Below are 144,179 nucleotides of genomic sequence, written 5' to 3' on the forward strand. Positions count from 1 at the left end.
ATCTACCACCTATTATCTTATTTGATGACTACTTTTCCCGAAATCATGCCTTCGCAGGTAGACAATGAAGCAGGCAAACATGAACTAAAGCAGAGTCCACTGACGCACATGGGCTCAAATGCTCCTTCACGAAATATCAACTCATTTAGGGAACTCAGCCTCAAGCCAGGGGAAGCAGGGCAGTGCACATGCACGACACCATCCAGCACCTTAACTTCCTATGTAGTTCTGGTGTTAGAAGTTACACAGATTTTGTTTGAATACCATTAAATATAGGGTTATGTTATAGTCACAACTAAAATTAGTAGGCTTTTAAATAAGGAGGAAATTATATACACCTCAAATTCAAGTGTCAAGTGCTGCTAATTTTGTCTAGGACAAAATCAAATTTCAGTCCTAAGAGTGTTAATACCTCCCACATCCCAGGAAACAAAAGGGAAGACCCCAGGAATCTAATCCTAGTCTAAGTCTTGGTCATATATTTGGTCTGATGCCTTCTGGGACATGACGTGGGACCTGATGTCTTGGCATATCAACATGTTCTAAGATGGGACTGGTGCTTTACAACCATTTCCTATGGAACCCCTGATTTATTCTAAGAAATCTGGAAAGTTAGTGGACATAGGGATTACATCCATTATGACATTTATACTGAGAGTAAGTGCTACGTCGGTGTACATTGTTACTATGATATGGCTGGAGCTTTGTAACTATGTAACAGTGCACTATTTATTATAAAAACTAGACAGCCTTTATCAATGGATACAGAATGAATATGATTTAACTTTACTTTTTAAATTTACATTCTTGATTTCCTTTCATAAAAATTACCAATTCTACAGCAAGTTAGCTTTATATTGGGTGACCTGCACTTTTTAAACAAAATTGGAAGTTGGGGATTCAGCTGGTATTGCCTACCATCTTGTTTGCCTCGTGCAAGGCAACTCCAGCTTCTGTTATTGCAATTCTTCTGCACTGAGACAGCTACCCTATTGCTTGCTCAGCCTAAAAGGCCATTGTTTAGAAATGGCCAGAGCAGAGGAGGAAGCACGCAGCCAGGAGCAATGCTGACATACTTGGGCCCTGGCCAGAACGTTTTTTCCCCCCTCTCTACCTCCACAACATCTTTGTGATCAGAATGTGAACTGGGAGAGGCAGACCCTTTGGAACTCAGGAATAGATTTGGCAGTTGAAGCCACAGGAATTTTCTGCTTTTTATAGAATTGTTTTAATGCTTTAATAGAAAAGGAGCACTCTGTTTATATTGGGAGAGTTTCAAACACTTTTGTTTCATGGGCTTTTTATTGTGTTTGGAAAGCAATAACCCTCTCCCTGGGGTCACTTTTATGGGCGACAGAACTTCAGCTGATTCTATGCAGAGATTGCTAACACTGTCTTTATTTGAAAAGGTGAAGCGCTTCACCAAAGTTTAATTTTGTTTCTATGATTAGAATTTCAGAATTTTAAAAACTGAGGGTAATGCTGCCTCATTTTAGATTTATGTAACAAGGATCCAGTGCAGTTAGAATGTTTCATCCAGACAGAAGCAGAGCACCAGAATCAGTTCTCTGGAATGCTGAGCTCACGGCTAGCCCATCTCACCCCCTGCTCACCATCTGGCGTATCTCATGCCCCCTCCAACAAAGGCTGTGAGACACAAGTGGGGTCACACACATTACCTGCTCCTATCCTTCCGTGCACGCGCCCTTTCCCCTGCAAAGAGTTTCAGCTCAAAATGAAGGGAACACAGACAAACTTACCTGTAGCATATTAACAATAGTCCCTGACCACCACGCTTATAATTCTTCTATGCACTTCTTTTTACAAAGTTTTGGCAAAGTACTAAGCCCTCATGCAGTAGTCCAGTGTTTGGTTTCTTCTCTCCAAGGACATGTCTGCTTTCCCACTTCCCTGGAGACCTGTATTTCCAGTCAAGCCTTTGCTGGTTCCCTGACTGAAATAACTCTGCCACAAATCCCCCTTCTGACACCCTCCTTCCTTGTGTCCCCTTCTCTATGAGCCTCTGACACTTCTCTTCTCTCCAAAGAGGCAAGTTTATGACATGCCAGACTTCCTCAAGGCAAGCCTTAGTCTATTTACATTTGTGTTCTCGGGGCATGAATATGTAGGCTTATGAACCAAAACGAGCAATATTAAATCTGCTTTTAAGACTGAGAATTCATATAGCTTATCAGTTAGGAGGCTAAACTTTAAGCTAATTCTGCTCCTTTAGTGTTCTGTTTTTGTTGAAGGTACTTGGGCTTTTTGTCAATATGTTTTTTATGCATCAAATAGGAATCACATCGCCCACTTCTTCAGCTGTGTTGAAGTTAATGTTTAACTAAAATAGTACTGTGTGTCTAATGAATGCTAGCATCACTAACACAACGTCATAATGGTCACCATTATCATCGTCACCTCTGTGCACAAAGCAACAAGTCTTTCCTGCATAATTTACTGAGCTGTAAATAGCTGCTCCAAAAGAGGCATTTCTAAATAGCACCCAGATATTAAAGCAAAAATTCCCGAGAAACCTAGTCAACAAATATTTTCAATATGAAAAAGTGCAGTAGATTATAGTCAGAAAGAACACAGGATAAATGAAGACGTGTCTTCACGCTCCCAATGTAATGGAAAATGCAGACACAGGCACTCCGAAGAATAACACTTTAGACACCAAATGGAGACCACCCAGATGAAAAAGAAGAAAGGGTATTTATTTAGAGCGTGCTAGAGCAATGGAGTCAGCCCCATCACTTCTGCTTAGCAAACATGCGGAGGCAGGCGAAGAGGGGCAAATCTCTGTGGCGAGAACAGGGATGGATAACGGTGCCTCAATAAAGACTGTAGGTGTGGAAAGCCACAGCTAAGTTATGCCGAAGCAGCATATGCTATGTGGATGAGGGTGCATGTGCGTGTGTGTGTGTGTGTGTGTGTGTGCGTGTGCGTGTGCGTGTGCGTGTGCGTGTGCGTGTGCGTGTGTGTGTGTGTGTGTGTGTGTGTGTGTGTGTGTATGTACTTAGGCTTCTCTGGTTCAGCCAAACTGGAAGTAGGAATAAGGCAGCTGCCAGTTCTGAAGCTAGTCGGGTGTATTGGGGATTGTTACAGGGACTGCTGTATGCCACTGGGCACCATACCCGGAGACAGCTGTCTGAATTATTCCAAGTCAGTCTTAGAGACCACGTACTGACTATGTACATCTAGATAATGGGTTGGTTTCTTGCTGCTTGCTACCGGTGATGGCTTGTGGTCCTATTTTTCTCTTCTAACCTTCGTATAGTATTCAGTTTCTTCCTTAACAGGAATGATTGTGAGCCTGAAAATCAAGGTAAATTCAGCTTGGGGACAATTATCTCCCAATCTTTATGAATGTAGTTTTCAAGAAGAACTCAAAATTCCAGAAGCCTATATTTCTGCCGGCTTGTGCTGCATGCCTCTGGCCCCCAGTTTGACTCTGCATCAGGCACGCAGCCCAGAGGAGGGATGACAAGAAAGAGTCCTCTGTTGCTTTGTTCCAAATTAAAGTTCAGTTATAATTATACAAACCCAGGCAAGTTACTGAAACCTCATTGTCTCCATCTCATCGCTGAAGGAATACAAAGTCATAACATCTTGTAGGAGGGTTGGGCTGCAAAGAATGACAGATGATACTACTTTAAGATAAGTGTCCAGTAACCATTAATGTCTATAATTGTTATGCCTTTATATCACAAAACATCTCCACACAGGAAAGGATCCTTCCAGAATTCACTCTCATTTTCTGAAGCCCTCCCCTTGTTCTCCAGAAGATGTGGCCATATGCAAAAGATTTTATATGTGTGGCCTAAAGAGCAGATCACTTGGAATGTGTGGTTCCTTAACACATCTGTACTTAAAGAGCTCTGCAAATGCTGTGCTACCTCCAGAATTGACCTCACCCTCAGGTTCTGTTGCAGGGATCTCTCTCCTTCCTCTACCTCTAGCCTCAGGTCTGTATATGCATGAACTTCTTTTCCAGAAATAATAGGGATCTCATCTTTGTCAGATGAGGTATCGTTATACACCAAACTAAAGACAATTCTTTCACAAAGAGGAAACATATTAAAAAAAAAACTAGGATAGCTTTTAAATAGCAATAGCAAGATCACATTTTATGAACATAAAACACTAACAAGAGAAATTGTTAACAACACAATTAATTAATGTGAAACTTGAAATCTCTTCATTTAAACTCCTGATGTTACATGTTCTGGCACATGCAGCACACATACACACAAACTCACACAAATATGTAACCAGCACATGAGAGGCCAAAGGAAGGGCAATGCTAGTTTCAGGCTACCCAGATAACTCTTGACTCAAACAACAACAACAACAGCAGCAGCAGCAACAACAATAACAAAAACAACATTTCTAATCTACCAAGGGAAACTGTTATAGACATCACTGAAGTCTTACAAAATGTTAATTAATAAGGCACTGATTATCAGACCTAGAATTTGGATAAGTCATTCTCTAAAGGAAAGGAATATTATTAAATATTTGCACAGAATTTAAAGAAAAGGAATATTATTAAATATTTGTACAGAATTTAAAGATAAGAGAGGATAGGAAGAGGAAGAAAGCATAGAGTGTGAAATATACAGGAATATATAGAAGATAAGAATGATAGAAATTTTATACAAAACTCAAGGGAATTTTATTTTCCTTTCTTATTTATTGATGTACGTGATGTATGTGTTGGGGGAGGGGTAAATATGTGTATACATGGCACATACGTGGAATCCAGAGGATGACTTTGTTGAGTTGGTTCTTCTTCCACATGGAGATAAAACTCAGTTTTTCAAGCTTGGGTGGTCACTGTTCTTACCTATTAAGCCATCTTGACAACCCCCAAGACAAATTCTTAAAGCAAAGAAAATCAAAATAAAATAAGAAATTCAAAGTAGCTTGCACAGACTAGAAAAAAAGAAAAAACTGAGACTACAAAGATTGCTCAGCACTTACAAGCACCAACTGCTCTTCTAGAGGTCCCGAGTTCAATTCCTAGCACCCATGTGGTGACTTCCAACCATCTATAATGCCATCTGATACCCTCTTCTGATATACATGCAGACAAATCACTCACATATATAAAATACAGAAATAAATAAACCTAAAAAGAAGAAAGTATAAGATATAGATATTAGAAACAATGGACAATATCTACAAAATAGAAATTATCAGCTAATTACACAAACATATGAGAATCCAATTATCACAAACTAGACACTTCTAAAAAGAACTCATGCAAAAATAGAAAACTATATCTTAAATTACCAAAAAGAGTCTAGAAAACATTAAAATAGAAATCTCAAGAAAAGCAAGTGGTAAGAATTCAATTTTCAAAGGTACATTTGAGATGTTTTCACAGGCACCAAGGAGACAAACAACTTGGTGCCATTTAAACTACAAAACAGAAAAAAATGTTAAGTCAATATTTCAGAGCCCAGTAGGACAAGGAAATGAAGGCCAACAGAGTGCCTTGCTATCAAAATCCGTACAAAAATCCTTCTTTTTTGTTCACAAAAGAAATCAATTAACATTGATAGAATGCAAATTCTGAATCTGCCTGCAATGATCAATAAAACTCAAGTGTGAACACAGAAGAAAGATTTGAGGAGTATTGATGGTGGCTGTTGCTGCAGTAGTATTCATACAGGTGGGTATGTGAGTGTGTGTGCATGTGCGCATGTGTGTGCGTGTTTGTGTGTTCCAGTGATCACTGATTCAGCCATACTGGCTGGCCAGTAAGCTCTGTGGATCCACCTGTCTTGTCTCCATTACTAGGGTTACATTATTATCCACAGTTTCTTATGTGAGGGCTGAGGAACCAAACTCAGGACCCACATGTGCACAGTAGACAGCTATGTCCACACTAATTCAGTTGTCTTCTCAGCCCTCTATTGCTGTTTTTAAGAATTAAGCAAAATTAAGCAAAAATCTTCATTTCTTTATTCGATATATTTTTATTTACATTTCAAATGATTTCCCCTTTTCTGGTCCCCCACTCCCTGAAAGTCCTATAAGCCCTCTTCCCTCCCCCTGTTCCCCCATCCACCCCTTCCCACTTCCCTGTTCTGGTTTTGCCCTATACTGCTACACTGAGTTTTTCCAGAACCAGGCCACTCCTCCGTTCTTCTTGTACCTCATTTGATGTGTGGATTATGTTTTGGGTATTCCAGTTTTCTAGGTTAATATCCACTTATTAGTGAGTGCATACCATGATTAATCTTTTGAGGCTGGGTTACCTCACTTAGTATGATGTTCTCCAGCTCCATCCATTTGTCTAAGAATTTCATGAATTCATTATTTCTAGTGGCTGAATAGTACTCCACTGTATAAATATACCACATTTTTTGCATCCATTCTTCCGTTGAAGGACACCTGGGTTTTTTTTTCAGCTTCTGGCTATTACAAATAGGGCTGCTATGAACATAGTGGAGCACGTATCCTCATTACCTGCTGGGGAATCCTCTGGGTATATGCCCAGGAGTGCTATAGCAGACGTATAGATCCTCCAGAAGTGACAAGCCCAGTTTTCTGAGGAACTGCCAGACTGATTTCCAGAGTGGTTGTACCAATTTGCAACCCCACCAGCAGTGGAGGAGTGTTCCTCTTTCTCCACATCCTCGCCAACACCTGCTGTCTCCTGATTTTTTAATCTTAGCCATTCTGACTGGTGTAAGGTGAAATCTCAGGGTTGTTTTGATTTGCATTTCCCTATTGACTAATGAAGTTGAGCATTTTTAAGATGCTTCTCAGCCATCCAAAGTTCTTCGGGTGAAAATTCTTTTTTAGCTCTGTACCCCATTTTAAATAGGGTTATTTGGCCTTCTGGGGTCTAACTTCTTGAGTTCTTTGTATATACTGGATATTAGCTCTCTATCTGATGTATGGTTGGTGAAGATCTTTTCCCAATTTGTTGGTTGCCTATTTGTCCTTTGGATGGTGTCCTTTACCTTACAGAAACTTTGTAATTTTATGAGGTCCAATTTGTCTATTCTTGATCTTAGAGCATACACTATTGGTGTTCTGTTCAGGAACTTTCCCCCTGTACTGATGTCCTCAAGGGTCTTCCCCAGTTTCTTCTCTATTAGCTTCAGAGTGTCTGGCTTTATGTGGAGGTCCTTGATCCATTTGGAGTTGAGCTTAGTACAAGGAAATAAGGATGGATCAATTTGCATTCTTCTGCATGCTGACCTCCAGTTGAACCAGCACCATTTGTTGAAAAGGCTATCTTTTTTCCACTGGATGTTTTCAGCTCCTTTTTCAAGGATCAAGTGGCCATAGGTGTGTGTGTTCATTTCTGGATCTTCAATCCTATTCCATTGATCCACCTGCCTGTCACTGTACCAATACCATGCAGTTTTTAACACTATTGCTCTGTAGTATTGCTTGAGGTCAGGAATACTGATTCCCTCAGAATTTCTTTTGTTGTTGAGAATAGTTTTAGCTATCCTGGGTTTTATGTTATATTAGATGAATTTGATAATTGCTCTTTCTAACTCTATGAAGAACTGAGTTGGGATTTTGATGGGTATTGCGTTGAATCTGTATATTGCTTTTGGCAAAGTGGCCATTTTAACAATATTAATCATGCTAATCCATGAGCATGGGAGATTTTTCCATTTTCTGAGGTCTTCTTCCATTTCCTTCTTCATAGACCTAAATTTCTTGTCATACAGATCTTTCACTTGTTTGGTCAGAGTCACACCAAGGTACTTTATACTGTTTGTGGCTATTGTGAAGGGTGTCATTTCCCTAATTTCTTTCTCAGCCTGCTTATCCTTTGAGTATAGGAAGGCTACTGATTTGCTTGAGTTGATTTTATAACCTGCCACTTTGCTGAAGTTGTTTATCAGCTGTAGGAATTCTCTAGTGGAGTTTTTTGGGTCACTTAGGTAGACTATCATATCATCTGCAAATAGTGATAGTTTGACTTCTTCCTTTCCAATTTGTATCCCTTTGACCTCCTTATGTTGTCTAATTGCCCTAGCTAGTACCCCAAGTGCAATATTGAAAAGATAAGGAGAGAGGGGGCAGCTTTGTCTAGTCCCCAATTTTAGTGGGATTGCTTCACGTTTCTCTCCATTTAGTTTGATGCTGGCTACTGGTTTGCTGTATATTGCTTTTACTATGTTTAGGTATGGGCCTTGAATTTCTGTTCTTTCCAAGACTATAAGCATGAAAGGATGCTGAATTTTATCAAATGCTTTTTCAGCATCCAATGAAATGACCATGTGGTTTTTTTCTTTGAGTTTGTTTATGTAGTGAATTGCATTGATGGATTTCCGTATATTGAACCATCCCTGCATCCCTGGGATAAAGCCTACTTGATCATGGTGGGTGATCGTTTTTTATGTGTTCTTGGATTCGGTTGGCAAGAATTTTATTGAGTATTTTTGCATCGATGTTCATAAGGGAAATTGGTCTGAAATTCTTTTGCTTTGTTGAATCTTTGTGTGGTTTTGGTATCAGCGTAATTGTGGCTGTATACCAGGCTGGCCTCAAACTCAGAAATCCACCTGCCTCTGGCCCCCAAGTGCTGGGATTAAAGGCGTGCGCCAACACTGTTAATAAGTTCCAAAACTGCCACAGATAATTTTTTTTTAATTTTATATAAATTCATTTCAATAAGTAGGGCAAAAGTTTTAGAGATCACATCAAGAAATGTTTTATTCTGTTTATAAATAAAAGTACTGTGTTGCGTAGAAGTCAATAGGGAAAAGCAGTGACTCCCAACTGCAATTCCAGACCGTGGGAATCTGACACCTTCTGGCTTCCATGGGTATCTGGTATGCACAAAGAGCACGGACATACAAATCTCTAGAAAGATGAAAACTGTTCTCATCCACTGCTAATATGAAAAGGTTAGAGGCTTATAATCACATGAAAAAAGTCACTTTAAGTGTAACTATTTCTCACTTTGCAAATTTTTTTCACAGCTTGTTGAAATATAATTCATATGCTATCCATTTTGCCCATGGAAATTGTGAGATTGTTGGCTTTTAGCACACTGAAAGTCATAACACAGTCACACAATTTAAACAATTTTACTGCTTCCCTCAAAGAAGCTCTTTAGCACCCATTAGCACCATGGCCCCATTTCCTTTCTTCCATGCAGATCAGCTCTGGGTAGCCATCACTGGGATTTCTGATGTATTTTCTATTGTGTCTGTTTGGTAGGAATGGGATTACATCTAAATAAATGATCACAATGTGATCCTTTGAGTCTAGCTCCTTTTACTTAGCACCATGCCTGCAAAGTTTATCCATGGTATACAAAACAATATTTTATACCCCATAATGCTTCGTGTATTATTTACCTCAGTTGTTTCTACCTTTTGATGCTGTGAACATTCATGAACAGAGTTTTAGAGGCACAGGCACCCAAGTACAGCCATGAGCCGTGCAATACTTAAGGAATCGCTAAACAATTTCCGAATGACCATTCCTGTTTCCTGTCCCCCTTTATGTGCATGGGTGTTCCATTAGTCCGTGTAGTGGCCAGCGCTTATCAATCTTTTCTACTAGAAATCTTGTGCAAAGTGTGTTTTGAACTGAGTTGTTAAAGTCAGTCATGAAGAACATTCCTGAAGTTCCAGGATACTGGAGGGAGAAGACAGCTAGCTCACGACTGCACACTAAGACCCATCCTTGAGAAACCAACACAACCCAAACAAAGCCATTATCAGTTTTTCAGCAGGGTTGTCTTTTGATCACTGATTTTCAAAACGTTATTTATATAATCTTAAAAAAAAATCCCTTGTTACAGGAATTAAAAATATTTTCCCTTGCTCTGTGACTTGTCTTTGGGTTTTCAAAATAGTTTCTTTTATGCATACAACTTTTAATTTTGGTGAAGTCTATTTTGTTTTTCACTAATTTTAATTATGTGTCTATGTTGGAGTTTTCTACTTCAAGCTTATAAAGATTTGCTTATAAAGAATTTCATAGTTTTGGCTTTAATCAATTTTTATTTGATTTTTGTATAAATATTAGCAAGAAACCCAGTTTCCTTCTTATGTGAAAAGCCAGCTGTTCTGGTATCACTGGTGAGAAAACAATTCTTTATCAACTATATTACCATGAATTCTATTTCAAAACCCAACTGACCCTCTGTTTTGGTTCTAAATCCACATTCCTTAGTCGTGGATATTTGCCATAAATTTGAAGCCAGAGTTTTCATTCTTTCAACTTCATTTTTTTAGTTAAGAATTTTTAAAAGTCTTGTTACTTTGGGTGTGTAGTTTTTCTTGTAAGCTAGTGAATATCTAAAAAGAATCCAGTTAGGATTTTGAGAGTTATTGTGGTTAACACATCAATCAGTTTTGAGATCTTCTATATTAAACCGTATTAAATATTCTGATCAATTAACAGTAAATGTTCTTATTTAAGTCTTTTATTTCTTTCAGTAGTATCTTTAGTTTGCAAATCTTTGGTTATTTCTAAATATCTTATTATTTTGACATAATTGTGCTATAATTCTTTAATTTCATTCCTAGAATTTTATTGTTAGTACATATAAATTCAATGTTTTCATATATTATATGTTTTATATATTATATGTATTAAATATATTATCTATATTTGTATCTTATAACTTTTGGAAACTGTTTTTCTTTTTGTTTTTTTTTGTTTGTTTGTTTTGTTTTGTTTTTTTGTTTTTTTTGTTGTTTTTTTTTTTTTCAGAGACAGGGTTTCTCTGTGTAGCCCTGGCTGTCCTGAAACTCACTCTGTAGACCAGGCTGGTCTTGAACTCAGAAATCCTCCTGCCTCTGCCTCCCAAGTGCTGGGATTACAGGCATGAACCACCATGCCCGGCTTGGAAACAGTCTTAACATAGTTTACAGGGCTTTTAAGACTTTTGGGGAGGGGGGATCCAGGAAAGGGAAAATCACTTGAAATGTAAATAAAGAATATATTGAATAAAAAAAATCTACAAAAAAAAAGAATTTCTGCATGTAAGTTGATCAGATGTGGGTAAATCAAGTTTCACTTCCATTTCCCCAATATTACCATTTCTTTCTTTTTCTTTTCTTATTTCTGTGGCTAGAATCCCCATCACAATGTGAAATGGAAGCATCACACACAGATATCCTTGGTTTTAGTCTTTGGGGGCAGGGACCTTCAGTCCTCCTGTGTTGACAGTTACTTGTGGAGACAGAAATGCAAGCATCCAGTAAGTGATCAGAATTAGCATTCAAAAAATAATAATAATTTGGAGATCTGGCCATAAATCATAGCTGCTTGACTCTACATCATCAAGTGAGGATGTTTCTATTTTGACATCTGGGCGTAAGAGAGAAGAAGTGAATGAATCTGGTGAAATCTAAGAACCTGTCAGCATAAACAGGAAACAGAAAGGGGGGAAGAATAAATAGAAAGACACTGAACAGGAACAATCACAAACAAAGGGGAAGCCAGGAAAGGCATCAACAAGGGAAAGAATGACTAGCAGACATTGACCAGAAACGCTCACACACAGAGAGGAAATCAGAAAAGTCATCATGAAACTGTAAAGAAATGAAGGAACAAGAAGGCCACTATTTATGATGCCAAATGGGCCATTGCCTGGAAAGAAGCTACGGGGCCAACAGACAGGATGTCAACTGTGGCTTTTCAAGGAATGGCTGGTCCATCAGAAATTCATTATACATGTTTTCCCACATATTATTTGTTTCAAATTATATTAGATATAAATTGACTCAGTAGAAATATGTTCCAATACTTGAATATACAATTCTTTCAAATCCAAATATATTATTTCTATTGCTTTATGTTTTGTGCTTAGACAAAATTCAACTTTTTCAGTGGATAAAGGAAATTGTGTATATATTCCTTGACAAATGTTTACATCTCATTATATGTATTAGCTAACTGCTAACAAAGCATATAAGGAAACCAAACAGATGCTTTCAAAACTGAAATAAAATGTCTCCCATCAAAAGGTAATTTATCTTGGAATAAATTCTATTCTGTGAGTAGAGAGTACTAAAATGAGACTCCTGGTCTCTTGTGAAAAATTTTAAAGGCTACATTATCCCCTAAATAGTAACTGTCTGAGTGTCTGACCAGAATGTATTCCATCTGGTCGGTGGTTCAGGCAAGTAGAGATGTAATACAAGTTGTAGCAAATTAGGAACATTAAGCCACATAAAAATGCCATTTTGAAACTGTTGGGACGTTCTCAGAAAACTGTGACTTGGTGAAATATGATGTGGAAGCGCCCCACCATGGAGGGGGGCAGCCCCAGCTTCCTGCTTAGTACACTTACACACCAGTCACAGTGCTGTTGCCTCAGTGCTCTGTCCCCTCGTGGGAAGATCACCAGTCAAGAAGCCATCTGCTTCTCAGCAGACGTGAACGCCAGGCTGTGAGGCCACGGCCAGATCCCCATGCAGCCTTTTGCACTAGAGCAACACTTTCCTGTGTGACTGAAATTCAATCCCACCAACCGCTCCAAGGGGCTGGAGACCCAGTTAATGGCACCACTCTGTGGTGCAAGATGGGCTCTTGAAAGTCTCAGCTGTGAAGGAAGTGGCATAAATAGGGTGGACTCACAAGCCACCGAAAGTTTAGAATACATAACAGAAAACTAGTCACTTTATTTTGCTCAGAATGAATGAATGCTGTTTTGGAACCTCATTTCTTCCACCTTTCTTTTGTCTAAAATTAGTTGACAAGTAAGTAAACGAAAACATTTGGTTGGGTGCAGCCCGCCTCCTGTAAATTTTAAAAATTAAGTTTGTAGGGCTGAAGAAGTTTGATTACTTTTGCTTGTTCCTCCACCTGAACAATACTTCTCATTTAAATAAAAAAATTCTTGGACAAAAAAAAATCAGAAGGAAGATGATAAGCCAAATGCTCCCAGATTCTCAGAATCAGGGTCCAAGATTTCCCATTTCAAAATGGAGGCTAGATTTCCGAAAAAATCAGAAGGCTATGATCTGTAAACTCGCATTTCTCATTGCCCTTAATTTCTGTATCTAGGAGCTATCTTTACATTATACCAGAAACAGAAATGGAGAGAAAGAGAGCAGAACTCTCTGCATAGCCTGCCATAGAACTGGCAGGAGCCACAACACCCTGTGGGGTGGGTGACATTCTGTAGGCCAGGCAGAGACTATTGCCTTTGCCACAGCTGCTTGATTTGATGGTGAATTTTATGTACTGTGTGAGCCCTGACATCAGATGTACGAGGGTATCAGCAGGAACATCTGCTCTCTCTTCAGAGGTAAAGGGTATCAAGCTAATATCTATTTGAAACTGCTTCAAATTGCACAACCAAGAAAGGACCTTTCAATCACCCACAACAATAAAGTTTATACACATTCTGCCCTCTGAGGAAGTGTGGCTCAGTCACATCCTTTAGGAGAAAAAGTAAAGGAAATTTAGATAAGGAATATTCAAAGTTGAAAGGAAGGAAAACGCACATGCCTTTGCAGCAATGAGTATATTTTCAAAGAGAACAGTTTACTACTTAATAACTTCCTATCCACTCCAGTGGTCTTGTCTTGTCTTAAAGACATTCTCAGAACTATGAGAATCTGGAGTCGTATATATGCCTAACCTATATACTTCTTTCTTAGAGAGCTCTCAGTAATACGACATAAAAGATGCAAAATGAAAAGGTGTTTTAAACCAGACATGACAATATACATGTTGACAATAACCACTGAAATTAATTCAATATTAAAATTACACCAGAGAATTAAACATTTTGTTGCATAACAAAATGTGAATGTCCAAAACAATTCTTGTAAGGCATGATGCAGTATAAGTTGACAGTAATTTGAACAAAATCTAGAAGTTTGACATCACAAATTGATTAGTAGTGGGACAGTGAAGACCATTCAGCTTGCGAGAACAAATCTCTGCGCTACAGAGATGACCTCAAAGCATGAGCACCATAAGACAATAGTTGCACACAGGGGAAAGCAGCGCTGGGATGATCCACCAGATTCTTTCATCCTGGTGTTCAAAAAGTTCGCATTATCATACCTGTCTTGCTTAGTATTACTTGCCAACCTGAGCGTCCTGGGAAGAGGGACCCAGGGATTTTCTTGTGTCTCCATGAGACTGACTTCTGGGCATGTCTGTGAAACATTTTGTTTGGATTGCTAACTGATATAGGAAGGCCCAGAGAATAGGCAGTACTATCCCTAGACAGGTGCCCCTGGGCTGGTAAGAGAGGCAGTTGAATCTGAGCCTTGGAGCAAGACAGCAAGCAGCTATGGTCTCTGCTTCAGTTCCTGCCTCCAGGTTTCTGTTTTTGCTTCCAGATGATGGATTGTAAAGTGTAAGATGAAATAAACCATTTCGTTCCCAAGTTGCTTTTGGTCATGCTGTTTCTTATAGCCAGAGAAAAGTCCCTAAGACAGCTGCCTAAAGGTGCCTTTTTGAATCTTTTCAAATAAAATACAACTACAAGCAATCACTTGTTTTTCTTCCAAATAAGCAATAAGAATTACCTAACTTCCAGTCAGTTTCTAAACAAGGAACGAGCAGCACAGGTTGGACACAAAACATCCGGAAGGAAACCGGCCCGTGACCTTAGGAATCACAGAACATGGGCCATATACCCATTTCTCACTTGAATTCAGAGAGCAAATAGTCACACAAGTCACGGTTTATCCTCTCCAAGGGCTGCACTCAACCTAGTGTGCAAGCAAGCAAGCAAACAATCAACAACAAAGCCCATGCCCTTGAGAACAAGTAATCCCAGGTTCACTGTCTTTATCTCACCAACAAGAAAAGCTTGCAGTTTGCACAGCAAATGGTGCATAAGAGGAAGGAAGGGAAGCATTTTTGATAGGCCTTCAAAAGCTTTCACCATCCTGATAAGCCCACAGGGCTTTCCTTATCTAACATAGAAAGATACTTATATCTAAAGCTTTGTCTGCGTTGGAACTAACTGTGCTTTCTGCCTGGAATTTTATTTAAGAGTTTTCTGTGTCATTGTTTGTCTCTGTCTCTGTCTGTGCTCCCTCTCTCTTTCCACATTTAATTAAAAGATAATCACATCACAGCCCCTTCCTTTTCCTCCCTACAGCCCCACATCCAAGCCAATGACAGACTTTTTCTCTTGGAAAAGTGCTGAATTGTTTTCTTTTAAACACAGTCATAGCAAGGAATGTATCCATTTTAGTCCTTATGACATGTTAATCATGAACAGAGTTAAATTAAGAACTTCTTGATGACCAACCCACAAAGTAAATCAACCCAGTCATCATCTACCTGATTCATTAAATCCTGACCAATGCCCCCTGTATCTGTGGCCCAGAACTGCAGGATGCTTTCAATAGACAATAAGTAAACAAATGTATAATGACTCAACATGCACAAGATTTTCTCAATTACAAGACCCATATTTACTGCCCTTTTCAAAGTGTTTAGCCAGTTTCGTAGAAAAATCTAAAGCAAAATCTAGACAGAAGATGAAAAAGTATGTTTACACAGGTGTCAAATCTGGGTCAAATGGAGCATAAAAATAAATATCCACAGTGACTTATAGCCTACAAAGTAAAAATGCATAATTCCATAGAAATATAAATATCTAGATAGAAAGATGGATGGCAAGGAATAAAGAAAACTGCCATCTTTTTAAAGACAATTCCAACTAACAATGTGCAGTTAGAAAACCTTTCAGGTTGTCATTTTAGACATTACTGATGCAGGTAACAGTGGCGTAGTCAGGGTTTCTATTCTGGCACAAAACATCATGACCAAGAAGCAAGTTGTGGAGGAAAGGGTTTATTGAGCTTACACTTCCACATTGCTGTTCATCACCAAAATAAGTCAGGACTGGACCTCAAGCAGGTCAGGAAGCAGGAGCTGATGCAGAAGCCATGGAGGGATGTTACTTATTGGCTTGCTTCCCTAGCCTGCTCTCTTATAGAACCCAAGACTATCAGCCCAAGGCTGGCTTCACCCACAATGGGCCCTCCCACCCTTCCATCAATAACTGAGAAAATGCCTTTCAACTAGATCTCATGGAGGCATTTCCTCAAGGGAGGCTCCTTTCTCTGTAATAACTCCAGCTTGTGTCAAGTTGACACACAAAACCAGCCAGTACAATTAGTTAATAAATGTTGAAACTACTAGATTAAAAGCTTGAGCTTCTAAAACTTTTATTCTGAAATATAGTGCTTCAAATTATCAGTCAGATTTATTAACTTACACCAGACAACTTGGAAGATTACAGATCAACCAAATACTCAAATTTAGTATCACCGTTAAATGTGAAAATCCATATTCACCATTTGGATAGTGTTGCACAGTAAAGAACACTACCATCATCTCCTCTGAATGTGTGTTACGAGTATAGTTATGAAGAAATATAAAGAAAATTTTATTTAAGTGACCATTTATAAAATGAAATTGACCATACTTGTTCAAACAGTCAGGTCAGACAACACTAACAGGAAGATGCAAGAGTTTGCCAGTGTTAAGGAGACTAGAAGGACACTTATTGGCAGTTGGATGTAATATCTAGGATTATATCTTGGACTTCAAACCGATAGATTAAAATATGTTATCAGGACAATCGATTGCATTCTGAGTAGTGGCCATGTGCTGTTGCAAGGTATTTGATCCCATTGTGAACCCCATGATTGTGACCCAGAATTATCAACTTCTTGTGGTGTGGATCAGCCCTAGCACACACCTTCCATCCAAGAGCTAGATAAAGTAAACCCTAGGTCAAGAGAAGGAGCAAGTAACCAGCCCACAAGAAGTGCACACAAGTAAACAGAAAGGAAGGACTTTGGGTTGAAGCCTTTTAAGTCAGCATGGAGAAAGGGAGCTTTTTTTCTTCCAGGATGTCAGTGGAACAGGAAAGTCAGCTGAGTGCTTTCTCTGAGATAGCAGGCTTTCACCACAGCGTCTCACTCTAAAACTATTCTCAGCAACAAAAGAAAATCTGGGGGAATCAGTATCCCTGACCTCAAGCAATACTACAGAGCAATAGTGTTAAAAACTGCATGGTATTGGTACAGTGACAGGCAGGAGGATCAGTGGAACAGGATTGAAGATCCAGAAAGGAATCCACACACCTATGGCCACTTGATCCTCAACAAAGAGGCTGAAAACATCCAATGGAAAAAAGATAGCCTTTTTAACAAATGGTGCTGGTTCAACTGGAGGTCAGCATGCAGAAGAATGGGAATTGATCCATCCTTGTCTCCTTGTACTAAGCTCAACTCCAAATGGATCAAGGACCTCCACATAAAGCCAGACACTCTGAAGCCAATAGAAAAGAAACTGGGGAAGACCCTTGAGGACATCGGTACATGGAGAAAGTTTCTGAACAGAACACCAATAGCGTATGCTCTATGAGCAAGAATTGACAAATGGGACCTCATAAGGTTACAGAGTTTCTGTAAGGCAAAGGACACCATCAAGAGGACAGATCGGCAACCAACAAATTGGGAAAAGATCTTCACCAATCCTACATCAGATAGAGGGCTAATATCCAATATATATAAAGAACTCAAGAAGTTAGACTCCAGAAAACCAAACAACCCTATTAAAAATGGGGTACAGAGTTAAACAAAGAATTCTCACCTGAAGAACTTCGGATGGCAGAGAAGCATCTTAAAAAATGCTCAACTTCATTAGTCATTAGGGAAATGCAAATCAAAACAACACTAAGATTTCATCTTACACCAGTCAGAATGGCTAAGATTAAAAATTCAGGAGACAGCAGGTGTTGGAGAGGGTTCCTCCACTGCTGGTGGGGTTGCAAATTGGTACAACCACTCTGGAAATCAGTCTGGCGGTTCCTCCGAAAACTGGGCACCTCACTTCCAGAAGATCCTGCTATACCACTCCTGGGCATATACCCAGAGGATTCCCCACCATGTAATAAGGATACATGCTCTACTATGTTCATAGCAGCCCTATTTATAATTGCCAGATGCTGGAAAGAACCCAGGTATCCCTCAACAGAAGAGTGGATGCAAAAAATGTGGTATATCTACACAATGGAGTACTATTCAGCCATTAGAAACAACGAATTCATGAAATTCTTAGGCAAATGGACGGAGCTAGAGAACATCATACTAAGTGAGGTAACCCAGACTCAAAAGGTGAATCATGGTATGCACTCACTAATAAGTGGTTATTAACCTAGAAAACGGGAATACCCAAAACATAATCCACACATCAAATGAGATACAAGAAGAAAGGAGGAGCGGTCCCTGGTTCTGGAAAGACTCAGTGAAACAGTATTCGGCAAAACCAGAACGGGGAACTGGGAAGGGGTGGGAGGGAGGACAGGGGAAGAGAAGGGGGCTTATGGGACTTTCGGGGAGTGGGGGGGGGCTAGAAAAGGGGAAATCATTTGAAATGTAAATAAATTATATCGAATAAAAATAAATAAATAAATAAATAAATAAATAAATAAATAAAATCTAAAGATTGAGATTTAGTATTTAAAACAGCAATGTGCTTATATGCTGTTGTTTGCTGGCATTTTCTTTCCACTGTGGCTAAGGACTGCACACTGCAGTATTTATACGGAGAAAATTTTCATTGTGTCCCAGTGTTGTGTCTCATGCTTAAGTTTAGCTGAGATCTAACAGCTCTTTGTGAATTTCTTGTAAAGTGACACTTTTGGCTGAATGTATACATTCCAGAAAGCAAATCATAAAGAATAATATAGGGTGAGAAATCAGTGAGCTAATACTTTCTGTTTATATTTGGATGTTGCTTTATGTTTTCCATTTCTAAACAAGATTCCTATCTGTCACCCTAGTTATTTGAATTTTACTTCATATATTTAAAGTAAAATTTAGTTTCATAAATTAAAATGTAAAGGGGAAGAATACAAGAAGTTACAGGAGCCCCCACTGAGGAGTCTGAGTTTAGCCATGCTATCTAAAATGCAATCCCTACACCCAAGGTTCAGAAAATGTCTCAAGAGGTGATAGAAAGATGCCCACTGCTAGACCTGATAGCTGAAAAGCTGAAGAAATGGAATATCGGCAGCTCTCCTTAAATGCATCAGAAAACGAAGCCCTTGGCAAACTGACATCCCTAAAACTAGAGAAACAGACAGGAATGCGAAGAGACACACGGTCTAAGTCAAGTTCATGAGAAAACATCCGTGGAAGTCAGCTGTGGTCAGGAAAACCTAACTCACTGAGTGGCTCCTAGAGACCCGGTGTGAACAAGCCTGAGAGTTTCAAGTTCGAGAGAAAGCTATCCACAAGTACAAAAGTAACTTTTATTCGCCTGATGTAATTGTCATCTCAGAAGCTTACTGCCTCCATCTGCTAACCTAGGCCAAAACCTGGAAGCTTCTAGCCTCCATACAATCTAATCTAGGCCTAGAGTGCAGCCTCTGAGAGCTGCTACTGAATAAGCTCACCCTTCCTAGTTCTCTCTGATCTTTCACTGACTGGCTTAACTCAGCTGATTTGGCTCAAGCACTTCTCCAAGCTGACTGATGCAATCTGGCTTCTCTCCTGGCCTCTGACTTTCTGCTCTGCCTCTAACTAACTGGCTCCTTCTCATTCTCTGGCTCATTCTGCCTTCACCCGTGTCTCACTTGTTCTCTCTTTGCAACCTGTCGCTCTGCAACTGTCCTGGTAAAACTCTCTCTCTCTCTCTCTCTCTCTCTCTCTCTCTCTCTCTCTCTCTCTCTCTCTCTCTCTCTCTCCCTCCCTCCCTCCCTCCCTCCCTCCCTCCCTTCCTCTCTCCTCTCTTTCTCTCTCTCTCTCTCTCTCTCTCTCTCTCTCTCTCTCTCTCTCTCTCTCTCTCTCTCTCTGTCTCTCAAGCAGTATCACTTTCCTCTCAAGAGAGTTGGGCATATCCTACTCTTATTCATCACCTAATCTGTTATTCAGTTAGACAACACATTCACATATGGATGCTTCCTTATACAAACTAAATTTATCTTATTTGTTTGGAATTAAAAGTGTGCGCTAAAGGTTGAGTCACACCACAACTAGAAACAGGTTTTTCCAGTAAACAACACAATCTTTGGGTTCACAGTGTGCTCAAATATCCTGCAACACATGAGAAGGCCCAGATGTCCATGGGACTTCCACCTCCAGAAATGCTCCCGGATACCTCAGGAATAGAACAGAAACTCCCTTTATGCTTGCAGCAGGAAGGAAAATAAAAGAAACTATTTTAAAATGTGCCAGACCATTGTGTTCCTCTTAAGGATGTAGACCCTCAGGAGCCACTTTTTCCATGTGGAGAGAGAACAATCCTGTTCTGCCTCTACCCTCCATCTTTTCCCAGGGCAACTAAGAAGTGCCCGGGAACCTTACAGCTCTGGACACCAACAAACAGGTCTAACCACAAGGCAAGAGATGCCATCCTTCCCACACCTTTCTGCTGCATTACTAGTCTGTTTACTGTGACTTCTTCTTTCTTCTTCTTCTTCTTCTTCTTCTTCTTCTTCTTCTTCTTCTTCTTCTTCTTCTTCTTCTTCTTCTTCTTCTTCTTCTTCTTCTCTTCTTCTTCTTCTTCTTCTTCTTCTTCTTCTTCTTCTTCTTCTTCTTCTTCTTCTTCTTCTTCTTCTTCTTCTTCTTCTTTTTCTTTCTCCTTCTTCTTCTAAATGAATCTCTACTTTGTCTCCTATCAGAAGAATTATACAACATACTAAAAAGGCAAAAACCAAATTGTAACACCCAACAATACACTTTAAAGAGATTGAACAAGGATCTGAACTAGGTTCAGCTAAGGCTACTATGTGTTGGAATTTTGGACAGGAGTTTTTCACTGTCGGCCATACACTGAGGGGGATCTAATGGAAAAAGGAAGCAGCAGGAAAGGTCACATAAATACTGTATGCAAAACAGTGAAGGTACCAGACAGTGAATGGGAAGAAATGGCAGCTGTCAGTAGGCCAGAACTGAAGAGTGCTTCAGAAGGTCAGGTTGGAAACAACTGAAGACAAATGTTTCTAGAACCAGAACCGAGAAGTATTGAGAAAAAAAAATGAATTTTGAAAAAGGAGCTCAAAAACTGTGAAATAACTACAAATGATAATATAGGATACACATAACAATATCCCCACAGGAAATGGAGAAACCATTTGAACAAATCATGACCCAAATTCTACCTCATCCCTATCAAATATCATAGATTCAGGAAGAGCATGGAATAAAACCAATGTCATAAATACTCCCCCTCAGCCTACACACACCCTCGCTCCCATACACATGTGATCACACACTGGCACACAGACAGAGGAACACAGGTACAAACACATATCCACACATATACATGCACAACACACACACACACACACACACACACACACACATGAACATGCACAGGTAAGTGCATACAGGAACACACACAGAAGCACGCATATTTAAACACCAAGAAATCAAAGATAAAGAAAACAATCCAAAGAAAGGGAAGGAGAAAGCACTTGACCTATAGGAGAGCAAAGATAGGACCTAACCAAGGCTCTCAACAGAAACCACCCAAGTGAAAATGAAGTCCTTAAAGTTTCTACAGGGAGACTGGGGGAGGGGGTTATTAACGCAGAATTATATATCCTGTGGAATTATTTCTCAGAAGTGAAGGAACTGACCCCCTAATCTCCAGTGAAAATTTCCAGCCTTTGGTCACACATCAGGTCCTGGATAAATTTAGTAGGTTACAACCAAACAAAAGGGTGAGAAGGGGTAGGGTGGCAGTCTAGGTCTGCAAATAATTTGACTGTATTACATATGTGTATGAAGTTGCAAAAGAATAATTTTAACTAATATAGTAGTAAATTAGACATTTCCCCAAATACAAACTAATATAGTAGCAAATTAGAAATTTCCCCAAATACAAATTGGCTCACTACAAGTATAGCTTACAAGAAATGATAAAAATTGTTTTGGAAAGTAAAGGGACAATGCCATATTTCAGCCACTCAGATCTGAATAAAGAAAAAAAGTGACAGAAAATGAACAAAGGTTTGATGATTATTTCCCCATTCTTAATTTAACAGAGGCATTTTCAACAATTATAAAAATATATCTGACTACCTGTATGTAATTATAGACATTTGTGAATAGATATGCATTTAGATACTCATTCATAAAGAAAATGGATGCTAGAAATGCATGAGAGGAAAGGACTGGGCTTATTTTTATTATTAGTTACTTAATATTTCTCATATATACTGTTATTTGAAAATAGACTTGAAGTAGATGTAAACGCACACAACAATCTCTAGAGTAGTCAGTAAAAAGAGTCTTTATTTGATGGGACTTTGTTTTTCTAATACAGAGTCTCACTCTATAGCCCAGGCTATCCTGGACCTCATGGCTGTCTTTCCATCCCAGCTTTTCACAATGCCAAGACGATAAACATGATCTACCATACACAGATTTTAGGGGTTTTGTCTGCTTGTTTGTTTTTGTTTGTTTTAAAAAATATATATGATTGTTAAATCAAAGGAAAGAATATGAAATTTTACAAAATGTTCAGTTAAATCTCCAAAAGATGGTGCAAGCTTATAAAATAAAAAAATAAGAAAAACAATATCAACTAACCAGACCCCTCAAAGCTCTCAGGAACTAAACCACCCATCAAAGAAGACACACGGAGGTATTCATGGCTCCAGCTACACCTGTAGCAGAGGATTGCCTTATCAGGCTTCAATGCGAGGGGAGGCCATTAGTCCTGTGGAGGCTTGATGCCCCAGAATACTGGGATGCTATAGTGGTGAGGTGGTAGTGGGTGGGTGGAGCACCCTCTTAGAGGCAAAGGGGAGGGAAGATGGGATGGGGATTTGCAGAGGGGAGACTGGGAAGGGGGAACAACATTGGAAATGTAAATAAATAAAATAACCAATAAAAATAATAAATAAATAAAATTAGGAACAACAACAATGAGAGAAGAAGGTTTATGGGACATATGGGGAGGGGGGATCCGGGAAAAGGGAAATCATTTGGAATGTAAACAAAGAATATAGAAAATAGAAATATTAAAAAAAAACCAAAAACATAAACAAGCCCCCCCAAAACAAAAACAAAACAAAAAACCAAAACAAACAAACAAAAAAAAAACAAAGAACAGGCAAGTTGAAAACCATGACAAATGGTGGAGAGCTGGTTTACCTGTAACAGTAATCAGCTCCACAGTGCTAGCGTAACAATGATAACAAACGCTCTAGTATACTACGAAGCAACAAGAATGGAAAAGGCATAGTGATACTGACACTACTGAAAAAATGTGGAGGCAGCTAATATCGCCATCAAAACAGACTTCACAGCAAGGGAGATTGTTAGAGACTCAAAGAGGGCAGAACAAATGATGATGTAGACAGATACAAGGTTTCAAATGTGCACAACTAACAAGGCAACATCAGTATACGTGAGAAAAAATGGATAGAACTGCAAAGAACTCAGCACATAGGTAATTACCTTATTCCTTGACAAGTAAGCATAACAAATGCCTTGGAGCAAGGGCAGTACAGAAATGGGACGTATGCTTAATGGGGAATCAATCAAGACACGAACAACAAGACAATCTTTTGTTCAAACTGTGACATCCCTATTTTCTTTAGAATATTTAGATCACTTACATTTAGTGTAGTAGATGCTGCAGTTTCGTTTAGGTTATATACCTATGTTGGTATATAGTTTCTCTTTTGCTCGTTGAATTTTGTTATGATCAGGGTACAGAAAGACAGAAGAGACTCATTCCTCTTTATGTGTTGAATTTAAAAAACAAAAAACAAAAAAAAAACCCTGTGTGTGTAAAAGAACATGCTATGGGAGGAGTTGAAGTAAGGAGGGGTCGTAAAAGTTATGTAAATACAGTATTCATATAAAAAAATTGTCAAAAAATTTAAATATAAAACCAATAACTATCATGTCAGTCTGTATCATGACAGTTATCTCCCCCCCCCCACTAAAATGTATATGTTTTACTCTTTTGTCTCTACTGGTGTGAATTGTCAGTCTAACCTGTAGTTGAGCAAGAAAGACCTTGGCTTTATTACAGCTCCAGATTTAGTTAGCCATTCTCTGCAAATGCTTACAGAGTGGAAGCAGAGATTTCTCTTTGCTGTAGCTTGGGACTGGAGTACTGGACAGACTCCAGACTGACATCTTCTTGGCCTCAACCCCCTCCTATAAATTTCTGCATCTGAACAAGAGGTGGAATTTTCCATCCAGTGTGGTTTTTAAATTACAGAGTTTAGTAAATCAAAATGATACTCTTCCTGTATTTATTGGCCAATCAGATTTTCCATTCCACCCATTGTTTGTTCGTATCTTTACTCTCCATTATTCTGATTGGTTATTTTATTTGATTATTTATGTGTTCTCTAAGAATTTTATTTGTTATTTTTACCACAACAGTTCTTGCCAGATTGCCAAAAATAGACGCTACTGAGATAATTTTAGAATCTGTATGCTAGAGTGCAGACTGTTCTCGCCATACAGTTTTCCGATGCTGTTCTCCCTCCCATAATCTTTCCTCATGATCTTTACTCAGGTATTTCTGCTAATGATACGTGTAAGTCAGAGTTCAGCACAAGCATCACCCCCTTCACAGCACAGTATGGAATAGCTGCTGGTTCCTCAATGCCTTTGCTTTCTCCTTACTTCCTGTTACTTTCCTCTTTCCTTTCAATTAGAATGATCACAGGGCCTGAGTGTCTTGTTTCTTTTCTTTTCTCATTGTTTTCTCTCTTTTTTTCTCCCCTCTTGAGCCCATTCCCTTTCCTAACAGATCTGCATTCCCATTTAATTTATGCCCTCTGTACCCACATTCCATTGTGGGTTTAGATGTAACTCAATTAATGGACAGTCTATTTTAATTTCAGTAGATGGTATTATAACATAAACTACCATAATTACATTTTTAGCTCAAAGATGCATTTTGACACACACCTAATTGCACTTCCATATTCGAGCAGAGGGAAAACAGATGCATGCATGTCTCTGCCCACAGCATTTTCAACACGCGTATGTGACCCAGGACCCAGAACCCAGGGAATGGTCTCACCCTCAGTGAGTGGGTATTTCCATATCAGTTAATTTAACTAAAATAATTGCCCAGTGACATGCCCAGAGCCAACCTGCCTGACTTGGGCAGTCCCTCTCTGGGTCTCTCTGCTATTTTTATATATGTCAAGCTGACACAGCTAATCATCACAGATACTAATATACCCTCCTTAGATGTCAGTGCTTGACTTTTTGCCAGCCTCACAGACACTTTCAGTCTGACCTTCACATTTTTCATGTCTGTGTCTATTTATTTTGTGTTCAGATATTTTTATCTTTCTTCAAATTTTTATTTATTGTGTATGTGTATTTGTATGTATGTGTGTATGTGCAAGTAGGTGATACAATTGTTTAGTATCTATGTCCATGTGTATACAAGTACATGGACTCATGAGTGTGTGTGCATGCACACGCGCGCACATGCAGACTATAGGAGAATGTCCTATTTCCTACTCTATTGAAATGTGACAACTGGGAAGTCATGGGTCTTGCGGCATGATGCAGACTTTCTTATTCAGGAGGACTAAACTTTGGACTTTAGTCCTGTTCATGTCACACACAACATTCACTAGTCACTCCAGGTTCTTGTTTCATGACCAAAGAAGAAATTCACAAGCAGTGGAATCTCAGCTTAGTCTACCAAGGAGATTTTATTATAGAGAAAAATTTTTATTAAAAATTAAAAAAATATTTTATTGTAAAAAGAAAGGTTAAAGCTTTATGGAAGAGAGAAAACAGAACTCCAGAGATTAGATTAGCTCCTTATATGGCACAAGTCCCACAAAGGGAAGGCTGCCTGTGAGCTGTTGGCCTAGCTACGTACTAGGCTCTAGGGGATTTTTATAGGATGTAGGCAGAAACTGGACTTGATTAATTCTTTGGGCATACAGAGGTCAAGCCAATGGGGGATCCCACACTCTGCTCATAGGAGTTTTGTCCAGCCAGGGAGATGATCACCCAATGTTGCTATGTTTCTCTCCAGCCATAGGAGTGGTCCTGCAATTAAGTCGGGGCTAGCTTACTAGTCCGCCGTGGCTTTGCCTGGCACTGCCAGCTTTTTAGGTCCTACTGATCTAAAAGCACGCGGACAGGGACTATATCCCCTAGGACCCATGTCCTTGACAGAGTCTGCTTGTTGTTAGTTAAATTATTTTCTTTTTGATTCTGTTGCATGAGAAGTTATCACTTATGCAGCTATTAAAATGTAGCTGTCGTTTTCTTCGGTTACCTCTTAGTTAGGTCCTCTTAGTTGGTCTAGGGGGTCAATCTCGGCGATGTCTTCTTCTCTGGAATAGGTGAAAGTTTCTTCCTTGAAGCCATCTCTACTCACAATTTTAGTCAGTTAAAATTAGCTGTGTTACAAGTACTCTGTGGAAGGACAATGGCGCCTTGTGCATGTTCTATAGGGAAAGGGGGCTCCATGGAGGCCAGCCAGCCAGGCAAGGCTGGCGTTGTTCCCAGAGTCCTTCTGTCCTCCTCCTTATCTGCGAGGCTTGGCTATCTCGTAGCCAGCTTCAAGCTTTCATTTCTCATCCCTGGTGCTCCAGATCCAGCAGTTCACCCCTAACTTCTGTTTCTACCATGATTCTATCTCTCTCTCTGCCTGATTCCTTTCAGACCGGTTCTCTGACGGAATCTGGAACTGGGCTGGCAGCCAACAAGCCCCAATGATCCTATCTTCCTGTCTCCAGCCCCTTCCCACTGAGACTTAAGTGTAACTACACCAGGATTTTCACATGGGGGATTCAGTCCAGGTCCCCAGGCTGAGAGGCTAGTGTTCTTACCTACTCACTGAGCTATCCCCTCAGCCCAAAAACATTTTCAAAGATGTGAATTGAGTAAATCTCTCTCCTGACAGATTCATTTTTGGATTAAAAATATCCTTTGAGTTATTTAACCCAACTGATCTTTTATTTGTAGAATTTTATTTTGCCCTGGGGTGTGTGTGTTCATCACCTTACATATATGTAAGGATGTTTTTGATTATAATTTCCTAACTAGTCTCTTATTTTATACAAGCAATTAAACAGTTACAGTTGTTTCTAATATTTTATCATCCTTGAAACACTTCATACTCTTTTCCTGCTGTTTTTTCCTTGTGGTGTTTGCTCCTTTTGAGTTTGTACATCTCAGTTACTCACAGTTTATTATGGAAACTATCAGAGGCCTGGCATTTGAGCAGGTTCTTACAGAGACTTACATTGGGTTCTTCCAGATGATCTTTAGAGTAACAATAGCTCAGGATCACGCAGTCACATTTTTAGCTTGGCATTTTAGACTACCCATGAAGTCTGCATATTTAGGTTTTGAATGTATGTGAGGGTAGACTTATGGTTACAAATCTCAAAGTTTGTTACCATACTCAACAGACATTCAGAATATACTACTTAATAAAATTATATGTAGCTATGCTCCTGGTTTTCATATGTGCTGGAGTATAGATTGTAAGATATTATACCATACTATGTCCTTCCACTTCTTATACTTTCTGTTGACGTTTCCTTGTATTATTTTCTCTTATGCTTGGTTTAATCATATTGTTTGGTTCACCATAACCCCTGAACAAGCAAAATCCCCTGCTAATATTGCCTGTAAAAAAGCTTAATCAAGTAGTTGATATGGAAATAAAGTAAGAAGTAATATTGGGTGATAGCATCTTTAATCACAGCACTCAAGATGTAGAGGCAGGTGAATCTCTGTGAGTTCAAGGCCATCCTGTTCTACTTAGGGGGTTCTAGGACAGTTAGGACTATAGAGAAAGCATGTCTCAAATAACCAAAAGAAGAGAAACACGGTTAAGGCCTACAGTATCCTTACTGGTGCCATCTCACTACTGCTGGAACCTTAAAGAATTAGAATTGTTTGATGTTCTCACAATGACATATTGTTTAAGGACATGTTTCTTAGCATATCTTTATGTGTTAGGCTTACAAAGACTACTAACTTAGGATTTATCCAGATAAAATTGGAGATGTGATCAAGGCAAGGACATTTCTGACAAAGAGGAGTGTATGTAGTCTCAGTGGAGAGGGAGAGTATTCTTGGAGAACTAAGGATGGCCAAGGTATTGTAGTGCGGCACATATAGGATATGGAGCCCATGGGGCTGGAAAAGGTAGGAAGAGACTACTACAGCATCTTTGCAGATCTTATCAATGGAGACTAGAAAGTAGCTCTTATGTGTGCACAGTCAAACTGACTAGCAGAGGAAACGTCAGACAGGGACAGTCCACAGCAATCAGAGCATTAGCTAATCCTGACAGTCGGGACTCAGACATACAACCTATGTGGCCTGAGAAGACAGGAGACTTGATGACTAGGGTTGCTGACATTTAGCTATCTTTTGTTTCACGTGGGAAAAATAGGCTCAGAGACTTTCCATAATGTGCCTGGCTCTGTTATCAAACTTCTTATCACTCACTCTTGGTAGCGCCTTGTGAGGCGGGCTCTGTTTAAAACTGGTTTGACTGAGTGGGGACTAGACCCTTGGATTTTTTTGCCAGAGTAGGAGAAAGAGCATTAAAAACAAGGAATTGAAAGCAAATGGTATTAAAAAGCATAGCAAAAAGATTTCCCCCAACACAGAACTCAGCATAAGCCCCCACACCCCTAACCAGCAATGCCTGCTGCTCCTCCTCCTCTTCCTCCTCTTCCTTCTCCTCCTCCTCCTCTTCTTTCTCCTGTTCCTCCTCTTCTTTCTCCTGTTCCTGCTGCTGCTGCTCCTGCTCCTGCCACTTTAGAAAGCCAAAGCTGATGATTACAAAGTGAGAGCAGTCAAAGACAGCTTTCTGTTAGGAGTATGGCATTGTAAACCCTGGACCTGTCTGTAGTCAGTGCGTATTCAAGGCTTATTAGTTTATAGACTGTCTACTAAATACATAAAACAGCTTATATCAGAAAGTTATGAAAATAATGAAAAGGACCCTGAATGAAAAGACAGGATAATAAGATAAAATATGTATCTGATTTGCAACTACTGAATTTGAAGACATGCAAGTTAAGACAGCGAATTTTGCTTTTATGTTTGTGTGTGTGTGTGTGTGTGTGTGTGTGTGTGTTTGCAGAAAATGTGACTACAGTTGCAGTTATTTTAAACAACACTGTGTTCTTGGTGAAATCCTCACATCTTCACCTCATGGCTTCTCTTGCCTCTGAAATGCCTTCACACCTGGACAACTCTGTGTTTGTAGAGCTTTGTCTCCGTTCGTCCAGATGCCAAGCTCTTCTCTCCCCTCTGTAAATTTGAACATTCCGATTTCACCCCAGCTGCAATACTCATCTGACTTATTCTAATAATACTGCCTGAAACTGTTTCCACAGAAAGAGATTAATGTATTTCTTTTCCCCCTAACAATGACCCTGATTTCCAAGCTTCTAAATCAATTATGAATTCTTGGTACTTATCTCATTTGACATTTGAATGGCCTTTTCCAGCTGCTACTGGTAAGACATTTGGCCATGAAATATGTTTTCATACGGTTTGTAGGACACCCTTCCATCTGCTTCCCTCTTCTATCTCTTTCTATCTCTCTCTTGGTTCCTTCTCATAGACTGGATCTGGAAATGTTGGCATGCTTCGATCCGTGTGTCCTTAGCTCATTCTCTATCTACTCCCTTGGTGACTTCATTTCATCTCATGACCTTAAATTACACAGACCTGAACAACACCCTCAAAACGTTCCCAGCCCAGTTATTGTTTCAGTATCTCAATGACCGTGTGTTCAACCACCTAGATGACAACTCGAAACAGGTGGATTCTTGGTGATTTAAAGCAAGCAACTAGCCTAAAATAAAATTGAGAGTAGCAATTAAAAGCTGTCAACTGAAAAATAAACTTAACTAAAGGATGGGTCACTGTCTAGAAAGAAAATCCAAAAGCTGAAGTGGTAGGGGATATGAGAAAAGGGGCCAGAAATGTGTGCATCTGTTCAGAAGACCCCCACCGTTTTAACCTTGATGCTAATCTCTTGGCTAGAACATCTGGAAGCCCACAAGAAACACTGGGCTCTAAGGCTGGCAACCTCTGTGGATTGGCAACTGGTTATATTGTCACCCCTACATGGCAAAGAAGGTACCTCATTTTCTCCTCACTGTCTTCACATGTTGTTCTTGTAGGTGGGGTGGGGATTGGGACAAGGTCCTGGTTGGAGAAAAGAAATAATCTGTATTAACTGCTCAGAATTGTACTGTCTGATGTCTTAGTCAGTGTCAAGGCAATAAAAGAGACACTGTGTTCCACGGGAAGAAAAACAGAAAAAGCCCTTGGAATCTATCAATCAAACAGAAAAGGAAATGGGGAAGTTACAAAAAAACAAAAAACCAGAGAGGCAGCACTTAAAAATTAAAATGATTGAAAGAGCCATCCCAGCACATTGTTAAAGGTAAATTATGAATTATAATGAACGTTTTGTTGAATATTCATCTCAGGCACCTTTAGTTGCAGTTTGTAACTGCATATGTCATCAATACATTTGAAAATTGTTGTTTCTTGCATGTTAGTCTTCAAAGCAATCATCTTCAGAATTGTCTTAATTGCAGTAGCTTTTCCATTATTTCCCTTGCATGTTTGATTTGAAAACTATACTGCATGCACATAATTTCATTGTCATACTTAGGGTTACACTGCTGTGAGGAAACATCACTACCAGAGGAACTTGGGGATTAAAGTATAAGTGAGCTTATACTTCCGCACCAAAGACTGTCAGGACAGGAACTCAAAGAGGACAGTAACCTGGAGGCAGGAGCTGGTGCAGAGGCCAAGGAGGAGTGCTGCTCACTGGCTTTCTCTGCTATTCTCCTAATAGTACCCAAAATACCAGATGAGCAATGGCCCCACCCACAATGGACTAAGACCTCCCCTGGGACTAATATCCCATGGGCTTGCTTTCACCCTGATCTTCTGAAAGTATTTTTTTCAGTTGAGGTTTCCTCTTCTCAGATGACTCTAGGTTGTATCAAGTTGACACAAAACTAACCAGCACAATTATCTTTTCTCATTCAGTTTCATGTATATATTCTATGTATATAGATAAATACATCTGAATGTAAAAAATACACATTGAATATGCACATACTTTATTGTGATATGATTTGTGCTTTTCTTGATGTGTATCTCCAGGACCATCCTATAGGATGACAGTGATAGTGACTTTCCTTACTTTCCTTGAGTTCTGATTTATTGGACTTCACAGACAAACACTGGTTCATTCACTTGTTTTTTTTTTATACTGTACATTTAGTTAACTTCAATATTTAATTTTATTCATTTTTTATTTTCTTGTATGTTTTTACTTTCATCAGCACCAGAAATTCAGACTTTCTTTCATCTTAGACTATTGTTCCTTATATACACATCATAAAACTCCATGCACTTTATTTAGCCATCTTGTAAAGGCTTTGCCTCTTAGAAAATCAATTTGAGTCAAAATATATTTATCATTACCCCAAGAGTGATTACAAATCACATACAGTTTTGAGGATGGAAGAAGACCCTAGATTAGTTCGAATGCAGGAAACAAAGAAATAACCATGATTTTTATACAAGCCCCAAGCCTTGGGAAGCCTAAGGGTATAAAGAAATAGAACTTAGATTAGCAACACAAACCTAACCTGAATGTATTTCTCTGTATTTCCCCCCTCTTTTATAGTTTGGAAAATCAGGAAATTCTTTAGGCAATTTCAAAAAAAATAAAGGAAAGAAAGAAAAGAAAAGAAAAGAAAGAAACACAAAATTTGTCGAAAACCATATATTGAACTAAGAAAAGATCTAAAAGTATACACAATACATTGTTAGCCTGGGCATTAGGCCACTCCTCATTAAGAAAGAAACATAAACCTAGAGGGCTTAGATTACTGCTGGACAGAGAGGTCCAACAGGTACTATAAAACTTTGGGAAGTTCTTGGTCTACTGTCCAGTGTGACATGGGTTGTACACGCAGTTGATAGTTTTTAAAGGGCAGTTAGGAGTAGCTGTTTGCCTGAGATTTTACCTCACACCAGCCAAAATGGTTAAGATTAAAATCTCAGGAGACAGGAGGTGTTGGCTTGGATGTGAAGAAAGAGAAACACTCCTCCACTGCTGATGGGGTTGCAAACTGGTACAACCACTCTGGAAATCAGGCTGGCGGCTCCTCAGAAAACTGGGCACGTCACTTCCAGAGTACCCTGCTATACCATTCCTGGGCATATACCCAGAGGATTCCCCAGCATGTAATAAGGACATATGTTCCACTATGTTTGTAGCAGCCCTGTTTATAATAGCCAGAAGCTGGAAAGAACCCAGGTGTCCCTCAAGGGAAGAATGAATACAAAAAATGTGTTATATATACACAATGGAGTACTATTCAGTCATTAGAAACAATGAATTCATGAAATTATTAGACAAATGGATGGAGCTGGAGAGCATCATCCTAAGTGAGGTAACCCAGTTTCAAAAAGCAGATATTAGCCTAGAAACTTGGAATACCCAACACATATGATCAAATGATGTCCAAGAAGAATGGAGGAGTAGCCCCTGGTTCTGGAAAGGCTCAGTGCAGCAGTATAGGGCAATACCAGAATAGGGAAGTGGGAAGGGGTGGATGGGGGACAGGAGAAGGGAAGAGGGCTTATGGGACTTTTGGGGAGTGGGGAGCCAGAAAAGGGGAAATCAATTGAAATGTAAATAAAAAATATATCGGGGGAAAAAAAAGGAGTAGCTATTGGCATAGGTGTTCTGCAGACTAGCATAGGGAGCCTAAGATATGATTCTCAAGCCTATTGGGGGAATTAGTCATGTGATATTCTTTGTAGCCAGTCACTGAGCATGCTGTGGTTTTCTTTTTACTCTTCTTGGCATGTCTTCAGCTAAATTGTACTGTAGCTTCAGCAAAGTAGTAATTCTCAGCTTCAAGGGCAGATGAGAGTATGGTATTTTACAAATAAGTCTTTCAAATCACTAAACTTGAATGGTTATAGAGAAATCACAGGACTCTAGAACACGAGGTGACAGTTTATTGGATGTTTTAGGGTTTACTGCTGTGCAGACACCATGACCAAGACAACTCTTATAAAAGATAGCATTTAATTGGGGCTGGCTTACAGGTTCGGAGGTTCAATCCATTATCATCAAGGTAGGAACATGGCAGCATCTAGGCAGGCATGGTGGAGGAGAAGCTGAGAGTTCTACATCTTCAGCTGAAGGCTGCTAGCAGAATACTGACTTCCAGGCAGCTAGGAGTAGGGTCTTAAAAACCATGCCCACAGTGACACACCTACTCCAACAAAAACACACCTATTTCATAAAGGCCACACGTCCAAATAGTGCCATTTCCTGGGCCAAGCATATACAAACTATCACGATGGATAGTGCTATGAGTCCTTGCTTACTGAAAGTGAGGAAGGAGCCTCCACTTGAGGTACATTTACAGAACTTGGGGCACCCTGAACCTATTTCTGTTGTTAAGAAAAGTGTGGAGGCCTGGAACTTAGAATGCCAGAACAGTTGGGATGTTATGCAACTGCTGTATGTCCAAGAATAATTTTCTCTGCAGTATCTATTCAAAGAAAAGAGCTGAAAAAAACCACAGACCTCCCTAGAGCATTGGTAAAGACAATGCAGTGAACATGGACCAGAACAGTGGTATTCTCACTGACGTTGAACTCGAAAGCCTACAGAGGATGAACAAGGCAGGTTCTGATGACAGAGCTTCCTTCACATACCAGGCATTGGTTTCCTACAGTCTCCTCATAGATGCTGGTTCCTTCAGGCTACACATAAGCTTACATGTTAATACCTTTATCCTATGTTTCTGATTCCGTATAAAACTATAGTTTTAAATATCTATGTCCTCAGCCATGAGGACATAGCTCAGTAGGTAGAATATTTGCTTGGCATTCACAAATCCTTGTTTGTTCCCCAGAAATGCATAACCTAACCTGGTATAACTATAATCCAAGTTTGTGAGATAGAGGCAGGAGAATCAGAAGCACAAGTTCATTCTTGGCTTTATAGAAAGCTCAAGTCCAGACTGAACTACATGACAGCCTATACCTGACACCCACCAAAAATTAGCATACCTAGATACAAATGATACAGGCATAGATACAATTGACACAGAAAAAATGCAAATGATACAGGCATAGGTACAAATGATACAGATATAAGTACAAATGATACAGATACAGATACAAATGATACAGACCTAGATGCAAATGATACAGATATAGATACATATGACACAGGCATAGATTTATGTCATGACAAACAGGCTCATAGAACCTTGATTCTCAGCATAATGTAACTGTAATATGATTTGACTGTCTCCTAATTCTAAGACACTCACTTACTTATAGAAATGGCTCTACCTAAGAAATGCAAATAAATATGCAGCCCATCAATCTAGTTCAAACATTTGGTGAAAAATGTGACTCCTTCAGGTGGAGATCAGGAAACTGCCAAGACTATAAACTTGGATGTCTGGTCTAGGCTACCTGACTGTGGGACATGCTTGAGCACCATTCAGAGGTCACTTGGCTTTCTGCCAGGCCTTTAGTCATTATGCATTCTACCCCAGCGGACAACTTCAATGGCGTTAGCTGGACCAGAAAAAGAAAGAAAAATGTCAGTTCATTCTCTCTTAGCTCAAAAATTTAACTTTTTTCTGCCTAAAAAGGCAATATTTAAGAACTGAAATCATGGTTAGCCAATGGACAACGTCACTTTTACTCTAAAAGGAGACAGAGCTTATAGTTACCTTGTCCAGGAGAAGATGAAAGACAAAGGAAAAGAAGTTAACACATTAAAAGGAAGAACTCTCAGAGAAACAATTAATCCTGCCCTCCTAAATAATCAATTTCCTTCTTTTTGTCTTTCTCATTTATTATCATGTAGACAGATGTCTTGCTAGCCTCGGTCTATTAACTCTATGATATGCTGCTATGGCGATTGTTAGCTGTGCTGCAGCCATCTTCGGACTGTAGTTTTAAGCATACTTAATAGATAGCAATGCACAGAAACAATATCTTTACTCTAGATACCATTATAAGAAAAATCTGACCATTTCATAAATGGTCAGATAAGTCTTAGTGTAAGATCCAAACAATGGATTTACTTGACTAGCAAGGAATTCAGATCATTCATCTGAAAAACCAGCATTCTGAGCATAGAAGTCTAGATTATGTATGCTGGCCGTTATGGGTGCTGGTCTCTACTTAATCATGAAACAAATTCAATATATATTCATAAATCTAAAAGAAACTTGATACAAATTGTTATATTGTAAATATAATTAATTCTCTCACATTACAATGTAACCAGTTTTTTATTAGATATTTGATTTATTTACATTTCAAATGATATCCTTTTTTCTTGTTACCCCTCCAAAAACCCCATCCTAACCTCCCTCCCCCTGCTCATCAACACCCCGCCCCTGCCACTTTCCTGACCAGCATTCTCCTACTCTGGGGCATCAAGCCTTCACAGTACCAATGGCCTCTCATCTCATTGATATCTGAAATGGCCATCTTCTGCTACATATATAGCTGGAGCCATGGGTCCCTCCATGTGTACTCTTTGTTTGGAAGTTTTGTCTCTGGGAGCTCTGGGGGTACTGGTTGGTACATATTATTGTTCCTCCTGTGGGTCTGCAAACCTTTTCAGCAACTTGGGTCCTTTCTCTAGCTGTTCCATTGGGAACCCTATGCTCATACTATTGTTTAGTTGTGAGCCACTGCTGTTTTGATCCACCTTCCAATAAGGATCAAAGTATCCACACTTTGGTCTTCCTTCTCGTTAAGCTGTATGTGGTCTGTGAGTTGTATCTTGGATGTTCCGAGCTTTTGGGCTAATATCTACTTATCAGCGAGTACATACAGTGTATATTATTTTGTGATTGGGTTACTTCACTCAGAATGATATTTTCTAGTTCCATCCATTTGCCTAATAATTTCATGAATTCATTGTTTGTTTTTGTTTTCCTCAGTGGTGATTATTTATTAAGCACTATTCATGAAACATGTAATATTTGTCATAACTGACTAAAGATCTAATGCCTACTATACTTATGATAATTAATCTTTTTTTCTTTTTTCTTTTTTTTTATTTACATTTCAAATGATTTCCCCTTTTCTAGCCCTCCACTCCCTGAAAGTCCCATAAGCCCCCTTCTCTCCCCCTGTCTTCCCACCCACCCCTTCCCACTTCCTCGTTCTGGTTTTGCCGAATACTGCTTCACTGAGTCTTTCCAGAACAAGGGGCCACTCCTCCTTTCTTCTTGTACCTCATTTGATGTGTAGATTATGTTTTGGGTATTCTAGTTTTCTAGGTTAATATCCACTTATTAGTGAGTGCATACCATGATTCACCTTTTGAGTCTGGGTTACCTCACTTAGTATGATGTTCTCTAGCTCCATCCAATTGCCTAAGAATTTCATGAATTCATTGTTTCTAATGGCTGAGTAGAACTCCATTGTGTAGATATACCACATTTTTTGCATCCACTCTTCTGTTGAAGGATACCTGGGTTCATTCCAGCTTCTGGCAATTATAAATAGGGCTGCTATGAACATAGTAGAGCATGCATCCTTATTACATGGTAGGGAATCCTCTGGGTATATGCCCAGGAGTGGTATAGCAGGATCTTCTGGAAGTGAGGTGCCCAGTTTTCTGAGGAACTGCCAGACTGATTTCCAGAGTAGTTGTACCAATTTGCAACCCCACCAGCAGTGGAGGAGTGTTCCTCTTTCTCCACATCCTCGCCAACACCTGCTGTCTCCTGAATTTTTCTGACTGGTATAAGGTGAAATCTCAGGGTTGTTTTGATTTGCATTTTCGTAATGACTAATGAAGTTGAGCATTTTTTAAGATGTTTCTCCACCATCCGAAATTCTTCAGGTGAGAATTCTTTGTTTAACTCTGTACCCCATTTTTTAATAGGGTTGTTTGGTTTTCTGGAGTCTAACTTCTTGAGTTCTTTATATATATTGGATATTAGCCCTCTATATGATGTAGGATTGGTGAAGATCTTTTCCCAATTTGTTAGTTGTGGATTTGCCCTTTTGATGGTGTCCTTTGCCTTACAGAAACTTTGTAATTTTATGAGGTCCCATTTGTCAATTCTTGATCTTAGAGCATATGCTATTGGTGTTCTGTTCATAAACTTTCTCCCTGTACCGATGTCCTCAAGGGTCTTCCCCAGTTTCTTTTCTATTAGCTTCAGAGTATCTGGCTTTATGTGGAGGTCCTTGATCCATTTGGATTTGAGCTTAGTACAAGGAGACAAGGATGGATCAATTCGCATTCTTCTGCATGCTGACCTCCAGTTGAACTAGCACCATTTGTTGAAAAGGCTATCTTTTTTCCATTGGATGTTTTCAGCCCCTTTGTCGAGGATCAAGTGGCCATAGGTGTTTAGGTTTTTTAAGATGCTTCTCTGCCATCCGAAGTTCTTCAGGTGAGAATTCTTTATTTAACTCTGTACCCCATTTTTTAATAGGGCTGTTTGGTTTTCTGGAGTCTAACTTCTTGAGTTCTTTATATATATTGGATATTAGCCCTCTATCTGATATAGGGTTGGTGAAGATCTTTTCCCAATTTGTTGGTTGCTGATTTGTCCTTTTGATGATGTCCTTTGCCTTACAGAAACTTTGTAATTTTATGAGGTCCCATTTGTCAATTCTTGATCTTAGAGCATATGCTATTGGTGCTCTGTTCAGAAACTTTCTCCCTGTACCGATGTCCTCAAGGGTCTTCCCCAGTTTCTTTTCTATTAGCTTCAGAGTGTCTGGCTTTGTGTGGAAGTCCTTGATCCATTTTGATTTGAGCTTAGTACAAGGAGACAAGGATGGATCAATTCGCATTCTTCTGCATGCTGACCTCCAGTTGAACCAGCACCATTTGCTGAAAAGGCTATCTTTCTTCCATTGGATATTTTCAGCCTCTTTGTCGAGGATCAAGTGGCCATAGGTGTATGGGTTCATTTCTGGATCTTCAATCCTGTTCCATTGATCCTCCTGCATGTCACTGTACCAATACCATGCAGTTTTTAACACTATTGCTCTGTAGTATTGCTTGAGGTCAGGGATACTGAATCCCCCAGACTTTCCTTTGTTGCTGAGAATAGTTTTAGCTATCCTGGGTTTTTTGTTATTCCAGATGAATTTGAGAATTGCTCTTTCTAACTCTGTGAAGAATTGAGTTGGGATTTTGATGGGTATTGCATTGAATCTGTATATTGCTTTTGGCAAAATGGCCATTTTAACTATATTGATTCTGCCAATCCATGAGCATGGGAGGTTTTCCCATTTTTTGAGGTCTTCTTCCATTTCCTTCTTCAAAGTCTTGAAGTTCTTGTCATACAGATCTTTCACATGTTTGGTAAGAGTCACCCCAAGATACTTTTTATGTTTGTGGCTATTGTGGAGGGGGTCATTTCCCTAATTTCTTTCTCATCCTGCTTATCCTTTGAGTATAGGAAGGCCACTGATTTGCTTGAGTTGATTTTATAACCTGCCACTTTGCTGAAGTTGTTTATCAGCTATAGGAGCTCTCTAGTGGAGTTCTTTGGGTCACTTAGGTAGACGATCATGTCGTCTGCAAATAATGATAGTTTGACTTCTTCCTTTCCGATTTGTATCCCTTTGACCTCCTTATGTTGTCGAATTGCCCGAGCTAGTACCTCAAGAACAATATTGAAAAGAAAAGGAGAAAAAAAAAGAATGGACTCCGTTTGAAATGAAAGCAGGAAGAAGGGGCTATGAGAGTGGAAGTGAGGGCCAAGGAAGAGAGAGGGAGGAGAGGGAGAGGGAGACTTTGTGTGTGAAAACGCTTAAAATGCTTAAAACCGGTTACAGTGTCCTTTGCCTTACAGAAGTTTTGCAATTTTATGAGGTCCCATTTGTCAATGCTTGATACACTGAATCTAACAGAAAAGAAAGTAGGGAAGAACCTGGAGCTCATGGACACAGGGGAAAGTTTCCTGAACAGAATACCCAATAGCTTATGCTCTAAGATCAAGCATTGACAAATGGGACCTCATAAAATTGCAAAACTTCTGTAAGGCAAAGGACAATGTAACCGGTTTTAAGCATTTTCACACACAAAATCTCCCTCTCCCTCTCCTCCCTCTCTCTTCCTTGCCACTCACTTCCACTCTCATAGCCCCTTCTTCCCTGCTTTCATTTCAAACAGATACCATTCTTTTTTTCTAAATTCTTTGTTTACATTCCAAACACTTTCCTATTTCCCACTTCCCCCTACCCCATATGTCCCATAATCCTTCTCTACACCCATGGTAGATTTTTACTGTCTCTAAGTCACTCCGACATCTTCATCTAAGTCATCTTGGACATGGGATGTCATTCTTAGTTGCTACAGCCTGGCTTGTGAGGCTGTACTTTATTTTTTGCTTTTTGCTTTTTGTATTGTGTGTGTGTGTGTGTGTGTGTGTGTGTGTGCAAGTAAATGCCAATCTCACCTAGTCATTCTGGGTTGTTATCTGCCAACAGAATGGTGTATTTTAACAATGTAATATTATCTTTCTACTCAGAGTTTACAAAGGCCAGTCTGTACCAATGACTGTGTTTTTCTGATAGAACCGTTGCTGTCTAAAAAATTCTTGGTGCCAATAAAGAAGTAGAGAAACAGAAATTGGGAAATGGAGTGTCAGTTAAATAGACTCAATGAGAAGTGGTGAAGCACAGTCTTCCATCTCCTCTTAACCTTTCCCTCCAGGCATCTGTTGCTTGGCAGATGATGATGCCCACTCTAAAGAGTTCTCCACTGCCTTAAAGACGGGGGCAGCAGGAGATAAGCAGCTACTGTGCCCACATGTTTGAACAAGGGTTACTCTTTCTAGATGAAAGGAAAGGAGTGTGCACATGCTAAAAGAGCATCTAGTAGGAAAAGTGATCAATTTCTTCTGACCTCCATACAATATAAGTCCTACAAGCTCTTAGCACCAAATTTAGTCTTGTCATAAGTGTGGGGGTCTATTTCTGTCTCAATTGTTTAGTTCTGCTATATTTCTTTCTGCTAGTTCCTTTACACACACACACACACACACACACACAGGCACACACACATAGGCACACACACACACACATTGAGGATACAAAATCTGGCAAAACATATCATGGTAAAGATGCCAAATTTATTCTTCATGAGTCCATACTATATATCGGTAACAGCAACTAACTTCAAAATGAAAAAAAAATGAAGAGAGAATAGACATAGAACGATGTGATGTGTGTTTTCTAGATAAAGCTTAGCTTCAAGGGAAGGGAGAGTGGGATGGAAGGATGGAGGCAGGAAGCAGGGGACTCTAAACACACACATACGTGGCCCATTGTTCAATGTTTTTCATAATTCTGGAGTTAAGTAATATTGTTTAATAAATTAATAAGAATTAATCCACATGAAAGTTTTAAAAATATACCAACAATCTAATTCCAATAATATCAGAATTGACATCAAATACTTTTAAAATATGAAGCAGATGTTTGGTCCATGAAGTCATTCCATCTGGTGTTTTAAGAGTTATTTGAATCACCAGAATCCCCTTAGGTGTTGCTTATTGGCGGCAACTTAAATTTAAGAATTGATATTTTACATTTTAATGTATGTTAATGTTTTTCTTTAAAGCATTGGGCCAACTTTTTATGTAATTTAATGAATGTCTATACTCAGGAGAAATAAGAAAATTCATTTAATTTTTTTCCATAGAAATGAACAATTTTCCTCTCTTTTATAAGTAAAAAAATAGAAGGTCTAAATTTAGTGTTAACAAAAACTAATACAATCTTCCATATAACTTAGTCGTATGTAAATTGCTTTTCCTGTTTATTCCCTTACCTATATTCAGTTTAGTTTCTGCATCACCTTTTCTATTTAAGAATGCATCAGATCAAAAAAATAAATAAATAAATGTGTAAGCTATGTCATCTGCCAGCAAAACTCAAAGTAACTGTGTTTGCTCCTTTATTTCCTGACTTCAGAGACTTACATTCTAAAACGTTTTCTTTATTTTTTCATATTACAGAATAAAATTAGTAGGATGCATATCTGTTATCATCATTATCTTCAAAATCTAAACATTGGTTTTGGAGAGGCACGAGTTCATACTGGGCAAGAAGAGTAATATACACATTGTGCCATGTACAGGAATCCTGTATGGCCAATGTCATTTACATCTTAAGTTGGGGGAATACAATGGTTCGTGATGTGAAACCGGAAGTGTGTGATAGCAGTTAAAAAATACTAGAAAAGAAAGAACGGGAAGCTATAGTAAATGGAGAGAAATTAACTTTAGAAATATGTTTCTAAAATAAAAAGAAATATCAAAGTTTTTCAGCCTTCTTAGACCAAATCTTATTGACCTCTGATTTTCTTTTGGGTAAGATATATTTCTTTTAAATGCTGAGTTTATAATGGAACTAATTTGCTGATTTGTATTTATGGCCAGAATTTATAGCTCTAACTACCCATGACTTTCTCATTTTGAATATCTATTATTTGTTTAGAGAACTTATATTTGGAAGCAAGGAACTGAACCACCCCATTTCCTAGTATGTTAGCTAAACTCCCCAAGAGCATATAATATGTTGACTAGAAACCACAGGGAAGCTGTACAGCCAAAGCGAGAAATTCTAACTAAGGTTTCCAAATGCCTCTAACTGTATGTACTATACATAAGCAAAGAAAAAGATCTACAGCTGAATTATACATGCAGATTTTCCCCAGTACAAAGGTCATAATTCCTTAAGGAACCCCAGTCAGGCCTTCATATTTTTTTTCAAAGAAAACATTTCCTTTTGGACTGGGGCTGGGGACTCCAGTGAATTAAAATCTGCACTCAAAGATCTCTTGTTAACTGTGAAGCTCTTGTCCACCCCCTGCCCTCTTTTAGCCTCTACAAGAGCTTTAGTGGCTTTAAAGGAAGTTTATTCAACTGCTTCTCATCACATCCACCCACGCAGACGTACATACAAAAGGCTCAGGATGTCCAAAAATGCGGAGGTTGGAAACCAGAAAGGAAGAGAGGAGGGGTGGGGAATGAAAAAAGTATTTTTGAAATGTGTCCCTTCCAACCCATTCATTATAACAGCACACTTTTATTCTGGTCACTTTAGTAAAATATTAGCTGTTAGCAGTTCTGTCGTCATAGATGTGCTGTGCTGAGCTCACCAGGACACCTCATGCTTTTCAAAGTGAAGGAGAAAGGCAGGAAATAACTGCTATTCCATTTTTCTTTAATTTCCTGAAATGTGATGATAAATGAAGGTGACTGTAGGTATGAAAGAGTCCCTGGTGGGGCTTCTCTTGTACTGGTTCTTCTGTGTCACCACATAGAGGAATTTTTACCATCATTGCTTTGGTCCCCGTCCACATCTCATAAAAGATGTTGGAGCAGACACTTCTATCTTCATGGGGTGAGCTTACCATAGATTTTTCTTGGGAGAGACTGCCCCCTTCTTTAGTCACTACCAAAGGAAATATTTTACAAAATATCTTCAATGAAAGAGGAGGTGCTCTGACAATATATGCAAATACATCGTAAGAATCGCTGGGCCAGAAAGGGCAGAGGACTGGGAGTAAGCTAATCTATATTTAGGCGGAGAAGCCAACTAGCCTAGTGGAGCTTCACTAACAATCACTGGCTTCTGTGAATTTAAATTGGCTTTCCAGTTACTGGTGTTCTCTGTCTAGGTTTGGGTTAGCTTGTTCATTGCTCTTGGTCAAGCAGCCATGCTGATGAGACTTCATGGGTAGATAGCATTTCTAATAGAAAGCCTCCTGAGAAGACACAGTCTCACAGCAAACTTCCTGATCCCCAGATCTTCCCATCTTTCTGATCCCCTGTTCCACAATGACCCATGAGCCCTGGGTGCAGAAACTGTTGTGAATATATTCCTTGAGAATGGACACCACATGATCTTTAGCTCTCTGCACTTTGATTGGTTATAGTTTTCTGTAATGGTCTCCATCTGTTTGAAAGAGAAGTTTCTTTGCGAAGGAAGTAAAAATTATATTTAGAGTGTGGCTTGGTAAAGCAGTGGATAAGGTTCTAGAAAACACCCACCAGACAGTAGGTTGTTTAATAATAAGTATTAAGTGATCAGTTCTGAGTTCTTACACATACAGTTAACATTATGCAGACTGAGCAGGTTGTTTCTATATCTTTAGGACCACACACACACACACACACTCTTATATGTAACAACAACTAAAGAAAAGAGACAGTGAACTTGAATGAGATCAGGGGAGGGTTCATGGAAAGCATTGGAGAGAAGAAAGGGAAGGGAGAAATGGTATGATAATAAAAACTATTATAAGAAAATGGCATTCTAAATCTGGACATGTCTCAGTTGATAAAGAGTTTGTCTTATAAGCATGAAGAATTACTTCTTATAAAAAGAATCCATGTTAAAATCCAGTCATGGCATCATAAACCCTTAATCTCAGCAATAGAGTAGTGGGAGATAGGGATGGGCCAACTTCTAGATATCACTAATCCCCTAGCCTAGCAAAAGTGTCACACCAGACCAGTGTGAGACTCCACCAAATAAAGGGAGGAAGGTACCAAGGACCAATACCCAAGGGTTTCCTCTGACCTCCCAAACAAGTATATATGTGAATATGGACATCCACATACATGTGAACACACACACTCATACATACATACACAGTCATATTCAAGAATAAATAAAATTGGCAGTCAGGGAATGAATCTAAGTAGAATAACTTAAAGACAGGCAGTAAACTAAGGGGATACATACTAATATGATATGCATATTATGTAACTATATGTATGCATAATAATACATAATATGTATACATATAACATAACACAAGATGAAAAGAACAGCTGACTCCTTAACTTCAGCAACTTGTTGCAAAAACGTCTTAGGTCCTGAAACAGATCTTAATTTATTGTATGAATGTTCATTAAATGCAAGCCTGCCTCCAAGTGTGAACAAGCCTCCCCTGGCTCCTGAAAGGTTACCTTGACCAAACTGATCTCTTTATGTGAATTATTATAGTAAAACCTTCCTTACTTAATTTCTAATTCTTTCTGTGTTCACAACCAAGGAATCTAACACACAACAAAGACATTAATTTGAATCTAAGTTATTTTTAAATTAAAAATACTTCTATATAATATATTCTAATTATTGTTTCCCCTCATCTAAATTAAAAATCAATTGTATATAATATATCCTAATCACTGTTTTCCCTTCCCCTGCCCCTCTAAGATCCCTGCTACTTCTCCACCCATACAAATCCACACCTTCTTAGTTTCTTTCTTTAGAAAACAAAGAGGCAAATACAAAACCAAGCAGAACAGAATAAACAAAATAGAGGTAAGAAAGAAAGAAAAGAAGAAAGAAAGGAAGGAAGGAAGAAAGGAAGGAAGGAAGAAAGGAGGAAAGAAAGAAAGAAAGAAAGAAAGAAAGAAAGAAAGAAAGAAAGAAAGAAAGAAAGAGGAAAGAAAGAAACATTAGAAATATATACACACATGCATACATATACACACACATTATAAGAACAAAATAGGAAACAATAATGTATACAGAAAATATTGGTAAGGTTAAAAAAAAAGCCCAAACAAAGCATTGTGAGACAAAAATCATCACCAAAACTACAATTAAGATTGTTTTGCATTGATTGTCTACTGCTGGGCATGGGGTTTCCCTTAAGTGTGGTTTATATATCCAGTCAGACTCCATTAGAGAAAACTACATTTTCCTTTACAAGTGGTTAACACTTAGAGATGTCTGGGTTAGAGATGGGAGCTTGCATCTACCTCCTCTCTCAGTGCTGGGACCCACCTCACCTGGTGTGGACTTGTGTAGACCCTGTGCATTCTGACAGCTTCTCTGTGAGCTCATCTGGACACCAGTCCTCTTGCATCAGGAAGGCATTGTTTTCTTGGTGTCTTCTGGCTCCACTGGTTCTTTCAGGTTCCTCTTCTGTATGGCTCCCTGAGCATGGAGAAGTCACCCCATTTAGAACTGAGTGTTCTAAGGTCTCTGACTCCCACCACTTTTTCCAGCTGTGGGTCTCTGTGTGTATGTTCCCATCTACTGTAGAAGGAAGCTTTTCTGATGAGGGCTGATCAAGGCACTGTTGTACAAGTATAGCAGGATGTCATTAGGAGTCATTTTATTGTTATGTTCCCTTAGCAGAACAACAGTATTTGGTTTCCCCCTATGTCTCTGGGCTATCTAATCTCAGATTCTTAGGCACAGGTTCCATCTCATGGAGTGGTCCCTGAATTCAATCGGAGAGTGGTTGAATTCCCATCACTTTTGTGTCACTATTACATCAGTGCATCTTACAGCCAGTTCACCATTGTACACTGAAGACTTTGTAGCTGGGTTGGTGCTTATCTTTCTTCCCTGGTGTGGTAGCCCACATAGTCCTTTGTAGTGCCACAGATACTAGTCAGTAGGAGAGAAGGCTCTAAAAGCACCAGTTTGATTTCTTCACATCCAATGAGACTAGTCATTATTGCAGTCAGCGATGGTGTTTTGAAGATTTCTGTAATGTTTTGAAGATTTCTGTAAAGTAACGTCAGTAAGTAAGAATACTGCCCACACTCCTGTGGGGCAACAATTTCAATTTCTGTTATCTTTCTCATAATTGATAATTAATCTAGTGTCTTTTAAATTATGTGCTAATGTTCTTAATACCTCATTTTTCTCCTTTTCCACAAGGTACCAAAACCTTATTTTTTTCTTTCAAGCTAGATCTCAGGTCCATCATCTTCTCAATACCATCCCAATTCAAGAAACTAGTTGAAGAATTAGAGATTGAAGTCATGCTTGAGTCTCTGGAAACTGATCAGCATAATTTTTTTTACTGACAATATTTCCATTCTTCCTTTGTTTCCTCTGTGAGTAAAGTTCTTTAGTGTTATCTCATTTATTTTAGTGTAAGGGAAAGTTTTCCTTGCATAAAATCTTGTCCTGGCTTTTTTCCCCCAGCCATTTGGGTTATTCTGTTCCTCACCCATTATATATACCTTCCAATTACTCTGATAAAATACCATAAAAAAGACAACTTATAGTAGAAGAATTTATTTGGGTTGTGGTTCCAGCAAATGTTAAGTATTTATGTAAGAAGGAGCAGGAAGCTGAGAGATCACATCTTGAATATCAAGCATGAAGAAAAGAGAGAAAACTTGAAATGGTGCAAGCTTTTAAACTTGCATGGCCATTGATGCACCTCCTCCAACAAGGCCACACTTCCTAATCCTTCTGAAGCACTTACTCCAGGTGGGCTCCAAATATTCAAATACATGAGCCTATAGGGGACATGTTCTTTCAAACCACCACACCCACCTTTTACTTTCTCGTATCTTTTTCTGTTCCACTGCTGTAGCTGAAATATATTCTCCCATCCAACTACTTCCACTTCTACTCTATGTACTTGACCAAATTTTTAGTTCTGAGGGAAATCTGTCTCTCTATTTAAAATTCATGTTTTCATAGAAATTTTCTCTGCATAGATCAGGATCACCAGTGATATATCATTGTTCATATCACTTCATCGTGATACCTTTTTGTATTTCTAAGTCACTTAATTTTGTAGACTTACCTTTCCTTTCATATCTTAACACAGACTTTAACTTCAGGCTTTTACAGACCGTGTGTTTGGTAAGTCTGAATGTAAAATATTGGCTAGATAATATTCTTAAAGGAGTCTTTGTGGCACCTAAGGACCTCAATAGTATTTTCACTCATAAAGAATAATGTGAATTTGAAAATCATTTGAATACTTAATAGGTACCAATTTTCTATTCTTTCAACCAGTCATAATATTGTATACATAAAAATGGGCCAAGAAAGATAACAAAATGAAGGAGTAATTCAAATATTCAGAAATTTTGGAAGTATCAAAACTTAATTTTATGCTTTACACAGATAATACATATATATACAAGCATACATATATAATGCAACTGTAATAACATAAATCTCATTCCTCATTGGTTAGACCTTAGCTAAGAATTTCAAGCCAGCCGGATGGTGTTGGCACATGCCTTTAATCCCAGCACTTGGAAGGCAGAGGCAGGTGGATTTCTGGGTTCAAGGCCAGCCTTATCTACAGAGTGAGTTCCAGGAGAGCCAGAGCTACACAGAGAAACCCTGTCTCAAAACAACAGCAGCAACAACAAACAACAACAACAGAAAGAATTTCAAACCAAATTAAATGATTATTAGAGAGGGGCAATCATCTGAGAAAAAGTCAAGAAAGACAGGCTCTGAGGCAAACAAGGTGATTTTATAATTTAAAACACAGAAAGGCTTATACTTGGGAAAGAGATACAGTACCCAACATAGTAACGTTAACTGAGTGCAGCACATGCTGAAACAGAGCAGACCCTCAGAAATGCACAGAACACTTTTTATACGAGGAACCCAGTATCTTGATGGTACGTAGGGTTCCTAATGATAACAGCCATCACAGCCTCACAGTACCATCACCACCCTTATCAGCTAACACAAGAAACCTAGAAGTACTCACCACTACAAAGAACTGAAGTGAATTCCTGGGGATGGGGCATGGCTGGGTTCTAGTCTCTCCCTTTCCAACTTTCTGTTTCCTATAGTGCAAGTCCCTTCCCAGGGTGATGGATGAAGGTCTCTGGAACCATGAGACACAGAGAATCATTCCTCCCTCCCTGAAGCTATTTTCTCAGATATTTGTTCCCATTAAATAGAGCTGATGAATGTGGAAAGATGGACGGTTTCAACAGCAGAAGAGACAAGCCTAGTGTAGATATGACTACTAAAGAGGAAAAAAAATGTACTGAGGATAAGGTCAAACATTTTACCAAAATTGGTTTTACTAATGATATAAGCTCAGAAGCTGTTTAAAAATTACTACCTGGATAATGGTTGAAAGCCTCCTGTTACAGAGGTAAGATCCTCTTTCAGTACTATCATTGATGAGCTAAACTTCTCGAAGTTGTGTCCTGATCCCTTCCTGGGTTCATGTCAATGACAGTCTCTCTAATAGCTCATGTACTCATTATGGTCCCTCAATTTCTTTTTACACCTGTCCATAAATGTCATTCTTTTCTGACTGATAAACAATTTATCCTTATTTGTCTCAGCTCTCCCATATGGGTACTTTCTGACCTTCAGAATGTTTTGTAAATAATGGTTCTCTTCTGAAGGATTAGTTTTCTTTATTTTTATCAAAAAGAGAAGTAAAAACACTTTATGATAAAATTAAAGGTTTACATGGAAAATGTTTCAGATAAAATAGAAAAGATACATAGAAAAACATGTTAAAAATGACAATTTTCATGGAAAATTAAAGTAAAGTGGTAGACATGTAAAATATTGCTAAATTAATTGAAATATGGAATAGAAACATTTTATGATATAATTGAAGATTTACATGGAAAATATTTCTGATAAAATTGTAGAAAAAATTTAGGTGTTAAAAAATTTAAACATGTTAGAATTGAAGATTATCATGAAAATTTTTATATAGATGTAATGATGGTAGGCATAAAAGTATTACTAAGTTGATTGAAAGTGGAATTATAAACATTTCTGATAATCTTGAAGATTTACATGGAAAATATTTCTGATAAAATTGAAGAAATATATAGAAAAAGCATGTTAAAATTAAAGATTATCATGGAAATTATACAGATAAAGTAATAGGCATAAAAATAATTCTAAGTTGATTGAAGGTAGAATTATAAACATTTTCAGATAAAATTGAAGATTTACATAGAAAATATTTCTGGTAAAATTGAAGAAATATATCGACAAACATGTTATAATTGACTATTTCATGGAAAATTTTACATATAAAATGATAGATATTAAAACTAAATTAATTGAAGGTGGAATTAGAAACATTTGTGATAAAAAGATTTACATTGAAAACATTTCTAATAAAATAGAGGAAATTATAGAAAGACATTAAAATTGAAGATTATCATGAAAAATAATGCAGATAAAATGGTAGACATATAAAACATTACTAAATTAATTAAAAGGGGAATTACAAATGTTTTCTGATAAAACTGAAGATCTGTATGAGAAATATTTCTGTTAGTCTGTCTTTTTATTGGGGAGTTGAGTCCATTGTTGTTAAAAGATATTAAGGAATAGTGATTGTTGCTTCCTGTTATTTTTGATGCTTTTTATATGTTTGTGTGGGTATCTTCTTTTGGCTTTGTTGGAAGAAGATTATGTTCTTGCCTTTTCTACAGTGTGATTCCTTCTTTGTTTTGGCATTTTCTACCTATTATCCTTTGTAGGGCTGGATTTGTGGGAAGATATTGTGTAAATTTGGTTTTATCATGGAATATCTTGGTTTCTCCAGCTATGATGATTGAGAGTTTTGCTGAGTATAGTAGCCAGGGCTGGCATTTGTGTTCTCTTAGAGTCTGCATGAGGTCTGCCCAGGATCTTCTTGCTTTCATCATCTCTGGTAAGAAGTCTGGTGTGATTCTTATAGGTCTGCCTTTATAAGTTACTTGCCCTCTTTCCCTTACTGCTTTTAATATTCTTTCTTTGTTTAGTAAATTTGGTGTTTTGATTATTATGTGCCAGGAGGAGTTTCTGTTCTGGTCAATTCTGTTTGGAGTTCTGAAGACCTCTTGTATGTTTATGGGCATCTCTTTCTCTAGGTTAGGGAAGTTTTCTTCTATAATTTTGTTGAAGATATTCACTGGCCCTTTAAGTTGGAAATCTTTGCTCTCATCTATACCTATAATCCTTAGGTTTGGTCTTCTCATTGTGTCCTGGAGTTCCTGAATGTTTTGGGTTACCAGCTTTATGCATTTTGCATCTTCTTTGACTTTTGAGTCAATGTTTTCTATGCTATCTTGAGCACCTGAGGTTCTTTCTTCTATTTCTTGTATTCTGTTGTTGATGCTTACATCTACGACCCCTGAATTCCTTCCAATGTTTTCTACCTCCAGAGATGTCTCACTTTGTGATTTCTTTATTGTTTCTACTTCCACTTTTAGATCCTGGATGGTTTTATTCAGTTCCTTCACTTAATTTTTCATGCTTTCCTATAATTCTTTAAGGGAGTTTTGTGTTTCTTCTTTAAGGGCTTCTTCCTGTTGACCCATGATCTCTTGTATTTCTTTAAGAGAGCTATTTAAGTCTTTCTTGAAGCCCTCTATCAGCATCATGAGATACGATTTTAAATTCAACTGTTGCTTTTCCAGTGTGTTGGGGTATCTGGGACTTGCTGTGGTGGGAGAACTGGGTTCTGATGTTGCCACGAGGCCTTGGTTTCTATTGGTAGGGTTCTTGTGCCTTTAGCCATCTGGTTATCTCTGGTGCTAGTTGGTATTGTTGTCTCTGGCTGGAGTTTGTTACTCCTGTGTACCTGTAAGCTTGTGTCCTTACTCCTCTGAGCTCAGAGGACTCTCTCCTGGTGGGCTGTGCACAGAAGACTATGGAGTCTCCCAGTTCTCCGGTGCAAATGACGACAAGAAAACTTCTGTCCCAGCTGCTCCACTGATCTTAGGCCCTGTGGGCTCCTAACTGTTCCCCTCCAGAGAGAAGATGGAGATCTCACCTCTGGGCTGTGCACAGAAGGCTGTGGAGTCTCCTGGTTCCCTGGTGCCAATGGTGTCAGGAAGATTTCCGTCCCAGCTGCTCTACTGATCTTAGGCCTTGTGTGCTCCTAGCTGTTCCCCTCCAGAGAGAAGGTGGAGATCTCACCTCTGCACTCAGAAGAGAAAGTGATGCTGGGAGATTACTCTCTCCTGGTGAGCTGTGCACAGAAGGATATGGAGTCTCCTGTCTCCTTGGTGCCAATGGCAGCGGAAAGACTTCTGTCCCAGTTTCTCCACTGATCTTAGGCCCTGTGTCAAGAATTAGTTTTCAATCAATATTTCTTTTGTGTTGCCAATGATCCACTTGGGTTTCATCATTGTCTCTTTAGCATCTTTTCTCTGTTATGCAAGTTCTGCATAGGTGGTGGTCCTATCTGTTTTCTTCTCAGAAATTCCATTATTCATCATCGTGAAATCAAATGAAAGCACAACACACACATCTTCAATTAATGAATTAATATTCTCCAAGTAACTTTCCACAGATTGTGATTTATTGGAGACATCTGACTCTACTTTACCCCAAGTCCTCTCACTACTCATTTCAGGACACAAGTACCAGGTTGGACTCTCTGCCCTTCTTTTGAGTATTAGATATGTATGGATGATACTTAGACCTGGATTGAGGATGGTTGACTGTCCAGTAAGCAAAACTGGATTTGGCTTCTTGATGTCACTGTGCATGTTCTGCCATCACTGTGGAAAGAGACAAAAACAACAAAAAGTTAGAAGGAAAATGAGGAAAACTGAGTGTACCACAAGATGAAAGAGAGCAGACCCTCAGAGACACAACCAACCTTTATTTACACAAGGAACACAGTGGACTTGACGGTATGTGCCTTTGTTCTTAATGACATCTGTCAATGACTGTTGGGCCTCATAGTCCAAACAAGAACCTTATCAGCTAACACAAGAAACGACCACAAATGTGAGAATTTGGAAAGGTTATCTCCCTTTTATGTACGAAAACACAGGATCAGAAGTTAAGAAGCTTCCTAAAGGCAAAGCTGCTATCACGGGATGTTCTGTCTAAGGGCTTGATCATTTCTCATGCCCCAAATCATACTTCTACCACAGTCAGAAAGCTGGATTACTTTCAATGTCTTTTTTGACTTGGGGAGATATCAGCAAGTATTCATTGTAAAATGGTCTAGTTTTTACATGTTTAAATTGGCTATTATGTCTATATTCTCAAATACCCACCTTGTGGTGAAGAAATTTTAAATCTCTCAAATGCACATGACTTATTATCTAGAGTCACTCTATTGAACAAGGTTACATTTTTTTTGCTTCCATTAGATTATGACCAAGTAGCTGCTATAGTCTGGCTCATAAATGTCTCCCAGAGGCTCATATATTTATCAATATCCTTTTAACTTGAGGCACTGTTAGGGGACATCAAATCTAAGGGGTAGCAGGACAAGTGGAAGAACATTAGTTCATTGGGTCCATGCTTTTCAATGAGATATATAGTCTGACATATTTGCCTTACTTCTCAGCCACCATGAGATGAAGATTTTGTGATACACCCTGGCCCCAAAAGTAATGGAACCAACTGATAATGGACTGAAATTTCTAAAAGTTGAGCTAAAATAACCCTTTTCTTTTTTAACTTTTTAAATTAAACTAATAAAATTAATTTAAAAATATACAACTTAGTATTGACATTTTTAAGTCATCAAAATAATTTAGAGTCATTAAATATCTCTTAAATACACATGATATCTTCTGAAGCTAAAAGTAATACACACTCAACCAGTTTTTAAAATCTATTTGGAACATTAAACATGATAGAAGTAGAAAAAAATCTCTTATAAAGTCCTCTATGAAAGGAACTTGTGACAAGTTCCTGATTAGACAGAAACCTTTCCATCTCCAAAGGAGAATACTCAGTAAAACTGTGGCTTCATAGAATGAATTGGTTAGTGTTCCTTCTGTTTTTATCTTATGAAATAGTTTGAAGAGTATTGGTATTAGGTCTTCCTTGAGGGTCTGATAGAATTCTGTACTAAAACCATCTATCTGGTCCAAGGCTTTCTTTGGTTGGGAGGTTTTAATGACTGCTTTTATTTCTTTAAGGGTTGTGGTACTGTTTAAATGGTTCCTAATTTAAATTTGGGATTTGGTATACCTCTGGAAAATTGTCCATTTCATCCAGATTTTCCAGTTTTGTTGAATATAGGCTTTTGTAGCAGAATTTGATGTTTTTTTTTAATTTCCTTGGTTTCTGTTGTTATAGTTCCCTTTTAATTTCTGATTTTTGTAATTTTCATACTGTGCCCTCTGGTTAGTCTGGCTAAGAGTTTATCTAGCTTGTTGATTTTCTCAAAGAACCAGCTCCTGATTTTGTTTATTCTTTGTACAGTTCTTTTTGCTCTATTTGGTCGATTTTGGCCCCGAGTTTGATTATTTCCTGGCCTGTACTTCTATTGGGTGTATTTACTTCTTTTTGTTCTAGAGCTTTCAGGTGTGCTGTTAAGCTGCTAGTGTATGTTCTCTCTAGTTTCTTTTGGAGGCACTCAGAGCTATGAGTTTTCCTCTTAGCACTGCTTTCATTGTCCGAAAAGATTGGGTTTTTTTCTTTCTTCATTTTCATTAAATTCTAAATCCTTTAATTTCTTACTTTATTTCTTCCTTGACCAAGTTTTCATTGAGTGGAGCATTGTTCAGCTTCCATGTAGGCTTTCTGTTGTTTTTGTTGGTATTGAAGAACAGCTATAGTCTGTGGTGATCGAATAGGATACTTGGGATTATTTCAATCTTCTTGTATCTGTTGAGGCCTGTATTGTTACTGGTTATATGATCAGTTTTAGAGAAGGTACCATGAGATGCAGAGAAGAAGGTATATTTTGTTTTAGGATGAAATGTTCTATAGATATCTTTTAAATCCATTTGGTCTATAACTTCTGCTAGTTTCACTATATCTCTGTTTAGTTTGTATTTCCATGATCTACCCATTGATGAGAGTGGGATGTTGAAGTCTCCCACTATTATTGTGTGAGGTACAATGTGTGCCTTGGGCTTTAATAAATTTTCCTTTATGAATTTGGGTGCCTTTGTATTTGCAGCATATATCTTCAAAATTGAGAACTCTTCATGGTAGATTTTTTCCTTTGATAAGTATGAAGTGTCCTTCCTTATCCTTTTTTGATAACTTTTGGTTGAAAGTTGATTTTATTCGCTCTTAGAATGGCTACTCCATTTTGTTTCTTGGGACCATTAGAGTGAAAATTTGTTTACCAGTCCTTTACTCTGAGGAAGTGTCTGTCTTTGACACTGAGGTGCATTTCTTGTATGCAGCAAAATGCTGGGCCCTGTTTACATATCCAGTCTGTTATTCTATGTCTTTTTATTGGAGAATTGAGTCCATTGATGTTAAGAGATGTTAAGGAATGGTGATTGTTGCTTCCTATTACTTTTGATTTTTACATTTGTCTGACTATCTTCTTTTGGGTTTGTTGAAAGAATACTTTCCTGCTTTTTGTAGAGGGTAGTTTCCCTTCTTGTGTTGTCATTTTCCATCTATTAACCTTTGTAGGGCTGGATTTGTGGAAAGATATTGTGTAAATTTTTTTGTCATGGAATATCTTGGTTTCTCCATCTATGGTAATTGAGAGTTTTGCTGGTTATAGTAGCCTAGGCTGGCACTTGTGTTCTCTTAGGGTTTGTATAACATCTTCCCAGCATCTTCTAGCTTTCATAGTCTCTGGTGAGAAGTCTGGTGCAATTCTGAAAAGTCTGTTTTTATGTGTTATTTGACCTTTCCCCCTTACTGCTTTTAATATTCTTTCTTTTGTTTTATACATTTGGTGTTTTGACTATTATGTGATGGGAGGAATTTCTTTTCTGATCCAATCTATTTGGAGTTCTCTTGTATGTTCATGTGCATCTCTTTCTGTGGGTTAGGGAAGTTTTCTTCTATAATTTTATTGAAGATATTTACTGGCCCTTTAAGGTGTCAATCTTTGCTCTCTTCTATACCTATAATCCTTAGGTTTGGTCTTTCTCATTGTGTCTTTGATTTCTTGATGTTTTGGTTTAGGAGATTTTTGCTTTTTGCATTCTTTGATTGTTGTGTCAATGTTTTCTATGGTATCTTTTGCACCTGAGATTCTCTATCCAATTTCTTGTATTCTGCTGGTGATGCTTCCATCTATGACTCCCGATCTCTTTCCTAGGTTTTCTATCTGCAGGGTTGTTTCCCTTTGTGATTTTTTTATTGTTTCTATTTCCATTTTTAGATCCTAGATACTTCTGTTCAATTCCTCACCTGTTTGGTTGTATTTTCCTATAATTCTTTAAGGGATTTTTTTGTGTTTATTCTTTAAGGGCTTCTAGCTGTTTACCTGTGTTCTCCCATATTTCTTTAAGGGTATTATTTATGTCCCTCTTAAAGTCCTCTATCATCATTATGAGACACGATTTTAAATCAGAGTCTTGCTTTTCTGGTGTGTTGGGGTGTCCAGGGCTCGCTGTGGTGGGAGAACTGGGTTCTTATGATACCAAGTAGCCTTGGTTTCTATTGCTTATGTTCTTGCCCTTGCCTCTTGCCATCTGGTTATCTCTATTGTTAGCTGGTCTTGCTGTCTATGACTGTGACTTGTCCCTACTGTAAACCTATGTGTCAGTACTCAGCTCTGGGGTACAAACAGAAATCGAAAGGATCCTGTCCCCAGCTGTTCCTCGATTCCTGTGTCCTGATGGTTCATAGTAGGTCCCTCTTGGGCCAGAAATTTGAGCAGAAGTGGTGGTCTTACCTGTGCTCACAGGTGTGTTGGCATTCCTGGGAGACCAGCTCTCTCCTAGAGGTATTTGGGTATGAAATGCTGTTACACAGAATCAGCTCCTAGTGCAGATGGAAACCAGAAGGATCAACTTTTTTTTTAAAGTTTTTTTTTTGTTGTTGTTGTTCTAGCATTTGTTTTGTAAGAGAAGTGGGAAATGGATTAGTATACAACTTGATCAACTTGTTTCCTCCTTTCCTGGACATCTCCAGCCTGGTAGATTTCATGCTGCTCTTATTACCTATGAGGTTAATCTTCTCAAACTCCACATATGAAATCATCTGTCTTAGCTTATTTTCACGTTATTGTATAAAAATATTCTGACCAAAGCATCTTAAGGAAGCAAGGGCTTACTTTTTCTTACATTTCAAAGCTATCATCATGATGGGAAAATCACAGCAGCAGGAGACAGTCATGTTGTGTCTACTCTCAGGAACAAAGGGTGATGAATGCATCACAGATCTGAGCTAGATTTCACAATTTTATACTGACCAATATCCCATGCCAAGGTAAAGGTCTTACCAAAATTAAGATATATCTTTCCACATGAATTCAAGAAATCATGAAATCTCCCACAAGCTTGTTGAAAGTTTAACAGAAACAAATCCCTCACTGGTGTGCCAAAGGGCCTCCTAGATCATTCTAGATTCTGGAAAATTAACATACTAGCTATCATATCAGGCAGTGTTTGCCTTTCTTAGCTTGGTGTACTCTATATTTCATAGAACTTTCCAGTTCTACACATGCCACAAATGACAGAACCTTCTTCTTTTTTTTTTTTTTTTTTTTTTTGATTTTTTTTTTGTTTTTTGAGACAGGGTTTCTCTGTGTAGCCCTGGCTATCCTGGAACTCACTCTGTAGACCAGGCTGGCCTCGAACTCAGAAATCCGCCTGCCTCTGCCTCCCAAGTGCAGGGATTACAGGCGTGCACCACCACTGCCCGGCAGAACCTTATTCTTTAATGGCTTGATAGTATTCCATATGCACATATCACTTTTTTTTTCTCCATTCATTAGCAGGTGGTTTTATTTTGTGACTCCTGCAAATGTTTCAATGAACTTGAGAGTGCATTATTGTTTTAGATGTATGTATTGAATTTTATAGAGAAGATGTATCATCTAAAAATTAGATGGTTGAAGAGATGGTTCAGGTGGTAAAAAGCTTGCAGTTAAGCACAAGACCCCAATTTGAATCTTCAACCATGTGAAACAACAGGCAAGGAACCATATTCTACTATCCCAGTACTGGTGAGGCAGGGACAGGTGGATATCCTGAGTTCATTGGCTGACCAGCCAGCCTAGCTACACAAATGAATTTCAGGTTCAATGAGAAAATCTGTTTCAAATATAAAGGTGAAGATTGATTTAGAAAAACACCTGATGTTCTCCTCGGGCCTCCATATGCATATGCATATATCCATTTGCATGCACCTGTCTCCACACCTGCATGCACATGCATCCACACCTACATACAGCACATAGACACAGATGACAAATAGGCAAACTTGTTTATTAGCATGTTACATGTTATTTATCATGGCGCTTTGCAAAATAGTCCTAAGATGCCTGTTAAAGGGACTGCTTAAAAAGTCTTAATGTGTATGAGGCTCCTTCAAACTCCAGAAATGCTGAAAAGTTTAAAGATTTAATTCAGATGTTCATACAATTGTGGATTGAAAGCAAAATTTGAAAATAAATCTAGTCTCAGTCTGTTCAATTATCTATATGTTCCGGCTAAATTCAGTTTAAAACATAATTTACTGTATCTAGAAGATTTCTTTAGATGCCCACTTTATCTACTGAAACTATGGATGATGTAAAAGATACATACTTTTAGCTCGGTTTGGTAGTGTACTGCTGTAATACCAGTACTTGGGGGGGGGAGGGGTTAGACACATGATCTGTGAGTTCCAGGTCATTTGGTCTGTACAGTGAGTTCCAGGCCAGGCAGGACTGAAGAGTGAGAATCCATCTCAAAAACAAAACAAAACAAAACAAAATGAACTTCTCCCAATTTATTAATAAGTATGCTTTTAAAAAACAAGTGACTAAAGTTTAATTATAATCCACCAACAAACCTTTTTAGATGTGTCTTTCATATTAGAACGAGTCTCTCATGTGTAGCAAATGTACCTAAGTTCTTGAAGGTATATCTTTAAAGTGTCCCTGGTGAAAAATAAGAGATGTCAACAGTTACAGGTTCAAATATGAGCAGCGTGTTATTTCCAGTAAGCCCTCTGTGCCTGTTGCATTTCGTGTGGGTGGTATTTCCTCCCTTCTGTTTTTCCTGGACAAGGACCTGCTTACAGAGTACCACACACCACACATCCTGTTTATCGATAGTTTGAGAGGAGTTAAACAAGCTTTGTTTCCATTTCCATGTGTTGACACGGTCCATTATCATAACTCTCTTTGTGACATTATGTGCCATGTTACCAAATGGTCACCATCATCCATGGTAATTTTTCATTCATGAATATTACCTACATGTGGCAATGAATTGTCAGTTTGTTTGAGAGCTTCAAAGATCATTTTTCCACTTCCTGAAGGTACAAAACATGTTACAGTTTTACATTTTGCGGATCACAATCTTGAGAAGAGCCAACCCCCTGTAAGCCACTGTCATAGGATGTGTGAATCTGTTTCTACCACTGAGATTCTCACTTCAGATTTATGACTCTAGCAAAGCAGAGAGACCACATCTTGCTTTAATGTAATTTTAACACACTTCCTAATGCAGCTGCTTGAACAGACTGCATACCATTACACTGATGTTCTATTTATAAAAAAAAAAAAGCCTTATTATTTAGCATTCATGTAAACTTCTCAGCTAGTTCCCCTAGAAACCCATCAATCCAAATTAGAAACAAGCCATATCCCTTTCATAATTCACCACCTTGCCTTTAGCATTCCTGATATGCTCCATGTAAAAAGCGCAACAGTAGAAGACCCGGCCTACATGATGTAGCCCTCGGTTAATGCTTCTCCCTGGGGCATAGTGATTACATTCTAAAAATGGTGTCTTTTTTTTTCCCTCTAACAGCCAATCACACTCTGAACAATGATATGCAGACACATATTGGTTATATAGGGGTATAATGGTTACACTTACGAATTCCACATCTTAGTGTCTTCCTTTTTTTAAAAAAAAAAAAATTCACAACACTGATTCCTGGCACAAGGCCATGTCCTCGAGAATAAAACACTCTTTCCTCATCAAAATGTAAAAAGTCCTGTTCTCAGACTCATCAACTTCACCACTTCGAAAGAAAAGAATAGATTCATCTGGCTCACCACACGGAATGTTGTTTTCCTGGCTCCGAGTCTCATGAACACTAAATTCAATTACATAATAGACCATGTGATGTGGATACTGCTAGCATTCTATTTGGGTCAGTGGGACTAAGCACAAATAGAATAATCAAAACCACAGTGAATGTGGAATGCTTGTTTGGGCTTGCTGGGGAGGCAGTGGAGAGGGCCACAGATGCTATTAGAGTGAATCACGCTGATTCTCTTCCAATGCGATGTGCAAGTTCTTGTGTGGTACAAGGAAGAATGCTACACATAATTTTCCTTAGGCAAAAGAGTGCCCAAGATAGTGAAGAAGGAGTTATTATCAGATGGGTGCCACAGCAAACCTGATGGACCTGTTTCTGGATCAGGCAGGCAAAGTTTAAAAAACAGGCGATATTGGCTACTAGTTATTCCCTGTGATGATGTCTGTTGTAAAAAAAAGAACATGGTAAAACAGTAGTATGGCATGGTAGACGATCGCATGGATCATTCTACTTGGAGCCAAATCTTACAGCCTATTGTTACTGTCTATGAAACTTGGTGGTGTCACTTCTTCCCCTTTTGGTTAAGATCAAGTGTGAGATTTGGTGGTAATGAACTTAATATGTTCACACTTAAGGGAGATGTTTTTCTTTTCTAGTCTGAAAATGAAAGCAAAATATCAACTGTCAACTTTCCTTAGTGTAGTGTGGTGACAATATCTATATAAAGTGCTTATTTGCATAGTTTTAGGAAGCAGGAATACTTAAGCTGTCATTACTATTCAAGTCTTCAAGAAGCACCCTGTGGCTTGTAAGTGCAGAAACCAACCCAGTTAGGATACTGCACCTTCCGTGTTGTCACTAGAGAGAAGGTTCAGTGCCATGCATAGTGTTGTACCTGGAAAATCTTGGGCAAGCCAAACAGAGGTGGTCACCTTACTAACTCAGCCCTAATCACAGTTCTAGCTGTATTGCTTATATCCCTTATACACCTAGCCAAAGCAAGTTTGGGTTTTGTTGCTGTGAAGAGACACCATGACTAAGGCAATGCTCATAAAGGCAAACATTTAATGGGGGCTGGCGTACATTTCAGAGGTTCAGTCCATTTTCATCATGGTAGGAAGCATGGCATCACACAGGCAGACTTGGTGCTGGAAGAGCCAAGAGTTCTACATCTCAATTTGAAGATAGCTAGTGTCTTCTACAGCCCAAAGGAAGGTCTCTTCTGGTTTGAACAGAGCTTGAGCATTAAGAGACATCAAAGCCTACTGACACAATGATGCACTTCCTCCAACAAGGGCACACCTATTCCAACAATGCCACAGCTCCTAATAGTGCCACTTCCCATGAGCCAAGCATATTCAAACTACCACAGCAAGCAAGCAAATGAGTTGAAATTATTATCACTACTAAACAGAAATATCCCAGGGGAAGGAGACTCATCAGACAAGGCTGAAACCTTTCTGACGAGAGAAAATCCTTTTTAAGTAAAGAGAATCATTGACATTAATAAGATGTGTAGTTTTCCTCTACTTACTGGATTTTGTTATGATTCTCCATCTATTTAGTTTTAACATAGTGGTTGCTAAGACAACCCTTTCCAGATGGAAGCAAAAGACACTGATGGGATAGCCATTGCTCTCAGCTGCTCAGACATCTGCAGGGAAAAGATTTCCGGATTATCTTTCTCCTACGGCGGTCATGGGAGTGAAAAAAAATAACTAACATTTCTGGACTGGAAGGTGGGACTTAGAAGAGGAAGTGCTGTGTGAAGAGGAAGCATCAGAGTGAAAGACTTCCTGGTTTCTCTCCCCTCTACTCCTGATGGTATTGCCCTAAATGTCTAGTACCTTAACCCCTGATGGTACATAAGATGAAAACCTCGACCTTACCTTCTTAATGGCCTGAGAGTGGAACACAGGAGGCTGGAAAGAATGGAAAATGATTGATTGTCTTTGGGCAGATGGGCAGATGGCAGGTCAAACACCTGCTTCCCACATCAAATCAGATACCTGTATCTTACAACCACTGCTGGATACAGTGCCATGCACCTGCAATCTAAGCCCTGGAGAGGTGGAGGCAGGATGATCAGGAGTTCATAGCCAGCTTCAGTTTCATAAAGGTTGAAGCCATCCTGAGCCACATGTGACCTGACTCTGAAGGAAAAAGGAAAAAGAAGAGGCAAAGGGAGAGGGGCAGAATCGGGAAGAAGTCCATGTAGACATCTTTTATACAGTCATCTTCTTTGATGAGCATATGACTTTTCATTTTCAAAATATTTTCCAAGTCACTTATAGAGTTTATAATTGTATATTTATTGCAGATGCTGGATGAATTGTTTTACCTATAGAGTCTCATTCATTCCTCACAAGATGCAGAAGGAGTAACCCATTCCAGATAGATGGGTCCATAGAATAAATTGCCTCCCACACCTGTTTTCTTGGTAAACATTAGAACCTGGCTTTGATCTCAAATTTGGCTGGCTCTTATGTTCACATTCTTACTCACAAATTATACTTTCCTGAAATTCAAAAACATCTGTCCTTGACACAAAGGCTTGAAACAGGGTGTCTATTTCTGTCCAGCTCCCTCCCCCAGGCAAAGGCTTTCTCTCTAAAACTGTCCCCCACCTGGAGCACAAGCACAAGGTTTCAGTCTCTCCTCCAGCTTCCTTTTCCCCCAGTCCTATTTAGTTTCTCCTTTCCTCTTTCTTCTTCCGTCCTCTCTTACAGTCACTCCCAGTAGCCCCCTAGGAAGTTATCCCCCCATAGCCCACTAGGCACCCCCTGTTGCCTACCCTCGATTCCAATGCCCCATTCTTCTCATCCACCCAGCCAACTACAACTATTCAAAAACAGATTAAAAGAACTTTTTAGGGAGTTCCTTGTCTACCAAAGCTGGTTCAGAACAAAATAAAACAATTCTCCCTGTAATGGGATTCTATTAGAAAGAACTCCGTTCCACTAATTATCACCTCACATCATAATTGTTGGCTTTGCATGGCAGTTGAATGCATATCAGTAGGACCTGCTTTTTCCCCTTAGAAAAAGTCTACAATTCAGCAGAGAAGTAGAGTGTTGCTTGAAAACTTTGTCTGTGTTCCTGTAGAGAATCTGAGAATGAAAAGGTAAATAAATTATCTGCCTACTCTATGAAATACTATATACAGCCTCAAATTGAATATATATACATATGCATTCATATATATATATATATATATATATCCACCTCTTCACACACATACACATAAACCTATATACACAAGTGTTTGTATATGTGTATATACAACATATATGTATATGAGTATATATATGTGTGTGTATATATATTCATACATAAATGTAAGAGCTTATTTAAGTTTCTTTACAATTTATTAGGCAGAAATGCACTCAAAGAATAATTATTTTCACAAATAGCTTGAATGAGTTAACTTCTTAACATTCAGATTTGCATTTTAATTCACAGAAGAGAAGCAGAGAGGTTTAAGAGGAAGAACAGCAAAGTGTTAATATGAATCTTTTCTGTGGGACGGCAACGGGATTTTAGAGGAAACTAAAGAAGTACGAGTAACACTCTATGCTTGTAGGTTGGGTTAGTATAAAAAAGGAGTTTGAGAGAGGCAGTCTGGGAGCTTGCAGCACGGCTTGCTCCTGTGGCACGGAGCTTGGGTTCCAGTCCTGAGGCCTCTGGCAGGAGCACTCAGATCTCTCCACTTCCAGATCCAGATCAGCCTGGGCAGCAACACCACATCTCCAGGTCCTGCAAGAGGCAAGAGGGGCTTCCGGGTGGCCAGCAGGGAGAAGTCAGTGTGCTCCGGAGAGTCCAGTGGGCCCCAGCAGGAGCCTTCAGGTGCCTGCTTTGGGATCTGAACAGCCTGGGCCACAGTGCTCAGTCTCCAGTAACTGCGGGAGATCCAGTATGCACCCAGAGGCAGTCTAGGAGCTCGCAGAGCAGCTTGCTCCTGTGGCACAGAGCTTGGGTTCCAGTCCTGAGGCCTCTGGCGGGAGCACTCAGATCTCTCCGCTTCCTGATCCAGATCAGCTTGGGCAGCAACATCTCCAGGTCCTGCAAGAGCAAGAGGGGCTTCCAGGCAGCCAGCAGGGAGAAGTCAGTGTGCTCCGGCGAATCCAGCAGGCCCCAGCAGGAGCCTTCAGGTGTCTGCTTCAGGAACTGAACAGCCTGGGCAACAGCACCCTGTCTCCAGGCAGTACAGGAGGTAAGCTGGGCACCAGAGGCCACCTGCGAAGGGGCAGCTTGCACTGGTGAGTCCAGCATTGACAAGACCAACTAACACCAGTGAGAACTAGATGGCAAAAGGCAAACACAGGAACATCACTAACAGAAATCAAGGCAATATGGCAACATCTGAACCCAATTCTCCTTTACCAGCATGTCCTGAATACCCCATCACACCAGTAAAACAAGATTTGGATTTAAAATCACTGGTCATGATGCTGGTACAGGAACAGAGGAAGGACATACTTAAAGAAATTCAGGAGAAAATGGATCAAAAGTTAGAAGCCCTTGCAAGGGAAACACAAAAAACATTGAAAGAAATCCAGGAGAATACAAAAGCCAATAATGAGGAAACGCAAAAAATACTTAAAGAAATACAGGAGAACTTTGGTCAACAGGCTGAGGTCATGAAAGAGGAAACACAAAAATCTCTTAAAGAATTACAGGAAAGCACAAACAAGCAAGTGAAGGAGCTAAGCAAAACCATCCAGGATCTAAAATCAGAAGTAGAAACAACTAAGAAAACTCAAAGGGAGACAACTTTGGAGATAGAAAGCCTTGGGAAGAAATCAGGGGACAGAGATGCAAATATCAACAACAGAATACAAGAGATACAAGAAAGAATCTCAGATGCTGAAGATTCCATAGAAACCATGGACTCAACAGTTAAAGAAAATGCAAAAAGCAAAAAGCTTGTAACCCAAAATATCCAGGAAATCCAGGACACAATGAGAAGGCCAAACCTAAGGATTATAAGCATAGATGAGAGTGAAGATGTACAACTTAAAGGGCCAGCAAATATCTTCAACAAAATTATGGAAGAAAACTTCCCTAACCTAAAGAGAGAGATGCCCATGAATATACAAGAAGCCTACAGAACTCCAAACAGACTGGACCAGAACAGAAATACTTCCCATCACATAATAATCAAAACACCAAATGTACTAAACAAAAAAAGAATATTAAAGGCAGTAAGAGAAAAAGGTCAAGTAACATATAAAGGAAGACCTATCAGAATCACAGCAGACTTTTCACCTGAGACTATGAGGGCTAGAAGGTCCTGGGCAGATCTCATGCAGACTCTAAGAGAACACAAATGCCAGCCAAAACTACTATATCCAGCAAAACTCTCAATCACCGAAGATGGAGAAACTAAGATATTCCATGACAAAACCAAGTTTACCCAATATCTATCCACAAACCCAGCCCTACAAAGGATAATAGGAGGAAAACACCAATACAAGGAGGGAAACTTCACCCTGGAAAAAGCAAGATAGTAACCTTTCATCAAACCCAAAAGAAGTTAACCAATCAAATTTAAAAAATAATGTCAAAAATGACAGGAAGTAACAATCACTATTCCTTAATATCTCTTAACATCAATGGACTTAATGCGCCCAATAAAAAGACATAGACTAACTGACTGGATATGTAAACAGGACCCTACATTTTTCTGCTTACAGGAAACACACCTCAGGGTCAAAGACAAACACTACCTTAGAGTAAAAGGCTGGAAGACAATTTTACAAGCAAATGGTCTCAGGAAACAAGCTGGAGTAGCCATTTTAATATCAGATAAAATTGACTTTCAACCCAAAGTCATCAAAAGAGACTCTGAGGGACACTTCTTGCTGGTCAAAGGAAAAATACAACAAGAAGAACTCTCAATCCTGAACATCTATGCTCCAAATGCAAGGGCACCCTCTTTCGTAAAAGAAACTTTATTAAAGCTCAAAGCACACATTGCACCTAACACAATAATTGTGGGTGACTTCAACACTGCACTTTCCTCAATGGACCGATCAGGAAAACAGAAACTAAACAGGGACACAATGAAACTAATTGAAGCTTTGGACCAATTAGATTTAACAGATATATATAGAACATTCTATCCTAAAGCAAAAGAATATACCTTTTTCTCAGCACCTCATGGTACCTTCTCCAAAATCGACCATATAATTGGTCACAAGACAGACCTCAACAAATATAAGAAGATCGAACTAATCCCATGCCTCCTATCAGATCACTATGGAGTAAAAGTGGTCTTTAATAGCAACAAAAAAACAACAGAAAACCCACATACATGTGGAAACTGAACAATATTCTACTCAATGATACCTTGGTCAAGGAAGAAATAAAGAAAGAAATTAAAGACTTTTTAGAACACAATGAAAATGAAGACACAACATACCCAAATCTATGGGATACAATGAAAGCAGTGCTAAGAGGAAAACTCATAGCCCTCAGTGCCTCCAAAAAGAAAATGGAGAGAGCATACATTACCAGCTTAATGACACACCTGAAAGCCCTAGAACAAAAAGAAGCTATTTCACCCAGGAGGAGTAGAAGGCAGGAAATCATCAAACTCAGGGCTGAAATCAATCAAGTAGAAACAAAGAGAACCATACAAAGAATCAACAAAACCAGGAGCTGGTTCTTTGAGAAAATCAACAAGATAGATAAACCCTTAGCCAGAATGACCAAAGGGCACAGAGAAAGTATCCAAATTAACAAACTTAGAAATGAAAAGGGAGATATAACCACGGAAACTGAGGAAATCCAAAAAATCATCAGATCCTACTACAAGAGCCTGTACTCAACACAACTGGAGAATCTGGAGGAAATGGACAATTTCCTTGACAGATACCAAATACCAATATTAAATCAGGACCAAATAGATCATCTAAACAGTCTCATAATGCCTAAAGAAATAGAAGGAGTCATAGAAAGTCTTCCAACCAAAAAAAGTACAGGACCAGATGGTTTCAGGGCAGAATTCTATCAGACCTTCAAAGAAGAGTTAACACCAATACTCTTCAAACTATTCCACAAAATAGAAACAGAAGGAACACTACACAATTCCTTCTACGAAGCCACAATTACGCTGATACCAAAACCATACAAAGATCCAACAAAGAAAGAGAACTTCAGACCAGTTTCCTTTATGAACATTGATGCAAAAATACTCAATAAAATTCTTGCCAACCGAATCCAAGAACACATCAAAAAGATCATCCACCATGATCAAGTAGGCTTTATCCCAGGAATGCAGGGTTGGTTCAATATATGGAAATCCATCAATGCAATCCACTGCATAAACAAACTCAAGGAAAAAAAAACCACATGGTCATTTCACTGGATGCTGAAAAAGCATTTGACAAAATTCAGCATCCTTTCATGCTTAAAGTCTTGGAAAGAACAGGAATTCAAGGCCCATACCTAAACATAGTAAAAGCAATATACAGCAAACTGGTAGCCAGCATCAAACTAAATGGAGAGAAACTTGAAGCAATCCCACTAAAATCAGAGACGAGACAGGGCTGCCCCCTTTCTCCTTATCTTTTCAATATTGTACTTGAGGTACTAGCTCGGGCAATTTGACAACATAAGGAGGTCAAAGGGATACAAATTGGAAAGGAAGAAGTCAAACTATCATTATTTGCAGATGACATGGTAGTCTACCTAAGTGACCCAAAAAACTCCACTAGAGAGCTCCTACAGCTGATAAACAACTTCAGCAAAGTGGCAGGTTATAAAATCAACTCAAGCAAATCAGTGGCCTTCCTATACTCAAAGGATAAGTAGGCTGAGAAAGAAATTAGGGAAATGACCCCCTTCACAATAGCCACAAACAGTATAAAGTATCTTGGGGTGACTCTTACCAAACATGTGAAAGATCTGTATGACAAGAACTTCAAGACTCTGAAGAAGGAAATGGAAGAAGACCTCAAAAAATGGGGAAACCTCCCATGCTCATGGATCGGTAGAATCAATATAGTTAAAATGGCCATTTTGCCAAAAGTAATATACAGATTCAATGCAATACCCATCAGAATCCCAACTCAATTCTTCACAGAGTTAGAAAGAGCAATTATCAAATTCATCTGGAATAACAAAAAACCCAGAATAGCTAAAACTATTCTCAGCAAGAAAAGAAAGTCTGGGGGAATCAGCATCCCTGACCTCAAGCAATACTACAGAGCCATAGTGTTAAAAACTGCATGGTATTGGTACAGTGACATGCAGGAGGATCAATGGAACAGGATTGAAGATCCAGAAATGAACCCACACACCTATGGCCACTTGATCCTCGACAAAGAGGCTGAAAACATCCAATGGAAAAAAGATAGCCTTTTCAACAAATGGTGCTGGTTCAACTGGAGGTCAGCATACAGAAGAATGCAAATTGATCCATCCTTGTCTCCTTGTATGAAGCTCAAATCAAAATGGATCAAGGACCTCCACATAAAGCCAGACACTCTAAAGCTAATAGAAAAGAAACTGGGGAAGACCCTTGAGGACATCGGTACAGGGAGAAAGTTTCTGAACAGAACACCAATAGCGTATGCTCTAAGAGCAAGAATTGACAAATGGGACCTCATAAAATTACAAAGTTTCTATAAGGCAAAGGACACCATCAAGAGCACAAATCGGCAACCAACAAATTGGGAAAAGATCTTCACCAATCCTACATCAGAAAGAGGGCTAATATCCAATATATATAAAGAACTCAAGAAGTTAGACTCCAGAAAACCAAACAACCCTATTAAAAAATGGGGTACAGAGTTAAACAAAGAATTCTCACCTGAAGAACTTCAGATGGTGGAGAAGCATCTTAAAAAATGCTCACCTTTGTTAGTCATTAGGGAAATGCAAATCAAAACAACCCTGAGATTTCACCTTACACCAGTCAGATTGGCTAAGATTAAAAATTCAGGAGACAGCAGGTGTTGGAGAGGGTGTGGAGAAAGAGGAACACTCCTCTACTGCTGGTGGGGTTGCAAATTGGTACAACCACTCTGGAAATCAGTCTGTCGGTTCCTCCGAAAACTGGGCACCTCACTTCCAGAAGATCCTGCTATATCACTCCTGGGCATATACCCAGAGGATTCCCCACCATGTAATAAGGATACATGCTCTACTATGTTCATAGCAGCCCTATTTATAATTGCCAGATGATGGAAAGAACCCAGGTATCCCTCAACAGAAGAGTGGATGCAAAAAATGTGGTATATCTACACAATGGAGTACTATTCAGCCATTAGAAACAATGAATTCATGAAATTCTTAGGCAAATGAATGGAGCTAGAGAACATAATACTAAGTGAGGTAACCCAGACTCAAAAGGTGAATCATGGTATGCACTCACTAATAAATGGATATTAACCTAGAAAACTGGAATACCCAAAACATAATCCACACACCAAATGAGGAACAAGAAGAAAGGAGGAGTGGCCCATTGTTCTGGAAAGACTCAGTGAAGCAGTATAGGGCAAAACCAGATCGGGAAGTGGGAAGAGGTGGGTGGGAGGACAGGGGGAGAAAAGGGGGCTTAAGGGACTTTCGGGGAGTGGGGGGCTAGAAAAGGGAAATCATTTGAAATGTAAATAAAAAATATATCGAATAATAAAAAAAAGGAGTTTGAACACAATATGTGCTTTTCTTCAACTGTCCCAAGTGTGTTCTCACACACCAACCCCTACCTGTGTAGGAAATAAAAGCAGATGGTATTAATTTCCTATTTTGTGCTTGAAAATCTTACAAAAGAATTGGGCAAATTATACTTCTCAGTGGTTATCCCTAATCATGTGTGCTCTCACCACACATCTAGCTTGAGTTTGCAGAAGTCATGGTCCCATCCATCATGACCTTGGGGATATTGCGAAGCATCCCATGTATTCACCAAGCATCTTAACATTGACTGTATGCCCTGCCAATGCTGGAGAAACTGCAATGAAATTTGGTGTAATATGTTCCCAAACAAGTAATTGTATTGATAAAAGAATTGCAAAGTAAAAAGTCAAAAGTGGCTAAGAATCATTATTGGTCATAGTAGACTTTGCTGGTGTCTAGAGGCATGTGTGTGTAGGTGTGTGTGTTTATACATATATATTCCTGCCTGTCCTAAGTTATATACATATGTCTCTCTAAACATATATATGCTTCTCTAAACATATATACCTCTCCATATATATATATATATTCCTCTCTAAACATATACGTGTATGTATGCATATATGTATATAAACTTATACATGACTCTCTAAACATATATATTCCTTTCCAAACATATATATCCCTCTCTAAAGATTATCTGTATCTATGTCTCTCTAAACACACATATACACATATAGTGTATATGTGTATATGTATGTATATACACATGTTTTTATGTATTTATGTTAGTAAAGCAGATGTGAAAAGCAGCAGAAACAAGAACATGATTGTTTTAGTCAAGGAACACTGAGACAGCTCAGCACTCATGGCAAATTTCACTAACGTGGGAGAAAAATGGAAGGTGTCACGCAGAGACCAGAGGTGGCTGTGACTTCCAGGGTCCTTGGAAAGGTGAGGTTTATGTACATAATCACAAACTAGAACAAGGTAGCAAGCATGGCTGCCTCCCTTGCTGCCATCACAATCCACGGTTCACATCCCCGGGTTTCCCTAAGCAGATAGACTAGCCTCCAAAACAGATTGTTGGGATCATGTGCAAGGAATAGAACCTGAAACAGGTTAATGGGAAGGGAAGGGCACAGGAAGGCAATAGACAGTGAGACATAGTAAAGAGAGCAGATTAGATGTTCTGGCATGACTTGGGGGAGGAATTAGGCATTACATACTGTGTGTTAGTTGTAGGAACATTGGAGGGCCTTGTTAAAGAGGAGTTGACACTGAGTTCAAGGGTAGGGTTGTGGTAAGATCATTTTAAATGGAGAAAACGATCGTTTAAATGGTAAAAGTAGGGTTGGTTTGATCTGACAATCTTGTCTTATTCTACTTAGGCTGCTATTACAAAATACTGTAGGTTGTGGAGTTTATGAACAGGAATTCCTTTTGTAGAGTTTTGCAGGCTGAGAAATAATGTAGCTACTTGTTCATGTATGCCAGGAACTGATACAATTCTCTGGTCTCTTATTACTGCTATTCCATCTTTGAGGGTTTCTTCTTTTATATTTGCTTCCCTAAGATCATCTCCCTAATATTCCTATTTTAGGGATAATAGGAATTTGGGGTAGGAGCATGAGAATTCTAAACATGACAAACCTTGAGGTTGTTTCCAGAAGACTGAAAAATGCAGTCCTAATTTAGGGAAATCTTAGGAATATTCAAAATAAAAAAATATAGACATGTATATAATATACTACACCTATAATTTATATATAACCATATATGATATATTATGTAATATATCATATATCAAATATCATTTAAGATATAATAATAAATATAAAATATTATGTTTAATATATCATGTGCACATTATATAATATACATAATACATTCATATATAACATATTCATACATAATTTACTGTAAAATATATAATATAATTAATATAGTTAATATTATACATACTATGTAATATTGTGCACATAATTATTATTCATCACATATATTGTATATATTATATAAATATAATATAAATAATATATTATATATTATAAAATTTTAAATAATAAAAATACATATAATATATATTAATATATGGTATATACACACAGTAATAACATTATACTATATGCATATATGTGTAGTGTGTTATGTGCATGTGTGTGTTTGTGTGTATCAAAGGGGAAGAGAGTATAGAATACAGTCTGTGTTAGGTCAAAGGCCCAGGGGATTCACTACTAGGGTTGACTGGACCAAACTCATGATCAGATTTCTTCTTATCGATTTGCTATTAGTACCTGAATATTTGACAGAGGAAAATGATGTATGGATTTTTTCATAGTTGTTTTCTTTGGTATAAAATGAAATTCTTTTAAAATGGAGAAAACCAAAATGCACAAGATTCCTTCCTCTAAAAGGGAAGGGAGAAAGCAGCATGCTCAAGGAACCTGAAAACTCTTTCAACTAGATCTGGTGGTACAGCCCTGGAAAACTAAGGCTGAAGGAACATGAGCCAGCCTGGGCTTACAGAACAAGACTTTGTGGTTTTTAACAAAATTTCAAATGTTCGATTTTACCGATAAAGACTTGGGAGCCATATGCTGGCGTGAAAGTCATAGCTCATAGAGACTAAGAAAGCACTCAGCTGATCTTCCTCAACAGCTGACATTCTTTTTCTTTTCTAAATTCTTTGTTTACATTCCAAATGCTTTCCCCTATCCTGGTTCCCCCCTCCCCATATGTTCCATAAGCCCCCTTCTCTCCACCCATTCTCCAATCACCTCTCTCCTTTTTCTCTGTCCTGGTACTCCCCTCCAATGCTAGATCAAGCCTTTCCAGGATCAGAGCCCTCTCCTTACTTCTTCATGGGAGTCATTTGATATGCTAATTGTGTCTTCTGTATTTCGAGTTTCTGGGCTAATTAATATCCACTTATCAGTGATTGCATTCCATGTGTATTCTTTTGTGATTGGGTTACCTCATTTAGGATGATATTTTCCAGTTGCAACCATTTGCCTAAAAATTTCATGAATTCATTCTTTTTTATTGCAGAGTAGTACTCCATTGTGTAAATATACCACATTTTCTGTATCCATTCCTCCATTGAGGGACATCTGGGTTCTTTCCAGCTTCTGACTATTATAAATAAGACTGCTATAAACATAGTGGAGGATGTGTCCTTATTGCACGCCGGGGTATATACCCAGGAGAGGTATAGCAGGGCCCTCTGGAAGTGTCATGTCCAGTTTTCTGAGGAACCGCCAGACTGATTTCCAGAGTTGTTGTACCATCTTGCAATCCCACCAGCAGTGGAGGAGTGTTCCTCTTTCTCCACATCCTCGCCAACACCTGCTGTCTCCTGAGTTTTTAACCTTAGCCATATAACTGGTGTGAGTTGAAATCTCAGGGTTGTTTTGATTTGCATTTCCCTAATGACTAATAATGTTGAGCATTTCTTCAGGTGCTTCTTGGCCATCCAAATTTCTTCAGGTGAAAATTCTTTGTTTAGATCTGTACCCCATTTTTAATAGGGTTATTCGGTTCCCTGGGGTCTAACTTCTTGAGTTCTTTGTATATGTTGGATATTAGCCCTCTATCGGATGTAGGGTTGGTGAAGGTCTTTTCCCAATTTGTTGGTTGCCGTTTTGTCCTTTTGACAGTGTCCTTTGCCTTACAGAAACTTTGTAATTTTGTGAGGTCCTATTTGTCAATTCTTGATCTTAGAGCATAAGCTATTGGTGTTCTGTTCAGGAACTTTCCCCTTGTACCCATGTCCTCAAGGGTTTTCCCCAGTTTCTTTTCTATTAGTTTCAGTGTGTCTGGTTTGACGTGGAGGTTCTTGATCCACTTGGAGTTGAGCTTAGTACAAGGAGACAAAACAGCTGACATTCTTAAAAGGAATCAGGAAGCTCTCCTCCACACTGTCTCAAAAACCCTCAAACAGAATGTCCCTCCCTTCTACCTCCTGTGCACCTCTCTACCCATCCTCCTGACTTCCTCTTACTCTCTTTTTTTCCTATGTTTCCTCCCTGGTTGCTTGCTCTACCTCTTGACTGATAGTTGATTGACTATTTAATCCCATTTATTATAAGCAGAAAGCTCTTGGATTAAAGGTATGTGCTGAGCCACACCACATCTAGAAACAGGTTTTTCTAGTAAATAACACAATATCGGGGTTCACAGTGTGATCAAATATCCTGCAATAACTTAGTCTCAAAAGAAAAAAAGAGCTGTGCCCTCAACACTGGCTCCTTCAGACACTACCACTGGCAGCCTCTCTATTCAAAAGAAGAAGTGCTGATTTGCATGAAATAGATGATTGTTAAAACTTTCCATTTGGGAGGAGGTTTGTTTAATCTTTATTGGTTTTCTGTTTCCTCTTCCCAGAAGCCCCCTTTTCCATGCTAAATTTCTCAAAGAGCAATGGTTATCCAATAGTTACTAAACAAGCAATGAAGAGATAGCTCAGCAGTTAAGCACACTTACTGCTCTTGAAGATGACCTGAGTTGGTTTCCCAGGACCCGTGTTAGGTGGTTCACTACCATTTTATAGGATTGCTACAGTGAGCACTAGTATAAACTTAGGCCCTATTATCTAATTCTAGCCAAGGAAGTTTCAGACCTGACACATCCATGCCCCAGGTAGGGAACCTGAGGTTGGACAATGCCAAATAGTACTCTGTTTATATTACTATTAAGAAGCAGAATGTGAACTAAAAATTGACCCATTTCATTCTAAAATGTGTGCTTATTTTTTTTAAAGATTTATTATATGTAAGTACACTGTAGCTGTCTTCAGACACCCCAGAAGAGGATGTCAGATCTCATTATGGATGGTTGAGAGCTACAATGTGGTTGCTGGGATTTGAACTCAGCACCTTCAGAAGAAGAGTCAGTGCTCTTAACTACTGAGCCATCTCTCCCACCCTATAATGTGTGCTTTCAATCTCTAGACCTGAGGTAGGCTAGACGTTCAGCAAGTAAAGGCACATGTTTCACAAGTCTCATGAACTCAGTTTATCCGCTGAGCACATATAAAAGTAGAGAGAAATAATTAATTCCACAAAATTGTCCTCTGTCCTCCATATACATCTCTACACATACCTTACACACACAGTAGTAATAGTTTCAAGAAAGCAATCCAATGGGCTAAAGAATCACGAAACAAAGATTAGATTATATATCAGTCAATAATTTGCAAACTCTCTTCTGCCCAATCAGAACACAAACACAGAGCAAGCACAGACAATGATTCTTAGGTAATGGCCAAGCAGTTTAACTAAACATAATTCTCTACAATGTAACACTCACCAGTTTTGGTTGCAAGCCTAGCCTTTATGGTAAACCATCTCTCAAGTCCAACACTCAACATTTTTAAGAAATCAAAATGAATGTTTTCACTGTTATTTTAGGAGGCAATTCTTGCTGGGTAATAGACTTATTATTTTGATTCTTCGGGTCTCAGGGACATGTACCCTCCTGTCAACAGCTACAGGGATGCGTGACAAAAAGATTTGAACGACTCATTAAATGCAAATGGAATGAAGCACCCATGGGGAAGTGTTTGTAAGGTGGTTTGGGAAGGAGGACTGCAACAAATTCAGGTTAATGTCCTTACCAGAACCTGCTGGTCCCATCCGGTAAGAGTCCATTCTGGAAAAGCGTAATGCGAATCTTCTGTTACCCTCCAGTGCCCGAGTTGAGACATGTGCTTCCCTTAAAGCCCTAAGTCTAATGCCTTTTTATGAATACTAGTTGTTTGTGTGGGTAATTCTAGAATAGGGCACATTATCGACAAAAGCAAAAAACGCATGCTTTGCTTTCAGGTTGGCTAGGAAAATTCTGAATGGGTGATGAATTATGCAGCTGCTCCAGCCAAAACTGCCAGCGCAGGATTATCAGCTGAAGCAATATTAAATGGAGTTTAAATTATTGTTTTAATAAGGCAGATTTTGGATTCCTCCCTGGTTCTTGACCAGAAGCCTTTGTCAAAGAATCAACTTTCCTCTGTGTTTTACCTCCAAAGTTTACCTCATGTAACATGGGAGAACGCTATGATTTAAATTATACAAGTTACCCTGGGCTCTCCAGCAGCACTTTCCAAGCCTCTTTATAGATGAACTAGTTGGATGTTAGTCAAATTTTAATAAAACCAAAACGAGAACGGCATTGCTTTCTTTTTAGGTCATTGGGGTAAAAAGAACTTGGGGACAGCTAGAAATAGTTAGAGCAAAACTAGAGATGAGTCTATGGGTGTTTGAATTCTGTGAGAACTTTTTGGCTTCTTCTCAGACCCAGTCTGGCCTCAGTGAGCTCCAGAAAAACCCTGGAAATGTCAGGTGTCACCTCAGTTGGTTGGTCACCAGAAAGCAAGCTGCCCACTGGCCACACAGGCCTGCCCTGGCACTGTTAAAAGGTCTGTGCTGTGACTCAATGTGGCTTGCTTGTTCTTGGAAGGAAGAAAACTGTCTGCACAGATGGATACTTGAGGTCTATCTAAAGGGATGAGGGACTATTCTCACCAGTGCCAGGTTTGTATGCAGCTCTGTCTCCATTTGTACAGATTACAAAGAATGATTACCATAACAAATACCACGCCAGCTGCATCGGTGTGACCCTGTTGTGTGCCATCTCTTCCTGGCATGGAATCTGGTTCCTGCTGTTCACTGTCATGAACCGTGCAAAGACTCTGAATCAGAAAGTGAAGGGGCCACTTGAGGTCAAAAGACCCTCACAGGGGAACTTGAACATGATCCACTTATTGAATTCTGAACTTGGTTGAGCTCTAGGCTAACAGCTTTCCATAAGTTTTTCAACTGAAACCTCATACAAACCTATGAGGCAGGAATTATTAGTCCATTTGACAGGCCAATCTGTCACACCTTGAAGCCAGCAAGTTTCTATAAATCAGTGTGACCAGCATGTCTGATGATATTGCTCCTCTGCTAACCTAACCGAATTCTATTCACTGGAGTCCTGAACACACAACTCAGGCCTTCCAGGAGCAGGGTTTCTGTGCTGGCCAACTGGCCCCAGAGGCAGCCAATGGTCTCTGGACTGCATCCCCATTATGGGAAGTTGGAGTGTAGCCCTCTGCACAGCTGGCCCTCTAGCAAGCCTCTGTTTCCCCTTGGATCTCCTTCTGTCTGCTGGTTTATGGCACTCAGGCCTTCTGTTAAATCTGGTGGGAACTTAAGCAAGGACCATGCTTTGCGCTTCTATGCAGGTTGCTATTTGAACTTCTTTACAGAGGCCATTACGTTAAGTCACCAACCCATCCTCTCCTCCGTGTTTGTGTTACTGTCTTAAAAACAAGCAATTTTAAGGGCATACTTAGCAATTGTTTGAGAGTTTAGTTATGAATGAATAAATGGAGCATGGCTGGCCTTTAATGAGGCAGCTGGTGACGGATTCATGTGTTTCTAGACAGCTGTAAAGCAAGCCTTAATACATGTTTTAACAAGACAGTGTTTATCATATCAAAATCTAGGATTCTACCTGTGTGTGTATCTTGTGAGCCATAGTCTCATTTTCTCTTCATGAAGATTAAATAACTTCCATCAGAAGTTGGGACGTCAGCCCTAGAGCCTTGCGTGTGGCCTGGGAAACTCAGTTTCATTTCCTTTGCATAAAATCAGTGATCAGTTTCATCTAATGTGTACCTGGGTCACAAGACTATCATTATAAAATATTGGTCCTTATTGTCAACCCCGCAGAGTTAGGAGGCTTACAGTGCACTGAACTGCCTGGGTTTAAACCTCAGCTTGAGCACATCCTGGCCCAAGCAAATTCTTTACCCGTTCTTTATATCAAGTCCACTATCCATAAGAGTTTAGTTATGAATGAATAAATGGGACATTCATAACTAAACTCTTATGGGAGCAGTAAAACAGTTCCTACCTCAGTTTGCTGGTGAGATTAAATGGGTACATGGTTTCAAATTACTGGTATTTATCAGGTTCAGTATGTGGGATGGCTGGAATTAAGATAATGAACATCAATGCCATAATTCTGGAGTTGGAATAAATTTTTTTGTAGACTTGGAGTACCTTTTCCCATCCTGTATGATTGTATGAAAGGATTTTTATATACTGCCCCCATTCCCCAATACACATACTTACTCACGGGTGGGAGGGATCTATTCTAAGATCCTTAATAGATGCCTGAAGACATCCCATGATGCCAAGCCCTATACCTGTGCTATATTCACAGAGACATACCCACGATTATTCATAAACTTATGCAGCGAGATATTAACTGTAAGTAATAATGAAATAGATTATAAACATGTGCTCTGTGTCTCATTAATTTTTTTATGTTACTGTACTTAACCACATTTTGTTCTCACTTCCTTAATAGGGAATTTTACTGCTTCTATTTGGTATAGTCAAATTGTCAACACTACAACTTTTGATTTTGGGGACAATTATTAGGTAGAATAAGGGTATTTGAATGTGAGGATACAATGTATCTCATGATATGCCTAGGCTGCATTAAAGGATGACAGAGAAAGGAAAGAGGAAATGAACATGTACAAAGTGGCCAAGAGCATCTAATGTGCTTGCTAAGTGTAACAGCCCACTCTAGTAACTAATCCATCCTAAAAGATGGACAGTCATCCACAAATGGTCCCCACGACCTAAGTACCTCTTAAAGGCACTGCAACAATGTTACTCTTGGTTCATGAATTTTGATGGGGACAGATCACACTCAAAGCCCAGTTAGACAAAGTCTGATTCCCATTCCAGTCAAGACAGAAGAGGAAGCACCATGTCACCTTGGTAAGAATATGTAACTTAACACTCTGCTGCTTGCTTCTAGAACTTTGCCATTTAATGGTTAATCAGAAAACTGAACAACAGAATGGAAACCTTCAGACAAGAATAATACTTTCATATAGAGATAATCTCATTTTAGAGACTAAAACATGCATCCAAGTGACCACTTTTATGCGACTGTTGTACATATTCTCTCAAAATCAGGATGGAGACTGACCATCTGGGGCAGATGTGTGTCACTGTATTCTACTGTCAACTTTAAATGAATGTGTTGATCTATTCAAGCTGCCTTTTTGTTACTTGATATTTCTATTTCTTAGTTCCCCGTGTTGCTTTCTAATTAACTACATCCATTTCCCAGATATCATTTTCTTAGGTGTTAAGAGTTCTGCTTCAAAAAAATTTTAAAAACCTGCTTTTCTCCTCCAAGATCGCCACAGCTTTTTATCATCAGCACTCTCTCAATTCAACATAGTTTTTTACTTAATAATCTTTTTCCCACTCTAAACTTAAAGTCCTGTTTCTGGTCTCAAGGCTTGTTCTCCTTTCTCCTTTACCATTTACAGCACCTGGGTTCTTTTCATTATACTCCAATTGTTCTCTGTTTCCTGAGTCCTTGAAAAAAAAGGGAAAAATCTTTACCTTCACTTCTATTGGAAGTTGAACAGTTTTATGCGATTTCAGGGAATATTCACATTTTCAGAAATACTCAACCAATAACACAGATCCTCCAATACCCTAAATAGAGCCACGGGAATACTCTCCTTTGGGTCATACAAATCGCAGTCTTTAATGAGGAGTTTCCTTCTTTATTTCAAGTAGACAGACCAGCATAATAAATTCCTCAAAGTGAATCGTGACTGACAGATAAATAGCACCCAGGAGAATGAATTTTTAAAAAAGCACCCAATGGCTTCTACATACTCCAACCAGCTCGTGTGGTGCTTTCTGAAGTATTCTAAGCCCTCAGTGGGTCAGCACAGTTAGCAGAGTAGGCTGCCAGAGAGCCAGATGTTGCTGTTGGAGGCACATCAGCAACACCTCGCGCGCAGCCACACTCTGCAGAGACTAGACAGCAAATAAACTTTGATCCTTTTATTACAGTCATTCGAACAATCATCATGAGAAGGAGTCGTACTGAGCCTTTGTTTTCTCTCTGGAGAGCTTACACGAGGCAATGAAGATTAGATGCCAGCAAATGCTAAATTCTTAGTAAAACGAGAGGACAAGACTGAGGCAGAATGATTATCTTGAACTATCGGAATATCCCTTCCGATCCTTTCTCAAGCGCAATATACCTTGTTCCACGCTTGAGTTCAGCAGCCAGTGCTTGGTCAGTGTCCACTGGTAACATTTACTTTGGCATCAGTCCACAGACTTTGGATTAAACACCATTCTTTCTGAACTGACAAAGAACTTAGGTCATCTCCCCCACCCCCATCAATTTTTGTAAGTACTTTATCTTGGCAATGATGTTAGTGACACTTTGAAATCTCCCCTCTTCCTGTTGTCACCCAGGCACTGGAATAACAAATACAAGAATAAGGAAGCACTTTGTGTTTAGTAAGAGTTAACTTTTACCCATAGGGTTTTCCATCTGTTGAACTGTTTGTCACTTAGACACATGGAATAGAACATGTAGAATATTTGCTGCTGAAAGACAACAGCTCTAACTCCCGGTGCAAAGAATAAACAGATCCTGGAACAGTACAAAGATCAGTGGCTTTCATCTTTTTGCTTTCCTTAAATGCTAAAAGAGTCACCTATCATTTGCTGATTGATCTCTAAAGACATCTGGTAGTGCTACTGAAAAGGGACATTCCTATCTTTACCAACCATCTTCATAGTGACTTCAACCATTCCATCACTACTACCTGTGACATTCTCAGACTTGTGTCCAGCACAATTGTGTCCACACCAGCAGTACCACTCTGAAGCCACCACAGTATAAACCACCACCAACTCTCTACTCTAAATACAGCGGCTAGCATCTTCTCTTCACCATCCTACTCCAAAGTCACCACCATCACTCTGACACACTACTCCTGCTGCTGTCAGCATCCTTCCTAACACATCACTGCCAAACTTGCCAAGATGTTCTCCCTTTCACCTTCGTGTGTGACAACATGAAACATTGTCCCAATGCCTAGATTCATTCATTTTTATTTGTACCAATCCACTCCAGGCAGAAGTAACTGTCCCTGTCTGGTGCTTTGTTTGCATTACTATATTCCAAGCTCTTAAGACACTCTTCCTCTAGGCATCTCTTTATAGCTTATCGGCTTTGATGCCTGTGATAGGCACACTACAGGAAGGAGATGAAGATTAAATAAAAAACACAGAATAAAAAACCCATATGGTTCTCTTCTATTCTATATCCTATCATAATTCCTAAAAGCAGTTAAAAGGTGAGATTTTGATCAGTATGGGGAAAGGACCACTATGGATATGAGAATTCAAATTCTAGGACATTAGCCATCAAATGATTTGTTTTTGTTTGTAGATACTTATGGGCCTTCATTTCTATGATTAAATGCTGTGTGTCTGAAGCTAAAACAGTAATATTCTGAAAATACCTTCTAAGTAAGGTAGTTATTTAGAAAATTACTAAGTAAGTAATAACAGTGAACAATAGTGGTACAAATTAATAATAACAGTTTCTGCTCAGGTTTTTATCATTTGCCCTGGCCAAAGCAGAGAAAAGGATACAAGAGTATTGCAATAGCTTTCTATCATGCTGAACTGTTACCAGAAATTGCTAGGGCAGATTCACAGATTAATGAGGATAGTTATGGTATTGGCTGGGTAGAGGACCTCTAGATTTATTAGTTAATGGCTTACCTATATTTTAGCTTTTCTAAAACCTCTTTGTTGCATGCAATTTCCATGAAAGGAGAAAGAACAAGATGGCTTCCAAAGTCCCATAATACTCTGCTTTGGGTTTCCTATCATTTATAGACAGAGTCTGATTTTTAACACATCTCCTGGAATATAAATCATGATCCCAGCCCATCAAAGAACATTCCTGAAAGTTCTTTATCTCATCAGCTACGATTTCACTGTGGCCCTTTCCAACTTTCTGTAATCCAAAGGGATTATGAAGGCAAGATAGAAGGAAATTCTCAGAGTCTCTCCTGTGAGATAATGGCGATATTTCTTAAAGTACCTTTGTCTCCTTGCAACATTGTCGTAAGAAAGGGTCACATTTTCCTCCCTGAAGCAGCATCTGCAGAGACATGAATCACACTGGAGAGCTGGAGCAGAAGGCAGAGGGGATGGTTTATATGTTGCAGTCCAAAGAGCTTAATCAACAAAGACATACAGTTTGATGGTCGCCTGCTTTCAGGGATTTGGAAAGAAGTTATTCATTCCACTCCCAACTCGTTCCTGATACATGTCTCAAAACCAGTGTTCATCTCCTCATTATCTATTCAAACTGTTTGGATTAATTTATTAGCCCATGCAATCAGAAAGGAGGTCATAAGATGTGGTGCTTGGTTAATGCTGTGCCAGAAACATCAGGATCTAATGAATGGAGTCCTGGCTTCAGAGCCAAGCTGAATGGTTCATTTGCCAATTCCAAACAGGCTGACTCAATCACTACGCTTGATTAAATGGGCTTGGGAGTGCACTCCTTGGATCCCTGAAAAGGTAATTAAACTGCTCTGACCTAAACATCTTTATCTCTAAAAATGAAGGGATCTCTTCTGTACTATGAAGCTGTAATGTCCCCATAGACCATTCCTTCCCAGGAGGGAGGAAGCCTCTGTGTAAAACTTCCTTTTCCACACCACAGCATACTAAGGGCATAATTAGCCTTTTGCTCTCATAGACCTTTCATTTATTCAACAAGTATTTATTGAGTTTCTTGACAAAGTGCGTGGTATTGCGTTAAGTACTGGGTATTGAACCGTGATTGAACAGATATTATTACTTGCCGTGGAACCTATAATCTGGTATGGTAGCCACATATTAATAAAGAGACCACACAAGTAAGTGGATAATTACAACTTAGATATGTACAAGGAAGAGGAACAGGATACCCTCTCCATTGCATGGCTAAGTCAAATGTGAGAGCGGGGCTCCCTGAGATGAGAGACACTGATGGAAAACATGGCGAACTGACAAAAGAGCACCGCCACCATGTAGAGGATGGATGACAGACATGCTTGCAGCACGTTCCATGCTGCTTACATGGATGTGCATAGGAAGAAAAATCTCAGCACCATTTTTAAAGAAAACTCTCACTGTTCGTGCACAGTAAGGTGTCATGTGAGGTCTGCTTACCTGACCTCCCATAGGAAAGAAACAGCTATTGAGTCATCCTTCCAATGCATCACATGGCCATAGACATTGTCTCTTTCTAATAGGCCACTATGGAGAAGGGGGTTAGTAAACCCCAAGAACTTGGAACCAGTGGAAATCTAAGTACTCCATCTACCCCTGCTCTAGTTTCCACTGAGACTTGTATATCATTTTATTTTGGGGGGAGTATAACATAAAATATAGCATTGGCTTTGTGCTTATCTTTATGCCCAATTACATGCCTGGCTTTTTATAGCTCTAAACCATCTGAATGTGATTAAGCATCATTTTATGCAAAGACATAGTACTGGACTTTGTCTTATAGCCCGTGGTAGATGTGACAGTCATGGAACTTAAGTTCAAAAGGCAGAGCCTGATCAGCCAGCAAGCTCTGCCCATATATGGGCTGATTTCAATGAATACGACATGACTGTTTACTGGGGCTCACGTATATCACTGAAAACTGGTTTCCCCAAGTTTTCAAACGTGTTACTTGATGCATGGTTGCAGATGATGCAGTGCTTGTCTGGGCTGTACACCCATTATGTTCTCTCGATTTCTCCTCTGCCTCCAGCATGACTTGTCCATCATCCCATACAGGGGAAGTTATAAAAAGAGAACTGAGTGGCTTTTCTGCCCTCACTTCTACACATCTGGAGTTGTATCAGGAGTAAAGCTCCGTCTATGACCTTGACCTTGTGAAATGCCTAGAATTCAAATCTCTTACTCTCTCTTCACTTAACACCTGGTTTGCCTTCTGTCCAGTCCCAACTCAATCCACTCACACCTTAGCCCTCCTCTTTTTGGCTTGGTTTCCAGATGCAAATGCTGAACCCTTGCAGAAGGCCCATCATGCTTAGGTGCCCCCCCCATACTCTATTCTCCTTCTTGTACCAGTTTCTCATCTTTTTCACCAGGATTTTGGTCCTTACCCAAGGTCAGAACCCTGAACCCATGGCAATCAAATCTTCCCTATACCTTTTAGAAGCTATGAGTATATTTCTATTCTCTTATTCCATAGTTTTTCTGCCTGAAACTAAATTGCCAATGGTTAAAACAGTTGAAGATGATACAAAAGAGAAATACTGAATTAATTCAAAATTATACCACACAGAATAATGATCAAACATATTAATGAATGTCATAATGGTCTTCCTTACCTCCTGCCACAGATGTATATGACTATGATACCATTTTTATTGTAAAGGAATACAGGATGATTGGCAATATACATATGGCTCTGAGGTTTTATTTTTTTAAACCTTATTTTTAATGGTGGTTCTTAAATGCTTTAACCTCCCTTGCAACTCACCACCAACCAGAGGTAGTGGAAAAGAAAGGTTAAAGGGTGGTGGTGGAGTGGACCTGTTTAGAAAGGTTCTTCGGAACAACTCCCATCTAGAAATTGACAATTCAGTTCACAGGTTAGCAGTGGCAGCTTCACCCACTTGCAAGCACTTCACAGTTAGAGCAGTAGTCCAGTTTGGTAGAGTCAGGATAGCAAACACAATTTGGCAGTGGTGGCACAACCTAGCAGAAACAATCAGGCCTCAGCATTGTCATGAGTCAGCAGGAGAGACTAGGGCCAGCAGGAACATCAGGAAAAACTTCTAGGCTTTGCCTCTTTCAGAGAAGAAAAGATCAACAAAGACTTGTTTTGCCCAGATAGCTCTATAAGGAAGTCTAGCTCAGTCTCCATCGTTTTCCAAAATGTTCTATTTATACTCCCTCTAAGTGGTCACCTGTGTCCACTTCAGCTAAATGTTCCTTCACATATTTGCCCCAGCCAAATGTCATCCAACACAATTAACTTTCCAAAGAACCCTTAAGTTTCCACTTCATTTTGCTGTCTATTTGCCTGTATGTTACAATTTATAATCACTTGATAGACGGGTACATAGACTTCTATGTCTGTGTATGCATATGTGTGTATATAATTGTGTATTTACCCGGGAAGCATTTGGATAGTCGGAGATTCAATGTAACCATCTAGAACATTAGAGATGGTAGAGCTGATATTTGTAAGTTATCTTGAGTTTCCTTTTTATTTAGAAATGTCTCTATAGTCCACAGCAGAACACTTGCATAATAATGGTTCCATAAGGATATTCATTTCTTAACCCCCAGACCTGTCAACACATTGCCTTTCCTACCAAACAGATAGTGTGGATATGTAGTAGGGCAATGAAATGTTGTTATTTTAAGCCAGGTCATCTGTTTTCTGCAGAGCTGGGAAACCAATGCTCTCCCAGAGAATCAGCTAGCCTGCCATTGTACTTCTGCACTTTGTCCAAAGGAATAGAATTTCCCAATAAAACTTAATTTCTCCATCACACATAGTCTTCCATTGTTCAATAGCTTATTTCCCCAAGGGTAAATTTAACTAAAATGTAATTTAAATTCTTGCAGGAAGGGAAGGTAGAAAGGACACCTAATCATCATATCAACTAAAATGACCTAGCTAGCCTGCTGCTGCAGGTATAACCAATGGTCTCTATGTACAACTGCTATCAATAGGGCTGCAGGTCCACATAGGCTGCAGAAAATGGAACCAAATATAGACTACATCTTATCATTCTAGATTTCCTAAAAATCTTGGTATAAACCCCAAACGTTCCTTCCAGTGTGGTTTTACATGATCACAAGTATCATTTATGGTATGCCTTAATATGTATCAATGGTTAAAACCTAAAACAGTGGCTCTCAACGTGTGGGCCATAAACCATTCAGGGGTCTATTATCCGATATGTGATAACCTGTATATCAGGCATTCATTTATATTACAATTCACAACAGTAGAAAAATTACAGTTATAAAGTAGCAAAAAATAATTTTATCATTGGGGGTCAGCAAAACATAAGGAACAGTATTAAAATGTCACACATGTAGGAAGGTTGAGAACCATTGCTCTAAAGAGTGAAAGGAATTACAAGCACAGGGAGAGCACTGGAGACTATCAGCTCTGACTCTCAAGCTTATGACCTCTCGCTAAACTTAAGACATTGAGGCAAGACTGCCACTCACCCTGAGACCTGCTATTCATCAGACAAGCAAGGACCACAATGGACCTTTGTATTGTGTCTATTCCGTGATCCTTTGATTACAGCCCGATGCAGATGCTGGCTCACTTAAGAAAACAGAGATTTTATTGCAAGGGTTTTAAAGAGCCCTTGAAATCCACAGGAGGCTGAAGACTGAGATGTGAAAGCGTCAGCCACAAGTTTCTCTGGAGACTCAAGGAAAGAATATGGACAGTCATAAGGACACTATCTGCAGGAAGACGAAACTGAAAGATTTCAAGCCTGAAAGAGAGTCATGTGACCAATTCTTGGAAAATTAATGAGTGAAAATTGATTGATGATTTCTAAAATAAAGTTAGAAAAAAATAACTTTGCAGCGGGATGGGAATTTCTCCCTCTCTGATCATGCAAGCACTTTGCAGACCCCAGATCCTCTGTACTTAATGGCACCCCTCCAATCTGGTTCTGTTATTACACCATTTCAGCAGGTAACTGAGATTCTGATAGTGTGAACAGTGTCATAAGGCAATTAAAAGTCACACCAGATTTCCAGTATAGGCAACTCTGTTCCTGTGAACAGTAAACTCATGGACTATATCATGAATATCTCTGAGAATTTCCCTTGAAAATCTTGGATGCCACCAAAGAATATGAAATGACGATAGTAGTGAAAACAAAATGAAGGGCCCAGGCTATAATTAGTGCTTACTGGATATTGATTTATTGTATGACATTGGATTGATCATGAAATAAACCTGGCAATATAGCACTCACCTGCTTGTACAGATACCAAGATTATAATTTAAAGCAATATACTGACATAGAAGCTGACATATATGACTCTCTTTCATATTCAGTGTGTGCTCTCAAATGTGACACATAATCAGGGTTTGATAAGCACTTGTTCGATAAATGAACATGAGGAGTATGTTTTAACATACAATTTAATATTTTTGAGTAGACTCAAATATGACAGCATAGTCTATATCTATAAAGGAGGTGCTTAGTCAGGGTGTGAAGAGAGGAAGAGTCACAGAAGTATCATGGGAAAGTAGCCATCATCTTCTACATATTTGTTGTAATGTCTCCTAGGTGCTCAGCAGGAGGGGGTGGAATAATCTTCATTATCAATTTACAAGTGTTCCTGAGTGTTTTGAATACTTCTGTGTCTTTTAAAGAGGCTCTTACACTGATCGTTTTAATGGAGACAGAAGACGGTAAAAAATAAGACATTTTAGTTAACTAGATAAAGGGATGGGAAAGATGGCTAAAACCTTTCTCCTCACAAAACTACAGATAGGACACAGTGGAAAGATTTGTGATGCTTCTGTGGTCTGAAAACTCTAATATTCTACTATCTCCCAGAGATATCATGTCTCTTTCTTTATTTGAGAATTATAGAAATAACATTTAGCCAATATACAAGGTGAACGTATTTGGGCTAAGCCACCGTGAGGCCAGAGTCTCTCCCAACGTGTGAGAACACAGAAGCACCAATTATTAAATATATTTCAAGCAAGCTCTGTGTAGGTATTCCATAGAGAGAAGGGATATGGTAAGAAGCCAGAGTGGAGCTCACTATTATGCAGATGGTAGGGACTCAGAAGGGCAGCAAACCAAGAGGAAAAATGAAATGTGCTTTTTGAGTGGTGTTTCCATTGATGTGTACTAGAATTCATTTTATTTTATTGTTTGCACAGGGTAGTTCACAGGGAAAGCTGCTAGCATAATGTAGTAGTCTGAATGTGAATGGCCTCCATGGGCTCTTACATTTGAATGTTTGGACTCCAGTTAGTGGAATTGTTTGGGAAGGATTGGGAAGAAGGACCTTATTAGAAGCGTGCTTGTTGGAGGAGGTGTGGTCTTATTAAAAGAGGTGTGGCTTGTTCCAGGAGGTGTGGCCTTGGTGGAGGAGGTGTGCCACCTGGGTGGGCTCTTTAAGTTTTCAAAGAAAGCTGCTAGTCTTATTTGTGATAGCCAGAAGCTGGAAACAACCTAGATGTCCCACGACAGATCTGGAAAATATCATCCTAAGTGAGGTGACCCAATCACAAAAGAACACACATGGAATACAGTCACTGATAAGTGGATATTAGCCAGAAGCTCTGAATACCCAAGACACAATTCACATATCAAATCATTCCCAAGAAGAAGGAAGGAGAGGTCCCTGGTCCTGGAAAGGCTTGATGCAGCATTGTAAGGGATTACCAGGACAGAGAAGTAGGAGGGTGTTGATTGGAGAATGGGCGGAGGGAAGAGGGCTTATGGGACTTATGGGGAGGAGGAACTGGGAAAGGGAAAATCATTTGGAATGTAAACAAAGAATATAGAAAATTAAAAAAAAAAGAAAAAAATTCAAAACAAAAAGAAATTGTGAGAACTTAAAAACAAACAAACAAAAATCAAAGAAGGCTGTGAGAAGCTGAGGCACATGCCTTAAGCTGAAAGGATGCGTGAGAAGGAGGAGCGCTCCACAGGGCAGAGCATCCAGCAGGGTGAGGTACGCGGGAGGGGCAAGACGCTGGTGCATGTGCCTAGAACCCTGGGTACGTGCGGTAAGTATTAAGTGGTGGGGCCAGAAAAATGATCCGAGTCCAGTCAGGGATGTGTCTACATCCTGACCCTTGGGGTGTGGCTCAGGACCTACCAGCGACAAAGGTACCATAAACCTGTTTCCTCTGAATGAAGATGTGGCCCAGATCCATGGTAGGACAAGAACAGAAAGCCGTAGTAAATGAGAATGTAGGTTAGAGGCGGGGAGAAAGGGGACAAGAGGTCACCCTACGTGTGAACAGTTTAGGGCACTTGGAGCCTGTGGCATGACGTTTCCTTAGCCTTCTGGGTCTCTAAACCCCTACTTCAGAATCTAAAACTTAAATGGTGACACTTGTCTCACATATTGTTACAGGTTTTCAGTGCCCTACGGTTTCTGTCAACTGCCTCTTCGGTGTGTAAGGCCTGGCACTGCAAGACACGGGCTGTCGTCTGCTTTGCCACCGAGCACCTCCGAGTTCCAAAGTGTATCTGCATAGGCAGGAAAAGCTGAAACGGAGCTGTGAAGCCAGGAAAAGCTGAAACGGAGCTGTGAAGCTGGATGGTGGAAGCAGGATGCTGATTCTGTTCTGCTTTCAGCCAGGATTGTTTGTTCAGTCCTAACAGCTAGCAGGAGGCCTCCCTGGGGACCCTGGGAAATCACCAGCCACACGGTAAAACCAAAAGGCAGGCAGAAATCTGAGCAGCCAAGAGGGAGGCCGAGGCAGCCTTTGTGGGGGAAAACATTTGTTCCCCTTAAAGAAATAGGATGTTTGAAAAGAAAACATGAAACCTTGGAGACGCAGACTCCAACACATACATTGTAGTTACCACTCCCTCCAGATGGGCTCAAGGACCACGCCAACTACATGATCTATTTCTTTGCCAGGAACAAACTTACTGCAGAGAATGCTGTGTTCCCGCACAAAAATAATCTTTGTGGTATATTAAACGAGATTTGTTTCCAATTGCTGTTTTCCCAGAGAGCAAGCAACCATTCTAATTCTTTAAGTTCACGATTCATTCAACCCTTATAATATCCATAATCGATCTGTGGTTCTGGGTGTTGTTTACTGGGACTGAAAGAATGCCCTGGACTTTTTCCAGACAAGGAAAAAAAAATGCCGCAGAAAATGAGTGAAATCAAACCGGTCTAGACCTGAATTGAGAACACTGTCTGAGAAAGAGAATTAGCTGCTTCCAAATTTAGTTCGACGAGCCTCTCTTCATGGGAAGCCCGGGACAGCACAGCTCCAAAAGGAGGCAGGCAGCCATTTGGCCCGGGTTAGATGAAAACGGCTCCTGGGAGACTCTGTGGGTCAGCTCCTTCATTCTGTTGCTGTGACCTGTGTGAAGCAGGACACATTCCCTCCCAGGGGTCCTGAAGATGGTGCTATCCACCCTTTACCAGGCTTTCTGTCTCCCTTTTCTCCCTTCTCTGACGTCAATGACATCGAACCTAACAACTATCTTCTATACTTCATAGAACTCTTAATTGAAGCGTGTTCTAATTATTCAAAGTGTGAGGAGACTTTCCATTTGTCTTCCTTTATTTTCTGAATAAGTTTTGTTGGTGACCCAAACTCCCCAGAATTATTTTACTGGCATTTTTATGTAAAAATTAATCAATATTAGGACAACCCAAGGATTCAAGGGACAGCTTATGTTCTTGTAAGTTTATATATGCATGTATATAAATTCGTATTTGTGAAAACCAGAAGATAAATAACTTTTTAAGGTTTCATGTGTGTGTGTGTGTGTGTGTGTGTGTGTGTGTGTGTGTGTGTGTGATGTGTATGGGTACTTGAGGACTTCTGGAAGCTGGAGATGAGCTGAAATTCTGAGGTAGAGCAGCAAGGGCTCTTACCTGATAAGCATGAACACAGACCACTGGTGTTCAAGGTATTTTTACCCCTTCCCTCTGAATGGCTTTTAACTATGTTGTAGACAGCCCTGTCTAATTATGTATCTGAAAGAAAATTGGCAACACTGAAGACAACAATCAATGCCAAGCCCTGGAACAGAACACATGAAAAACAACATAAAAATGATTAGTTTGTATTACCGCGTTAGGCCCTGCCAGTATGTCAGATCCTCCTAGCTACATTTCTTCCAGAAAATGGTTATGATTATGACATATGGGTGACTCTCCAGCTAGCTGCATTCTTCACAGACTTTTCCTTTGTTTGGGGGATCATTTTTCTTTAGTTTAGTCTCCTGATGAAGGTGGCTCTCCTTTGAGAGATAGTCAATCATTGTGGCTATGCACACAGGCTCAAGGGCTGGGTGGCTTCAAATTTCTGGTTTGTGCCTAGCTAAGCATTCCTTGATGTCTTACTCCATATTCTGTTGCTATAACAGAATCCCACAGCCTGGGTAAATTACAAATAATAGAAGTCTATTTGGTATTCAGTTCAGGAGGCTGAGAAATCTAAGAAGCTAGGACCAGCATTCAGCATAATCTTTTGTGGTACCTGGGGTCAAGCTAAACACATCCTTTCATCTTACAGGCCCCACCTCGTACCACTACGATGACAACTGAGTTCCAGCATGATTTTGGAAGAGATGACCGCCAAACCATCATACTGGTAAGTCTTAGCTTTTCTGTGCAAACTTATTTCATTTGTAGTGAGAGCACATTTGTTGTAAAGACTCCATATCTATGAAAGCCCTTGAAAATGTTAAGAGTCAGTGTTTAGGCAATGGTGGATGGTCCTTCTCCTTCTCCTTTTACTGTCTTCTGCCTTCTCTCATTTTTCATGAAATTCTTCAAGTTTGTCAGTTTGACCTACGTTGATAGCTGCAACATCAAGGTGATCTGGGAATACTGTCCTCCTACGGGCTACTCAAGCTAAATAAAGTAACTGCCCTGTGGCATTCTGTGACAATACAGAAATGAGGCCATATTAACCATGACCAGGTGGAATGCCAGTCTTGCCCTGTCACATTGACTAGAGACCATCATAGAACATCAGCAGCTTTACATACAAAAGCACCAGGGTTGGGCTCATAAAAACATGTCAAAAGGATCTACTTTTACAGTTCTCCTGTATTCAAACAGATCTATCCTTCTGGAACTATTTCCACCAACTAAACTAATTAAGCCAATATTTGTTTTAATGAGATAGCCAGTCAATAGATGTCAATCCAGTCTCAATGAAGGTTCATAAATAGCACCTCATGAGTGTTGGGTGCCAATGAAGCCCCGAGCGAATGTGTATTCCTGACATGGTGTGGCCATACAAAGGATGCCAATGCATCAGATCCACAAGAATGGCAAGACCTTCTCCTGGTTGAGTGTGGTTGTTGACAGTGTACACAGAAAGCATCAGCCATAGCTTCCTCTGCCCAGATGACTGCAGCCTGAAACATTCCCCCTGCCAGGACCCCTCTGCCATAGTGGAGAATAGCTCACCTCCTCACTCAGCTGTACATAATACATTTGCTGAGTTTCTAGCTGCTAGTATAGCTCCATCCCAACCCTACCCAATCTCTCCTTTGCTGTCTCTGTGTCTGTGTTTCTTCATTTACTGACTGATATCTCCCCAGACCCCATCTTGGCGCCCATTGTCCAAATCAGGTTGATCGCCAAACCTGCAGGTCATTCATGGCAAATGAGTTCACAAATACAGCTTACAGTGTTTGCAGCTTCCCTGCCAAACTCAATTTCAGTAGGCTCAGCTCTTACCTCCGATGTTACAAGGAAGTCATACTCTTATTCCTCATATCCACCGTCAAATTTATAGTATTAAAAGTTTATGTTGACACAGACATGATTATTTTTATATATTTTTATTTTCTATATTCTTTGCTTACATTCTAAAAGCTTTCCCCTTTCCCAGTTCCCTGCTCCCCATATGTCCCATAAGTCCTCTTCTCTCCATCCATTCTCCTATCTTTCCCCCTCCCCTTTCTCTGTTCTGGTACTCCACTACAATGCTGGATCAAGTCTTTCCAGGATTAGGGTCCTCTTCTTCCTTCTTCATGGGAATCATTCGATATGCTAATTGTACCTTCATTATTCAGAGCTTCAGGGCTAATTAATATCCACTTATCAGAGATTGCATTCCATATGTATTCTTTTGTGATTGGGTTGCCTCACTTAGGATGATATTTTCCAGATACAACTATTTGCCTAAAAATTTTGTGAATTCATTGTTTTTAATTGCTGAGTAGTATTCCATTGTGTAAATATACCATGTTTTCTGTATCCATTCCTCCACTGAGGGACATTTGGGTTCTTTCCAGCTTCTGGCTATTATAAATAAGGCTGCTATGAACAAAATGGAGCACGTGTCTTTATTGCATGCTGGGGAATCCTTTGGGTATATGCCCAGGAGAGGTATAGCAGAGTCCTCCAGAACTGTCATGTCCAGTTTTCTGAGGAACCGCCAGACTGATTTCCAAAGTGGTTGTACCATCTTACAACCCCACCAGCAGTGGAGGAGTGTTCCTCTTTCTCCACATCCTCGCCAACACCTGCTGTCTCCTGAGTTTTTAACCTTAGCCATTCTGACTGGTGTGAGGTGAAATCTCAGGGTTGTTTTGATTTGCATTTCCCTAATGACTAATGATGCTGAGCATTTCTTAAGGTGCTTCTGGGCCATCTGAATTTCTTCAGGTGAAAGTTCTTTCTTTAGATCTGTACCCCATTTTTAATAGGGTTATCTGGTTACCTGGGGTCTAACTTCCTTGAGTTCTTTGTATATATTGGATATTAGCCCTCTATCAGATGTAGGGTTGGTGAAAATCTTTTCTCAATTTGTTGGTTGCGGTTTTGTCCTTTTGACAGTGTCCTTTGCCTTACAGAAACTTTGTAATTTTATGAGGTCCCATTTGTCAATTCTTGATCTTAGAGCATAAGCTATTGGTGTTCTGTTCAGGAACTTTTCCCCTGTGCCCATGTCCTCAAGGGTTTTCCCCAGTTTCTTTTCTATTAGTTTCAGTGTGTCTGGTTTTATGTGGAGGTCCTTGATCCATTTGTTTACTATGAAATACAGCTTTCTGTTTTGTAGCATAAGGTTCTAGAATGCTTGCAAGGTTAAGTCATCTCATGGCTGCTGTTTCTGTCTGCATTACCCCTTCAAATGACCACCTCTTTCAGTTTATGCTTGCTGATGATTTGGTTCTTGGTAAAAGTCATGCAAAAACAATGTCTCCATGTACGGATCATATTTAATTTTTCCATAGTACTCCTGCTTTTCAATCATTTTCTCCACCAACATTTGGTTATTCAGCACCATGAATGATATCTTGGCCACATGCTAGTGTGTGTGTGTGTGTGTGTGTTGCACATGGCATGCACATGTTTGTGTGTATGTATGTGTGTATGCGTGTGTGTGTGTGTGTGTGTAGGCGTGCACTTGCGTGTGGATATGTGTGAACATCAAATGTCTCCCTTAGTCACTCACCACCGTCCACTTTGAGGCAGGGTCTCTCACTAAATCTAAAATTCAACAATTCAACTAGGCCAGGCAGCCTGTAAGCCCCAGGTATACACCTGTCCCCACCTCTGTCACACCAGGATTTGTTCACATGCCATGCACCTTGGGTTCTGAGGCTCTTAATTTACATACTTGTGCTTGTACAACAAGTGCTTTATCAACTGAGTCATCTCCCCAGCTCCCATTTTGGCTACTTTTGCCTTCTATTCCTAAGTAGTGACATCATGTATTTCTTAAGACATATTGTATCCCTTTAAAAACAAACCTTTTATTTTTCTTAACTTAGCTTTAAGGCTAAAATAAAAAAATTTTGTAGGGAAATTGTTATTCCTCAGATTCAGTAACTACAAGAGTTCTTGAATGGGCTGATGAGATGGTCAGCTGTTAACAGCACTAATTGCTCCTCCAGAGGGCTTAGGTTCAATTCCCAGTGCCCACATGATAGCTTCTGTAATTTAAGTCTCACAAGATCCATTACCTTTCTCTGATTTTGTAGGTGCTTCAAGCATGTCTCACACAGACATAGATATGGACCACTCAAAAGTGTAAAAAATTATTAAAGAAAAACAAAGAGAGTTCCTAAGTCTTGCCATTCTAATTGATGACATCATGAACCTGAAAGAGCTGGGTCTAGAGATGAGGTAAGCTAAAGTCTCATGCAATAGCCAACTTTATTCAGCACATCAGACAATTTATACCTGATGGTTAGAAAAGGTCATCTGAGTAAAGGTCTCATGAGTTCAAGGAATATATAATCATAAGGACAAGCTGCACATGGCAAAAGATGTTTTTCCATAAAAACATGACTAACAACAGCTGAAGTAAACCCACTCCTATCCACTATACCTGGAAAGAAAGCAAAAACACATTCCAAGAACATCCTGTGTTCTGAAGAAGCTGACGTCACAAGTCTCTTGTCTTTTTTTTTCTTGGAGTTTTCCCACAAGCACTCAGAAATCTCACACAACTCCATTCTTGGACCTAAGGAAATCTGTAAACTTTTTTTCTTAGTGAACTGACAATTTAATGAGACAGTGTTTTGGAAACTTTCACTTAATATATTTAATTAGTGTCTTGACTACTTTAAAATAGGATAGACTGTTTCACTACTGGCCAACAGTGCTTTTTGTTCCAGATTTAAATCTGTGAAAGAGCTTTAGACATGACCCTTCCATTCTGTGAAGGTTTCTAGACAAGACAGGTCAATGAAGTTTCTATTTTAAAGTATATAGACATTTTTAAGACAGGCTCACTACGATAGTCCTGTTTACAAAAATATCAGATTGTTCTACGTAGAAAAAAGGACCAGCTGTACCTGGGGTCCAGGTCTGTGTGCTTTAACTGTTTGGGAGACTAAGACAGTAAGGACTCAAGCAAAAGGCTTGCCTGGGCTACAGAATAAGATAAAGGGCCAGCCTGGGAACTGAGTGAAACCTGTCTCAAAATGCAAATGAAAAAGCAGGTAAGTAGCTCTTCTGTGCAGTGCTTGGCTAGCCTGAGCAAAGTCTCCAGTATAGTTCTCAGTAACAAGATAAACAAATGAAGGAACAAACAAACACAACAGGAAACATAAGTAGCTAAAGGGGAGATGAGAGGGGAAGAAGAGCGGCCTATTATAGCTCTATTACTTAGTCCCGGAGAGATGCTAAATTATTTAATCTAATTACGGCTTTGCATTAAGGCATCTAGAGCTCAGTTGAAGATGCCATTTCGAATCTTCTATTTGCTTCAGACAGGTTTATAGGTTCTCTTACTTTTTTCTTCTTGACAGCTTTGCAGAAATTTGTTTTCTAAAAGGCTTTAAGCTTCATCATGTTGTCTCTCTTAGTCATTTTATCCAAACACTTAGGGTCATATGGACTTAAACTATTTCTAGAAAATACTAAGGGTTTAAGAACTTTGAAATGCAGGAAAGCCCTATACAATAACAGTACCAGTTGATACGCCAATGTGATGAGGAAAACCTCACAGGACCCTATGCGCAGGTGTAAAGCCGTGGCAATTATCAGTTGCTGAAAGAGAAGGAGTCAGTCATCTCCAAGGGTGAGTCTTCTCTACAGGACCACCCCGAGAGCTTATCCAATCCCCGGTGGTCAGCTCTGAACTCATACATACAAGAGCAACGCTAAATTGCTTGAACAGACTGTGTTTCTGTATACAGGCAGTGTGTGTGTATATGTATGTGTGTGTATGTGTATGCTTGTGTATGTATGTGTGTGTATATGTGTGTGTGTGTGTGTGTGTGTGTGTGTGAGAGAGAGAGAGAGAGAGAGAGAGAGAGAATAATAGTAAAAGAAGTCAATAATTTGAAAAGGCAGTCAGATGGGACAAAGGAGAATTATAAGTGAGAAGACAGTACTCTCTCTTATATGTAGAGTACTCACATATAAAATTCTAAAAGAAAAAAAGGAAGAAGTAATGAAACAAAACTGCAGATCAAACTATATAAAGGGGTAATTTGGGATCACTCCACTTTGGAGTATAGTAGACAAACTAAAATTTACCAATATTATATATATTGTAGTGATTTGTATAATAATAGAGTCTTGTAATGAGGACCAAAGTCTGCACAGGAAACAGACCTTCTGCCTTTCTCACACCACCTGTTTGGAGTCTACCCTGTTGTCTTACTTGGATCCCTAAAAACCTACTGATTTGACTTCTGTAGCATATGAGTGCAGGGCGGGTTTATATTGTTATTTTTCATGTATCCTGGGTTACAGCTTTATTAAAATGTCCATGTTTTAGTCCCTGGAAGTTCTGGGGCATCTGGGTGGCCAAAATCATTGCTCTTCCCATGGGGCTGTAAACCCCTTTAGCTCCTCTGAACCACCCTCCAGCTCCTCCATTGTGAACCCCACGCCCAGTCCAATGGTTGGCTGCTAGCATCTGCCTCTGTATTTGTAAGTCTCTGGCAGGGCCCCTCCAGAGACAACCATGGCATGCTCCTTTTGGGATACACTTGTCGTCCATAGTAGTGTCGGGAATTGGTGACTGTTTATAGGATGAATCCCCGGGTAGGGCAATCTCTGGATGTCCTTTACTTCAGTCTCTGCTCCACACATTGTCTCCCTTATTGCTCCTGTCAGTATTTTGTTCCCTTTCTCAGAGAAACCAACGCACTCTCACTTAAGTTCTTCTTCTTCTTCTTCTTCTTCTTCTTCTTCTTCTTCTTCTTCTTCTTCTTCTTCTTCTTCTTCTTCTTCTTCTTCTTCCTGTGCTGGGTGAATTGTAACTTGTTTATTTTGAGCTTTTGGGCTAACATCCACTTATTAGTGAGTTCATACCCTGTGTGTTCTTTTGTGATTGGGTTGTCTTGCTCAGGATGACACTTTCTAGTTCCATCCATTTGCCTAAGAATTTCACGAATTCATTGATTTTAATAGCTGAATTCCATTCAGCTATTATATATTCCATGTGGTATATATATTCCATTGTGTATATATACCACAGTTTCTATATCCATTCATCTGTTGAAGGACATCTGGGTTCTTTCCAGCTTCTGGGTATTATAAATAAGGCAGCTATGAACATAGTGGAGCATGTGTCCTTATTACATGTAGGAGCATCTTCTGGATATATGCCCAGGAGTGGTATTGCTGGGTCCTCAATAAAGGGGTACACATGATTCCTGCCAAAAATGTGGCAGAGGGATGCCTTTTGGGGCATCAGTGGGAGGAGTAGTCCTTGGTCAGGTAAAAGCTCAATAGATGCCCCAACAAAAGGAAATTGAGGGGGGGGGAGGTAGGAGTGAGTCAGGTGGAGGGGCATATACATGAAGGTAGGGGGTGGAAGGAAGGGTTGGGAGTTTTGGGGGAGAGGGAAATCAGGAAAGGTTTTACCACTGGCAATGTAAATGAAGACGATATTCAATTAAAAAATATATATATACATTAAAAATGTCTATGTTTGTAGATGATCAAACCCTTGTATGCTCTTGTATAATTTAATGATTTTAATAAATGCATTGGATTTTATAATCATCACCTTGAATACAGGATGGAATATTTTTATAACTCCAGTAAGATCTTTCATGACATATATTGCTCATATCGCCATCTTTCTCCTAAAGCAACCATCCATTCATGTTTCATCTTGATAGATTCTGTTTTCAGAATTGTCCGTAGAAATCAAATCATACATCACTGTTTTTTACTGCACTGAGCATTTTTAAGATTCATCCATACCAGTAAGCATATTAACACTTTTTCCTGTTTTAATCATTTGTTGAACTGGCAGTATTTACACCCATTCACCCTTTAATAGCTGCTTGGGCTAGATACTGTTTGGAGTTACTATACCACTGTGGAACTCTTACAAATATTTTCATATGAACCAAAAACCAATGTTTTCACATCTTTTTGGTAACATTTGTAGTGGGCCTTCTTAGCCATCTGGGAAGTGCCTAACTGACTCTGTAGTAGATTTCTGTGTTGCCTTAGAAGGTAGCTCTGCAAGTTTACATTCTTCAAACAGTGTATTTGTTTGCAGCCTCATGTTGCTACCAGTACGTACTGTTGTCAATCTTTGACACTTTAGTCATTATAGTGGGTGGTTATGCTACAAGTTACACATACTTATAGATCTAAAATAATACACTTTCCAGCAAAGTTCTGGACAGCTTTTAAAGCAAATTATAAAAGATATACAGAAAGGCAAAGAGTCCCAAAAAGCTGATACGACTTGGGAAAGGGGCAAAGTTGACAGACTTGCAATATCTGACTCACTCTAATAGTGTATGACCATGATGTCACCAAATGGCATATTCATATGTGACTTCATATGTGACAACTGTCCCATCAGACAATATTATCTAGTGACATCACACCTGTCTTCATCTGTAAACATGCTATGTGAGGTTCACATAAACATCAAAGTCACCCAAGGACACCCTTCTTAATATGTGTCTATTGTTAATTATGATATAACTGTATTCAGGACTATGGAGTGTCTGTATAAAGGCAGACAGATCAATAAAGCCAAAGGACACTTAGGAATGTGGCCAAGACAAAAGATGCAAACTTACTTAAAACATATTTTGTTTTGTTTTGTTTTTGTTTTGTTTTGTTTTGTTTTGTTTTGTTGGCAAGTTGACTGAGCAGTTCTTCAGGGTGAACTTTGTTAAGGACAACATCATTTTACAATGCCAAAAGATTGGACACACATACTTATTGAGCAGAAGAAGTCATATATTATGGAATTACAACTCCTTTGGAGTCTGTGTCCACTCACTGGGGCCAGCTGGGAAGTACATGGATGAGAGAGTAAGCTGGGGCTGAGTGTGAGGCCTTACCTCAGGGTATTTGGCCTGGGCCACATCAGAAAGAGTCTCACAGGGATGGCAAAGAATCTGGCTCTGATTCTGCTGGAGAGGGGCAGTCACTCCAAAGCTTTTGTTCAGAAGGGTGGCATCATATCACTAAAAGAAATAATATGGCTGATTGATGAGGCTGGAGGTCTTAGAAGAGGTGGGAGCAAGGGACACAGGATGGATAGCCTAATTAGAAGTGGATCTGGCAGTCACAAGAGACCTTTCAGAGAGACCATAGGATAAATGAAAGAGAGAGAGAGAGAGAGAGAGAGAGAGAGAGAGAGAGAGAGAGCAAAAGAAATAGATGAACAACATATAAGCTAACAAGAGAGGAGATAAAGTGTTATCACACACAGTATTGAACTCCAGAGGGCTAAGAGGATGCATCAAAAAGTGGAGAGGGCATGTGAATTAATACTTCACAAAGGATAAGCAGTTTTAGGCTGAGAAAGGGTCTTCGAATTTTCAGTATGAAGGGCTGTTTGGTGAATTTCTAGCATACAGTATCAGTTACTAGGGACCAAGAACACATGAAGGCACACTGCAGATGATTTCTCTAAGGACACACTAGTAAAGCCCTCTAAAATGAATGCTCCAACCTGGAGGTTAGCTCACTAAGACTCTGGCGGTTTTAAAGGAGGCTCATTAAGACTCAGGAAGGAAGCAATTCACATAGCTGAAAGAAGTCCCTGAAACTTATCAGATTCACAAGGTGCCCTCCATCCTTAGGTTTCATGCGATGCTAATAGGAGGAAAAGCATGACGTGTTGAGATGCCTGCAAGTCATGCAGAGGGCTCTGTGGTTCCAGTTTTCATGCGTCATCACCCATGCTAGCCTGGGTTTTTAGGATTAATCTATGACTTAATCATATTTAAGTAACCCATTACCCATATTCTCCTAAGTGATTCCAACAAACTCACTGTTTAAAAGTCAGAGTCTAGTGGTATCATTACTTTGGTGTGTCATTACTTACCTACTTGGAGTGAGTAGATGGTCACATCTCCTTGGGAAAATGTCACACAACAGATAGCAAGAACAATAACACCAGTCAGGCACTGAAACTTAATTTTAGGATAAGCAGGACCTACTGTGCAGGGACCTACTAAGGAGGACTGAAAATGTAGAAAATGGGAGGAGTTACAGAGCTAAAGACTGGTTGAGGATGCACTCCAGAACTTCCTACATACTTGTAGATGTCTTAAAAGTACCTTCCTTTTATATTTCCTTTGTTCTCATGAACATATTTAAAATTACACCAATTTGCCAGGCGTGGTGATACATGCCTTTAACCCCAACACTTGGGAGGCAGAGGTAAGTGGCTCTCTTGTAAATTGGAGGCCAGCCTCCTGTATAGAGTGAGTTCCAGGATAGCCAGGGCTGTGACAACACAAATGAACAAATAAAGCACATCAATCTCAGTTAACCCCATCTCCTCAATCACATTTCAAATCATCTGGACTGGGCTTGTGCCATTTGTCAGTTTATGCTTTGCTAGGACTTGTGGGTATGACAGAAAAGTTTCAGAAATACCCAGCAGCCTCTCAGAAGGTGTCTATTAGATACTGCTCTGCCGGGATCTTCACATACCAGGTGTCATAACAGCCCCCACGCAACTCTGAACTGGAGGCTCCATCGCCATGTCTCAGCAGTATGCCTGTGAAGGCACCTCCTCAGTTTCTATACACAACATCTGCAGCTTGCCACTCCCGGGCAGCCTGCCTTCTAAGTAGGAGGTAGGCAGGGTCAACTGAACAAGATTTGGGGAATTTCACCCCCCACATACACATCCTTTTTTAATTTTTTCTTAAAAGTCTCACACCCAGTTTCATTTCCACACACAACGAAGTCCTTTGTACTTCCCCATGACCAAGTCATAGAAGTAAACGTTTTCTTTTCAAAAGAAAGTGGGTGTGGATGGCGGGCACTTGAGGGGAGTGTGAATAAAGGCTTTCTCCCAGCATTACCAAAACTCTAAAGGAAAATAGAATTATGTTGAGCTTCTAATTTGGCAGCAATACTTTCCTTTTAATTATTACTTTTTGTTACTTTATAGTCTTTTTCTAAACCATAAGGAATTTCAAAAAACATTTCAATTTAGCCATATTGGCTTAAAAGAGCTAAGAAGTGAGCAATACTGTGAAATAGTGGAGACAAACTCTTCTCTATTCTCTTTTCCTGCAAAACTTTTCGAAATCGCGCTTACAAATATGCTTTAATGTTGCTGTATGTAGAATTTATTCTCATTTTCTACACAAGAACTAAATGTCTGTGACTAAAGCAGATACAGTTCCATGAGGCCAAGCAGAGCGGCTCATAAAAACACAGCGGGTTTCCTAATCACCATTATTGTTTTCTAGCTAGCCACCAGAAGGGCCGGACCCCTACTTGGCAAACTGCAGTGCAGACACACACTTGCTGCGCTTTAATTTGAGGTACACCTGCTGTTTTCAGCAGTCAGATGATATAAGCATCCCAAGCACCGCTCAATCTCCCCAAAAGCAACCAAAAAAGTAAGGCTGAAAAAATAAAAAATAAAGAATGAAAACTGACGCAATTTCAGATGGCAACGGAGCTAAGTACATGCTTGCTCTGATTGAAGAATGAAGCTTATCAGAACTTTGAAAAGCTACATGAGTGCCTTCAAGTCCTGCACAGTCTTAAGTATTCCATAAGCATTTATTGATCTTTCTTTGCCCTGGCTTTTACCCGAGGCCTATATTATATACCACAACACAGACTCTTCACATACACATCCATGCAGCTATGCTTAGATTTCTGAAGGAGAATCTTATCAGCTGGTACCTATCTACCATGTATGCTATATTCTGGTAAGTCCAGATGTACAAAGAATTTGATTTTGTTGCTCATGATTTCTCACAACAGGATTTGTTTTTTTTTTTGTTTGTTTGTTTTGTTTTGTTTTGTTTTTTAAGGCTTTCTAAATCATAGAGATAACTGGCACCTGTGTCAGGCACTACGCATGTGACCACTTTTGCAGGGTCTAGATGGGAGATATTACAGTCTAGATGGGAGATATTCTGGAGGTAAACTATTAATTCCAATATGTTCTACATTGTATGTGGGGACATAAAAAGAGACCCTGGTAAATATAAGAAAGCAAATGTTTAAAAGATGGCCAGAAATGACCTCTTCAGAAAGAGAAATAAACTGAGACTCAGAGGATGGAAGAGAGGTAGACATGCAGGGTGCAGGAAGGGGGGCAGCATTCCAGAGAGGCAATCGCGGTCCAGGAGCCTGGAAGACCTCTGAGGAACTGGCAGGAAGCCAAGGATCTCCCTGTGGTGCGAGAAGAGAGAGTGTGAGCAGATGAGGTCTGAAGGAGAGGCCTGAGTGGAGCATTCAGGGATTTGCAGGCAATCATACAGAATTTAGATTTAATTCTAGGTGAAGTGGGTAGCCCTTGAAAGATTTCTGAATTATGCCAAGTCAGGCAATGCAGCTCAAGTTATTATAAATGATCCTGTGCTTCCAACACCATTGCCCAGGGTGCAATAGAAAGACACATTTGCCAAGTTCCAGAACTGATTGGCTCAGCACGGCCTATGGGGGGCAGTCAGAGGATGAGCTCACACAGCCCAGACTGAATTAGTAAGTGGGTGAGTCCCCTCGGTGAATGCTGAGGACAAGAGTGTCAAAACTATCCGCCATCCCAATTCAAGGCCAAATGAATTCTCCTTCTGTGTCTCAGAGTTTTAAATCCTTGCAAAGGGTTTGCTTGTGTAGAATCTTTTGAATATGGCATACACTTTGCTGGTTAATAATGCTCACTTTCCCGACCTGTATAGAGCTGTGGCTAAGGGAAGAGGTGAAGGAATCCATCTGCCAGTTCTTAGGTATCCACACTTCATTGCTTCTGTGGGAGTGTGGCTCAGCCTGCCTGCTATTCCAGGGCACCTTCTTGTAAATTCCAGCTGAGGACCATGTAATTAATCTCCACCTGGAAAAAATATTGGTGTTTGCTTCTGCAATGCCTATGTTTCATCTGAACTGAGAATTATATTCACTGTACCATTGTCTGTTTCCCAGAACCATTTATGCACAGGATAACATTCAAGAGGTTCTTCTGCTCCTAGCCTTTCTCTTAGTTAAATCATCTGAAACTGAAACTGTGCTTTTCTTAGTGTCTTAACTCCAGGATTTAAAATAAAGAGACTTTCCTATATTGCTGTAGAAAACCTAGAATCCACTGTATTATTTTAGAAGAGCATTTTCTCGAGGAATACCAAGGTGAAAAGAGGTTATCAGCTCTAAGCAATACAAGACGTGGGCTTCACTAGTCATCTCTGCTCATCGAATCTTCGAATTGTATTTTTTTCAGCATTATATGCTATACTTTAAAAATTTTTATCACTCACTCTTTCTTGAAAAATGCCTCAAAACTTATTTCCTGAATTATAGTAAAATAAAATGGCTAGAGTTCACATGTACCACCCTCTCAAAAATGTTTTCATATTGATTGGATCAGAACCAGCATTTTATAATGAGAAAATTTACTTTTTTTGATAATTTTGATAATTTTGATACCTTTAATATAAGGTATCACAATATTCTAGAAAGCTCCCTGTCCCTAGTATATCATCTTAGCTAGAACACTTCATATACAAAAAAACTAGCCCTGTTCATTATGATACATTTTCTGGAATGAAGCTAGCATTTATATTATTGGCATGGACTTGGTGGCAAAGTAGACCTTACATTCTTAAAAATTTAAGGTCAGATGTGGAACTGAAGGAAAATCAACAGCTTCATAACTACACTTAAAAATCAACTACTTAAAAAACAAAGTAATGGGAAGAAAAGGCTAGTTTTTTTAATTATTACTATCTGTAAATGTGCCCTGATCTGGCCAATTCAAGTACTAACAAGTAACAGCTGGGCTTGAAGCAAAATTATGAAAATAAATCACTTTTTTTGTTTGTTTGTTTGTCTTTTTCGAGACAGGGTTTCTCTGTGTAGCACTGGCTGTTCTGGAACTCGCTCTGTAGACCAGGCTGGCCGCAAACTCAGAAATCCACCTGCCTCTGCCTCCCAAGAGCTGGGATTAAAGGTGTGCACCACCACTGCCTGGCAAAATAAATCACTTTTGACTAGCTTTGTTTTCTTTAAAGCACATCAAGAAGACACATTGCTGACCCAGATATAGATGGATCATGCTTGTCTTCATGTCAAGTTAAAGACTTTTCTATGGACTTGTATGGTGATGCATCATATTAATTGAATGCATCAAATGAGAAAGAACTGAATGCATATCAACCCTTGATTAGAGAATAAGTAGAAAATCACACAAAGATGATACAAAGGAGAAAGATGTTGGTGGAAATTTCTGAATGATTTTTCTCTGATTCCAAGCTCCTCATTTGTAGTTCTGTCTTCCTAAATGTCATAGAAGTCTTCAGCTTCATATTCCATAAGCTAGACTTCTACAAATGCAGAGTTCATTTTGTAAGCTAACTCTTGGCCCCATGATAGTCTTCATGGTGTCTAGCTTGAGAGTCTCTTAAATAGGGATCACTTACTTTTATGTAAATGTGGAAAAAGCTTTCTTTTATAAAAAAAAAATCAGTAAATTTTGCTATGGAAAAGGAACAATGGTTGATATTCATGGATGTCCGTACCACTCTGGATTTTCAATTCTACACCAACTTGGTTGAGTCTTCTACTGATCCACAAACATCAGCTTCAGGATAAATGCTCTTGAACACTGGGAAGAGGAAGGAAATGAGCAGAGAATGGCCTAAAGAGCAACATTTTCTGGCCTCCCTCCTGTTCTCTGCTTATAAGCAGTCTTTCAGAAGAGGCTGTACTTTAGTCTATCTTTCTTTTTAATAATTGAATACTACAAATGAGGGAATGCATTTTTAAGTAATATAGTTTACATCTTGCCATTGTGATAGATTATGTCTGTGGTCATAGTCATTTTCTAGTCTGTTCTGAAGAGTCCCAAGGTAGTACAGACTATGGCAGAGCTAGATGAAGTATTCAATCTTGTATCCTTTCTTCATTATAAGTAAGTCATGATCTCATTTAATTATCTAACCTGGAACCTGGTGTCATTTGTCAATAACTCAAAACAGGGATTAAATTTCAACATGAGTTTTGGTGGAGCCATTCAAAGAAGCATTACAGGATAGATAGTCTTCCAAATCAGAATACCATGCCATGTTACCAACATGAAAATACACATACATTCACACACACACACACACACACACACACACACAGGAAGAGAGAGAGAGAGAGAGAGAGAGAGAGAGAGAGAGAGAGAGACAGAGACAGAGACAGAGACAGAGACAAGAGAGAAGCTTCTTAAAGAAACACCAGGTTGTTGTGGTTGAAGCAAAAGTCCTTTTAAAAAGCTCGGGGAAAAAAATCACCCACTGGAAGTATAATTATATGCATTATATTATAATATGATTTGTGGTAACTTGCTTTCTGAAAAACAAGTAATTCACAATAGAATTTGGGGAAAATAATTCAAAATAATACCCATGGAAATGCCTTTCTTCATCCAACAAAGAGCTAGTGTTAGATTGTTTATGGTCTAATTTTTGCTGAGACAACAGCTGCACTGTCTGATGGTCTGTTCTTCTTCAGCACCACAGCTGCAGCCAAGAGAACATCTTCTGGATGAAACACACCAAAGTCATTGCTCCTCCACTCTCTAAATGAACATTCTTGCACTCATTCTAGGGAGAGCTGTAGGCCCTACATACATTTAAGTGTCTAATTTGTATGACCTCAGTCTGCTTTCCTAAGAACAATTGCCATTGCTAAAGGGAATAGTTTTCTAACTTTATGTAGGCAATAAATGACTCTAAGAAATTGTACACTGATGGAAAAGCATATATATATATGTATGTATATATATATATATGTATATATATATATATACATATATATATTCAATTATCTGATGCCAAGAAAATGAAAAGATAATCTAAATGCTACTGGGAGAAATGCTGGTAAATATCTCTTTCACTTCAGTACTGTAGAATTTTTGGTCCAGAGAAATCACAACAGACAAAAACTGGTAAGAATAGCACTGCATTTCATTATCTTTAGTACTATTCATAGTAGTGGCATTAGATAGAACTCAGGTTGCCACGTTTACCCAGCTTGTTCCCTTACCCTCTGAGCCATCTCACCAGCCCCTCACATCCTAACGCTTAAAGTACTATTCACTTGAGTCTATGCCCATCTTCAGTGATCTCTGCTGAGATTCTATCTTATTCCAGATACATTATAATAAAAAATTCACTCCAAATCCCAACACAAATAAAAAGGAATTTACTTTCAAAGCTTAAAAGTCTTATTCTAAAGTTTACATGGAAAAATAAAATAAAAATAAACAACAGTATCTAGGAAGTCTCTGGGAAAGAGTAATATAGGGAACTAGTCTGGACAGCTGTTTAGACACACTCACAGATGGGTTATTTAAGCAGATTGAACTGAGTATAAATAATGAGGTAGGCCAGACAGAATAGAAATTCCAGAGATAGATTCATGCATTGGGATAATGTAGTAAATTGGACATTTCATATCAATAGACTACAAATGCACTTGAATAATTGTTTAGTTCTTGAATGTTAAAGCATAGTTGATAAGTAATCTTCCAATTTAAGAAGGACTTAATTAAATTGGTTAAATACAAATAATCATAAAGTTCACCAATGATAACAGAAATGACAATGTGATGTGAGCTGTCTGATACCAATTCAGGGCTTCTACAATTATACTCTTGAAAGTTGGGAATTCAAGAGATATGTATGCAGTTTCACAGGGGACAAATTCAGTAATGGTAAGTATTTTCATTTTTGTGAATTTTAAGGGTGTAAAGGAAGCATCAGAAATTCTGGAATTTCTAAGGAATTCACCAGTTGCACAGTTCAGAAATTAAGTGTGCAGGAGACACAATGGAGAAAGAGCTGAATACAGCTAGTCAGTCTTCAGGGACTTAAACTTTTCAATCTTGTGTGTTCATCTGGAATGCATTATTCTAAGATCTTTCCTTGCTAAACCCAGAAGAGCCCTTCTGAGCTTTCAATCATATCTGTTTCACACTAAGAAACCTACTGTACAGTTTTCAATTAATTCAGTGAACTGTAGTTTTATGTTACTCAGAAAAATCATTTTCATTGAAGGCAAACAAAATCTAGAAAGAGTGTCAAGTACACAGAAGCTGAAGAAACATGGCTTATGAGGCAGGCATGAGCAACACAGTCAAATGGAGTACCAGGGTTATGAGAAAGCTACCTCTTGGAGTTTAAATATCATAGTTTCTAAAATGGCACCGTATATAAGTAATGCTGAGTAAATGAATGTAACAGAGCAGATATCACAGTCTGGTGAATACAACGAACACAGACATTAAGAAAGAGTCCCTTTTCATTTATTATTATTTAAAGTGATTTAAGCATTGGCTACTATCTGGTTATATTATCCAGAAATTTTACAAAGGGCCTTTTTGAGGAGTAAACTTCATTGATTTCAAGGCATGTTCCTTCTTGAAGTAGCTTGAGAATATCCTTAATAAAACTTAAGATTTTTTTGTAGATAAATATGTGGTTGAAATTTTACTTAGACTGTGAAAACTGGTGGTTCTCAATCTGTGGGTTACAACTCCTTTGGGTGTAGCATGTAGATTTTTGTTCTACCTGCCTTTAGCTCTGGGATTGGCTGCTCTATCAGCCCCCACCCAGCTTCCCTTGAATCTTCAGACAAAAAGCACACACATAGTTTGTTACTTTTCAACTTGCTTTAGGACACAATTGCTGGGGTGCTACTATCTTCCTCCTGGAAAAGTGTGTCCTCAATAATATTTTTATCTCTACTTCTCCCATCTGCCCTAAACTTCAATGGCTAGGCCCTGTCAAATATCCCTGGACACCCACCTATCATAGTGGCTACAGGCCCCAGCTCCTCTTGAAACCTTACTTGGTGTCTGGCTTCTTCTCCCTCCAAAGCATGACAAAAACTCCTCTCTCCTTCCTTGTATCTTCTTTTCCTCCCTCGACCCAGAAGTCTCGGCTATACCTTCCTCCCAGCAATTGTCCCCTGGCTTTCTTTACTGACAGATCAAGAACCAATTGGGGAACAGGACCTTGGCATCAGAACAGCTCCTTTCATTTGGGGGTTGAATGACCCTTTCACAGATGTCACCTAAGACCATTGGAAAACACAGATATCTACATTATGATTCATAATAGTAGAAAAATATAGTTATAAAGTAGCAGCAAAAATAATAGTATGGTTCAAGGTGATCACAACATGAGGAGCTGTGTCAAAGGTCGCAGTATTAGGAAGGTTGAAACCACTGGGCTAGACCACAGTGATAAATTGCTTGTCCTCTTAAAGTCTTAATCTGAATCATTTTAGAGAATGTCTCATTTGATATTCCCTTGCAGAGCCAAGGTTAAAAGCTCTAAGGCAGGAAGCTAATCAGAAGATAATTAGAAACTAAATTTCCCCTTAATCGAAAGTATATAATACCTCTTGGGACTTCATGATAGCTTATACTCAATCTGTAAATAGACAAAGAAGGTAGGAAACAGTACACTGCTTCTTAGAAGGCTCACGTTTCCTTCACCATTCCCATTGGCAAGAACCATGATATTGCTGGAAATTGGAAGAGGAAGAATATAGCCCAGCTAGACACCAAATGTGTAGCAACTACTGCACAACAAAAGTAGAACTAAAAGCCTATGAACAGTAGAGTCCAGGTGTTCAGTGACTTCTACCTATCCTCGTACAGCATTTCCTGCCTTAGTTGATGGATCATGGACCTCTGTATGAACAGCAACTCTAGGAAAGAAGATATGATGTCCAGACTCTGAGACTACTAGGTATGGAGAAAAAGCATATACAAAGTAACACCAGATTAACAATGGTGAAGTAAGGTTAGTACTTCAACTTCTTGTGCCAGGAAAGCCCAGGCAAAGGGTTCTCCAAACCTTGCTTGCTGTGATTGTCTTATACTTACCCTGACTTGGCAGGCACCCACTTTGCCTTAAAATATTAACTTTAGCATACTGCATAATGGATTGCATTATACTGTTTTTCTAGTTATCATTACACTTTGACCATAGTTGTCTACATTGTATGCAAAGTATATTAAGAACACATGGTTCATACTACAGATAGTAGTCCAGAAAATCATAGCATATTTGCAATACAGTTTTTCCTTCACCTTAACTGCCAGACTGTTTATTCTTCTTTGGATACCATTATTTCTGCACATCAGCATTCTATACATTTTTAAGTAATTATTCTAAGGAAAAGTTATTCAAGTTTTAGAACAAGATTGTTCGTACACTGATAAATATGAAGCAGCGCCAGTACTCACAGGTTCAGGTCTCTAGAGAATATTCAAATCAGTCACCAAAGCTCCTGAGGTAAAGAGCTAAATGTCTGCAAATGTACAAAATCTCAAGACTGTGATTAAAATTCTAGGTAAATTAAAAGTCACTTAAGGCAGAAACTAAACAGATCTTTAAACCAATAGTTCTTCCCTGGAGCACCCCTAATCATTTGAGGAGAAAATATGATTTTATTTTTAAAGTTATAAAATTTGGAATCATATTGAAAGTTGAGGTGAAATGTAGACAAAATTACCTACACAGAGAACATGTTAGCTACAAGTGACCGACTCAGGCAGATTTACCAGAAAGCTTTGAAATCTATTCACTGGAAATAATGGAATGGAACACACCACAACTCACACCACTGTAGTAAATACCATTTTCCTATCATTACTCTCTTTGGACCAGATCTGAAAGTGTCTGACTTAAGCACTTATGAAGTTTAGGAACTTAACTGAGAATACTCTTAGTACAGATATATTATAATACAAAAATTCACTCCAAATACCAACACAAATACTAAAGGAATTTCTTTTCAAAATGTAAATATCTTATTCTAAAGTTTATATGGGAAAATAAACAAGAGTATCCAAGAAGACTCTGGATAAGAATACTATAAGGAACCAATCTAAACAGCTGTTAAGACATACTACACATATGGGTGATTTAAGCAGATTAAACTGAGTATAAATAATGGGCTAGACCAGGCAGAGTAGAAATTCCAGAAATAGACTCAAACACAAAATGAAATAATGTGATAAATTTGCTTTTCATATCAATAAACTATGAATGGACTTCTTTACAATTAACTATGCTAACTGGAGAGCCATTTGGAGGGGAAACCCCTTCCAATAAACCTAGGTTAAGAAAATAGGAAACATGAGCAAATTTATTTATTATTTTTAATAAGGAAAATCATTTCTAAATATGATATGAAATTCAAGATCGATATAAGGGAAAGTGACAGAGCACATGAAATTATATATGGAGAGCAAGAGACAGACAGAGAAAGAGAGACAGAGAGATAAGAGAGAGAGAGAGAAAGAGAGAGAGAGAGAGAGAGAGAGAGAGAGGGAGAGAGAAAGAGAGAGAGAGAGAATAAGCAATAAGAAAAACATGAAGCTGGTGGGTAATATCCATTACACAGAAAGATAAAATTTCCTAATATGTAAAAAGGTATTTACTATAAATCAAGAAAAGTCCCAAAATATGACAGAACCATGAAGATTGCATATGAAGAGCAAATTCACAAATAAATGGCCAATAAACAAAGAGTTGTCAATCACCACTCATAGTAATATAACTAAAATGTATAACTACAGAGTTGCTTTTTTTTTTACTTTCTACCTTGCAAAATTCTGAAAGTTACATTGCATAAAAAAAAAATGGGAATTCCCCAATGCAAGGAAATTTGGCAAATCTAACAAAATTCAAGTATGTATTTGATTCAGATGTTCCATTTCCAATAATCTGTCTTACTGATCCACTGACATGTGCACAGAATTTTTTTTACTGCATTTGGTGTTTTTAGCATTAGTGAAATACCAGACACTCCCCTCCCCCAATATCCAGCAATAAATAATTAGCTAAGAAAAAAAAAAGAACCATACAGCCAATCAGTAAAAAGTATGTAGATTTTTAAACACCATGCTGGGAGAGGAGAGATTGTCTGCCTGTGTTGGAAAATTAATTCTTGTGCAGTGGAATACTCATATTCTGTAAAAAGGTACAGGGAGAATGTGTGTGTTTATAAAGCAAAACAATGGAAGCATAAATCAACTGATATCATTAATTTATCAAGAGAATTGCAGAGGAGGTAGAGAGCTAAATATGGAATAATCTAGTGGACAGGCAGATGTAGAGGACCAGGAAAAAAGGTAAAACAACGTATGTGTTCAGATGGTTACCAAGTTACAACAGATGAAGCTTCATTGTCATCTTCATGATGATGGGAAATCGGTATGCACACAATAGAGACAGAGCCTCCATTCCAGGACATATGTGGCAAAGATGGTAGAACCATCTTAAGTCTAAACCCTGGATCACCATCTGGAATGCCAGCCTACATTCAACCACTTATGCACAAGGCCGAACAGCCAATACTTCACAGTGACTATATTGCAAAGCATGGTGTTTGGTAAGATAGATAAATTAATTTTTTTCACTTACAATATTTTCATCTTACAAAGAATTTACAAAGAATTTATGAAGTGCCCTTGTTAAGTTGAGAAGTATCAAGTAACGTATTTTGTGGGATATAGCTTTTTGATCAAATGAGCAACAAAGGATTACCATAGGATAGGTCATAGGATAATTCAAGTCCTCATATAAAAGTAGACTTTTAGGGTCAGCAACTGCAACTGAGATCTAGATCGTGAATAGCTGAAGTACAGTATTCTAAGCCCAGAGGTTTAATAGGAGACAAAAAGTAAAAAACAAAAATAAGAGCATGTCTGGACAAGACAGAGTTTTTGAAGTTTCTTGAATCAAGCAGTAAAGTAGCCATGCCATTCAGTTCAGAGTAAAGTCTCATTGATCAGCTGAGTGGACGTGTGCTAAAGGATGCTGGAGGCACCTCACCCTGCTCTATGGAGAATGACATTGGTACTTGCCTGCAGCTGCTTCTGGGACACAAGCTCTAGTGGGGTGAGGGTGGGATGGGGTGAAAGTTCATGTTTACTTTTATTGAATGAATTTAGCTAATAATTCAGAAAAAATTCAAATAAGAACTATCTACTTGGAAGCAGTAATAAAATGCAGCCAAGAGAAGGAATGAATGTGGGAATTACAGGATGCTTGGAAAGTCCCTTGTTATAGACTCTAAATGCAGGGAGAAAGAATGAGAAAGCTGGCCACAGTACTCCATACCCAAATACCTCTAGGAGAGAGCTGGTCTCCCAGGAGTGCGGACACACCTATGAGCATAGGTAAGATCACCACTTCTGCTCAAATTCCTGCCTCAAAAGGGACCTGGCCAGAGCCATCAGGCCACAAGAATCAAGGAACAGCCTGAGAAAGGATCCTTCTGGTTTCTACCTATATCCTGGTGCTGACTCTGTGCCACATTTCTCTATACCACAATTCTGCCCTGAAAAAGCTGGTCTCCCAAGAGTGCTGACATGGGAACAAGCCACAGTCAGAGACAGCAAGACCAGCTAATACCAGGATAACCACATGGTGAGAGGCAAGGGCAAGAACATAAGCAACAGAAACCAAGGCTAGTTGGCATTATCAAACCCAGTTCTCCCACCACAGAGAGCCATGGATACCCCAACAAACTGGAAAAGACTGATTTAAAATCATATCTCATGATGCTGATAGAGGACACAATGAGAAGGCCAAACCTTAGGATAATAGGTATAGTGTAGAGTGAAGATTCCCACCTTAAAGGGCCAGTAAATATCTTCAACAAAATTATAGAAGAAAACTTCCCTACCTAAAGAAAGAGATACCATCCAGTGGGGAAACGATAGCCTTTTCAGCAAATGGTGCTGGTTCAACTGCTTGTTAGCATGCAGAAGAATACAAATCAACCCATTCTTATCTTCTTGTACTAATCTCAAATCCAAGTGGATCAAGGACCTCCACATAAAACTATATATACTGAAACTAACAGAAAAGAAACTGGGGAAGAGCCTTGAGGACATGGGCACAGGGGATAGTTTCCTGACAGAACACCAGTAGCTTATGCTCTATGATCAAGAATTGACAAATGGGACATCATAAAATTACAAAGTTTCTGTAAGGCAAAGGACACTGTGAAAAGGACAAAATGGCAACCCACAAATTGAAAAAGATATTCACCAACCCTGCATCGACAGAGGGCTAATATCCAGTATATACAAAGAACTCAAGAAATTAGACTTCAAAGAACCAAATAACCTTATTGAAAATGGGGTACAGAGCTAAACAAAGAATTTTCAACTGAGGAATATTGAATGGCTGAGATGCACCTAAAGAAATATTCAACATCCTTAGTCATCAGGGAAATGCAAATCAAAACAACCCTGAGATTTCACCTCATACCAGTCAGAATGGCTAAGATCAAAAACTCAGGAGACAGCAGGTGCTGGCAAGGATGTGGAAAAAGAGGAACACTCCTCCACTGCTGGTGAGATTGGAAGCTGGTAAAACCACTCTGGAAATCAGTTTGTTGTTTCCTCAGAAAATTGGGCATAATACTACTACTGGAGGACCCTGCTATACTACTCCTGAGAATATACCCAGAGTATTCCTGTACTGGCTAGTTTTGTGTGTCAACTTGACACAGGCTGGAGTTATCACAGAGAAAGGAGCTTCAGTTGGGGAAGTGCCTCCATGAGATCCAGCTGTGGGGCATTTTCTCAATTAGTGATCAAGTGGGGAGGGCCCCTTATGGGTGGTACCACCTTTGGGCTGGTGCTCTTGGGTTCTATAAGAGAGCAGGCTGAGCAAGCCAGGGGAAGCAAGCCAGTAAGAAACATCCCTCCATGGCCTCTGCATCAGCTCCTGCTTCCTGACCTGCTTGAGTTCCAGTCCTGACTTCCTTTAGTGATGAACTGCAACGTGGAAGTGTAAGCTCAATAAACCCTTTCCTCCCCAACTTGCTTCTTGGTCATGTTGTTTGTGCAGAAATAGAAACCCTGACTAAGACAATTCTCCAGCATGTAATAAGAACATATGCTTCATTATGTTCCTAGCAGGCTTATTTATAATAGCCAGAAGCTGGAAAGAAGCTCAACAGAGGAATGGATACAGAAAATGTGGTACATTTACACAATGGAATACTTCTCAGCTATAAAAACAATGAATTCACGAAATTCTTAAGCGAATGGATGGGACTAGAAGATATCGTCCTGAGTGAGATAACCCAATCACAAAAGAACACACATGGTATGTACTCACTGATAAGTGGATATCAGCCCAGAAGCTTGGAATATCCAAGACACAATTCACAAACCAAATGAATCTCAAGAAGAAAGGACAAAGTATGGATACTGTGTTTTTTTCTTAGAAGGGGTAACAAAATATCCATGAGAGGAGATACAGAGACAAAGTGTAGAGCAGAGACTGAGGGAAAGACCATCAAGAAACTGCCCCTCCTAGGGATCTATGCCATATACAATTACAAAACCCAGACACTATTGTGGATGCCAACAAGTGCTTGCTGCCAGGAGCCTGTTACAGATGTCACCTGGGGTGTTCTGCCAGTGCATGACAAATACAGAAGGGGACACTCTCAGCCAACCAGTGAACTGAGCACAGGACCCCAATGGAGGAACTAGAGAAAGGACCCAAGGAGCTGAAGAGGTTTGCAGCATTGCCATAGGAGGAACAACAATTTGAACCAACCAGTACCCCCAGAGCTCCCAGGGTCTAAACCACCAACCAAAGAGTATACATGGAGGGACCTATGGCTCCAGATGCATAAGCAGCAGAGGATGGTCTTGTTGGACATCAAAGGGAGAAGAGGCCCTTGGTCCTGAAAAGTCTAGATGCCCCAGTATAAGGGAATGCCAAGATTGGGCAAATTGGCGAGCAAGGGGAGGAGGATGGGTTAGGGGATTTTCGGGTGGGGGCCTACCAGGAAACTGGACAACATTTGAAATGTAAATAAAGAATATATCTAATTTTTTTAAAAAAAGAAAGAACTGTATTCTCATGCATATATATATATATATTTCAGAAGCTACATTTAGAACTGATGAATAGTATCTTGATATTCAAATAGATGCAGTGAATAAACTGGTTGTTTACTATGTCTTCTAGGGACCATCCAACAAATAATGAATCATAGAATTGGCCAGACTAGGACAACTATTTGCTTGCTAATTGCCTTCTTTCAAGAAGCTCTCATCCAGACTGACTTTCTTAATCTACCTTTCCTGTCTCAGGAAAAGTGTTTCTGATAGTATATACTCCATCTTCATTGTTTTTCAGGATAATCTTAGAAGCCATATGGAAAACACTTCAGAACCTTCATCCACCTAAATCCCTGAATGCCCACATGGTTGGAGCTCATCCCTTCTCTACCTCCTCAAATCAACTCTAAGTGAAAATATGTACTGGTTTATGAAGCCTCTGAGATTTGAGCTTGACATTTTGGGAGCTAACAGACATTCATCCAGTTGCTGATATCTTCCAGAAGTGAAGGTAACATACCCCAGGGGAAAGGACTTTAGATGACTGTTCTTGGCCTAATAGCAGATAGTTTTTGTGTTATAGATTTGTGGATGGAGGAGAAAGAGCAGTCTAGAAGCATGAAAGATAATTAAGAAAATCGACTAGGAGCCCTCAAAGACCTGCTAATATGAAGAGTGTGGAAAATAAAGCATCCACCTTTTATGAAGGAGAAAGGCATAGCCAGGCTACCAAAGAATCGCCACATTCTAACTAAAGAGGAATGGGAAGAGAACATTGATTGACTGAATGAGAAAGCAACATGGAAAAGCCATAGCGAATTAAAATCTGGTGGAGGAAGAAGGCCTTGAAATTCTTTCCTCCGCAGAGTGGTGACTGACATGGACAGAGGTGAAAAGCTCTGTGGCTCCCAGTGCTGGGAGACTGACATTGTTACCTGTTGAGTGGTTCAGGGACAGGTCAGTTCCTGCCCATGACTACTGCTGATTGAGGATCAGAGTCTTGCAATGTATAGTTTTAGTTGAAAGTATAAGCAGTGCTCTGCCCCATAGTATGAGACCTAGAGAGGAGTGGTTTTATTCAGACACTTGCCAAAGGTTAGTTTCCTTCCAGCCAGCCAGCCCTGCCGCCCCCCCCCCCAGCTCTTCCTATGTTCTCTAGGATTCCTTAGGAATATTTTCTTGTACATTGAACTTGTGTGCTTATTGCACACTTTCTAAAGACAGGCCATGTTTTCCCCTCCTCCTGAAAGCACAGCCATCTCAGAGGGTGTTATTCAAACAGCCTCATTTCTAGTACGAGCTACTGTGTAGCCCAGTGTACCCACAACAACTGAGGAATGAGTTTCATTTTTGTGAACAGTCACAGGGATTAGATCCACACATCTGTGCAGCATTTCTTATTTAGCGTTGCTTTCTAAGTATTAAACTGTTGCAATAGCTCTGTCCAATTCCTTCAAGCACATTCTTTAGGACTCTCAGGGTTGATTTGTTTGGTTTTTTTTTTTTTTTTTTTTTTTTTTTTTTTTTTTTGGAAAGTGTCTTACAAAATGATTCTAACTTATGATTATTTCTGAAGGTTTGTTTCTGGGTTCATAAATCTAGACCGTACAAGTTAATAAAATTTGAAAAAAAAATTATTGTTATCCCCTGTTGTTGGTATTGAGAACTCAGCTATCTCTTATTAATCTACATTGGAACATTTTATTCCCATCTTAAACACTGACCTAGTATTTGCTATTCTGTTTTGAGCTCTTACTGGATGAGAGGTTATTTGATTCTATCTTACCCCTTGAGTTTAAAGTTTGCTGCTTTCCTGTCTACATTACAAATGAAGCAAGTTTGCCATGTCACCCAATTTAACATCTGAGAAGTCTCTGGTCCTAGGCTGCATTGTGTTTTCTCTCTCTCTCTCTTTCTCTCTCTCTATCTCTCTCTCTCTCTCCATTTCACTGAGACCTATATTTTTTTCTTCCCTTATTTATTTTCATTGAAGAAAGAAATATTTTCATCTGGTTCTGAAAAAGTTGTCTTCTCTTTTAAAATATTCTTTCAAAAACATCAATTTGGGAGATGACTCAGTGAGTGAGAGAGAGCTTGCTCTGCAAGCCTGAAGACTTAAGTTCAAATGCCCAGCACCAGATGTGATGACCTATGTGTAACACCTGTACTGGGGCAGGGTTGAGACAGGAGGATGGAGGTAGCAGTTGAAAAGACTTGCTTCTGGTCCAGTGAGAAAGTCTGTCTCATGGGAGTAAGGAAGAGCAACCAAGGAAGAGACTCTACATCCTCCACTTCCTCCTCTGGCGGCCTCACAGGCACACACACCCATATGCCCAGATATATGCAACATGCACATGTGCGCGCATGCGTGTGTGTGTGTGTGTGTGTGTGTGTGTGTGTGTGCATACATACACATCATATCACACATCATATCACACATATCATATACACATAAAACATTTTTAATAGTATTGATTTTCTGGGAACTTCATGCCTTTGCTCTGTCTCACATCTCTCCACAGCCCAAGGCTCTTCTGTCTGTATTGTAACCAGGATCCTCTCTTGGGATCAGTCTTCCATTTGATTATTTGGGGCTGTGAAAAATCTGTTGTTTAGTCATCCAATTAATGTCTAAATGATTTCTTTTTTTCATACTTGGAAGTTCTATCTAGCTCACTTTAAGTAAAAGTCCGCACATCTTGATTCCTGCTTTTCCTCACGGTTCCCTTAGTTTCTCCGCTGTTCGTTTAGACCCTGCGGACTTTTCGTTTGGGCCGCTTTATCCCTCACATCTGTAAACGGGATTCTTTGCTTTATTGTTTCCATGAGTCTCACTCTCAAGTCTGTGTTTTCTTTTGTCTCTATGATTTTTTTAAAGTGATGAGATCATGTACATTTGAATTATAATCTAGAAGAATCTTCAAAACCTGGACTTCTTTTGAAAATATACATACTTTATTGAAAATAACTTTATATAATATATTCTGATCATAGTTTGATAGTTTGTTTGTTCCAACTCAAACAACATCTTCCCTATCACTGTTTTCTCTCTCTCTCTCTCTCTCTCTCTCTCTCTCTCTCTGTCTGTCTGTCTCTGTCTCTCTCTTTCTCTCTCTCTCTCTCTAACAGGCAAACAAAAACCTAACCAAAAAAAGCACAAAATTACAAACAAACCACACAAACCACACACACACACACACACACATAGCACACATAAAGAAAACTGCTAATATACAGGCCGAAGACCAGTAAGATAAAACAATGCCCAAACAAAGTGATAGGAGACAGAAAGTCTGCAAAAACTGTTGGCTATCTACTGCTGGGCATGGGGCCTATCCTTCAGTGTGGTTAATATTCCGATGATACTCAATTGGAGAAAACTGAGTTTTCCTTTGCAAGCGTCTGTAACTTCTAAGTTAGGGATAGGAGCCCATGCCCACCTTCGCCTCCCAGTGGCAGGACCCCACCTGGCTTGAACCCGTGACAGCATGCCCACTGCCTGCATAGGTTTCCAATTTATAAACTCTCAAGAGGCTCAGTGCTTGTCTCTGGCAGGCACCAGGGAGCTTGTCTGTGTAGAAACACTTTAAATAATGTTTTCAACTTCAAGATTTGGAATTTTCCTTTTCTCCAGTCACAGGGACCTATGATTCCTGGCCCCCAAACTATAGAAACTAGAATCATAACTTGTGAGGGAAACACATTCCTCTTTTGCTCTACACAGAGCCAAGTGTGTATCTTTGCTTTATATTGCCAGGGCTATGGTTGCTTTAGGTTCTGTGCTGTGAGAAAGAGACACCAAGTCTTGAAAACACTGGTTTTTAAAGGGCCTACTGTTGTCCTGGGAAATCTCTTAGTCAGTAAAGTGAGAAATCCTGGAAAGAAGAGACACCTGTGAAGTCTGATTGTCTGAAGAGAACCACAAATATGTGTAGAGGTTAGAACAAGCCAACCCAGAGGCTAAGTACACTTTTTCTTGTGTTAGCTTTAGCTCTTAGGCCTGTAGGAGAGATTTCCCACTTCTTGCTATACCAAGCCTCCCTCGTATTTCCACCCATGCATTTTTAAAATGGCTTGACTTATAAATTTCTTTATTCTTTTACTATTAAAACTTTACAAAATTGCTTCCACATTGCAACACAGAACCTGTGGTGATTTAATTCTAGGTTTCCCAGGCCATGATCACTCAAATTTGGCTCCAGCATAAATTATTTTTTATTAACTTTGACATGATAGCTAACTTTTTTTAACATTGGCAGTGTAGTGGTTTGAATAGGTTTGGCCCCACAGACTCATGCGTTTGAATGCTTGGCCCACGGGGAGTGGCACTATCAGAAGTTATGGCCTTGCTGGAGTAGGTGTGGGCTTGTTGGAGGAAGTGCTTCACTGTGGGGATGGGATCTGGGCTTTGAGGTCTTCTCTATGCTCAGGCTCTGCCCAGTGCCAAAGAGACCCTTTTTCTGTGTGCCTGTGGGTGATAGTTTCCTCTTGGCTTTCAGATCCAGATGTAGACCTCTCAGCTCCTTCTCCATGTCTGCCTGGACACTGTCTTGTTTCCCACCATGATGGTAATGGACTGGACCTCAAAAGCCAGCCCCAATTAAATATTGTCCTTTATAAAAGTTGCCTTGGTCATAATGGTGTCTCTTCACAGCAATGAAACCCGAGGTCAGACAGTTACTTCTAGTAATTGTCTTGGGGACAATTGATTTTTGTTTGTTTTTTTAAAAAAACATTTTTATTAGATATTGGGTTTATTTACATTTCAAATGTTATCCCTTTTCCTCTTTTCCCCTCTAAAAATCCCCAATCCCATCCCCTCCCCCTGCTCACCAACCCACCCACTCCCACTTTCCTGTCCTGGCATTCTTCTACACTGGGGCTTTGAGCCTTCATAGGATCAAGGGCCTCTCCTCCCATTGAAGTCCGACCAGGCCATCCTCTGCTACAATCAGCTGGAGCCATGGGTTCCTCCATGTGTACTCTTTGGTTGGTGGTTTAGTCCCTGGGAGCTCAGGGGGTACTGGTTGGTTCGTATTGTAGTTCCTTCTATGGGGCTGCAAACCCTCTCAGCAGCTTGGGTCCTTTCTCTAGCTCTTCCATTGGGAACCCTGTGTTCAGTCTAATGGTTGGCTGAGAGTATCCACCTCTGTATTTGTCAGGCACTGGCAGAGCCTCTCAAGAGACAGCTATATCAGGCTCCTGTCAGCTAGCATTTGTTGGCATCCATAATAGTATCTAGGGTTTGGTAATATATATGGGATGGATCCCCAGGTGAGGCAGTCTCTAAATGGCCTTTCCTTCAGTTTTTGCTCCACACTTTGTCTCTGTATCTCCTCCCATGGTTATTTTGATGCTCCTTCTAAGAAGGACTAACTTATCCACACTTAATACAGATACAGAAACTCAAGCTCTCGTCTTCAAATGCTGATATATCATTTGAGGATAAACATCCCTATACATTCCATTTCTTTCTTTTTAGCTCTACTATACATAAAGATCTTTTAAAAATAATCTACCAATGTTCTCATTCATGTTATACACATATTTTAATAATATTGACAACTACTGGTTATTATTGGACTATTTACATCACCAACACTTGATGACTTAGTTAGGGTTTCTATTGCTGTTGATAACTGATAGAAGTCAGGACAGAAATTCAAACACAGCAGGATACAGGAGTAAGAGGCTGATGCAGAGGCCATGGAGGAATGATGCTTATTGGTTTGCTTCACATGGCTTGCTCAGCCTGCTCTCTCATAGAACACAGGATCACTAGTTCAGAGAACCCTACCTTTGCTGGGTCCTTCCTCATTGACCACTTAGTGAGAAAAGGCCTTATAGCAGAATGTCATGGAAGCATTTTCTCAACTGAGGTTTCTTCCTCTCTGATCACTCTAGCTGTGAAGCCAGCCAGTACAACTGTTCCCTTGTCACCTTGGCACACAAGAGATCACTATTAACCTCCAACCCTTCCTTTCCCAAGATCTATAACTTTAAAAGTTCCATAGTCTTTACAAATTAAAACACATAAAATAGCCAATCTCTTAAAATCCAGAGACATTTAAAATTCAAAGTCTCTTAATTGCAAGCTCCACTAAAATACTAATACTTCAAGAGCGAAAAATCAGGACACAGTCACAATCAAATCAAAGCGAAATTAAACTCCAACTATCCCTATACCTGGGATCTACTCACAATTTTCTGGACTCCTCCCAAGGCCTTGGGTTACCTCACCAGCTCTGCCCTCTGTAGCACACTCAACTTGTCTTTAAGGCTCTGGCTGGCTCCACCCAACTACTACTGCTGTTCTTGGTGGCCATTCTATGCTACTGGTATCTCCAGAAAGCTGGAGTCTTCTGCTGCAACTGGACTTCATCTTCACCAATATCTTCTCACCAATAGGCTCTCTTCTGATGCCAAGCCTCAACATCTTTGTATGAATCCCTTCAGTCCTGGGCCTTCAACTACCACTGAGGCTGCACCTCCACCAATGGCTTCTCCTAGCCTCTCATAATGCCAGGTCTCAGGTGTTCTCCATGACCCCTTCATGCCTTCAAAAACAATACCACCTGAGTGACTCTTACACATGAGGTACAGGTTTGGCCACCTCTGGAACACAGATGCTCTGTGCTCACTGAAAACACTTCCCAAAAGTTTTCACCTCAGTGATGCTGGTCTCTTCTTAATCACCACTAATTTCTTAGCTCCAACTAACCAGCATCAATTGTCCCAATAATGCAAAGTTTTTGCTTCCATATTTCTTGTCTCTCTGTTAATCACAGCTAATTCTTCAACCCCAGCTAACCAGAACCACAGAATCTTAAATCAAAATAACAAAGGGCCCTGATAGTCTTTAATCTTCCCTCTGATGTTTCACAGGCCCCCATCCTTAGCATTGCTCTCAACATTTTTTTCTTCCAAGCTCCTCCAGAACATCCCACTGGGGTCTCAATGGCCCTAAGTTCCAACGTCCTCCCACAATCCTCTCAAAATCATGGTCAGGTCTGTCACAGCAATATCCCACTCTTGGTATCTACTTGACTTTGCTAGGGTTTCTGTTGTTGTTCATCACTGAAGGAAATCAGGACAGAAACTCAAGCAGAGCAGGGTACTGGAGGCAGGAGCTGATGCCGAGGCCATGGAGGGGTGCTGCTCACTGTCTTGCTTCACGTGGCTTGCGCAGCCTGCTTTCTTATGGAACCCAGGACCATCAGACCAGTGTACTCTGTAGTCAGAATCCAATGAGTTCTTATTTCAGATGAGATCATCTGCTTGTCACTGGAGGATAGGAAAACAAGCCAAAACAAAAGAAAACTCCAGAAACAGTATTCTGACATGACAGACACTACAGTATGGCTAAGAAAACAACCTGGAATAATACAAAGTCTGATCAACAGCCTGAACATCTTCATTTCTGTAGTATGTGCTGCCTGTGCCCTGAACTACTCACTGCTCTATCCCAACTGCCCTGGGGGTTGAAAGTGAGGTGGCATGGGGTAAAGGACACAGTCTCCGGGAGCAAATGAGAAAAGCCACAGCGAGCTCTTCTGAACACTGCTGTAAGTTCCTTTAATACCCTCCACCCGCGCACTTCATTGGTCCCAAGAAAGCGTCTCTTCTAAACAGCACTTTCTTTCTGTGTCAGCAATCCTTGGTCTCTCAGGCAGTCCTCAGTGCAGTCCTCCTGCAGGAGATGCCTTTGTGACTTCATGGCCCTTGGTGTTTATGCAGAAGCAGCTCACCATTCCTCCTACAAGTATGAATGAAATTAAGTGACCAGTCCACACCACTGATCTAAAGTACTATACAGTATATTAACTAAGCATTTCTATAAAATACTTAAGAAGTTACTTAGTCCTATGCAGATGGTAAGTAATGGTGAGGCATTAGAATGGCTGAAGAGAAAGAGAAAGGGAAGGAGAGGAGGAGGAGGAAGAAGAAGAGGAGTAGGATGAAGAGGAGGAGAGGAGAGGCATCTAATGGAAAGTAAGAGAAAGTAAAAGGAAGACATGAATTGTGTTTGATGGCGCTATTTGAGATGGTTTAATCTATTTGAGATGTTTAAGAGGCATATTAATACTATTGTAACAATGTTGATTTTTAAGTCGATAATTACAATGTAGCCTTCCAAGATGCTAAAATTGAAGCAATAGTGATATAATGAGTTGAATGGTGGCCCTATAAAGGTTAAGTCCAAATCCATTTTTTAGTAGCTGCCTGCAAACTGTGACCTTTTGCAAATAGAATATTTGTATAGATGTAACTAGGGACCTAGAAATGAAGTTATTTTGGATTGAGGACACACATTGAATCTACAGACTAACATCCTTAATAGAAGAAGGGAAAGAAGATCTGAGATACTGTTGTAGAAGAAAAGGGCTGGAGGGATACTCATTTGAAAGCATGATTCAGAAACAAGTGTCTATCCACCAAGGAATTCTAAGGCTTGCTGATCAGAGCCATCAGGAGATCAAGGAGCGCCAAGGCAAGGTTGTCCCTCAGACCTTATACAAGGAAGTTACTCAGCCAACCTCTCCCTTTCACACTCCTGGCCCCTGCTTCAAGGGAATAGTTTTCCAATGGTCTTAGGATCCTAGTTTGCACATCTTTGTTATGCAGCCTTAGTAAACAGATATGCCAAATAGAGACACTCAGATACAGTGTGACACACATAAATACACCAAATAAAGGGAAACACTGAAATTCAGTGCAACTTGTTTGTTCACCCAAGACCTCTCTTACTGTAAGAAGCCTTTCTTTAACAACATAAAGTTTTGCCTGACAATTTTAAGGTGTTTCTAAAATAAAATGGATGAAAGAAAGCTGTGGGAACCAGCACTATTCAGTTTGCTTTCACAAACAGCAATAGAGTTATTAGGAAAGAACTGGCACTCTCACGCTGGGCCTTTCCAATCGGCCTCACTCTCACATTTGACCTCCCTGACTCTCTCACTGTGATGGCAATGTAGGCCTGTAAACACACGGCCCTAAGGACTAGAATAAAATCTATTAGCCCATCAAGAGATTGATGGAGCCACCACTACATGAAAGAGAGCACTCTGCTGGCTACAAGTCGACCACATGGTTGGGACTCTGAATCTAGGTGCCCACTTGTTTCCTTGGAGTTGACCACAATGTCAATAGCACAAAGGATGTGTCAGAAAAGGTCTCAGCAACACCTCACCTGTGCCCCTTAAACGGGGCGGACCCATTTATAAATCCTACTCCTGCTTCCTTCTGAGTGGCTCACAACTTGACAGAACATGCTCACATGACTCAGGCACAAATCCCACAGGATGGCAGTCACAAATGCTACCACCTTCCTACTTGTGGAAGATACCCAGAGTTCCTGAAGCTGCAATTCTATTTATGTACCAGAGCTTAGGTTTCTATAATCAATTCACTCAGATAAAAATAAAAATATTTCTTCTTTTAGTTTTTTATATTCCATTTAATTTTTTAAAAAGGCATGTGCTTGAATTGTTTTCCAGAATAATATAACCACCGTATATTCTTCCATGTGCTGTGTGCTTGTCTTAATGAAAGTAAATGTGTTTTATATTAGACACAAATACAAGATATATACCTGTTAATATACTAGCACTCTTGATTTATTAAGGTAATCCTGAAATCTCTTATAATGGAAATATCATCAGTCACAAACATCTCCTCCTTTGCACTTTAATAAAATCTAGGCATTTCTTTATTTGACATTAAGAATTTAGAAGTTTCAATAGGAATTTAAAACATTTAAACCATGGCTGTTGACTGGAGAGTGCTTCTCCAGCGAACTCATAAGTACATTTGAGGAGCTCTTGCCAAGCAGGCAAGGAGAGCCCAGAAGATGCATAAAAAGCTAAAAATGTAGCTTGTCACATTTAGTGTGCATCTGGATGGGTTTGGTTTTCTTTTTTGGCCCTGGTCACCAAATCACAAAAGAAAGAAAAAGCCATGATTCTGTCTCCCTGATGAGACTGAGATCTCATCAGCTCTCATAAGCTGCCTTTGGACACAGGTATAGGAGATGCACTTTGGAGAATGGACGTGTTTGGTGCAATCTGTACACTTCTTTGAATGTTGTAAGTCACAAATTCTTGTGACATTTGTGTCAGTAAGTACCCATTTAACTGTTACACTGACACAATGTCTTTTATGACAAGCCAGGCAATATTTGTAGAGTCGATTCCACAGATGTCTTTGTGTAGAGAGATGGATTTTAAAGTAAGCAAGAAAGAAGGAAAATATTGGATTCCAAGATAGAGACCATTGATGGAGGATTTCATTTTCCTTTTTGAATCCTGGAAAGCACGCTGAGAGTAGTTAACCCTTAGGTGAGAATCTGGAGGAGAGATGAATTTAGTTATTTTAAACCAAAACAAACAGAAATGGGGTAGAAGATAACAAAGAATTCGGTAATTGAAGACAACACTAGAGTGGGAACTAAAGTTTTATAAATATCTATATTACACTATATTATAGACACAACATATATTATCTCATTTAATCCTCTCTGTAGTTCTCCAGGAGAACTACCTCAATTTTTTAGTAAATTTATTTTGGTTACTCAAATCCTCTGAGATTCTAAAGTCCTGATACCATACTGTGAGCTCAGATCTCTTTCTAGGATTTCTCCAGAAATGGTAGGATTCCAATTTCTCATAAACCTTCTTCTCATCTACTCTTTGAAACACAATCCTTGTTACTATTTCTGGAATGGCCCCTTTCTCTTCCGTGTTCACTCATTATTGGGCATCAGTGAGTTTAGCTCAACGCCCTTGCCCTCTGCTGAGCCATTTGCACAGGTTTCCTGAGAGCGGAACGTTCTGCATCTTAGCTTGATTTCTGTTTTCCGGCCCAGTGTGGTAGGGACTTCCCAGGTGCCTGACCTATGGCTAGGATTGTTTTTTTCCTGTTGTTTTTCACCTGGCCTCTAGTATAAATTGCTGTTCCCTCAGTAAAGCTTCGGCATTCTCCTTACTGAATGACTCAAGTCTGTGTCTTCTGTCAATCCCCTAGGCCTACACTGGATGCTTGGAACCATGGCAGCGCTGGCGCTGACCACTCAATCCTCCCCACTCACTACACTCACTTCAGGATCGACTCTCTCCTCTATTATCCAATAATAATAAATAGTATATTTACTGCAATTTCTGGACCCCGTTATACACCCTCAATCCTTAGCCCTCTGAACTCCACTTAACAGGGATCTTAAGACGTTGATTAGGTTACGATTCTTTCTTTGTGCTTACATCAGTACCAGTTAGAGACTGAGTTACAATGAAAGTGTTAGCCCTGTCTCCAAGGCACGTGACTCAGAAGTCTTAGAGCAAGGCATGACTGCTATGACGCTGTTGCTGCTGGCCTGGAAGTCTGCATTTTTAACATATTGTTTGGTTAGCTTGCCTAAATATACTCAACTCACACACAGCTTGTTCAGCTGGGCTTTGTACTCAAGGACGTAACTGGAGCCCAGTCAGAGATTTACCATTAAAATATTCTTTCCAGATTAAGCGCTTAGTGATGGTCAAGCAATTGACAGCTAATGTAACTTGGGTTATTTATTATTCTGTGTCTTTCCAGTGAGAGCACATTTGTAACAAAACTCTTGGCAGGTGCATAGCATAGCGCTCTGTCTAATCACGATGCTTAGCAAAGCTTGGCCGGTTGATGGACACGAATCTCTGCTAGATTCAGACTATTTTGACTGAAAAGACCTCGGATTCCCTTAGGCTAGTTCTTGGCATGGAGGTTGATTGTAAAAATATGTGTGATGGTAAAGAGAAAGAATTAGGGCAGGGATCGTAGTCTAGTCTCATTGACATGGGATGCAGGACATCTGGTTAATCTCATTATCATTCCAGAGTAATTCTTTGATTTCCTCTCTACCAATCTACCTATTCCTATTGCTTTCTACTAGATTCTCTGCATAGTTAGGTGAGTCTGATTAGTGAGCATAATACTTTCTATCTTTATTTGGGCAAGGATTTTCATACTAAGTGAAGTAATGAACCTGTTCCATTGGTAGATTGAAGGGACAGGGGTCATGGGACTATCCTGGTTCTCATGTGGGAATGATCTCCTGGCCCAGAATATAGCTGGTCAGGTCATGGTTATATTATTATCAAGCCTATGAACAGGAAAGTGCCTCTGATCGACAGGTCAAGAACAAAAAATAACATTCTACCCAGCCTCCTTGTGTAATTTCTGATTATAACAGGCATTTGAAACATGCCTTTGAAATATATTCTGCAGTTCTCAAGGTTTCTTCTCTTACATATTTCTCTTCATTAATTCTTTGATGCGATTTCCCCCATAGTTTTACATGTAATATTATATTCTCAATGGAGCTTTGTAATGGAGCCATATAAAATGAAGGATAGCAGTGCAGGGCTATTAATCTCCTACCCAAGAATGTGAGAATAACATCTTAATCCCACATCGCAGAAGGCGGTAATAGACACAGGAAGGAAGTTCTCTCTTAGGTGAAGCAGCACCGAGAGTCTTATAAATTCAGACGTCTGCAAGTGCTTGCCCACTTGGCTAGGGCAGAAGGTAGCAACTGATACCTTTTATTCTTTGACACAACCTATATTTTCAGAAAAATTTCGGCAGAGATCATGTTTTACCTTGGATAGGTAACACATTCTTTTAATTTTTGTCTTCTTTTTTAAATCCACAAATGGGATATTGTATGTTAAATTTCCAAAGGCAAACAAACATTGCTTGTACTGACCTTACCAAAATATTGTCTCTTAAACATTTGTCCTCTAAAATGCTTTTGTTTTAAAAAACTGCTATCAATTTTAATATAATTTTTAAAGCCAGAGTTTCTTCATTTCAAAGCAGAGGTCCCATTTGTACTTTAGCTTTTTGCTTGATGATCACCTAGAATTTCTGAAGCCCTGTCTCAAATTTTAGAATTTTATTCATCCATAAAACATTTTCCAGAATGACTTCTGTCTTGGATAGGTTACTAAATCAATATATTGTATTGACCTTCCTACTTGGATTCCTCTTACAAACAGGCCTGTTCTGCCTTGGGAGTTATTTTTCTGTTCTATTTTTATTATTCCTGGAATGCACTGGCACATCCTTATCCTTCTTTTTATTTATTGGAGTTGATGCACACAATGACATATGCTCAAAAGATTATCAAAGAACTTAAATAGATTCAAAGTAACATCTACTATTTATGTAATTATTTTCCAATGGGGTGGGACCATTGGAGATAACAGTTCATGATTCTAGTGAATTATTGTATGTAAGCATTTACCAATGCTATTATTTATTGTCAAAAATAATGCATAAATAATTATAAATGATTCAAATGATTAAAAAGATGCTAATTTGGTTCACTACCTGTCTGACATGATTTTCTAAAATGAACTAAAACATTACCATTTTTATACTTAAATCCTCTCAAATGACAGGACTATTTACTGTTTTATGCTAGTAGCTGTGTCAGTGCCTACCTTCCTTTGTAAGGGCAGGCAGGAAGAGTAATGTGCCCTTGCATTGAGCCAGAGTCAAACCTGTTTCAATCTGACCTTTGTTCTAGTTAATTTTTATTGTAACTTGATATAACAGAATCATCCTGGAAGAGGGAACACCGCTAATGAATTGTCTAGATCAGATTGGCCTGTGGTCAGATCCATCTTAATTGATGCTTGATGTGGGAAGGTCCAGCCCACCACCAGCAACACCATTCTGCCTATATAAAAGTCAGCTGAGCACAAGACAGTGAACAGCACCCTTCTTTGATGTTTTCTGCTTCAAGTTCCTGCCCTAATTTCCTTCAGTGGTAGAATGTGAACTGGAATTGTAAGCACAATAATACTTTCCTTCTCTTAAGTTGCTTTGGGCCTTGGCGTTTTATCACAGCAACAGAAAGCAAATGAGGATAGCCTTAGAGACTCAAGACTTTCTTAAATGACACCATGAGATCATACATTTACAACAATGTGTAAAATCTTGTCACTAAATGTGAAACTCCAACACTAACAGACAGCCTTTTTATGAGCTCTTTGCAACAAAAAAGGTTGAAATCTAATTTAATATTACCTGTAAAACTGCAGGAAGAAACTCTCTTTAGGAGAAGTAATATGACCTGCAATGAGTTCTATGAAAGCCATTATAGGAGCTGGGGGCAGGGTGAACATCTGGATTCCCTCTATATCATCAAAAGCCTCTGGTTCAGCCCCTTAGGAATTTATTTATTCGTTTTTCCAGTCAACCATAAGATTAGAAAGAGGAAGGTGAAGAGGGGGTGAGAAAACAACTTTGATTTGATTAAACTTTTCTTCCAGTAAAAAATGAATATATTATGGTCACACAGAAATGCACTATTATTGATGCCCACAAGTACTTGCTGACTGGAGCCAGATATAGCTGTCACCTGAGAGGCTCTGCTAGTGCATGACAAATACAGAGGGGGACACTCCAGCCAGTCATTGAACTGAGCACAGGGTCCCCAATGGGGGAGCTAGAGTAAGGACCCAAGGAGCTGAAGGGGTTTGACGCGCCATAGGAGGAACAAGGATATGAACCAACCCGACCTCCCAGAGCTCCCAGGAACAAAACCATCAACCAGAGACTGAACATGGAGTTATAGCTCCAGATGCATAGGCAGCAGAGGCTGGCCTTGTTGGACATCAAAGGGAGGAGAGGCTCTTGGTTCTAGAAAGGCTCCATGCTGCAGTGTAGGGGAATTCCAGGAAAGGGAAGCAGGAGGGGATTGATTGGGGAACAGGGGGAGGGGGTTGGCTTATGGGACTTTTAGTGGGGGGAACCAGGAAAGGGGAAATCATTTGAAATGTAAAAAAGAATATATCTAAGAGAAAAATAAATAAATAGTAAAAAGAAATGAAGGTGAGAACAAGGAAGAAAATATTGCAGTGACCAAAAATAACTGCTAATGAGCTGTGTTTGTGTTGCCAGCCATTGAAATGCATTGTCTTTTCTGTCTTTTTTCTTTTTGACACATACCACAGCACAGTACATTTAAAAGGAATTATTTTATTTATAAAGAGTCAGGATTTAAGTCTCCCAATTTTTTTCCCTAGTCTGTTCCTAGGTACTTCTCCTTAGGAGTTTAAAATGGCAAAGAATGGCTAGTATCATCCTACCTTATGTATGACCCAATTGGACGACTCTCACTTCTGTGGGTCTCAACGATGGAATGTAGAATAATGCGTTAAAGAGCACCAGTGGGAATCATCTCCTAGGAACCTTCTGTGTAGGTTTGCACTGTATAATTTAACTTCAATTAACTTCAGGGGGTGAACAGTCTAGAAGAAGCATGCTCTATAATTTCCAGTAGAGTTTCAGAATAAAGATCACATATGGAACACTATTGTTCTAATAGTTTTACCTGTTTCTCAACTTTCCCAAGAATATGAATATAAATATCTATGTGTGTATATATATGTGTATAGATACATATATATGTATCTATACACATACATATGCATATGCATATACGTATACGTATACATATATACCATATACACCATATACACCATATGCACCACATACACCACATACACCATATACACCACATACACCCTATACACCCTATATACCATATATACCCTATACACCCTATACATCATATACATCATATAAAGATACATATACAGATATATATACAGGTACATATACAGATGCATATACAGATACAGATACATATATATATATATATACATATACACATACACATACATATACATATACTACATATACATCATATACACCATATACACAATATGCACCATGTACACCATATATACCATTTACATCATATACATAATATACACATACAATATATACCTTGTTTGTTTTAATTTATATTAAATTAATATATATGTATATATATATATATATATATATATATATACATATACATATATATCTTGTTTGTTTTAATTTTCTCCAAAACAGTATCATAAATTTCTACACTTGATCTTAGCCAAAAGGCCAAGAAGGGATCAAAAATTTCTGAGATTGAAAAGGAGATGCAGAGGTAAGACAGAACTAATAACTTCAATGAGGGCAACTCAGAACTGTGTGGATTTTTATAGTGGAGATGAGTTAAACCTTCCATGGATTTGTCCTACAGAATGGCATCTGTCATTTTATAGATTCACAGCAGCACATTTGCATTTTTTATAAGAGTCAGTAATCCAGACACACACAGCAGAAAACTGTGAATGGGATGTGAGTTATAGCTTCCTTTCTCCTCTGAGCTACAGGTCCTGTACTAGGCAGCTCATGGCCTTGCTCCAGATCTGTAGCACATACATCATTAGCTGTGTGCAGAGGCAGCCGAAGCTGAGGACTCACAGAGCCTCTCCTCAAGCAGCAAATTTGCAACTGAAGAGGCAAGGTCTACTTAACCCCAAAACAGACCTTGATTGTTTCAGAACTTTCTGCTTCAAACAGTGCTAGCATGTGACATCAACAATCAAATAAGAGTAATTTACATTGGCAGTTAAGCCCATCTTGATGGAACTAGGGTTAGAATTTCCATTTATTTTCAAACCTTGTGGAATAATACTGCCTTTATCTTCCAATATAGCCTTGCAGATTAGTTTATATCATCATAAATGCAGATTAAACCTGCCTTGGGGTAAATGCAATTCACTCTCTAAGGCATAGCAGGGGAACTTAAGCTTCATTTGCAAAGGTCCATTAAACTATGTAGGGACCTTTACATATGTATACACATATATACACAATTTAATATTAAATAGTTCACATTCTCTCTCTAACCTATCCCTCAAGCTCTTTATTACTTCAGTTTCCTTACATTATATCCCCATATTGTGGAGACAACTTATACTTTTTGGCAAATTTTATTTTCTTTAGAATGTGCAAGGCTTTCACTATTTTACCAAGACCATTTTCTGGCCAGGAGAAGACTAAAACAGCAGGAATCTACTTCCTGTTCACCAGCGCATCTCCAGGTGACCCAGTGACTCACTTTCATTGTTATTGAATGCACTAGGCTCTTCCAGAATGAAACAGGATGAGGCACCATCGTGTCCAAGGACAAACAGCTGCTAAGATATATGAAAATCAGATTTTTTTGAAAAAGGAAGTAGAAATATTTTATGATAAAATTGAAGATTTACATGGAAAATATTTCTGAGAAAACAGAAGAGATATATAGAAAACATGTTAAAATTGACAACTTTTATGGAAAATTGAAAAGTGGTAGACATAAAAATATTGCTAAATGAATTGAAAAAGAAAACAGAAACATTTTACAATAGAACTGAAGATTTACATAAAAATATTTCTGATAAAATTGTAGAAAATGGAGAAAAACATGTTAAAATTGAAGATTATCATGGAAATTTTTATGTAGATACAATAATGGTAGGCATAAAAGTATTACTAAGTTGATTGGAGGTGGAATTATAAACATTTTCTAATAAAGTTGAAGATTTACATGGAAATATTTCTGATAAAATTGAAGAAATATATAGAAAACGATGTTAAAATTGAGGATTATCATGGAAAATTATGCAGATAAAATGGTAGGCATAAAATAATACGAAGTTGATTGAAAGTGGAATTATAAACATTTTCAGGTAAAATTGAAGATTTGCATTGAAAGTATTTTGGATAAAATTCAAGAAATATATAGAAAAACACGTTAAAATTGACTATTTCATGAAAAATTATACAGTTAAAATGGTAGACATAAAAACATTTCTAAATTAATTGAAGGTGGAATTAAAACATTTTGTGATAAAATCAGAGATTTACATGGAAAACATCTCTGATAGAATAAATATATAAAAATATTAAAATTGAAGATTATCATGAAAACTAATGTAGATAAAAAGGTAGAAAAATAGTAAATTAATTGAAAGAGGAATTACAAACATTTTCTGATAAAATTGAAGATTTACATGAAAAAAGTTTCTGTTAGTCTGTCTTTTTCTTGGGGAATTGCATCCATTGATGTTAAGAGACATTGAGGAATAGTGATTGTTGCTTCTTGTAATTTTTGATTGTTTTTTGTTTTGTTTTCAAGACAGGGTTTCTCTGTGTAGTCCTGCTGTCCTGGAACTCACTCTGTAGACCAGGCTGGCCTCGAACTCAGAAATCTGCCTGCCTCTGCCTCCCAAGTGCTGGGATTACAGGCGTGCACCACCACACCCTGCTGATGTTTTTTTTGTTGTTGTTGTTGTTGCTATTTTGTTTTGTTTTGTTTTTGTTTTTTTAATGTTTGTATGGTTATCTTCTTTTGGGTTTGTTGGAAGAAGAGTACTTTCTTGCTTTTTCTAGGGTGTAGTTTCCCTCCTTGTGTTGTCATTTTCTATCTATTATCCTTTGTAGGGCTGGATTTGTGGGAAGATAATATGTAAATTTGCTTTTATCATGGAATATCATGGTTTCTCCATCTATGGTGATTGAGAGTTTTGCTGGGTATAGTAAGTAGTCTGGGTTGGCATTTGTGTTCTCTTAGGGTCTGTATGAGATCTGCCCAGGATCTTCTAGCTTTCATAGTTTCTGGTGAGAAGTCTGATGTAATTCTGATAGGTCTGCCATTATAAGTTATTTGCCCTTTCCCCCTTACTGCTTTTAATATTCTTTCTTTGTTTAGTGCATTTGGTGTTTTGATTATTATGTGCCAGGAGGACTTTCTGTTCTGGTCCAGTCTGTTCGAAGTTCTGTAGGCTTCTTGTATATTCATAGGCATCTCTTTCTTTAGGTTAGGGAAGTTTTCTTCTATAATTTTGTTGGAGATATTTACTGGTCCTTTGAGTTGGAAATCTTTGCTCTCTTCTATACCTATAATCCTTATGTTTAGTCTTCTCATTGTATCCTAGATTTCCTGGATGTTTTGGATTACAAGCATTTTGCATTTTCTTTGACTGTTGTTTCAATGTTTTCTATGGTATCTTCAGCACCTGAAATTCTTTCTTCTACCTCTTGTATTCTGTTGTTGATGCTTGCAGATCTATGACTCCTGAATTCTTTCCAAGGTTTTGTATCTCCAGAGATGTCTTACTTTGTAATTTCTTTATTGTTTCTACTTCCATTTTCAGATCCTCGATGGTTTTGTTCAGTTCCTTTACTTGGTTGTTTGTGTTTTCCTATAATTCTTTAAGGGATTTTTATGTTTCCTCTCTAAGGGTGTCTACCGGTTGACTCATGTTCTCCTGTATTTCTTTAAGGGAATTATTTAAGTCCTTCTTGAAGCCCTCTATCAACATCATGAGACACAGTTTTGAATCCAATTTTTGCTTTTCCAGTGTGTTGGGTTATCTGGGACTTGCTATGGTGGGAGAATTGGGTTCTGATGTTGCCAAGTAGCCTAGGTTTCTGTTGGTAGGGTTCTTGTGCTTGCCTTTCACCATCTGGTTATCTCTGGTGCTGGTTAGTCTTGCTGTCTCTGGCTGGAGCTTGTCCCTCCTGTGGGCCTGTAAGTCTATGTCTGTACTCCTGGGAAACCAACTTCTGGCAGGGTCTCTGCACAGAAGGTGTGGAGCTGCCCAGCTCCCTGTTGCAAATGGTGTAGGAAGACTTCTGTCCCAGCTTCTCCACTGATTGTATGCTCTGTGTGCCCCTAGTTGTTCCCCTACAGAAAGAAGTTGGAGATCTCACCTCTGAGCTCAGAAGTGAAAGTGATATTGGGCGATCACTCTCTCCTGGCAAGCCACACATAGAAGGCTGTGGAGCTTCCCGGCTCCTGGGTGCAAATGGCTGAAAAACCTATTTCTAATCATTCATAATAAATTTGTAAAACAACAACAAACCCAGGGGTCCCTGGGTCAATCCTGAAGTTCAACAATATCAGACAGAATTCAGCAGTGACTTCTAACAGCTTTCATGGCACATGTGCCTGCCGAATAAAGCCTACTAATAAATTATGGTCTCTGCTAGCCCATGTTAGACCTCATTCATAATTTGTATATCTACAGATGCTTTGTTTTTTTTTTTTTATTGCTTAAGAAAGTACCTACAGGAGTGGTATAATGGGATCCTCTGGTAGATTCATGCCCAGTTTTCTGAGGAACCTCCAGACTGGTTGTATCAGTTTGCAACCCCACCAGCAGTGGAGGAGGGTTCCTCTTTCTCCACATCCTCACCAGCACCCGTTATAGTACTCCTGGGCAAATACCCAGAGGATTCTCCAGTATGTAATAAGGGCACATGCTCCACTATTTTCATAGCAGCCCTATTTATAATAGCCAGAAGCTGGAAAGAACCCAGATGTCCCTCAGCAGAGGAATGGATACAGAAAATGTGGTATATTTACACAATGGAATACTACTCAGCTATTAAAAACAATGAATTAGTGAAATTCTTAGGCAGGTGGGTGGAATTGGAGATTGTCATCCTGAGTGAGGTGACCCAATTGCAAAAGAACACATATGATATGCGCTCACTGATAAGCAAATATTGGCCCAGAAGCTCGAAATACTCAAGAAAAAATTCACATATCAAATGATTGCCAAGAAGAAGGAAGGAGAGGCCCCTGGTCCTTAAAAAGCTCAATTCAGCAGTGTAGGGGAATACTAGTACAGGAAAGTGGGAACAGGGGGAGGGAAGAGGCTTATGGGATGTTCGGGGAGAGTGAATCCAAGAAAGGGGAAATCATTTAAAATGTAAATAAAGAATATATCGAATAAAAAAACCCAGAAAGTACCTACAAGTACAGAGGAAAACGCTTAATGGCTAAAGATGTAATAAGTGTATCATCTTGACAAGCTTGTTTCAAACATGTTTTTTCTTTTTGCTGAAGATGTGAAATAAATTTAATAATGTTAACTATTGAAGAAAAATGCTAAATGCTGTATTTATTTTCATTTTATTCCATCAAATTTACAAAGAATTTTTTCTTCTAACATATCCATTACACAGTTGGCAATATACAAGTATATTGTTTTATCCCTCATTTTTGAAATAATGTTAACTGAGAATCCTACTATTTCAGTCTTACAAAGCATTGACTTTTTTAATATTTGTTTGTTTGTTTTTAATGTATGTGGGTACACTGTAGCTGTCTTCAGACATACTAGAAGGGGGCATTGGATCTCATTACAAATGGTTGTGAGCCACCATGTGCTTGTTGGGAATTAAACTCAGGTCCTCTGGGAGAGTAGTAGTGCTCTTAGCCACTGAGCCATCTCTCCAGCCCAACTTTTCTTTTTTTTTTTTTTTAAGATGAGAATTAGTCAGGTTCTAGGTATGTAGGCAGAGTCATCAACTGTTCTAAATCTTCTGATATTTGTACATAGTTTGGGAGAGTCCTGTAGAGTCTGCTCATAAAACCTTTGAACATTATATCTTTGATCTTATAAACCTGTCAAGTTAACTACATGATGAGGAAAAACTACATTCTAGCTCTCCGAAAGAAAAAAAAAAGTGACTTGTTGCGTGCTGAATATTTCCTGAGTTAAAATTTGGGCCTTGGCTCCTTGTCAACAAGAATGTTTATTGACATAAGTATGGAATCAATTCAGACCTCCCATCTGACAGAAAAGTTGGCTTAAAAATTGATCTACTTTCACAAATATTTGTGGTTGTCAGTTTTAAATACAAATATACAATTATCAGCCACTTTTCTGGGCACCTTTGGCTCAAAAGTAAGGGAGAGAGAACAAAATTCCTGACTATAGTAATTTGAAACAGACAAATAAATGCCTAAGTCGAGTCTCACATGTATGATAAGTCAGACAGAGGATAAGTCATGGGCTAAAAGTCATCTTTAATAAAATTTTAAAGATTGTCCAGGACAATGCTTCCTAGAACCCAGAATGGGAAGGAAGAGGAAGTTAGAACAGAGTGCAGATGCCAGAGAATGAACATAATTATAAACCACAGAATCTAAAGGCAGTGGGGTCAGAAGTTCATGGGCTCCTCCAGGAAGAATCTTAGAGACAGGCATTATAGGTAGAGTAGCTGGAAGTCAATTGCTTAAGGCCCAGGGGGAGGGGTGGGGAGGAAGGAGGTGAGTGAGGCAGGGGAGGCAGAAAGTCCAAACAGAGCCATACAGTAGAGTTCATTCTCGCTGAGACCATATGTCTCAGAATGGGCTGCCAAAGGACAGGGAAACTAGGGTGTGATCCGTTGAGTCTGTCCCTTTAGGTTAATGTTATCCCATGGCAAAGTTATGTGTCCTCTTCCCTCAGAGGGAGATGGGGAGGAAACCACAAGTGATTGAGGTAGGAAGCTGATGGCACATGGGGAGCCACACGTAAGCACATAAACATGGTCGGGGCAAAGGAATATAGTGGAACAGAAACAGGTTTTGCATTTGAATCCCAGAAGATGTAAATGGTGAAGAAGGTGGATACACTGAGAGGCGAATCCTTAGACACTAATATTTTAAAGTTATCGAAATTTATACTGGCAACAAGATTAGGGGAATGGCCATGGGTATAAGTCATAAGGTATACTTAACTAGATGTCCAAATAACCTGGTTTGGGTGTGAAGTGTCAAAGACTAATGTATTCAAAGATTAATCTCCATATAATAGCAGTGTTTTGGGAAGTTCTAGAAACTTTTATAGAAACCTAGCTGGACATGGGGCCATGGGACAGGTCCTTAGAAGTTAGTTATTCCTGTGACTTCTGGTCACACTTTATATTTGCTTGTCAGTTATGAAGTAAATCATTCTCTTTCACCACAAGTTCCCATAGCCTCATGTTATGCCAAAATCATGGCCTTAGCAACCATGGCCTAAACACTCTGAAACATGATTTAAAATAAATCCTCCATCATTTAAACTGTCTGTGTAAGGTATTTTGACTTTAGCAGTAAAAAGTAACTAATAGACCATGGTATAAGAAATTGTTCAAAAACTTATCTGCTGGGGCTTTGGGGGTTCATGTCTCATCACTGTGACAAAAATACTTGATAGAAACAACTTAAAGGAGAAGTTGATTTCACCTCAGAATTTCAGGAGATTCAGTCCATGGTCATTCCGCCAGGTGTGCATGGGCAGAACATCATGGTACCACAGGCAGGAGGCAATGAACATGCTGGCCTCATCAGGAACACAGTAGAAGACAGAGAAAGGAAGAGGTCAAGTACAAAATACCCTCAAAGGCCCTCTCTCCCTCACCTACTTCCTCCAAACAGGCCTCACATCATAGTTATCCACTACCATTGAGAACGTGCCAGTAGCCAAGACCAAAGCTTGAACATGTTAGCCTGTGAGAGGTACTCACATAGAAACCATAACACCTCCAAATTCTCTTCTAATTATCTTCCCTACAGAGACAGCTGCACACATGGTCTATGGTATATGTGCAAGAATGCTCATCGATGAATCCATTAAGAGCTAAAAAAAAGTCTAAAAATGTCTTATCATAGTTGAATGGAAAAAAACATTTAATTATATGTAATGGGTACCATGCAAAAGTAATACTACCACCATAGGTATTTCAGAAACATGTCTCATAAATGTAAAACTGAAAAAAAAAAAGGAGCAAGAAATGAATGTATGCACTGTGCATTTATTCACATAAACATCAAAAGGTCATAAATATAAACTATTTTCCTTCCACATGTGCATAAACAGAGCAAACCCATCATAAGGAATACCACGAAGGTTTCTAACTAGGGTTGGAAATGGTTTGGGGGAAGATTGAGCACACAGAAGACTTCCAAGAAACAAAACATGTTCTGTTTCAGGACTGAGAAGAGCTCTATAGTAATTTACTTAGTAATGGTTTTCTAACTTCTATAGGTTTATAGGTTTCAGAATTTCCTGAAGGTTTCTGGTCTCTCTGCGTATTCCTAATTTGTTCTCAAGAGCTAAAATGGCTGCCGGGCATCCTAATCTTGGTGGTGTGGCCCATACAATTTGCTAAGGCTAGACTCCAGTAACTGGAGCCAACCTCTTGCCTGTCTCCCACTAATTTTAAAGACCCTACAAGGAATTTGCGGAGCTTATCACAGTTTCTATGGAGCCGCATGCACTGAGACATCTGGAAATGAAAGTTTTTAATTAATGGTAACATTTATATTGTTATTCGAAGGGCTCTCTGTGAGCCGTTCCTTTTTGGCAATCCAAGAACACGGCTAGTCTTTCTTTGGGGAATTTTGTCATCCTCTAAATATTTGCACTTGGGAAGAGCAAAGTACCTTAAGAAAGTCACTATAGCTGACTTCCACGTGTCTCTAGTGTCTCCTAAGGATGACAGCAGAATTACTAATAGGAGATTGGTTTGTATGACACTCATATCAAGAGTTCCAGGAGAGCTCATCCCTTGGTGCTTTCTCAGACCACCAAGGGCACTGACAGATTTTATTTTCACATGTTTTCTGTGAATTCCCTGTTCTTGAGTGATGGGTCCTTGCAATTGCCAGAAGCCAAAACAATTCAAACTCAGAAAAGCGAAGTTTTAAAGCCTTTTCATACCTTTATGGACTGTGGGAATCCTAAGCTAATGCATTCTCTGAGACTCTGTATGTGTAACAGTGAAAGAGTGAACTTCCTGAACACTCAATATTGTATCATTCCGTTTGCTCCGAATGTTAGCAATTACCCTCCATTGTAATCATTGGTCAATTATTAACAACACATCCTAAGAAAGAACCAAGTAATCTCCTTTGGGGAGACTCAGTACACCATGAATGACATTTAAACATAAAAAGGAGCAAACATACAAACACTATCTGGACACTTGCAATGCCGTCTACCCTGTGCTTTTATTTCAGCCAATCACCTGAATGCTCTCCAAGCTATGTCTGGAATGAGTATGCCGGCCTTAAAGGATCAAGTCATTCAGGATATTCTGTTCTTACAATGTAACTTGTTCCAGCAAAATAATTTACTTCAGACTCTGGGAAAATAGTGATTTGGTCTGGTAGATTCTTTTGGGTTTTTTTTTTTAATAGGATGGGCATGTGTGTTAAGCTTTATTTACTGTAAGTGCTTAGTAACCCCAGCCACAAAATTGCAAAGACCTTGTTCCTTTATTTTCCCAGTTTTTTTTTTCTTTCTCCTTTTAGAAATGCCAGCAACAAAAGGGTATCCAACTAGATCCCTTCTGGTGGTGGTTGGTTTACCTTGGAGGCTCTGGAATGACACCATCCAATAATTGCTGCTGTTTCTCATCACTCTTTCCCTTTTGTTCTATTAGGAGGACAGTGAAGGTTCCCAAAGTGTATATTTAAATAACGTTCCTTAAGTTAACAGACACGGAAAAAAGTAGACAAATCAAAATACACTTGGACGCATCTTTTCTTAAAAAGGGATTTGGATCTATACCTCAGGAAATGGGCCCACCTCAAACATTTCAGGTTTTACTTTTGGATGGTCATTCTATAAATAAAAAAATCAGTTTACCCTTTGAAAAGTATCAGGGTTTTACTAATTGGTAGCTATCACGGAAGTCAATTACATTTTTTTTTATTTGACCCAGTCTGGGTATGAGAAGAGACTTTGGACAGTGGGGCTAGGTAGAAACAACAAACAACATCCCTGGTATGAGGAAAGACAGAGAATACTGAAGTATAGGATCTAATAAGAGACCTTAATCCAAACCCAGTATCAAAAGCTGGGTTTCCGCACTTCTTTTGATAGATAATAAATCCATTCCTTTTCTCCTCTCCTCTGTCTCAGGGTTAAGGAAGCCAATAAAAAGCATTTTCTCCCTGTAATCAGAACTGACTTTTCTCTGATCATGAGGAAAAAGGAAAATATCACTATATTATAAGAAACAATCACCATCCTTAGCAGTGGCTTAAATTGCAAGTGGCTGGTCCCTTTTTCAGAAAACAGGAATGTCTAAACTTTGTGCATAATTTTCAAAGTGTAACTAATAATGGTTTTCTCCACTTGGTTACATTACAACTATGATGTGGCGTTATAGATTAATGAAGAACACTGACATTGTAGGGATGAGGTTAGTAAAACATAGAGCATACATTGCCCTGTGTGCTCTATGCATAGCACTTCTGCTTGTAAAATTTTCTTCCACATTTTTCAAGCTGTACCCAACTTATTTTCAATCTGTGACAAGAGATATAGGGTCCTAAATTATTCTTATATTCTAAATGTGGCCAATGAATTTCTACAGTCATTCATTTCATTGTCTGGCAGATAATTCTGATATCTCATATGAGCTACAACTATTTCAAGTCAGTTGAAAATAATAAAAAAAAAAAACTCAGGGCTGATGAGAACATAATTTTAATAGGTAAAATTTGTAAATGTTCTTCCAACACGTTCTAATCCCCTTGGATGTACTGATATGCGGCTCAGATTCCTTTGCCGATACCCCAAGAGTCAATCTGGTTCTCAGTTTTGGAGTACTTTGCTTGCACCTTGACATGATCAGTGCTCCAATAGGGAATGTACCCCAAACTAGCTGTGCTATTTTTTCCATTAACCCAATGGCTCACTAGGGTTTTGAGCATATGTGATCTTTTAACAATATATTGCTATACTGTGATCCATGAGAAGATCACAGAATTTACTTTCCGATGAATCTGGAAAAAATAAAAAAGTACGGGTCCTTCCTCGGATATCTGCGCTTCTTGACAACACTTTAAAAACTTTTTAAAACAGAAGTTTGCAACAACCTATACTCATGCTCTCAGTCATTCTTTGGGTAATTTTTTTTTTACCAAATGAAGAGACCAAGGACCACATGGACCATATAACAACCTAGAATAAACTGCAAAGTAAAAGAAAAAGAGAGGCAAAGAAAAAGAGAGAAGGGTTATATTTGTTAAGTAGGAAAAAAAAAGCCAATTATCCCATAATGCAGCTAAAGCCAGTTTGCTCACAGGTGAAACCAGGGGCAATGGCCTCATTGTGAGGCCACATTCTCATAGTTCTTCTGTAAAGCTCTTTCTTCTCACTTTGCCTAGACAACAAAACATGCTTTGAGTCAGAGATCTGATAGAACCGGCATTTCGGTGTGACTAAGTCAGTGTATTCTTTCAAAGGCTAGAGTTGTGTCTTAATCCCCATTTCTCTTATCTTTCAAGGGTGGAATTTAAGTCTAGGCTCTTTATGAAGAGAATTTCAAGTACTAGAGAACAAGCAGGTGGAATTTAGGTGAACTTGGCAGGAAAGGGGCCCAGCTGAACATGAGACACAATGCTAGACTCCTGCCTTTGCCTTGGAGTTGAAACTGAAACATCGTTGTCCCTGGACTAGAAAGATGGTGACTTTCTCTAAGTGTCCACCAGGCCCTAGATCCCTTGTATCTGAAATATGATTGAAAAATATGTGCTTGTATTTATCTCTAAAGGCAACAATCTTACAGTTTTGACTGAGTACCCATTGCTAAAATCCGCAAACTAGAAGATGAAGGCCTAACTCTAGCTCAGAACACCTCAGAGATGCGACTCCAGACTTTAAAGAAGCTCCTGCTCATGTGTGTGCCTGTGAAAGTTTACACTGGAAGCTCACTGAGAAATCTCATACGTGATTTTTATCATAATCCATGTCTAATAAGTACAATCCTCTACAGTATAACAAAATTCCACCTTCGGTCTTTCAATTCATAGCTCTTGGGTCTTTTATTCCTGGTAGCCTGCCATATTTTTTTTCAGTCAATTCTTATGCATAACTTTCAGGTAAAAACATTTTATTCTAATTGTATTTTACAGGGAATTAGACTATATGATATTATGGTAGATCATGGAATTTATGTTTAGGTCCAAAAATATGTGGAAAAATGTGTGTGTATGTATGTGTGTATGTATGTATATATGTATGTACGTATGTATGTATGTATGTATCTAGGAGAATAAGTCAATCTTTGAACAATAAGATATTCTGAGTAAATCAGGATGACAAAATGACAGTGTTGCACATTAAACATGGATCTAAACATTTACTTCTTAGATCTGAGTGATGATCTCATTTGCAATTCCAGAGAGCTGATTTCTGTGTCATTGTTCCCTTTTTTGTTACATCAAATATTTTTGAATTTGGAAAAACCTCTGAGAAAGGATAGAAAATGAATCATGTATTTGTACACTCTTGGCAGGTCAGAAAACAGTCTTGAGTAATTATTACCTATCCAAGTTGTAAATTCATTACAAACATTTGGATACAACTGCCTTAGGTGTGGATGGAGTCATGCACTGTGAGCAGATGCTACCCTGATTATTCTATGGCAAATAGCAATCACCACCACCACCACCACTACTACTACTACTACTACCACTACCACCACCACCATTGCCACAGGTTGGGTGGTGGTGGCACATACCTTTAATACCAGAGCTAAAAGGAAGGTAGAATTCTGAGTTCAAGGCCAGCCTGGTCTACAGAGTGACTTCCAGAACATACAGGGTGAAAAATCCTGAATTAATCAACTAGAATGCTATTTGGGAAACATATAACAGAAAACACATAGGCTGGGGACTTGAGCTTCTAAGCTTGTCACTATTCTTTATACTTGGAGAAGAAATATTAAAGAGATCACCCCTATATCATATTAATTTATAACATTATATATCTTTTACTCAAGGTGTGGAGTAGGAAAGAAAGATTTTGAAGTGTGGTAGAAATAATTATTTCAGCAAAAATTTATGTTAAAGACTTCCCAGTTCATTTTTTGAAAAATAAAATCAGCCTGAAGATATACCTGTTGCTATGGCTACAAATAAGAAAACTGAGGCTAAGCCACACCCAATAGCTACTCCTCTTTACTCATGTGGTACTAAAATCACCTCTGTCAACTCTAAACTATGCATGTAGCAAGAGGAAGAGAAAGGGATATGATAAACTGTAAGTGACCCACTTGGGAAGTTTTATGAAATAGTATAAAAAATCTGTAGGATCATTGTTCTGTGGATATGAAGAATTATGAACTTCAGTGACAATATGATGCTTGTTATTTAAAAATGGAAGAAGTTGACTTGATAATGGGCTTAGAGGATTATGAAGAACTATAAGCAAATCTCTTACTACAGTTATAAAGATATCTGTGAAAAAACAGAAAGCAGATATCTACTATCGAACTTGTTAAGATTTATTTTTCAATTCATGTATGATATGTGTGCATGGGTCTATGTGCACTTATGCCATGTGTGTGCAAGTTCCTGCAGTGGCCAGAAAAGCATGTAAGATCCCCATGAACTGAAGCTTACAATGGTTGTGAACTAACTGGGAGCCAAACTTGAATTTCTTAGAAGAGTAGAAAGTACTCTCAACCACCAAGCCATCTCTCCAGCCCCCAAGAATGTAATTCTAAATGATGGATTTATGACAGTCTACAGAATTCTCACATATCACAATGTCCTGAAGTTATCTAGTTACCAAACTGATCAAGGTGTTGAATCTACAGCTCACAATTTTAACCATAGCTTCGAGAGTTCTATTACTTAGGTAGTATAATAAATTTGAACAATGGTCACATTATAGATATGAAAGCTGGAAGATGGTAAGTTACACAGCCATGAAAATAGCAAATACTATAAAATGGAAAGGAAACAAAAGAGTGAATAGTAGACATAATTCCAAAAGGTCACTAACCCCAGTGTGGAAAAAATCACTCAAAAGGGGAACTAGACAATATAGACAATAACTTAGTGTGTTATATTGGGAGTAGCAAAAATAATAATAAATATCTTAAGATTTGTTTTAAGCTTTATTGTAAAAAAATCTTATAAATAAATAAAAACATTGCACTCCAAAATTAAGCCTACCTCAAATCTGTATAACTTAATAACTTCTATACAGTTAGAATAGACATTTGGAATGGAAGATGTGGAGCTTCACATTCAATTCCACAGCCTGAGTGTTGAATATTTTATGCACTCATCTATCACCCAGAACAACAACAAAAAAAATCCAGTACAAGAATTAGAACTGGAAAAACAATCATCTTCATATCCTTTCCTGAGGATTTATTAACAGAAGCAATGGTATTGTTATAAAAGCCAATGAGAACGGTGTGAACAGTGTATGAAGTACATCTGCAGCAACAATAGAAGAGAAAACACAACGTACAAATAAGGCTAAACAACAGAGGACGGCAGCACGTACCTGGTGACAACTAATTTTGGAGTGATTTGCCACTGGATTTCAATGCATAGAGTTTTGTTCACAATTTATATGCCTTTGTGGAAAAGTCTTGGTTGAAGACAGAAATAGTCTTCAGGCCTGGTTTTATCACCATCTGTACAACCTTGGGTGATGATCCAGCCTCCACTCAGCCCACGCAGCACGGGGAGTCTGTCTTAGCTGAGACTGTGGGGGTGCCCATTGTTATTCTGTACCTCAGGACTTCTGCTATTTTAACACAGCTCCAGGGTAAATGTGAAAAGAACAAGTTACAGTAACATTTCTGGTGGTAGCTTAAATGCAATGACCCTGCAGCGCTAACTAGGAAAGTCTATGACCCTCCCAAGTGTTCATGAAGTGTTCTTTCTGGTGCAAATTGTCCAAACAGACCCAGCAATACACAGCCTCAAGAGCCCTGCAGGGCAGAAAGGGCTTCAGTGACAGGTAGAGTGACCTTACTACATATATTGTTCATCACTGGAGCCTCAGTCCTAACTTTGAATTCATA

Source organism: Apodemus sylvaticus, chromosome 13, assembly GCF_947179515.1.
Source record: "Apodemus sylvaticus chromosome 13, mApoSyl1.1, whole genome shotgun sequence".
Classification (NCBI taxonomy): Eukaryota; Metazoa; Chordata; class Mammalia; order Rodentia; family Muridae; genus Apodemus; species Apodemus sylvaticus.